General features: G+C 37.8%; 1 protein-coding gene across 4 annotated transcripts; it reads left to right on the forward strand.

Moving 5' to 3' along the window:
* The first annotated feature begins 27,590 nt into the window (after positions 1 to 27,590).
* On the forward strand, positions 27,591 to 104,297 carry RB1CC1 (RB1 inducible coiled-coil 1). Of its 4 annotated transcripts, none has more exons than XM_055704414.1 (24): positions 27,591 to 27,839; positions 39,060 to 39,172; positions 41,041 to 41,168; positions 43,625 to 43,751; positions 44,014 to 44,184; positions 54,804 to 55,006; positions 56,128 to 56,563; positions 60,563 to 60,733; positions 67,949 to 68,133; positions 70,560 to 70,746; positions 70,827 to 70,908; positions 71,772 to 71,833; positions 72,873 to 72,976; positions 75,479 to 75,605; positions 82,347 to 84,262; positions 88,635 to 88,794; positions 91,013 to 91,121; positions 91,243 to 91,483; positions 94,511 to 94,562; positions 95,905 to 95,952; positions 98,043 to 98,101; positions 99,859 to 99,995; positions 102,889 to 102,959; positions 103,322 to 104,297. In XM_055704414.1, exons 3-24 carry the CDS (start codon positions 41,098 to 41,100, stop codon positions 103,397 to 103,399), a joined length of 4,797 nt encoding a protein of 1,598 aa, XP_055560389.1. In that variant the 5' UTR covers positions 27,591 to 27,839; positions 39,060 to 39,172; positions 41,041 to 41,097; the 3' UTR covers positions 103,400 to 104,297. The 4 variants fall into 4 exon arrangements, with proteins under 4 accessions (XP_055560389.1, XP_055560392.1, XP_055560391.1 ...); XM_055704417.1 differs by having other exon boundaries at positions 99,859 to 99,986; XM_055704416.1 differs by lacking the exon at positions 27,591 to 27,839 and adding an exon at positions 28,139 to 28,301.
* The last annotated feature ends 39,882 nt before the right edge of the window (positions 104,298 to 144,179 follow it).

Consider the following 144,179-nt stretch of genomic DNA (forward strand, 5'->3'; position numbering starts at 1 on the left):
TTTTACAGAGCTATTCCAACTAAGCTAAATTAGCAGGAACATTTTAATCAAGTCTTGCAGTGGATAGTCCCTTGCTGGTCTCAGAGGGCTTACAGCTTGGTGCATGCAGAGGGTGTGTTTGGTTAATGCACTGATATGTGGTCATTTCATGAACATATACTGGCTAAACTGTATTATTTGATCATAGCTTTAACAAGCTTAAATTAATGTCAACATCACCTTTCTTGCTTTTGTGCAATCTGCAGAACAAAATTACACCCTGAGTATTTGGAATACTGTGGGGACTATTGACCTTTGGAGAATTATAGAGCAAGCACAGGCAAAAGTAAGCTGGGAATCATGGCAGCTTCTTGCCTTGCTGTAGTTTCTCCAGCAGAGAAGTGTAGTTTAGTTCTCTATGAGTTGGACTTGTACATTATGAAACATTTGATATTTACTTCATGGTAATGTTTAGGAATAGGTTACCTCAATAAAACATCTCACTTTAATGTTCACTTGTTCAGCAGGAGTGTTCTTGTGAGACCTATTATACTTTCCAGTACCACTTCTTATCAGAGGAAGTAGAAAAGATACCACAGCATTACTTACGGAAAATAAAATTGACTTAAGCAAGCTTAGGTTGAGGTCCTAAGACATGAACCAAACAGCACTATATATCTAACAGTTCTGAGTCTGTTTTGGCCCTCTGGAAATGTCAGAATTTGCTATGCATTCCTAGTCTGCAAAAATACCACAGCCAATTGGAAAGGTGATTGCATTAACCATAATAAAAGGGTGTATTTTTACACTACCAACAAACAGAAAACAGGTTTTTACTTTCATGCATAATACCTAAAATGCCATATCAAGAAGACAGAGATGGGCTGTTTATAGTGGAGCAGGGAGTATGAGACACCACAGGAACAAACTGAAACAAGAGAGGTGCTTTTCTTCCCCATGGTGATGTTGTCAGCCACTTACGTGGATCTGGTAATGCATAGCCTGTGCAGCTCCACCACATGGAATAAGAATACATACTCTTGGCCTTACTTATGATTATAGACATAAAAACGGGATGGAAAAAATTGCTGCACTCCTTTGGAAGATCTCAGATCATCCTCAAGAAATTTTTGAGAATATTTCCTATTGCACCTTCTTTCTAGTGCTATTCTGATTTTTTCTTAATCTTGAAGAGTATTTGAATTATTTCCCTTAAAACTTTGTTTTCCTATAAATATCATTTTTCTTGTTTTAAAAGACTTCTAACAATGGAGAATTTCAGTAACTAAAACATGCTAATAAATTTTTTTAAAGTAAAATGAAATCCTGTATTTTGTATTGCACACTTACATTAAAATGAATTGTGTTATAGTTGAAGCCTAATTCTCCAGATGAAAATAATCCACTAACATAAAAACGCCTTTATTTTGAACAGTTGTCTGAAAAAAATCAGTTCATGCTGTTGATCATATTTCATATTCACTGCTGTCTGTTCACTGTAAAAAAGATTGCTTGGTGTATTTTCAGTTAACATCTTCTTTGTAAGAAAGCACTTCTGTCGGGTGAGACTAGGTGCTCTGAGCAAATAGGCAGCAAAACATATTCTGCCCAGGGACTATGAACAGTGTCTTGCTCTTTCCTTGACCTGACCCTTGATTTATGTAAAAACTGAAAGCATTGAGGGCCAGAAACTGTCGGTTCCTTGTGTGGGTCTGAGTGCTCAGCTCAGACTTGATCCATGGCAGATAACTACTTGTTGCTACAGGTAGCAAATAATCCTTAAAAAGAAAAATGAGCAGCAATCTTTCCTGATCTTCCAGCAGACCTGTGTGCTACAGAGCTGATGACAGCAAATTTCACTGTGTATGTGGAGTGGAATACGGTGTACAGTCTTTAGGCTCAAAAGTGTAGGGCTCTTCAGCGTGAGGCCCCAAGTTGTCAGGGCTGATTATTCTTCATCATCATCTTTTTCTTCATCAACACTGTCAAAGAGGAGCCGTCAAAGGCTTTCCTCATTACGCACACACCGCAAAGTGCCCATACTGGGTCTGGCTGGGATGAAGTTAACTTTCTTCATAGCAGCCCATATGTTACTGTGTTGTGGATTTGTGGCTAGAAGAGTGTTGAAAACACACTAATATTTCAACTATTGCTGAGCAGTGCTTGCACAGCATAAAGACTTTCTCTTTTCCCCACTCTGCCCCAGCAGTGAGCAGACTGGGGGAGCACAAAAGCTGGAGGGGGTTGGAGCACAGCCAGGACAGCTAACCCCAGCTAGCCCATACCATATATCATGAGGCTCAGCAATAAAAATTGGGGCCATTGCTCAGATACTAGCTGGGCCTCTGTCTGCTGGAAGGGGTGACTCCCTTTGCATCACTTACTTTATTTCTCTTTCCTTCACTTATTAATCTGGCTTTATCTCAGTGCAGTGGATTTCTCACTTTTTCTCTTCCTATTCTTTCCCTTGTCCTGCTGGGGGAAGAGGGGCAGTGAGCAAGCAGCTGTGTGGGTGCTTGGATGCTGGCTGGGATCAACCCACCACAATGTCTTTTTACATATTTCTTTAATACTGTCAGGAGACATTGCCAGACTCCAGAATAGGTATCTTTAGCAGGGTTTTAAAGTAAAAGAAGTTAGTATTAAAATGTTGAAGAAAATTGCTAAGACAAGTTAAGGAATTTTGAATGTCTAATTTCTGATTTCTCATTAACTAACCACATAAGAAAGCAACAGTTACTAAACATGGCAGGGTGAGGTTATAATTGGATTAATTTTTAAGAAACAGATTGTTGAAGAAAGTTACTTGAAGCTAGTTACCATCACAGATCTAACCACCCACTTTTCAATGACAAGGTGTGCTTCTTTGACTTTGCTTTCTCTAATATAATAAATAGTATCACATATGTTTTCTTTCTATAATACAAGGGAGAACAAAATATTTCATTGTACAAAACAAGACATACTTCATACCTGATACCCATGGTGCCTGAGGATAGAATGAGGCAACAAACAATAAATTACTTCTGCACAGTGTGATTTTGAGGCAGCTACCTTGACTATAGTGAGGTGTTCCCTCACTATACAAAAGTGAGATACACACTTTTCTCTGCCTTTGCTCCTTGGTACTGCTATAGGACTTGCACTCAGGTCTGTAGTGTAAGAGGGATACTGAAAATTGGATATCTTGTGGGCTAATGCATGGGTGGGGGCAGTGTAATAACATTTAGTCCTTTACCGCTGTAGTCTTCTGTAAGAGAAACTGAGCCTTAACTCTATGCTTACCGGCAACGTTAAGAGAACTCATGCAAAAAAAAATAATATTTAACATGGGTGTCTGGCATATGATATCACACAGTTTCTACTAACATAGACAACTATGAAGAAAAATAATGTATGCTGATTAATTTTTCATTTTCTAACATCATTCTCCAAACACCAGTTTTGGCACCTCAAGCAAGTAATAACAGCCGTTACCCTGTCTGGGAGCACATTTGGCTTTGACAGGACTGTTGGATGCCAAAGTAGAGAATGTGTTTTGTCCCCAGTTATATCTGGGCCTTTGCTTTGCTCTTTGCCAGACGCTGAAAGGGAAAATGCTTAAAATGTTAAATGATTTTTCGATCAAATGCAACATGATGTTTCTTTCTTCTAGAATTTATAAGCAAAGTAGTTCAAAACCAAAAACACCTTAGTGATGCCATAGATAGCTAAAGCAGATGGAAGAGACTATGTGTGAATATTTTATGTATGCATTTTGAAAAGCATTAAAAAACCCCTAATGTATTGCTCTATACTGATCTTCTAACAAGAGAATTTTCACTTCTCTATCATAAGAGCTCTGCTAATTTCTTCTCTTAATAGCCTCTTCACTTCTTTAATAACAGCAATAACGTTTCATTTGAAAAAAAAAAAAAAATCTGTGGGAAAAGTATTTCCATAGATTTTTCTGAAGAAATTACATGAATGTTGCCTTGTACTGACTTAAAATGTGGTCTGAATTTTATATTTTATCCATAGTAACCAATAGATCCAGGTCAACAGCTGTTACATTTCATGAAAATTGTTGTTTATTCACACTTTTCGTCTCCCAAGAGATTCAGCTTATCTCAGCTTGCCAAGTACCTAACACAGCTCCTCAGTGTACCACTGCCTTTCCCTCTGGTTGAGCTAGGGAAGGATTTGATGTGCAATGAAAGTAAAGGTAATTAGTGTTGGAATTTTCTGTGGAATGGGATTTCCTTTTTCCAGTCACCTACAAACCCAGTCATTGTCTCCTCTGCATTTCTCCCTGGTCACATTCCGAAAGGGTAAACAATTTGATCAAGTTGCATAGCCAGATCTCAAGTGGTGAAAAATACTAGTGGAGAAAATAGCAGATTGTAAACAGTATAACTAGATTCCCAAGTACAAGAATTGGAGTTGTGTTTGAATCCAGGAATTCCCATGCCTTGCATGTTCCAGATGCCAAATTGTGCCTAACCTCCAAGCACAGGTAGTATGCTTCTTCCAATGAAAGAGTAAGATGCTTCCATCCCTAATCCTTGCTCCTGTCCTATTGTCTTTTTAATATATTATATTAATATATATAATTATATTACTATATAATAGATATATTTATTTATATAATTAATATATTTTAATATATGATAAACTGGAAGGGGAAATTCATGGTGAAAATTAAACTACTATTAAAAAAAGGCTATTTTTAACTCATTCCTGTGCCTTGTCTATCACAGAGCTCCACAAACAATTGCAGTGGTGCAACTAAAGTAATGACACTGGAGCAGTAGCTAACATGGCTGTTTAATGAAATTTAAGTATAAGCTCATTTTCCTTTGTCGTGATGAGCTGGGTACAAGTGCTTGTGAGTCTGCTTTCCCTTTCTGAAATAATCCTTACGAGAGCTGTGAACTGTCAGTTAAATTTAATGAAATACCGACTCTGAAATCTAAAGATGGTAAAGTTCATACTGCATATTGCTTCATCACTTACCATCCTAGCAGAAGCAGACAGCTAGCAAAATACTCTCACAATCCTGCATTTCCATTTCAAGTTTTTGGAAACCAAATGCACATAAAACATTCAACAAAATTACAAAAACGTTCTCAGGTCTCTGTTCCTTCACTCTATTTCTTTCCACACTTATGTATGTATCTGTTACTGAAGAACTGAAAATACAGAAGTTTCCTAAATACATATATATGGTGGAATGTATGTTAATATTGGTTCATGCTGCCTTCTCTCCAGAGCATATTATTGTGCAAAGATTATGGTTGAGTAGATATTGTCCCATCTTGACTTTCCAGAATTATTACTAATCTTAGAAGTAATTCTTAATACCATGATTTTCTCTTGTTTAAAACTGCAGCTTTCCTTTCTTTTAGTTTCCTTAGCTTTTCTGTAAGCTTAATTTTTCCTGCTGTTTGATATTATTATTGAATGGTCTTGAAGATTGCGTATTTCAAAAAAGCAGCAAACTCCCAGCACCAATTAATAGATGGATAAAGAACCTAAGATGGTTTCTTTCTGCTCACACTAACTTGCAGCTCTAAGGTCCTCTCAAGCCTCTCAGCAGACATTTTCACCAGACACTGAGAAAACATGTGAATGCCTCACCAAAACACTGTAGTATATCTTACTGTTATGAAGACACATTTTTTAATTTAAAAATGTAAAGTTGTTACTCATAGAAACCCTTAAATAATTCCACTATGAAAATCAGTTCCACTTGGAAATGGACACGATACATACAATGCACCCCCAGCAAGCTTGCAGGTGGCACTGAATTGGAGTGAGTACTCAATACGCTGGCAGAAAGGGCTGCCTGTCAGAGGTGCTTTGACAGGCATGAGGAACAGGTTTCCTGGGAGAAACCTCAGGAAGTTTAGCAAAGATAAAGAGGAAGCCCAGTGGGACTGCGACAACATAATCCCATGCAACAATAAAGATTGAGCTCTGGCTGACCGGGGATGAGCCCTATGGAAAAAAGCCTGGGAACCTGGCAGACAACATTAGGTGAGGTTGCAGTGTGCCTCTGCAGCGATGATATGGCTGTGTTAGGAAAAATGTATTGAGAAATCAAGGGAAGTGATTATTCCTTTCTAGTCAGCATTTCTGAGGGTAAGTCTGACATACTATGTCCTCTTCTGTGTCCCCTTCTTCCCAGTAAAAAAGAGAGATTGAGAGACTGGAAGAAGTCCAGCAGAAAGGTTCTAAGATGGTTAGGGCACTGTAGGATAACACATGAGGAGAGGCTAAAGAAGGTGGCTTATCTCAGCCTGGAGAAGAGGAGACTAGAGGTGAGTGAGTGTAACTGTAGTGTTCAGCTACCTAAGTGCAGGCTACAGAACACTCTCACTTCAGCTTCTCTGTGAAGTGTATAGGATGACGGGCAACAGCCATAAGCTGCATCAGGGGAAATTCTGACACGAAAAAAAAAAAAAAAAAAAAAAAAAGATCAAAATGAGATTGGTTAACTGCTGGAACGTGTTGCGCAACGACCCTGTGAAATCTCCATCCTTACAGATATGTAACAATTGACTGGACAAGGCTCTGAGCAACCCCATCTAACATTGGGGTCAGCCCTGCAAGTTGGGCTGCAACAGTGGGAGTGAGGTAGATGCCAGAAGTCCCTTCTAACTTAAATTATTCTGTGATTCTAAGCTCAAGTTAAGCAGAGAGGATCTCATTCTTTCCCAGGAAAGTAATAAATGGCTACATCTAGTCACTCTGATAAGGTCAATGAAAGCAATAAGTGCCTTCTTAGAACTGCTGAAAATGGATTAAACACTATCTTCAGCTAACCCAGCATTAGAGCTACCACGATCTGACTACTCTTTCCTACTCATTGCCCAGTGGCACATTTTGGCAGTGGTGATTTATTACATAAATGTATGTAGTATGCAGGGCTGAAACTTGTTCTGTTTAGTGATAGTTCCCTGAACATACATACCATTTCTTTAAGCATGTCCTATTGGCAATCCATGTACTGTTTACAATTAGTCTGTTTCAGAGTTGAAGGGTTTTGTGCATGTCCTCCATTTTTAAAAATATGACGCAGACACTATCATATTGCATTATACTATCATTCATGGATATAGGTGTTCGTAAGATGTAATCTTGACCTTATTGAAACAAATGATTAATCCTCACTAATTGTGCTAAGGATTTCACCCTAGTATTTCAAGAAGATTCACTGACATGTCAGTTCCAAGAACTTGATGCTTGTTTGGTGCCTATTCAATAATATGAGAACCAGGGGACCTTTGCTGATAAGAGATAAAGAACTAATCAAAATGGGGGGCTTGTATAGTTCCGTGTCTTATGATCCTGTATCTTCTGGAAATCTTAAAAATAGTTGACGATACAGAAAAGAGAGGCAAGCAGGAATGGTATATCAGAACTGATGCTTAGGAATGTGCTTTACAGAGAATTTGGCAAAGCGTTTTGCCCTGTTGTCAAAGATAAAGTTTCTGTGAAACTACATAGCTTGATGCATCCAATTCCTTTTTTATTGACACTTAAAAGAACAATTAAAGAGTCATTGCTGGCACTAACCAGTACCAGGATGTGCAGACATACAGATGACGTAACTGCATTATCTGAAACATTTATTATTGTATTAGTGCATTACTAAGCATCTTTGTCTTCAATATACAGCTTGAAAACCTATTCTATCAATTTGTGCACATTCAGAAAGTGAGAAACACACTACATTTTCTCAGTCCTTTATGTGCTGGAAAGGCTGCCTTAGCGCTAAGATGCTTTCTGCATACTTGTATAACTTTTAGTAAGGGTGAGATAATGCCCCACTGAATAGCAGTCAGATTCACATATTAGAAAGCCAGTAGACACTGCCTCTCATACCCTACTGCTAGAAATGGTAATGGTTTATGATTTCTGAAGACAAGCACAGACGGTGAACTGAAAAGAGGCTTCAGCTGTTGAGCAGTATTTGGTATTTTCCCTACAAGGTATAATTTAGACACTCAATGATAAATTCTGAAAACGTTTAGAAGACAACATTAAATCCAAGAAAGAAGTACCAGATAGACCAGTATGTTTCAGGGTTATTGTCAGAAATTTAATGGGAAACAGATCATTAAAGAAAACTGAATTAAGTTATTTTAGACTTTTCTACTTTTCAAGAGTATTCAGTTCAGTTGTGGTGCTAGTTCAGTATTCTCATACTATTGAATCCATCGTTGTTTTCTTTCCACAGATATGCTAAATACACCCATTTAACTGTCATGACATTCTCTGTGGGAAAAGGGATACCCTGTGAATATTTAGGACCTCATCAAGTTTTCCTTTAACAGTCCTGAGGACCAGAGAAAGTAATGGGACCTCAGACAGCTTCAGTGTGCTTATAAATGTACAAAGTCCTCTTCAGACCCAGGTAAAAACACTGGTGGATTATATTGGGAATGCCTATCCTCTGCTTTGAGATTACCAGTGTTCAAGGACTCTGCAAATCTGTTTTGGTTTCATCGTTTTTTGTCTACATACTTGTAAGGCCCGGGATACACAACCCAGCTGGACTCTGTGCTGCAGAGGGCACTGGAGTCTTGGCTTTGGGCAAGTAACGATAGCAGCTGCAGTTTGAACACAAGTGATCAGTTCTTTACAGCATGGATAACAAATATTGTCATGGGTTTTAATTCACACATAGAAAATAAGTGTGGATGTCCTTAATCATACTGACTGGATTTATATCAAGATGTTTATTTTAGATACTTTTTGATCATTTAATGCATTTGTTTTGACTGAATGCAAAGTTGATTAGAACTAATAATTACCTCATTGTTAAGTATGATTCATGAAAAAGTCTGGAGTGTTTCCAGATACTAGTTTAGCATGAAAGTTTATAACAAGTGAAACACTTTAAAGATATTTACCACACAACCCACTGTTAAAACTACTTGCAGGAATGCAGAGGAAATGGTTTCTGAAACTACCACCGTGTTCTGCTGTAACTCCAGTGAAATGGTCAGTGTTCTCTTTCAAATGCAACATTTTCCTCTGTATGTTAACCTCAGACTCTTTCTTTCCTACCATTGTAATCAGAATTGACTTCAACAAAACACCACAACATCAACATGCTCATAATGCAAAGTCTTTCCTCTTCCAATGCAAAATGCTTGGAAAAGTTTAAGGTAAGCTTTTATTTGCTGAAGTCTATATTAGTCCTTAGGGGAAAAAAATCCATCTTAGTATATAAAATGTAAATGGCATGTGCATATATATATATTTATTCGTGGCTTATGATATGTACCATATTTATCTGATATCTGTTAAAATCAACGAAATCTTTAAGACCTCTGAAAGACTGCTAATATTTTCTTTAGCAACTGGATCAGATTAGTAGACAATACAGGTTATTCAGTTTAGACTGTATTCAGGTTTTAGATCATACTGATTAAACCCAGCATTTATCTCTATATGTTTTGTTGTATCTATATTATCCCCATTATATCTTATCTAATATGAAATGAAAAATTATTTTTAAGGATATGAGATGAATGGCAGGCATTTCCTGGAATATTTTATTGACTAAAGGCTTATTTGAAAGATCTTTCCTATTAATGTGTGGTTAAGAATAACTGCTGAAGCATAAATTAGAGAAGACTTCCGTGGGCATGCAAGTCTCTCGCTACTTACAAATGGCCTCACAAAGCTTGTATCCAACTCTGCATAACTACACACTGTAATTTGAATTTCAAACTAAAATCTGACTCCTGCATCACAGAATTTTCAGTAGTTGGTAATCTTGTATTTCACAGTACTGTAACAGATTTAAGGAGTTTGTAGAAAGGAAAACATTAATATTTCTGACCATCATGACACTAAAAATTCATGTCTATGAGAGTCTTTTGCTCTTTTTATATGTAAGTAGTTCCTGCAAGTTCCTGGCACATTTGTCAACTTAGAATTGAAATCTAGTGTGGTTTGTTGAAGTTTGGTATGTATGTGAAATCACAGGTTTGTTTCATAAGCTTGCAGCAATACTGCTTGGTCCAGATCCTGTACTAATTCTGACATTCAAGCATGCCTGCCTTTGACAGCAGCAAGGGCAAAGACTGGTAAAACAAGAGATGAAACAGAAACGTGTTTCTGCTTAATGTAAATATTTACAATGCTATCATTGCTACGTTAGTGAAGTTCAAGTTATAGGTTATATTGTGTAAGTTAGCAAAAAAACACCAACTGTTTAGACCAATTTCTTCAAAATAGTTCTCAGTTTCAGTAAAGATAATTTTGTGTCAGCTGTAAGAATCGTGGCACATCTCAAATGTCTAATAGAAAAATATATGCAGCTAATAAAAATAATATAAATAGATAAAACAAGAACAAAATATTCTGACTTTGCATAAAATTTGCTTTTTTTAGATTTCATCAAAATGGTGAAGGGAGAAGAGTCTGCAAAGAAACGCTCACAATGACTTCCAGCACTCAAAATGAACGAACAAATGATGCTTTCCCTAGTCATTTGTTCAATAGTAATGGCTGTGGCAGTTTTATAAACCAGACTCTAAAAATCTCTCTGAAAAATGCATATTTAGCCACTGGACACAGTGTTACCGTATCACATGTTGGAGGTCAGAAAGCTCTGCTATTTAACCACAAAACTGTAGAAATGAAAGGACGCATGTCCATGCAATAGCAAGTTTCCTGTTCTATCATCAGGAGACTGATGCTTTAAACAGTATGCATAAAAAAAAAAAAAGTTTTGGGCTTAGCATTATTTTATACATTATCTATAAACCATTTCTTATTCTGTACCTAACTTGCCCCTATACCTCTAACAGCATTAGGTCAGGAATGTCTTCACTTGAATCTTTACCAAATGATGACACAAACCATCCAGACTGTATTTTATTTCCCAGGAATTTTTCCTGGCCCAAAACATGCCTCTGTTGAATAGTTTTAGGTTTTTCAGTCTATGATATAAGCCTCTGAGCAAAATGCATTCAATCCCAAGCAAGAATCTATGACACAAATTATTTGCTCTCCAGCCAGTGATTGTGGCTCTGTGCAGCCCCAGAACAGCAGCATTTCAGCCTCAGCTACTCTTGCTGGCCATGAGAGGCAGGCTTAGGTGCTTCACTTTTTTCTCAACCTAGCTACCTGCTGCTTGCAGGTGCTGAGGTCCAGCTGACAGTGTCACAGTGATGAACCTGCTCTTGAACAGCTGCAAATCCTCTGTGTAAACTCCACCATCTTCCACAGCTTGGTGCAAGGTAACTCTGAATGCAGCCAGACTTCTGGGAGGGCTTCTGTAAGGTCTCACCACAGGCTTGCAAAACAGTGTGTGGCTTGAAAAGATATCTCTGTGTTCGTTCAGTTCCACTTCCTTTTCAGAGAAAGAAATGAGGGGGAACCACTGGTTTGGTTTAACAGATTTCATTCTGCCCTAAAGCTTCTTTGACTGAAAAGGATCAGCCCTCTCTTCGTTTTTTCTTCTAGTGGCATTCATAAATCAGCATTTTTATGAGAGTTTACCATTAACCATACCTGAGTGACAGTAATGAAGCAATTCACCCATCACTTTGGGATTGTTTGTTGTGCTACAGTAGGAACTCTTGTCAGACATGAAGAGCTCTTTGTACTACCAAGACAACTCATACTGCTCTTCTGTACTCAATATAAACTCCACTAACCCGAAACCAATTAAATCACATGGTATGTTAAAACAAGGGCATGTTTTCATTCATGTGTTCTTGGCTTACACTCACTGAAGAAATCTAAGGTAAATCCGCTGTTTGTCATTGACTCTAAAACATGTTTCAAAAAAACCTAAGTATTGTTGGAATATAACTTTGGTGTAAATCTATCGCTTCTTAATAAGGCAGGAACCAGCATTTCTACTTTCCCCTTTACAAGCTAAATCCATCATCTGCCTCTTAGAGAAAGTGTTCTGATAAGGGACCTGGAAAATTCTTTGTGACTAAACCTCTAGAGTAGGTTCTCTTTTGCAGTGTCAACTATATATTTGTAACAAAGATTGACTAAGACTGTGCTTTCCAAAACATATTTTCTCCAGTCACCAGAAGGCATCATGACTTTTAAATTAAAGTTCTCATAGACTATCTCATCCATACAATGTCCTGGGACCCATTCCCATAGGTTTATATAACTTTTCAATTTTTATTGTGAACAGAATAATCCTTTTATATCTGCCCTTTTAATCTTTCTGTTTTCCTTTGAAACATAAGTATGTTGCCAGTTTGTTTGCTCTGCCATATTTTTAACTACAGACCATCTTTATTTTGCTTCTTCCAAAGATGCTTATAAAAAACTCTACTTTTACTCATCTATTATTGCACTGGATTTATTGTTCATAACAGGAATAGCAATGGCTTAAGGCAAGAATAATTCAGACAAATGCTTTTTCAGACTTCAGAGCTTTGCTACATGTCAATTCCTAGATAAAGTACCTGTTCTAATCTAGTTTTCAGAGTCCTTAATGAGACTGTCAGTGATGCAAAATTTTGTTTTCTTTCCTTACATACACAATCAAACTTTTTTAGACCTGAAAGTCTACAGATAAAGAATTTAAAAGCAGATCTTTTGCCCGTCTATACATTCATCCAGCTCTCTTAGGTCTGGCTGTGAGCTGGCTGCAGGGAAGGAGAAACTGGAAATTACTGGATAGTACCTTACCAGGAATTAATTTAGACCTTCAACATCTAAGATTCCAGATACTGAATAATTTGTCAGAAATGGACATTCGGTTTTGAAATGACGGTGAGCCAAGCACAAGCTTACTTTACTTAGAAGCGTGATTTTCAGAAATACCCACTCAGTATAAGCAAAAGTTTCTGACTGTATCAAGATATGATAATTAGAAATAAAAAGAATGTTTCTTTAATATCCATACAGATACTTCCCCCACCCCCCCCCCCCCTTATCATCCTCTTCTCTCAATTCTAATATGAAAGGAAAGTGGAGTATGGGTCCTGCCCTTCTAGTGCAGCAGGCTCATTACCATTCTGTTGTGTAAGTTTGGCTTTCAGCTGTTCAGAAAACCAGAAAACCTACCTATCTTTGAATTAAACACGCCATAAATTTCTGAGAAAAGAAAGAAAATGGGGGCATTGACATTCTAAATACTAAAACTAGGAGAAAATTATGCCAAACTGACAAGATCAATAATATTCCCTTTTACATGCAAAAGATACATATCTAACTCCAGAAATAACATTAGTGCTGTGTCAACAATCATAATGTAACCTTAATAAATACATGCTTCCAATTATGTTCTACTTCAAAATCCTGTTTGCAATTACTATCTTCCACTGTCATCTAGTGTCCAAAAAACTTTCTGCAAATGTTTGGTGATTACACTGAAGAATTAAATACTATTTTTCCCCAACTTAGTTTAAAAACTTTTAATCAGAAAGTAATTCCTAAAGTTTGGATATTCAAGGTTTTCTTCTGTCTATATAGTTACGCAGCCTTGAAAAAGTTTATGCAGCTGAACATGCATGTCCAGCAAGGAAATATGAAACTGAGAGGAAATACAGGGCTTTAGAAAACAATACCATTACAGAATATAGTGGAAGGAACAGGGACTGCAGGTCCCAGTTGTGTCAGGGCTTTAAGGGAATTACAGGCTAGAAGAAAGTACAGTCAAAATATCTCAGTACAACTGAACAGAAGAAATAAGTAAATATACCTAGTGAAGAAAAACATCAGGACATAATGCTAATAAAACTTCAGATGAACAAAACCAACTAAAACTTTAAACTGCTAAAACAAGACTATGCCTCAAATGTATTTCATACTTTTATGTATGAGTTGTCCTTCTTTCCTACATAAAGTAATAAGAAAGCAAACACGACAGGTTTGAGTCATTCTCTCTAAGGCACTTCAGCGAACACACTGTTTCAGCTTGCATAGTGAAGAACAGAGCTATATTCATAGCTATTACATTTAAGCTTTACTCTTCATAAACACCCATGTCCATAATTTTGATTTAGTAATATTGCACTGAATATATGATCACCTTCTCAAGGAAATATTTATCAATTTTCAAAGTGAAAGATCATATGAAACTGCTGTTTCTACATATATGTACTTGCCACAGTCACAAGACCAAATTCAGTTTTCATTTCACAACATTCAAATACTACACAAAATATTCTGAGAAAGGTGGGGACTATGCTCACATATCCAAAAGGAAACAGGATTAAAACCAATCATCAATAACCTGAGATGCTGTTAATATATTTAGCCCTGTTGAAATTAGCCTCAAAAAACCATGGCACCAAATGGTGCTTATCTTAAAATTATTAACTTAACACAGGGCATTAATATCTGCTCTTGAATGTAAGGCTTCTGCCAAATGTACATTATCTGTTTACTTTGTAAATGTTATTCCAAGGGTAAAGAGTGATACAGTGAAACTAAATAACCCCAAATGACATAAGGGCAATTTATTAACACAAAACATTCTAAGAAAAGGGTGATTTTCAAAAAAATATGTAAAATGTTGCCTTTGAAAAAAAAAAAAAAAAAAAGCAAAACCCAATACTGTCTATATAAGTGAATAGGTAATTCAAATATAGAAACAACATTAATTCTACCCTCTTATGACTTATGTTATACAGATGTTTTAAAAGAAACTTTCAATCTTTACAGATCAGACTCATACCACCTCAGACCACAAAAAAAATTGATCAGAACATTAAAATTACTCTCCAAATAATAATAATTAAAGAACAGGAAAATGTTGCACTGATTTAAATGTCTAAGAAGACTAGATTCATATCTATCTGCTCATCCTTGCTACTTGGCACCAATGTTCTTACAAGGAATCTTGGTGTTAAAGAAATTTAGGAACAACAAAAAAATAAACCTCTGACAAGAATGTAATTTTAAAATATTTATTTGGCAGTTGGTGCAAGAGTAAAATAAACTTGCTATTCTTGACCAAGGCAGATACTGAACTTAAGTGGGTAAGTTTCAACCTGTTTAACAGGACTTAACTGTTAGGTTTTCTTCCTGTATTTACTACATATAATCATATACATATAAATAATCAACCACATTTACTATGTTTTAGTGAGCAAAAGAAAGATCACACTGTCATCTTCTTTCAGTTGGTAGCTTACTGTCACAACACAAGCACACTACCAGGCTGCTACAAGGCCTTACTATAGCTCAGGGCCCACTATCCATACTGTTTCTCCATCCAACCACCTTTCTCACACGCCTCAGGGCTATTTAACTACTTAGTGGGAACCAGCTACAGCTGCACATCATCCATGTCAATCACCCCACTGCCTTTGAAGCAAGGCCACAGGTGCATGTTATCAATGTTATTTAACCCACTGCCTTCATTCCTCTATAGCTTACCATAAGAAGTGGTGATGTCTTGATTACAGTATTCTGGTCAGTGTTAGGATAAGACAAATAGAAGGTGATTTTTAAGTCCCAGTATGGCCTCAGAGGTCCATAGGGCAAATACAAAGACATTTGGAACACAATTAAATATGTTTATCATTTATTATTCTGTCTATTGCTTCACCTAGTAACTGATGAAATTTCCATAGTTGGGGTTCTGAAAGTCTTTTAACTAACTTTCTCTAAACAAAACAATTTATTCTGTATCTTTGAACTAAAATTTCCTTGCAATAAAGTGTGCTGAAAGAAAATCTAATAGTAACTTTGGAACTGTGTAGAAAGTACTATACCAGAGGTGACTGTCCCACTTAAAATGTTGGTTTAAGAAAACAAAAATTTTGTTCCAAAAAAATTGTTTTGCAATGGTTATCTTTGATTTTTGAACATAGTAATTTTCAATTGGAACATAACCTTGGAACCCATTAAGCAGTTCCAACAACTTCAATCCTTTTTGAAATGAAGTATATGAATCTAGTAAAATATGTAAGTATCAGTACTTAAACATTTGATGTCATGCTACAACAGACCTCTAAATTTCTACTTGTCCTTTGTTACAGTATTAAAAATATTCAAAGGTATGCCTTTTTGCATCTTGTAAAGATGCATTGTGCATCTTGATTAAAGAAGAAAAACCCCCCAGTAATTCCTATCATCAAACTCTGAGAGCTCCAACACTTGCTTTCAGGCAGATTAAAAATGTAAAGACTAGCAAGGACCTCTAGTGCTGCGGTTTAACTACTGCAATATAGTGTGGCTAGCAATAAACCACGGAATCCATGAAACAGGCAATTTTAGACTCTCTTATGCAACTATGTGGTGTAACACAGAAGCAGCTCTTCTAAAGAATAAAAAAAAAAAATGCTTTGCCTATTAACTAAAGCTAACAGCAGTGGAAATACTCTTCCACTTTCCTTAAAAGCTAGTAAAAAACAGGAGAACACTGTTTAGATTCATAGTGTCTCTTTCTGGCAGTACGGGGGGGGAACCTTCTATACTCTTTGCAGCTGGTTCAAAACCATGGATTACGTATCAGATGGGATGCCACTCTGGCTGGCTCATATGTCCAGGACAGGTAGGACAGGGGGAGAAGGAGAAAGTGAATTAAATCCCAACAAAAAGAGAAAATGAGGGGCCATTTTATTTCATACTACTGCTGGATATGCATCCTTTGGATCATTTGTGGAGAAGGGACAGAGGATACCACCTTCATGCAAGGTTAAGGCTACTACTGTCCCCTATACAAGCAAATGTCCCTGTTGCATATTGGCTTTATCAGCCATGAGCATGAACAGAACAAGCCTTAGATGCACAGATGTCATTCAAAAAAGACAGTATTAAAACCTAAATCCATTGCCCATTTAGGCTTCAGAGGAAATAGAATACTTCTCTTTGGTAACACCAGAAAATTCTTGACCTAGCCCTTACAGCTCAGACCTTGCTTTTAGATTTCCTGTGCAATTATTTAAGAAGTGGAATCAATTTATTTCTACTAAATTTTTTTTTAAGAAAAGTCTGTAGCGTCAGAAATATGCAAAGTTGTCTTTAGGGAGAAATCACCACAGCAGGATTGTTAAAAAGATCATATGAAATCTGCTGTGAAATCCTGCTGTGGCTTACCTGAGGATGCAGGGCTACTTCTCAAATATAGCGGAACTGAAAATGCAAAATGATCTTCCCAGGTTTCTCTAGGGCTTGCTCTGGTCACCAAGCACGGACGGGAGTAAAATTTCTGTGTCTAATTCCACTTTTGGATCTGGCTTGCTCTCACTTGCTCCTCACTTCTTTTTCTTCTTAATGTTTCTTTCTTTTTTCTCTTCCTAACAATGTTAAGCACACTGCTGAGCTATTCCTTACAGCTGTAGGACTTTTCATATGGTATTTAGCTCTTTTTCTTTAAATGCCTCTATTTTATTGCTGCTTCCTGTATCAATGTGGATATGCTTTTTTTCAGAGTACACCTTTGCAATACTCTACCCAAACTTTACCTGCCATATGAGATTATTTTTATCATGAACTTTCAGAAATGTCATCCTGTAATTACAGAGAAAGTCACCATAAAATCTCTTGTCAAAGATTTCACTCTGTTAGCCCTAAACTGTTTGCAGCACTGCCGATGCCACAGCTGCAGCAACACCGAGCTCAGGCTGGGTTAGCGAATTGTGAATCCCCCTCACTGGTTCCGCAGCCTCGGATGAGCCGTATGATGTTTCAGCTGTGCTGTCACCAATAAAAGACACAGTTGCATAAAGCAGGTTCCTCTCCACTTCTACAATCTGCCATCCTGCATAGAGTATTAGGACTGTGTGTCGATTCTAATGTTAGCTGTCTGCAGTAAAATCACAAAATACCTTGATTCATGCTAGAATGCTCCTCACAAAATAGTAAGCAGCACAATGATTTTAGGGGTGTGGGGAAAAAAGCATTTTGAGATGGTAGTCTGCAAAAATTCTGAATTAAAAAAATTACAGGAAATTCTTGAATTTCTACGTGGCTCTGGAGAGCACAATGCAAACCCAAGCTTAAGCAGGCTCAGAATCTAAGTGGCGTTCAGGACAGGCCAAGGGTTTATCTTCTGCATCATAAGCAAACTCCAAAGTTGAGTTAGTACTTAAAGAAATATTAAACAATATTCTTTATGAGTTTCTCCAGCTCTGTCTTACAAAAATAACCTCTTATAACTAAGCTGGAAGAAACAACTCCTCCTGCAGATAAATCCCGATAAAATAATTCTTCAGCTGGAATTTGTGACTGTTTAGTGAGCACTAATACTTTTTGTCTCATATTCAGAACAGGCGTGTTTTGGTTTTGTTATTTTTTTTTGATTAGGCTATGTACATAAACTTGGCAATTCGTTTGCCTAATTTTGCAGAAGCAAAGGTAATGAGAAAAGTGTGGATGAACATTGAGTATTCTTTCAAAGGATTTAGTAAGTAGAGAAAAAGGCCCAACTCCACTATCTAGAGAGAGCTACTGTTCACCAGTTATATAAAAGACATAGTTCGAAACTAAACAGCAGCAGCAACCGCAAAACTAATCAGTATTATGTAATACACCAGCAGTAAAGAGAAACGGATAGGAGCTTTGTGAACTGGAAGCTACAAAACATGAAACACTGAAAAGCTGAAGTCCATAGCCAGTCGAGGCAGGGGTCAGTTGCTCTTGTTCCCAAAGTCCTAGACTTGAACAAAAAGCTTATAACAAGGTGCTGGAAATATTAATGACATTAAAATTGTTTGCTGCCAATTAAGGAATTTACTAGACGCTCACAGAACTCAGTAAGTTCAGCTAACTTGGCATTGTATGCTATGGTTCACTAAAGTTGATATTAATAAAAATGTGAAAATCAGGGAAACTCTAGAAGATTGAAAGTACTAACGTTTGGGCAATGTTCAAAAAGGGGAAACAGATAAAATGGCTTAATCTATAGTTTGATGTGATTCCTATATCACACTTTTTCTTTATGATGCCAATAGTTCAGTTAATACAGATAAAAGGATTAAGAACACAGTCAATGTTGCTCAGAAAGGTTCTGTGCAAATGGATTCAAAACAGTAAATTTCATTTTTCTGGGCTTATGTATTTGAGGAAACAATAAAACCTCTAACTTGCTTATTTCCGTAGAAGAGAGTAATTTGTAATTAGTAGATATTTGTATGTGTTGGTTTCCATTTTGGTGTCCTTCACACATTGGAGTATAAAGATACTAAATGCAATGATTTTAGAAAGCATTCATTTAAGAGCTTTGGATATTATTAACCTCAAAATAGCCTGCCACAGTCCCCACCTCTCTAAATAATTCCCTGTCTACACTGATTTGAACAATCTATACAGGGTTTTAAAATGCATAGCGAACATAAATGATGCAATCAAACCAGCAGTCGTCTTTGTTGTATTGGAAAGCGCAAATGCAGAGCAAATTCCAAAGCTGCAAAGCCCTGAAAGAGGATTCTACCAGCACCCACACCTGATCTCATCAATGAATATAAAAAAGCTCCTAAGAATGAGTAATGAATGCAAGTGCACTCAGAATAGTCAGATTTTTTTTTCTGAAAAGCATATAAAACCTAGTTTAAATTAGTCTACTCCTACATTATCTTTTAAAATAATGTAACTAGGTACTTAGGAATATTTGAAAGGTGTAGTCTCTTCTGGAGATGCAAAGAACCATAATTTCAGTTTATTTAGTTCATCATTTCAGTTTATTCCATTAATTGACGTCAATGACTAATTCTTTGAATTGAGACTCTGTGAGCTGGAAAAAAATGATGTGTTTGTTCCTATTCCATTCAGGAATAAAAATGAAACAAAAAGGGATGAATGCTATAAGTTACTAGAACAAAGGACAAAAAGTTAATTCAGTATGTTAATAGATGATATTTTCATTTAACAATTCATCTTCATAGAAGAACAAAGTGAGGTTTATATATTCGGTTTAAGGCTCATAGGAGCTTATTTAAATAGCATCAATAAAATATATTAAATGCAGAGTTTCTGCATCTTGAATTTCCAGTTTGTGTTGATACAAAGCTTGGGGAAGAGGGGAATTTATATGCTTGTTTAAAAAGGCAATTAGAAGGCAATTAGTTCTTATTAACAAATGTAAAAAACCCCAAATGTCTAAATTAGTGACTTAGATTAAATATAATCATTCTTTTCTAGTCTTAATAAAAAAAAAATAGACTGCACATTAAAATCAAACTACAGAAGGAGTGTGCATAGTCTAGAAGCATCTGAGCCTGTCTCACTGGAGTGCCCGATGAGGTTCACTTCCAGGTGATTCTGGATCACTGCTTGCTGTGATGTTGGCTGGCTTTCAGCTGGAGATGCCAAAAATCCCTTGTTCCTGGGACAATACTGCCATTTGCAACGGGCTTCCCATACTGTTCCAGGGGTTATGATGAGAGGCAAAGTTCACTGCTCGGGTAAGGAAGGAGCTGAAGCCTCAGAGGTATGCCTGCACCCCTCTGTTTATAAATCCCTTCTTTGTGGTTACTGAACCAGGAGAGTGACTGATGCAAATCATAAAGGATCAGGGTATGTCATCTGTGAGCAGAAAGACTTAGATATTTAGAATGTTATTTTGCAGATGATGACAGTATATTCTATGCCATAACTGTAAAAAGAAAAAATAAATCAGGTTTCTAGCAAGGCAGGCCAAGTTAATTCCTGGTATAACTTCTGCAACTTAAATATCTGCTTATGTAATTAATTTTGGTAGCAGGAATTAGACATTTAAAACTATGACTGTATGTGTGAACAAGGAGGCCTGCATGGATGAATGAAGAGCTCCTGGACAAACTCAAACACAAAAAGGAAGCCTACAGAGGGTGGAAGCAAGAACAGGTGGCTGGGAGGAATACAGAGAAATTGTCCAAGCAGCCAAGGACAAGGTTAGGAAAGATAAAGTCCTGATAGAATTAAATCTGGCCAGGGACATCACGGGTAACAAAACAGCTTCTATAGGTATGTCAGTGATAAAAGGAAAACTAGGGAAATTGTGGGCTCTCTCCGGAAGGAAATGGGAGACCTGGTTACCTGGGATATGGAGAAGGCTGAGGTACTCGATGACTTTTTTGCCTCAGTCTTTGCTGGCAATCACTCCAGACACACTGCCCAAGTCACAGAAGGGAACGGAAGGGACTGGAAGAATTAAGAACCACCTGCTGTAGAAGAAGATGAGGTATGAGACCATCTAAGGAACCTGAAGGTGCACAAGTCCATGGGACTTCATGGGATGCATCCATGGGTCCTGAGGGACCTGGCAGATGAAGTGGTTAAGCCGCTATCCATCATATTTGAGAAGTTGTGGCAGTCTGGTGAAGTTCCCATGAGCTGAAAAAAAGGAAATGTAACACCCAGTTCTAAAAAGGGAAAAAAGACCTGGGAAACTGCAGGCCAGTCAGTCTCACCTGTGTGCCCAGCAAGATCATGGAGCAGATCCTTCTGGAAACTATGCTGAAGCACACGGAAAATAATGAGGTGACTGGTGACAGCCAACATGGCTTCACTAAGGACAAACTGTGCCTGACAAATCTAGTGGCCTTCTATAACAGGGTTACAGTGTTGGTGGATGAGGGAAGAATGACTGACATCATCTACCTGGGCTTGTGCAAAGCTTTTGATACTGTCACACATGACATCCTTGTCTAAGCTGGAGAGACATGGATTTGACAGAGAGACCACTCCGAACTGTCTAGATGGTCATACTCAAAGAGTTGCAGTCAAAGGCTTGATGTCCAAATCGAGACCAGTGACAAGTAGCTTTCCTCAGGGGTCAGTATTGGGACTAGCACTGTTTAATGTCTTTGTCAGTGACTTGGACACTGGTATTCGGTACACCTTCAGCAAGTTTGCTGACAACACCAAGCTGTATGATGCAGTCGACACACTGGAAGGAAGGGATGCCACCCAGAGGAACCTTGACAGGCTTGAGAGGTGGGCCCATGTAAACCTCATGAATTTCAGCAAGGCCAAGTGCAAGGCCCTGCATGTAGGTTGAGGCAATCCCAAGTGAAAATGCAGGCTGGGAAGAGAATGGATTGAGAGCAGCCCTGAGGAGAAGGACTTGGGGGTGTTGGTGGATGAGAAGCTCAACATGACCTGGCAATGTGTGGCAAAGTGCTTGCAGCCCAGAAAGCCAACTGAATCCTGGGCTGCATCAAAAGAAATATGACCAGCAGGTCAAGGGAGGCGATTCTCCCCCTCTACTCCTCTCCTGTAAGACCCCGCCTGGAGTACTGTATTCAGCTCTGGGGCCCCCAACATAAGAAGATGGACCTGCCAGAGTGAGTCCAGAGAAAGGCCACAAAGATGATCAGAGGGCTGGAGCACCTCTCCTATGAAGATGGGCTGAGAGAGTTGGGGCTGTTAAGACTGGAGAAAGGGAGCCTCTGGGGAGACCTTATAGCAGCCTTTCAATACTTAAAATGTAGTACCTGCAAGAAAGCTGTAGAGGAACATTTTACAAGGGCTTGTAGTGACAAAACAAGGGGTAACGGTTTTAAACTGAAAGAGGTAGGTTTAGATTAGATATGATGAAGAAATTCGTTACTGTGAGGGTGGTGAGACATGGGAATGGACCAGGTTGCCCAGAGAAGCTGTGGATGCCCCATCCCTGGAAGTGTTCAAGGCCAGGCTGGATGGGGCTTTGAGCAGCCTGGTCTAGTGGAAGGTGTCCCTGCCACCCATGGCAGGGGGGTTGGAACTAGATGATCTTTCATCTAGTTTCATCTAAGGTTCCTTCCAACCCAAACCATTCCATGACTGTGATTCTATGAACATGACTTAAGTACTTTAATATAAAAACTCAAAGCTGCTACACAGTAAAAAATGGGAACTCTGTTCTCAGCAATATTAAATATTCAGTAACACTAATATAGCAATATATTTCTATAAATGTAATGTTACTGTTCCATGTAGTCTTTAGTGTGTTAGTTGTTTGGCCTTGTTGCATTCAGTATTGTCTTTGTGTTGTGAAGGGGTGGTAGTGGTGTGGTAAGGTCATTGCTCCAGCACACAAGTGGGGTCTCTTAAAATATGCAGCATGGGATTTTTATAGATTTAGGCTGCCTGTTTTCCCTTGAGAGCTTCTGTTCTTAACCACTTCTGAGGGTATGTCCACTTTGACTATTTTTTCTGAAGTTTAAATGTCCTTTGCATATTTCTGCACAGGACCAAGAACTGATCTCATGACCTAGATGTTAAATTGAAGCTAAGCATTCCCTTCCTGCAAGGACCTCTGGCAATAAACCAGAAAAATCACTTATGAATTCAAAACCTGTGCAGTCAGAATTACTGAAACATATTGGGAAGCCACACAGTGTTAAAATCACTGGTTAGGAATGATCCATAAAGGGGTCAGAGGGAGTGGCGTGCCTTCAAAAATGGCGTCAGCTGCTCCTGAGTCATTGACCATTCAAAAACAAATTACTGACAGCTATGTACCAGTCAGTGCTCTGGAAAAGAAGCAAGGGATGAGATAGTACTTGGTGTTGGCTATGGACTGCCAGGCTACATTAAAGGATAATTGAAGTTCTAGAAGTATCTCTCCATAACATGCAGGAAAACTTGTGTTATTGGAGACTGGTATTTACTTTGTATATTCCAGGTCAGAACAGTAACACTTACTTTGTAGTTTAAAAAATGACTTTTTAAAAAAGTGATTAAATTGTTCAGTTGAAGAAAACTTAAAATTGAAAATGAATACTTGTTCCAGTTTACTCTGCAAGATGCCACAAACTATCAAAGGAGAAGGAAGGAACTTGGGTTTAAAACATCAGCCTCGCTTAGCAGAGAAGTGAATGCCGCTGTCTCCAATACTAAAAAAAAAAAAAAAAAAAAAAAAGGAAAAACCGACAAGACAAAAATGAAGGGAAGCTGATGAAGCTAGTAACTCTAAGGGAAGCAGAAGTACAAAGGGAGAATTTATGGCAAGTAGAGCTAAAGAAAATAAGAAGATATTATTTTTCAACTACATTTGGAACTAAGTAAATACTGGCAGCATTGGTTCCTTACTGGCATGGCAGGCTATAATGTACAGAAAAACTTATATGCTGCTTCTCTGTTTGATACTGAGATAATTTTTCTGACCTGGTGTTATCAGTTTAAGAGGTGTGCTTTGATGTGTTAAGAATATTACAGATCAGCTATGGGAATAAACTCTTAAGAGTAGAACTCAAGAGGCTTAGTTTATTTGGTACCATGGAGAAAACTGAGAGGTGTTAAAGAACCACATGAACAGACATCTCCAGAGAAACACATAACAAATTAAATGGCTGACAGTGAAACAGCCCACTTGAGGTAATTGTGTGATGTTAATTACCTACTGTAATCCTTGAAAGTTCAGATTCACACTCAATGTTTTTCCTAAAACACATCAAATAGGAGCTTACCCAGTCTTGACCCATTTGTTTTTGGAAGAAAGTGGAGTGCTCAAACTCCCATCTCCTAACTTTCTTTTGGAATTGAATGAATTCAATAACTTGTTTTGTTTTTTTTTTCTCTAAATCTCTCTCAAAAAGAATTCCTGACTTCAAGAAATCCACCACACCAATAGTTTGTAGTAGCTAATCAACCATGCTTCCAATACATGTACAATTTTGTTTTACAATTGGAATTTTTAATTATAAACCACATTACAGTATCCAGCTTAATAGACAAAATCTATTGAGAAGTGTATATTTAAATTACAAGAAGCAGTCATGGCATAAGCTAAAAGGGGTCATGAATGCAATAGCTAAGGTGTTAGGATGGATATAATTTGACAATAATTTGGGAAATTAATATTCATAACAGATAAAACAATTTTGAGATTGACTATAAGAAGGAGATGGCAATCTGTAACAGAAATTGGTTTACCTGTTTATTTTATATTGGGTTCTGTATCCACACTGTTTTAACTTTGCATATAAATATATTTCCAGTCATGGCAGCTGCCACAGCCCTGGAATTACTAAGAGGCTCTGCAACACCTTCTCCTCCTCTGAGGGGGCTGGCTGCTCCTGCTTGAGGCCAGCTCTGACAGAGTGTGGCTGTGGGACTTGGTCAGGCTGCTGTCAGAGTGCTGTGTGTTCGCTGCTTGCCCTTTGCTCAGGAGCCGTATTCAAACTCCAGCCCTTGGCCTTGGCCCTTTCTTGAGCTAGACTGCCGCTTGTGCTGGCTCCACCCCAGACCTGCCTTCTCGCCCTGGACTTGTCCACCAGTCACCGAACTGGTGGCTGAACCCGGTTTTTGCCACCAGACCTCACTCTGGTCCTGTGGGACTGTGCCCCTTGTCCCTGACTCCCTTGCTGCCAGCCTTAGCTCTCAGCTTGCCTCCCCCTGCAAAGCAGCCTGTTCTTTTTGCTCCCTGAATACAGCTGCATAAACATGTAGTTTGAAAGGCACATTCTTTGGTATACCAAATTTAGCACCCAAAGTTAAAAGCACACAGTGAAAAACTCCTTCAACCTTTCTGTCTATAAAAAAAAAAAAAATTACCACAGGTGAATCCTAAAAACTATGTTGAAAGAATAATCAGCTACATTTAGTACAGCGCTTTGAAAATGTGAAGAACTATCAGCAACCCTGATTTAATGTTTTCTTTTCTTATACCCTGAAGTAAAATAATTTTCATAAAATACTGCTTTTTCAGGATAGAAGTGCTAGATATAATGTTAAATTTTTGCGTTTGTTCAGACAGGCTCATGAAAAAACCCTGTAATTAGTTGCTTGGCATGAAGTGGCTCTGGATCACTTTGAGAGGAAGCAACATAATGAAATGTTACAAGAACAAGCCAGACCAACCTGCTCTGCTAGCAGAGCTTTGCTTACTCCCCAGTTCCTGCTTCAGTCCAGCCTGAGCTGCCTCCCAGTTCAACAGTTGTCCCACATGTGCTATAAAAAACTGAACAGTGCTTAAGTGCCTGAAGCCTCATTTTATGCAATTGCTGAGAGCTTGAGTGGCCGAGGTGCTTTGCCAGAAAACTACAAACCCTGTCAGTGCTGTTGCTTCACTTGCTGATCTCTCAGCTCCTCAAACTGAAAGAGGTCACTCAGTATGTCAAGACAAATTGAATGAGACTCGCTGGTGCTTCAGGCTTACTAAACCTCAAAGCCGTTTTTTACCTCTGGCTTACCTCCCTGGTTGTAGCATGTATGACACTTATTTTGTCAAGTTCTAGCTGGATGTCCATCCCTTCACGCTAAATCTTAGTCCTTCATCACATTCATGGAATTTATGAAGGAGAGGACCATTTTAGGAGATGCAAAAAGCAGAAATTGATATCTGTACAACTAAACACTGAACTTTGACACAATCAGTGTTATATTACACAAAGCTGCCTTGAATTGCTTTCTTAGAAACTTGTATTATATATCCCATTACGTCTGTTCATCCAAGTACCAATGTCTTCTCAGCTTCATTCACTACTGTAGTCTGAAGTGCCAAAGATGTCTTTGAGAATGTGGTAGGACACATCTTCCAAGAAGCTGCAAAATGGGGAGTGCTTGTTTGCCATGTGCCACAAGGTGGCAAATAGGGGTGGTGAAGCTGTGCTTACTTTCAAAAACCCACAGCAGGGGCATTTTCTAAAGAATACCTGTCTGGACAAGCTGTGACCGTTCAACAGACTTTAACATGACAGACAGGCAGGAAGCTCTTGAACATGGCAGAAGTAGCTACTAAAAGTTAACTGTGAAAACCATAAGCCTGGTCAAACCTGTGAGAAGTGGTAGACTTACAAGCTGATGAACTAGAAGTAAAACATAAGATTAGGGGTAGGGCTGTACATATGAGGTTTAAACAGGCCTAAGAGGAAATCTGAGGTGAAGAAAATGCTGTACACCATGAACCTAGCTATTTTGCTGAATACATGTCCTACAGGCTGAAAATTGGATGTTTGCGCTTTCTTTTGCCTTACTCTTATGATGTGCTTGCTTCATATTCTGGCCATACTTTTGTGCTTTGATTTTCTTACATTCCATGGCCTGCTGCCTATGGTGTATTTTATGGAAGAAGAGGTCATGGTGAGGCAGCAGAGAAGGTATGACCCTGCCACATGCTGTGCTCAAGGCATCTTTGCTAGAGGGTATCTGTAACTCCAGCATCCCGATCCCCACCTGCAGTTCCAAGCTAAAGAACCTGCTTCCTTGCACCCCTCTCCAGTCCACTCTCCTCCAGTTTACGTACCTATGTCCTCACCTCAACATTCAGTAGGCTAAGCCTCCACAGAAACCTATAGTAGCAGAGAAATATGAAAGTGACATGTGCTACTTTCATTTTCTAGAGACAAGGCCTAGGAGGCCGCTTCCTGCCCTGCAGCTTTCCTCCTGCTTCGTGTCAAACGCTCCCTAAGCCCTCACAGGCGCCAGTCCTTCACCGCGGCCCCTGCAGGGCAGGGAAAGGACTCCGACCTGGGTGGTGAGTACCCCTGGAGCCGCCCCCTCCCGCCCGGATTTAACGTTCAGTTGGAGGAGGGCTGCTGCCGCCTCGTTACCCGCGCTGGGGCAACGCCTAGCAGCCTATAGCCCCGAGCCGGGGAGGCCTCGGAATCCATATCCCCACGGGCCAAGCCATCGCCTCTGCGCGAACAAACGGTCCACGGGGTCTCCCGGGGTGAGCGCGCGGGCGTGACTTCCGCCTCCCCCGGGCCCGCGCGCCGCCGCCGCTTCCGGCCCGCGGTTCCTCCTCCGGGCCGCCCTCTCCCGGCATGCACCGGGGCCGGAAGCGGCTGACGACAATAACAAACATCGGCGGCTGCGCCAGGACTCCCCGTCCCCGCGTTCCCCATCCCGCCCCACCGGCCCCGCCGCCTCCCGCGCCCGCCAGCCGCCACCTCCCCCCACCTGGCCGCCGTGGCCGCTGGGGCGGTGCCTGTCCCTGCGAAGCCGCCGGGCCCGGCCGCGAAGGGGGTGGGGGGGGCCGCACCGCCACCGCCGCAAGATGCGCGGCGCTGCCGCGGGACCCTCGGGTGAGTGCGGCCGGGTGAGACGCGGGCTGCCCCGGCTGCCCCCTGCTTCTCCTCTCGGCCCCTCCCAGCCGAGGAGAGGGTGGGGACCTCGCCGGCGGGCCCACCGTTACCGGGAGGGCGGCCTTGGCAAGGGGTGGCGGTCCCGGCTCTGGGCGCGGGGCTGCACCCGCGGGGCGGGCGACAGAGCGCTGGGACGGGGGTCGGGGCGGACCGGGGTCGCGCTGCCGGTGGCGGTCCTGGGGTGGCCGGGTGACTCCCGCTCGGCCGGGGCGGCGGCAGCGGGCAGCGACTGCGGGGCTGGCGGAGGGGCAGCGCCGGGCGGGCCGGGGTGCTGCCTCCCTGCCCGGGGCCCCGCTGTCAGGGCGAGTGATCGGCGATGAAGTTACTACAAGGGATGACTCAGCCCGGCTGCGCCTCCGTGCCCGCCGTCGGCAGCGGTCGGACGAGCGCCGTGCAGAAGCGGTGTGTTTACAGCCGTTGTCCTGCCTTTCCCTCGGTTGTTTACTTGTTTCTGCTCCCGAGGAAGCATATGTTGTGCCTGAATTTCCCCGTCGGTTTGTCGTTACTGCTTTGTGGTAGGCTTTCAGCCGTTTTTGTTGATGCGTGCCCCCCGAAGTTCTGGTTGACAGCGATCCAGAGGTAGAAAAGCTAATATGAATGCTGGGAAAATTAATTGATCTTTGTAGTACTCATGTTTCTTACTTAATTTCATCTAGGGATAGAAAAAAACCATAATATCTGAACCTGAGATACTTGTAACTGACCCAGATATGTTAGCTTAATCCTTTTATAATAGTTTTTTTATTAATTACTTCAGACAAAAAAAAAAAGTGATAATAAAGTGGTATGTTCTGGCCGTGAGCCATTCCCTGTGGTTTGTATTTAAAGCTTTCACCTTTATTTCTTTCTGGGAGAGAATGAGGAGGTTGAGTATTTTTTTCTGCCAGTCGCATAAATTTGTGCTAGAAGTAGTTCATGCCATTGGCTTTATAGAAGAACTTACACTTCTGGAGGTGTTTGGTTGGCTGTATGGTAAAAGGTACCTCAGTGGTGGTGAAGAAATAATGAGGCTGGAAAACATGCTTCTTACAGTTGAAGTTCATACAGCTATGAAGTACTGGGAGTCATTTGGACAGTGTCCAAGCAGTCATGTGTCTCCTGCGTATGCATATTGCTCAAGAAAGTTCTGATCTTCATTTTGGTCTGCAGCACGATGATTTTATATGAGGAATTTCTGAAGAGGGGAAAAAAAAGGAAATTTTTGATACCCTGCTACTTTCAAGAACCCTACTGATGGTATCCTAAGATGCCAACTTACCTGATAATGTTGTATTATACTGCAGTATCTGATTGAATGCACTGATACTTTTTTGCCTGCTTGGTATCACTAATATGTATATTATTTATGTAATTGCTAGAATTACAAAGTACCTGTTTTTTAGCTGATTTGTCAGAGTAATTATTTCAGTGTACAGGCTGAAAGAGTCTTACATGGATTCTTTGTTGCAAAATACTACGTGTGATTCATTTTGATAGAGAAATTGCTAACAATGGTTTTTGTTAGCTAATTAGCATTCTGTAGTTATTATGAAAGTCACTTGTCTATAAGTTATTTCATATTGCAAATCCACTTCTAATTTAGTTTTTAGTTCAGTTGAAAGAGAAGTTGGAAGGCATCGTAGCCACGTATCAGCTCTTTCTATTCTCATTTGTAAGCATGGTTGGAAGTGGATGTACTTTAGTGTGTTTTCTAATGGGATTTGAGCATAACTAAATTGTTAATAATACATAAGTAGTATCTACACCACCTGGAACATCAGGGCAATTTGTGCTTGTCTTCTGCCCATCTCCAGGTATGTATTTCCTTTTTGTTGTTCAGGTTTGCAGTCCGCAGTTCCAGTAGGGTTCTGAGCTCAAACTACCAGGTCAAGCAACAGCTCAGTGTAGAATTTTTACGTGCATCCAAGATGTTGACAATATCATTTGGGAGCACAGTTTGCAGCTGGGCCTGCTGTCTTTATTGTGCCAAGGTAAAATGATTACAGGGTGCTATATATAAACCTCTAGTAGTTTATACATCTAGAAAATTAGCTGTTGTCCAATATGGTAGTCTGCTTTGTGTGAAATGACTTGTTTAAGTGTTATATTAATTTCTTTCTGACCTGCATTGATTACTTGCTGTTTGAAGGTAAAATATTAAACTGCTTTGTTGACTAGTCTGGTTCCAAATGTCCTGCACCTGCCTTGCTGTGTAATGCCGTAGGTCCAATAATAAGAATGATGTGTGAGAGCATCTTTGCTTAAACATGGTTCTAATGGGTCTCTGACTATAGACCATGCTTTTATTTTCTTGTTAAGAAATATCTCATGTTTTCTTACCACCAAAGACTTATTTTTGAAACAGTATTTTTGCTTTTTCAGGAGAGTAGGGAAGTTGTAGTGGTGGTAAAATAATATATTCAGTGTTTAAAAATTGCCTGTTCTTTTTATTTGGAAGGATTAAGTGAAACTAGTAGCTGTGTGATAGAAACACAATACACCGATCTTCATTATTATTCTTGAAGATGTGTTTGAAAAACCGGTATACTGTTTTCAGTTTGAACAGATTGAAAACAATGTATATTTTAGAGATGAAAGCATCATTGAAGAACTAATTAAAAGGTTTATTTATATTAAATCAGACCACTCTTAGCAGAGCTAAAACATAAATTAAGAATGGCACTTTGCTGAGATGTGATTTCTGAACATTTGAGGTAGCTGCTCCTAAATTCCCAAATTTTATTTTGATTTGGTGTTTGTTCTTTTGTAACTGACTTATCTGCCACTTCATTGTATGATTGAATATGTTCATGCTACAGTCTTGTAAAATATGCTTTTTGTGTATTACATACATTGTAGATATGGCTGCAGCAATTTTTGCTCTTTATTTGAATGGCGATGTGTTCCTGATATTGCAGGGACTCTAAATGTCAGTGGTTTATCTCAGTTTTTTTTGGGGGGGTTGGTTGATGGCCAAGTAGCTGTGGTGATATGTCAAAACTGTGGATATTTGACCCTTATTTAGTGTAGTTGTGCCTAGGATAAACAGTTCACACTGACAAAATGGTGCTTGTATTATTTATACAGTTTTCCTTCCATCCTCCAGAGTGTGTATTTTTATTAAATTCAGATGAAGTGGAGGTTCTTATATAAGAATATATTGTGTAACTGGACTAGCAGCTCTCTTCTAATATATTATGCTTATGTGATATTGCAGGTTTCCTGCTAGTAAACTCAAGATGACCGAATTGGCTATTATAATTAAAAAAAAATCTTTACAAATATTTGTGTTGTCCACTGATTGAAAGACAGTTGATTCAAACCCAATGAATTGTTTTTTAAACAAAAAAAGAAAATACGGCTCCAAATTCTCATTTCTGTCTGAATGAAAAGAGGGGGTGTAATGTGTAAACTTTATTTATGTGAAAGACTCAAGAGATAAAATCCCTATAAATTTCAAGGAACAAATGTAATATAATAATGATTTCACATGCATGTTATGGCTGCAAACAGCACAGCCAGAGTACAGTAAGGTAGGAGTACAGTTGAAGTATCTCGACAGTTGTGGTTGTGGTGTTTTTGGGTTTTTTTGTCAGGTATTATAGTTCTCAAGTTGGTAATATCCCATAAAGGGATTTATTAATGTATTGTTAGCTGTTTTAAACTACCAAAGACTTATCCCAGAAAGATGAAGAAGGGCAGTTGAAAACTACTAAACATCTTCTTGAGATAAGGTAAAATTTAATATTCTTTAAATCCATCCTGCAGCTTTTCTAATTGCTCAGTACGTTGCTGTTATCTTTGTTCAGATTGATGTCAATGAGATCTGAAGGTGATTTGTAACTATGTAACATGCAAATAGAGTATAAGCTCTGTTGCCAGAAATGTAGATATGATTTTTGAATGTTACAGTCTTTACTTGTCTGTTTCAGATACCACTGGAAAAAATAGTTGATTAATAGGAGGGGGTTCATGGGTGTGATGTGAATTATAAGGAACTTAAAAATGCAAAATTAGAGGAGTTCCATATTTAGATCATGCAAGTTCAAATGCTAAACTTACAAACATGTTTCAAAATTTTCTTATTCATATGGATGTTTGTAAGTTGCTAATCATTTGAACAGCTGACCAAGATGGTGGTGGATATTTTTATTACTAGAAAAGTTTAATGTTGTTCTAAAATATGACTGCTTATGAATAGAAATTGGTTAAGGAAGAACCTGTGGCTTTTATGTAGGCAATTGGATCACAATGGCAAAATAAATCACAAGGGTCTTTACTTGTCTTACATTCCATTATTGTCAATCTTTTACTTTATTTTCTACCTGTAGTGTTTTCATTCCTGTGAAAGAAATGCCATTTTATCAGACTTATTTTCTGTGCTTTCATCCTTTAAAGTAGGTCTGGCCAAGTTACCTTGTACTATCCACATAAAAGAAAAAAAACCCTTGTAGTATTATGATGGTGTGTGTGGAGAGGGGAGGGCAGGAGGAGTAGCCTCATAGACTACATTTTGATAAACTGTCCTCAGTTGCATCTGTAGCGATTGCCCATTTTGGGGTTATCTTAGCCTGCTTTTTAAGAGGATACTGGCATTTTTTTAATAGGTTACGATTTATCAGAAGTTATCTTAATAACTGATGATAGCATGGGCAGTTAGGAATGTGAATGATGCCTTCTGGAAATTCTGAATTCTGACTTGTCTTCTTGGCTAACGGTGCTGTATTCATCAGCTTCTTTCCAGCCTTAGTTGTAGTGTAACAGTTTGTGGAGCTGTGTAGTGAATTGGATCATGGAACTAATTTGAGCTAGCGGTAACCTGGGCAAGTATGCTGTTTCTAGCTTGTTAGAGCAAAGTGATCCAGTTTAGTCCATAGTAGTTTGTGAAGTTGTACCACTGAAAGCTGCTGTAGGGACAGGAGCAGAAGTGGCTGAGGGAAGGAATTCTTAAGTCTGGTGCTCTTAGTATAACCACTGTTTATATGATTATGGTCTTGGTTAACTGGAGAGTGTTAGTGAAATATGCATTGGTGCTGACTTGTCTGAGTTTGGTGTAAGAAATAAAGGGATTTTTGTTGGCTATTTCATGTAGAATTGTTTGCAAACACTGTGAGATTTTGCATGCTAATTATTTTTAAAGACTATGTCTACAGGGAGAACCTTCCCACCAGTATGGAGTCAGTTGGGAACTTGAATAAAACCACCTGAAGCTCCATGTACCCAAAAGCATGATTCTTTGCAAAGTGAATGTATTAATCACTGTAATTGGGGAGAGACTTGTGTCTACAAATGCTTTTGAAATGTCAAAACTATACATTAAAAAAAAAAAAAAGGCTGACAAAACCTTTGCTTAACTTTGTCAAAAAACAAGTCAGACAGCTGTGGAAAGACTGTTTCCATCAATTAAAAAGAAAAAAAGAAAGAAAAAGGGTACTTTAGCAGGCTGTGGGCTGTTCCCTAGCAATAGGAAAGTCAGAAACGCTTGATTTTTTTTCTGACTTGTACTTGTTGACTGAGGCACAGAAAGTGAACTTCTTGTCAGGTAAGAGATGTGGGGTTTTGGAAAATGTAAAATTTTTTACTTTTCCTCCTCCAACAGTAACAAAAAAAACCTTGTCTGACCCATTATTTGGATTGTGTTTTGGCAGCTCCTCAAATGAGTGAAAACTGCAATGTAAATAGATGCTAACACTCAGATCTGAAGTTTTATAATTATGTACATATAGAATCATGATCCAATGCCTAATAATGGGCTTGTTGCCTCATAAACATGTCTGAAACTATCGCTTTCCTAGAACCCACAATATAAGTTGTCTGAACTTGTAAGAAGCTGCATTGTTTTGGGCCATGCCAATTTAAAAGCTACTCTTTAATGCACGATGTTTTCTTACCTGCCCAGGTGCAGTTGATTTTGATCTCCTGCTGTTCCACTGTTGATAATGTTGAGGATCTGTGAAGGTATGGCTGCACCTACTTTGCTGAATGAGGAGCAACTCTGAATGTGGGGATGATCTGTAAATCTTAAGTATTAAGTTGATATTGTGTAAAATGATTCATCTAAAAGAGGGGAAAAACAAAAGCCTCATATGCTGTGAATTACTGTATACTGAATTACTGAGTTTTGGCATTTCTCTTTAGTGAATTGGGAACTAGGGACTTAGGCGCATTTCCTGGTTGCTGTGCAGAATTGCAGCTTGGTTCTTGGGTTGAGTGCAAAAGACTTGCTTTACTGAGTCGAAGAGCTGTTAACAACACAGTGACTTTTGGAGATGCTGTAATTAAGTAACTGCCTCTGTGCCTGATGCACATCTCAACACAGTATAAATAGAGCTCCAGATGGCACCTTACAGATGTCAGGGATTGACAGCCTTTCTTTAAGACTAGTGCGGCTTGAACACAAGGTTTATAGGCTTTGATATAAGGTGCTAATGGGAGATAGGATCTTCACCTGGAGTAACATGTATCTTGGTGGTTAGATGTGGTCATCTGGATAAATTTATTTTGGAAGAGTGGGGGTTGAAATTCTCTGAAACTGAGTCAGGAGCAGCCCTACTATCACATAGTTTAGGTTTTGTTTTTTTTTTTTAAGATTTACTTCTTAAACTTAAGAGGCTTTTAAAACATGTTTCCTTTCAACACTCAGTTGTCCAGTTAAGGGTATACACTTGTGCTGTGTTTTAGAAATGAAGCCATTTCTGTTGCTAAAAGCATTAGTTAAGAATGTGTGCCCTCATAACGAGGTCATTCTGTCTGTTGTGGTGGTGGTATTTCTGATTAGATGCAGTATTGAAGAAAGCTCCTTGAAGTCTGCTTTTAGAGATAATTTTACAACTAACATGAAGGTGTTAGTTTCCTTAAATTCAGCTTCAAGCTCTTTAAAGTTTTCCTTTGATACTAGGATTTATGTGGTATAAAATCCTTCGGTTATGAGGTGAGGTATGCAAATTGGATCAAGAGAACATTTTTTGAGAAGGGTATCTAAAAAAGCAAAGGAAATATAGGTAGAAGACAGGTTTGTAGAAGAAAAACAAATTGGAAGGAACATTCTGCGCTAGTCTTGTACCTTTGGCTGTTGTAGAGTTGCTTAAGTTGGAAGTGAAACAGGGAATCCTGCTCTGAGAAGAGAGGAGGGTGAAATCACAGGAATTGCAGGATTTTGAATACGAACCTTAAGATTTGCTGTATGGAAACAGAAGCACAGCTTAATAAGATGTTAATGCGTCCCAGATCTGGCTCCCCGTTTCCAGAGGTAATAAAAGTATATTCTCCTTGAGGGAAAAATGTTCTCCAGGTAAGATATTCAGTGAATGAGGAATAGCACTTGAGTCTTTCAAGCACATGACAGACTTGTCAGCCTTTGCCGCAGATGAATTGCCCTTTTGACAGGCAGGAATTCTGCAGCGGTGTCCTGTAAGGCACCTGACCCTTGTAGTCAGGGGTATTATTTATGACTCATATTGGAGGCGCTGTTACTTGCAATATAACCTCAGCTGGTCTGTAGGAAGAGAAGACAAACTTCCTCTATTAGCAGCATACAGATAATGTCCATACAGAGCTATGTGGATGTCTAATAATTAGCAATGTGGAATTGCAGGGCTTCTGAGTGAAGAGTGAGAGTCTTGCCTTGCTTAGGTTGTTAAGCAAGTTCTGTCTGTCTGCTTTTGGAGTTGAGCCCTTTCCAACCAGGAGACATATGGGGGGGAAAAGAGTTTGGGCCTTTTGGTCCTTTGTGACTCTAGAGTTGAAGCTTTGATAAGTATGGCCCTTACAGTGCAGATGTAAAGCAGCCCCAGGCACAAAAAGCAAGATACCTTATGCTGCTGATGTAGAAGATGGAAGTTTAAAGGAAATTTGAAGGAAAGCCATGACTTCGGCATAGTGTAGTTTAAATTCCAAGGAGTTAAAGAAAAATGTATTAATAACTTAATTTGCTTAAGTTTAGCTTGTAATTGGGTTTATAAAGGAGGTATGGGATATGAGATGTCAAAAACATGTGCATGAACATAAATATTGGGATATTGTAGAAGGAACTTAAATGACTTCAAAGTGAAGTTGATAATGCCCCTTTAAACCCAAACAGCATGAATGTTGATTTCTTTGTTCTACCTGGAAGGCCATACTTCATTGTTTTGAGTTTTTGACATTTGAAAGAATTGTACTGTGAAACAATGTAACCGAATTGAATAATGGAGCAGGGATTCTGCACTTCAGGGCAGAAATAGATGATTAATATTATTTGGATTATTTGTTGAGTGCTGTAAAGCCCATGACTTCTGTACTGCAATTACAAAAAGGAAAGGTTTGTAAATAGACAGTTTCGTTTACAGATGTAACAAAGAGCATGTTCTGAAGTACACAAAATTTCAAACCTTCTAAACAACATGCACTGAAAGTATTGATCAACAGACTTCAGAAGTACTCAGTTTTGAATATATTGGATAGGAAAACCTTGCAATATTTCCATGAAGTAAAGCAGATGGAGTAATTGCATCTCAATGTAAACACAATGCATAGCAGTGAAATAAATGTTATAACCAGCATAACATATTCATGGTTGATTCTGGTGTTTTTTTAGCTAATGTAACAAAATACATATCTTCTGAATTAATTCTGAAAGTTTTTTCTTCTTTGTGCTGTTCTTTTGTTTTTGTCCTCTCTTACATGCCTGCTATCTTCTGTCCGCTCTGACAGCTGCTACAGAAATTTCCTTTTCAAACTTTTCAGCTATTTTTTGTAATGGTGTTAGTGATAATTCATGGCTATTGATTGTACAAGCTTCCATGCCATAATTTGAATGATCTAGTTTACATGATAGCAGGATCTAATGCTGCAAGTCACAGTTCAAACAAATAATCTGGGTGGATTAGTCATTTTATTACAGTTTGTCTGATTATGTAGTTAGCAGCTCTGTCTTCAGTAGCTGTCAAATTTAGTAATTGTCCAACCTCTATTAAAATAGTTTCAGCAGTGTAATGCTAAAAAGCTTGAAACTTTTAACAGTATAATGCTAAAGTCCACAATTCTCTTAATGGCCTTTTGAGGCAATACAAACAGAGGAGTAAAGTGTGTGTGTTTATGGATATATTTTTTTTTTGAAGCTTGATGATGCCTGACTTTCACTCAACGCTTATGTTAAAAATTTGTGTTACTGCTGAATCATAATATTCTTGAATATTGGGAACAAACTTAAAGGCTAGTTTGTGATACGTAGCTGACCTTGCTTGCAACAGTCTGCTGTAACCTGACCTTTCAAAGAAAAGAGACATAGACAACTGTGACTGGTTTTCATACATCTCCCCATTTAACTAATCTTGGACTTTGCCAGACACAGCCAGATGTTCTCCAGAGATGCAAGACTAGGGAGAGCTCTCAAAATTTGGTTTTGTCCACTGCTGTGAAAACAGGCAGCTGGAGAGAGCCACTTAACATAGTTCCTGCTGATGAGGGGGTGCAACCTGCCATTATTGGGCACCGGTGAATCTGCAGGAAAGCTTGGTGTTAAAGGCACATATTCTCTGAAACTTTCCTTCACATGATTCTTTGGTTTGTGGAAGTCCTCACTGAAATTTTTGGCAACCTTTGGAGTGGGTGAATTCTACTTCCCCATCCCCCCACCCCTTTTTCTGTAATGAGTTACTTAATATAAATTTGTCCTGCCTGTGTTAAGTGTAGTTTTGTCACCCCAGGACTGTTTGTTGAAATGCTGTGTGGAAGAAATGACAATTGTTCTTTGATTACTTAATGGTTGCAAAGGAATTAGAAGGATAGATTATAGTGTTGTGATTCTACTTTGTGGCAAAGTGTTTCAGTAGTTTTTTGTTATTTGTGTTAATGTGCATTACTTTGATCAGAAGCAAGTGTTCAGAAATTGATTTTGTTCAAGTACAGCTACTCACTATTGATAGATAAACAGAAGGAGGACACTTGAGTTATTGGTTTTCCAATGGTGGTACTTAATCATATTGCTTTTTTCCCTTTTGCTGTACCTTTGCTTCTGACAAGGTGATGTGTGTGCATTTTGCATAGGATAAAAGGAGAAGTGGACAGGAAGGAGGAAGATAATGCTGAAATAACAGCCTAACAAAGTGCTATCTGTTCCATGAATGTAAAATACATGGGATGGCTGGGTAATTTTTTTCCTTTTTCATAAGTCTTTCAAATTTAAGATAAAGGTTTTTTATTTACCATTAGTAACATGAGTTGTATAAAATGATTTACATGTTCTAATGGTTTTCAGGCTTCAGCAAACCTATTTTTAGTAGTGGATTATCACCCTTTATAGTACCTGATCATCTTCTCAGAAAGCTTGCTAGGGTATTAACATGATAGAAATAATGTTTGCAGTTCAGAGTTTGATTGTGCGCTTGCCTGACTGCCCTGAGCCCAGCTGCTCATTACTGCTTTCCTTGCCAAGTGCTCCTTCTATTTTGGCACTGTTACTTAACTAATAACAGTTAAAATAAACTAGGGTAGCCTAAAAAGACCACCTTTGCTGATCTGGCTCATTTTGATTGTTGTAGTTTCCATTATAGTTTAAACAGCAGTTCTGGGAGAGAAAGCCCCTGACAAAGGATGCCAGTGACAAGCAGCTGGGAGTGGTAACATCTTCAGTTTATTAAAACAAACAAAAAAAATCTAACAAATGTTTTGAAAATAGGTGAATAGCTTAGCAAACAAGGTTACCTTGTTTCAGGTAAGGAAGGTGATGCTGATTCCTGGAGGGATCTGTTAGATACAGCTGCAGGATAAGACTGTTCATTCAACAGCAGTAGTATGTGTGCCTTTTTACACTGAATTTTCTTAGATAAATTGCTTTTTTTATGACTTCCTCTGTTGCTCTTAGTATCAGATCACATTTTGTGCCAGTTCTGAAAAATACGTTCAGTTAATGGAAGTACAAGCAATTCTTTTTAGTGAACTAAATTTGCCTCTTTGTAAATACTGAAGAATATTTTTAATGGTTATTTTTAACTAAATTTATGGGCAAAAATATTCAGATATGTAGCAGTTTTGAGTGGGCTTGCAACTGGATAGCATTATTAACTAACAAAAAAGTGTTACCACTTCATTATTCTTTCTGGCATTGACATACGCTGATTTCTGGATTAGATGTGATGATGACCATAAAATCCTGACATGTTAATAACACCTGTAATTGCATTCTGTATCTTTTCTTTGCAGATCATCTCTGGCTTTGAACAGCCATGCTACTGTGTGGCCAAAAATCAAGCAGAGCAAATGTGTGCATTTATTCTCCTCCTGAAGAAGGTGATAGCTTTGTATAGTGCCTGGAGGTAATTCTTTGCTTGAAGTTAAAAATCTTGAGACTGCTGATTTATGCGTGGCAGATACTGTCATAAATATTTTTGTTCTTGATAATATTTTTTTCTGTGTTTTAAATAGTTAGCTTTAGTGTTAAGGTATGGAGAGGTAAATGTTTAATTAAAATTTCACTTTATGTATGTGAGGTTTCCAGACAGATTCTCTTGTAAATATCACTTCAGCTTGGAAAATAATGTTGCTATGAAAACTAGATACCATACAACCCTTTACTTTGCTTAAATGGAAAAGAGCTTTTTTTGGTGGATGCTCCATGGTGCTTGCTTTAAGCATTGTGTTATTTAACACTTGTTTCCAATTGTACGTGGGACACAGTCACAAATATACCCTATATAAAAAGGAGTTTTTCTGTGTGCATGAGGCTGATGTAATTCTGTAACTTAGGCCAAATAATTTAGTAATAAATTATTGCTAGCTTGTTCTTGATGTTCAGCAGTTCTTCTTTATCTAATAACTTTGTGGAGTATTTTCTGATGTAAGTTAGAACTGGTGCCACTGAAGAATTAAGTGTAAAGACAACAAATCTCAATTCAGATTGGATCTTTAGCTGGGGCTTTTTTATTTGATATGGTTCTGTTTCTGAAGCCTTGTAAAAATGCATGTTTTGACTAGTTTATGCACTGTTATTAATGCTTGAAAATTAGAAAGCTCTTTTGACTTTCTGGAATTATTACTCTGGTAAAACTTCTCCCCCTCTCCATTTTAATATGTTTGTTATTTTTCTGTATAGTTTATCAGTTTTTCCTCTGTGTAGGCAAAAAGATAAATGCAAATTCAGACTCATTTTAGGGTAATAGTTAGCTGTGTAGACCTTGTGTATGTGTCCTGTTCATGTTTCAGGGAAGGTGGAAATTAAGTTTCCTGTGAAGTAATTTAATCCGAAAAGTAATTTTTATAATGATAGAAGAACATTGCTTAGTGGGTAAAACTTTTGCAGCCTAACTTTTCATAACTCCTTCCACATTAAAAAAATAAAAAATTCAGGTCATTACTGACTGTAGTGCTAGTTTTACTCCTGCAGCAACCCTGTTAGTGTGGAGGAAATTATTCATAAACTTCTGAGCTACTATGGAGAAGAAAAAAAGGCTCAGAAGTGTGGAGTGTTTCAGTGATAAAATCTCAGATTAAATCTCAAATGATTTACAAAGCAGTTCATTACTTTTTCGTGTTATGTGCAATGGAGAAAACGTGTTTATAGACGGTCATCCGGATGCTTGTAGGGTACAGGACTGAAAATGCTTCCAATGTGTGGGACCTCGCTTTCTTTCTCAATTGCTCCATATTTGCTACTAGCAACAAAGACAGGAGCCACAGATCTAGCTAGTGCTGGAAGAGGAAAATACTTTTTTTAAAACTATTACTTAATTATGAAGAGATACAAAAAGAAAACTACATATCTTTGATACTTTTTGGTTTTTGCTAATGCTTCTGTATGTCTCAGTTAAAAATCTATGGATAGGGATAGTAGTGAGCAGATAGACTTTGTAGCTTTAAGTTGAGAAATTGAAGCATAGATCATGCTGCTGTTTGCAAAATCTAGAAAAGATGTCTGGAAATAACTCTCTGAGGCTTTAAAAGGCATTTCATAAGTGAGAAAAGCCAGGTAAATGATCTGAGATGGTGACCTCTGGTTCTTTTAACCATTTGTATGTGCAGAGGCTTACTTTGCCCATGTTCCTGGTCAGAGGAGCATCTTTATGTTTAGTAATGGATAAAGAGCCGATCCATTCACCTACTACATATCTAAAAACATTTTTTCAAAAGCATGTACATGCTTTTCATAACTGATATGTGAAACTAACACTTGGAATCTTTTTTTCAGTTTCTAAATGATTTTAGCAGTGGAACTTACAAACTTCAGAGACCTAAAGAAATCATCATGAAGCTGTATGTATTTTTGGTCAACACTGGAACTACCCTTACCTTTGATACGGAACTTGCTGTACAAAAGTAAGAAAGTAAATTAATTGCCTATTTGTGTTTGGTTTTTTTTTACATTAAAGACTATATATACTTTTTGTATGCTGAGTTCTGGAGAGATTATAGTCAGTTGTTTTTTAGTATGTCCATGTAGTTATCTTCTAGGTTTTCATGTATTTGAGTGAATTTGGGATTTGTGTTCTGCTTTTTAGATTTATTTATTAGCATTTGCAATGCCTTGCAAGTGATTGTGTGTGTCTGAGGTCCCATGAAAGAGTGGAGAGGTTATTTACTTTCTGGGGCAGTGACAGAGGATGACCTACTCTTAACTGATTCTGGTGTTATGTTTCCTTTTTGGAAAAACTGTCAGAACAACTTCTGATTTTCTGTGACCTTTTATTGGATGGCATTTTTATTTAGGATTCCTCTGTAAAATGTTTATTTTTTTTACTGACTAGCATTGTAGAAGAAATTCTGCAAATTGCTCTTTTTCCTGTCAGTATATATACATCCCGAAGAAAGTGTGTGCTCTGTAATATTTTTAGACTGGATGCTAAAGAACTGGCATGCAGGTTTTTGTCTCATATCCAGGATGGGTAAAAGTTGGTTCTGTCCTCTGTTGTAAGGCTCCAAAATGTTTTAGAGCATTTCATGTGCAAAACATGAATTTCTGAATGTCCAGCTGCTTTAAGCATGAGCAGTGTTACAGAACCACAGTTAAGCCCCAGCAGCTTTCCTATGTGTATTAATTTCACTGCACATTAAAAGCATCTTGCAAATATAAAGAAGCTTTTAGAGAGGTCTAAGAAATACTGGATGTATTGTATCTTTTTTTCCTTGTTCTCACGTGGGACTGATCTAATAAATGAATTGTGTGCAGTCTGATAGCCCGTGCACATTGGAGCTAGCAAGAGCCAAGCTTACCTGCTGTCTTCATATTCTGTCAGTGATGAATGAGTTGCAAGTAACTGTGCTTGAAAGAGTTTTACCATGGATTTTGTGCTCACATCCATTGTTTCCTTTCTCCTGAATTCCTGTTTGCAATTTTCATGACTCAACAAGTGAGTTTGGATTTTGAAACTTGTTTGGTGTGGAAGGCCCCTAAGACTGCCTGCACCGTTTATTTTTGTCTGCTCTTCTGCAACACCTACTGACACTCAGGGTATTGTTGAGCATGAAGCATTTCATCTCGGCCATTCTGGATCGGTTGGGTCCTTAGCAGATGTGTTAGCACCCCTCTATGCTTTGTGGTACATTGAGACATTCTGTTCCTAAATAATGGTGAGTGAGGTATGGCATCTGAATTGCCAGACCAGGTACCTAATAGTCAGGTATGGGCTGACACTTTGCTCAGTTGCGAATAGTTCTTTGAGGGACAAACTTTCCAATGTCTGACCCACACAAAATCCAAGACTTCAGTTGAACAGTTTAACTTCTTGTTCTGTATATCTGTATATATATAGACTTGCTCTTTCTAGCAAGACTTAACTTTCTTGGGTTCTTTGCCTGTTTCTGTGTATGCAGACAGGCCGATCTACCTTCCCAAAGACCATGGAGGTGGTAGGTGAATGCTTACTGTAGCATAGTTTCCTGTGTAGTGAATTCACAATGTGGTATTGAATCGTGGTTGTTTTAGATAACTGATCTTTATTTTTCAAGTACCATATAGCCAGTAATATCATTATACTTCCTGCCAGTTATATTAAAACCATTGTTGCTTATATTGGTTATTCACTTGATACTCTGAAGCTTTTTGATACCTTTGCACAGGTACTACCCCAGTGCTTTATAGTTTGGGTCAGTTACTATATCATATTAGTAAATTCTTGTTCAGTTTGGTGTTTGCCTGTGTCTTCAAGACAGTCTAGAACTGTGTAAAGTAAGTAGTAAAGTGAAGATATCATCGCTCAGAATTAAAGGTACAAGGGTGGTGAACTAAAACAGGGATGTTTTATTGACCTACTGTTTCTTCATTAAAAGTGTCTGTAATGTTTATATGAATGTTGCGTATATATAGATTGTTTAATTCTCTGTTAAATGCCATACTGTACTTGATGTATAGTAAATCAAAGTTGATTAGGTGAAATTGCTTACATTATGCATAATGAAGTGTTAATACTCTTGCTGCCTTCTAGGGTTTCAGTAAGTTAGCAGTTCATGAACTACATATTCAAAGAACATAATATGACTTTACAGTTACTATCCTAAATGCTTGGTGTGACTTTGCATGCTGAAATTCTGGATTATCAGATCTTCTTGGAAAAAGATTGCTGATAATTTACTAGTAATGCAGAGGCTGTCATCTTTTAGCTGGTAGCTTATTAGCTGGATATCCGGAATGCAACACAGTACAGCACTTACAAAACTTAGAAATATGTCATTATGCAGAATGAAAAATAATAGGTCTTTTAAAAAAAAGTTCTTCTTTGACACAGACAAGTCAGCTATCTCTATTAGTCATCATGTTTGCCCATTTTTTTTTCCAGTGTGGCTGATCTGAAACATGCAATTCAAACAAAGTATAAGATTGCCATTCAGCACCAAGTACTGGTTGTCAATGGAGGAGAGTGTATGGCACCAGACAGAAGAGTGTGTAGTTACAGTGCAGGAACAGTAAGTGCATGCTGCATTCTTTGTCTAAACTGTCAGTTTAGGGGGAAGAAAAAGATGTTTTACTAAGGGATTTTAAAGTATTTTTCTGCAGTGTACTGTATGCTGGATTTCTTTGCTTTCAGAAAAAGATGTTTGTGTTCAGCTTATGCATGTAAGCTTTAATGTGTTCTTAGGACACATTACCTACAAGACAAAATAATTGGTGATTGAACAGTGTGTTGCCTTTATTCAGTGTTTGATTTCATTTTCTTTTTGAGTGTAGGATACCAATCCAATTTTTTTATTCAACAAAGAAATGATCTTGTGTGAACGTCCACCAGCTATCCCCAAAACAACGTTTTCAGCAGAGAATGAGATGGAATTGAAAGTAGAAGAATCTCTCATGATGCCTGCAGTGTTTCATACGGTAGCGTCACGGACACAACTTGCTGTGGTAAGTAATTTCTTACTGTACCTGCACACCAAAGAAAAAATTGTATGTCAGAGGGCAATCTTGATAAAAATTTTGAAACAATTTGTTCAAAAGACAGTAAGAATGGCATGTTAGTAATGATGTATTCTTCAGAGCCTTTGTCTCAAAATTTCAAGGTAGGTATTGAAATGTGCTTGCTGCTTCAGCATGTTCAAAGCTTATTTTAAAAGCATACTGTAATACAGCTTTATGGATGTGTATGTTTACAGCATTTGCAAAACAAAAGCAATCTGGTTGCTTTGGACCCATGCCTTAATGCTCTGCCTTTTTTTCATTGTCTTCAGTCTACCTCAGCCTGAAAACAGCGAAGTTACTTTGGAAACGTTAACCCAAGTAGAAAATCAGCAGTATAATTTTTAAGAGCACCTTGCCAAGATTCAGTTTAATCTTGCATGTCTAAACAACTGGTGAGGAGCAACAAAAACCTGTGCTTGCTTTTCCTAAAATTTAGGTCTTCTATTATTGAGTGCTGACTTTTACTTTCATAGAAAGAATTACCAGAATTGCAATTTGATTACTTCTGTATTATTTTGGTAGGGGAAACTAGTTCCCTGCAACATGGTCAGTAAGGTTTCAAGTGTGCATACAGTAGAAATGGCTGTGTGTTCAAGTGACACAATACCTTCAGTAGCTGGATTGATTGCTTTTTTTCATGTTAGGAAATACTGCCCTCGTTTTCCTTTTCAAATTTTGTATTTAAATGCATTAAATATTTTTAATGTCTCTAAAGTTTATTTAAACTTCCAACAGGTGGGAGTGGGGCAGTGGTGGTGTAGCACAAAATGAATAGTAATACATGATTTTAGCGTGCTGCCTTGGTAATAAAGTTTCTTAGTTTCAGTGACAACTTTAATGCAGTCCAAAAGAACATCTAGCACTTGAACTGGCTCGTTCGTTATACTGTACAGCTGAATTTAGAGAAAAGTGCGAAGGCTTGCATATGGTACACATTTTTCTTTTCCCCCTTGGCCTCCTGACCTGTCAGGAGGGGGAAGTTAGCCTGAATAATCTGACCTTGATATACTGTGATTTAAGGCAATGATAGAGTCCAGTAGACTTCCTTCTCTCCATCACCTGTTGACAGTTACTGCTGAGTTAGTAAATAGGACCTTGAGTTATTAGGCATCGGTAAATCATATGACTGTCATACAGAGAAGAGTGGATATTGATGTGAATTCAGCTAGGAGTGGGAGGTTTTCATTTGTGCTCCTTGAAGAGTGAGTTCTGGTTTTAGCAGCTGAAACTGAAACTGCTTTAAAACCATTTTTTTGTGAGGTGTTAAGAGGATGTTATAAGTCAGCAAGACTGGTATCTGTTAAATGCTTAACATTGATTGATTTGATATGAAAGGCAGGCCATAGTAATTACTAAGGTCTCTGTGGTTTTTGCTTTGCTTAGGGTAATGCAAGTGAAAGGTGGTGGTACCCAGTCTCACATTTCTCATGGTTGATATTTTATCTTCTTTCTTCATCCTATCCATGATTTTGTGGTCTTGTAGATTCTTAATTTTGGTTTTGTTCTGGTGAAGTCTAGTATACGCTGACAGATTTTATTTCTCTGGAGTAAGCTTTTTTATATTCCAGGAGTTTTATAAAAAATACTCCTACTTAATTCTTTTCAAGTTTTAGTGCTATCTGCTCTTCCCCCTTGATTCTGAGGGATGTATTAATATGCAGAGCAAGCAAGTTTATTGCAGTATTTCTGCTTCTAAATTATTTAGAGCTTTACTGGCTCGTTCTGGTGGCAAGCTTTTGTAAGGGAAGCCCTTATTTCAGAAGTAAGTCTTAAAAGACTAAAAAGTCTCTGCATGGAGTACGCTTTTTATTGGCCAGCTGGAGCTGTAACATTTAGCTAGAGACTGAAAAATTTATCTAGAGAGTGATCTTGAGCTGTTTTGCAAGAAGAAAATAAATTTTTTCATACTTGATAGCATGTATTAATATTATGGGAAGGGGGGAGGAATTCAGTATTTAAAGCCTTTAAACATGGATCTAAGTAGAAAGGAGATTTTATTTCTACCCCACAGGTTTACCTTGAAAATTATTATTGTTCCCCACTTCCAGTTCTTCCCTGCTTGTAAAGGGCCTACAATGATATTGGAATGTTTTGTGAAAAATTTAGCAATTTATTTAAAGATTAAATAGGTAGTAGTATTCTTAAATCTGATACACCTTTACACCCACAGTTAATTTTATCAAAGATTTTAAATCTTCGAAAGCCATAGGCTCAGCGTTAGGCTGTGAGAGTGCATTGGGTTCTTCTGTGGGAGTTCAGGGGAGTGACAAAACCATCACGTATAGTGGAAGATTAGTAAATAGGCTATTGTGACTTCAGATGTACCAAGGTGTGAAAAGTATATAAAGGAATATTGCAGCATTGTACTAAAGCAGATTTTCATTATGCCTGCTTGAAGCACATTGAGCAGTAATTCAGAAGAAACTGAGACAGGACTGGGAATGTGGTTAGAGTATTAATCTTCTTCGAGGTTCACCATAAGCCTCTTGGCTGGGGGGAAGAGGGAATGGGATATTAATCCTTCTGAAAATTGATTAAGATCTGGGGAGAACTTGAAAGGCTCTGAACCTCCGTAGTTGTGAAACTGATGCATCAAAAGCCACACAGAGTACTGTATGGGAGACTTTCTGCAAAACGGGCATGAAAAATCTGCCTTACAATGATCCAAGCTTTGTGGTTTTATTAATTTTAGAGACAGTAACCTGCTCTACTAGAAAAGCAGAGTGGCAGTACTTGATGGAGAGTCTGTGCCTGTTGTAATTACTTAGGGTAATTAATTGAATTTAATCAATATTTACTACTGATACATAATAAAATGTTTTGTATTAGGACAATAAGTTACAATTGAAATCACTGCTCATGATATGAAGTCTTACCCGTTATCAACAATAAGAAACAGTGATATATAACTATGTAAAAGTAGTGGAGAGTATTTGATAGCTACCAGCTTCTATTTTATTTAGTATCTGTTCTGTCCAGAGGATATACAGATTTTTAAAATCAGACTTGATATGAAGTTGTAAACAGCATATGAAATAGTAAAGATTGTTGAGAAGATGGCTGCTAACTTACTGTCTAAGAGCTCTCTGTTATCTTTTGTACCTCATGGCCTTTGTCTAATTTACTAATAAGCAAACTCGTCATGTGGAAGATATTGAGTATTTCAGAGTATGAAGACTTCTATTTCTGTCTTTTCTCCCTCATTTTAAGCCTGCCTGAAAGCTGTTGAATTTAATAAAATTTTTCAGCATCTGTCACTTGAACTGTATACTACTTGGCAACTATGCTGTAGAATGCTATGAAAGGTGTTTTTTTACCTTATTTTGAACTTTATTTCGTACTGTGGAAAAAGTTGGACAGCTGTTACTGATTCACTTTTTCTGTTCCATACTTTGTATACACTTGTATATGGCCTTTAATTTTTTTTTTCACAATAACAAGTGGTTCTAGATTCTCCTTTAACAAGTATTAATACATGCCTTTATTTCCTCTCCATCATTTTTTGCCTGTCTAAAACTGACCATTATTGATTCAAATTCTGCTTTTTGCTTTCTGCATGTCTTTTGCCATAATTTTCAGATATCCTTAGTTACTATTCAGGTATTAAACGGAAGTAATCTTTGCATTCACAGTGGAGGCCCTGGCATTCTTACAGCCTTTTGCCCATGTATGTATAGGCTATAAGTAGATGTAAGAGCAGCCATTTATTTTTTTCCCCCAGTTGAAACTAATTAAACTTATATGTAGCCGCCTTAAGATTTTGATACTTCCTAACCAGAAATAATTCCTCTGGGAAGCTTACTACTCCTGTTTGGTTTTCCACAGTACTGTGATTACCGTATTGAGATACCTCAGTTCTTCCGTTTTGCTTTCATGATTTCAACATCTATACAGATTTTCTTAAGTTCCTGTTGATTACCCGAGATCTCATTATGTAGAATTCATGGTATAAAGATAAGGTAGCTTAAAAGCAGCTGTGTTGGTTAACTTACTGCTTTACCAATTAAACAGAAGCTCTAGCTATAAATTCTGTCATATGTGGCACAATATCTTTGCTTTGTGAACTTTTTTTGTTAGAATTTTTTGGTCAGTGTTTGTTGCATATACCATCTGGCTTTTAAATCCCAGTTAAAGCAACTTTCTAAGCCTATTTCGGTTTTATGTCTTGACATCCTGGTTTCCCTTCGACTAAAAGCTTACCTTTGAGATATCTGTGCCTAAGGATTACAGCTTGCCTTTTTACAACTAGCCTGGTTTCCCACCTTTCTTCCAGTTCAGCAGTTTTGGCCTTGAGCTACAGTATGTGAACAGTGAGGTGCACAGTGTTTGCAAGTTACATACACACCAGTTTAGAAGACAAGCTGTTCTCTGCACAGCGCATTGTGCAGTAAACTACGTTGTGTGAATCTTGTCTAATCTTGTGATTTTTTAACGCTACTGCTTAAAATAATTTGTTAGCTAAGCCTTTGGGAAAGGATTATTTTTATTTATTTTTTTGTGATCTAGCTGAAGTTCCCTTGTTATTTGTTCCAGAAGAAGGATATTGGAAACGGACTTTTTGTTACTCATATTTCATGTGATACTGTTGCTGTTGTCATCAAACTGTCAATTCTGGTCAGTTTTTCTTTGAGAAATGGGAATGAGGATGAGAAACTGTGTGGTCATTTCACTTGGTTGCCTAAAACCATGGCTGTAGCTGTTACCTAGATCATTCTTGGTTTAGTTCCAAATGCTTCTTAATACTTAAGCCAAGAAGTAGAGTCATGCTTCCTGAAAGCTGCGTATCTACTACTTGGAGAAATGTTCTTTCCCTTCTACTAGGAAGCTGTTTTGAGACCCTCTGGAAAAGTTACTTTAAAATTTTAATGTTCTTCAAGACGTTGTAGTGTTTGTAACAATTATGTAGCCAAATTAATACTACTCATTCTTTTTGGAGAAATTTAGACTAATAGCCAGACACACTTCTAGCTCCTCCACGGAAGTCCAGAGTACTTTGTAATTTGGATTAGTGATCAGTCTCTTACTCTTTTAAAGTAGTCAAGCTGGGTGGGGTTAAAATGCAGCAGGTTTTAGCTTACCCTAAGGTATACTAAAAGATCTAGTGTTTGTCTTGGTTGGCCTTTGTAATGAGAACTGTTAGATCAAGCTTCTAGAAAATTTACCAGGAGAAAAAGACTTGAGTGTCTTGGAATCAAGCTACTAGAAGTTATCACTTAACTTCTACCATGGTTTGATTCCCTGGCTGTGGTGGTTTGTGTCTGCTTCTCAGTATTTTTATTGGCAGTGAATTCTCACTTCTCTAAGCCTGCTTTTAATGTTAGAGCAAAGAGGCAGTGGAAAACAGTACTGAAGAAAGTTATGAAGCTATGACTTAAAGAATAACTTACTCTGTATTATGCTGATGAAATAAATACTGAGTATGTAATAAGTCATGAACTGTGTGGACAGATGTCCAAAGGACAGTCATTAAAAATTACCAGTATTAAAGGAAAATGGAATAACCAGCTGTCTAATGAAAGGAGAGAAACTGCCATGAAGTATCAGTCTCCCTCACAGTGAAATTAACTGTTCCAATTACATATTCTAAAAGCTGAAACCTTGAAGTGGTTTATCTAGTAGCTCTGCTGATGTTTTAGTTGGAGGTGTACAAATTGGAGATACTGGTCTTGGTTACTAATTTTGGTAAGCAAGATAATGGTCACCTTTTCTGGAAGCGTGTATCTGCTGTTACAGTATATGGGTGAGTGTAATTTCACTTCCAAGGATTTTTTTTGTTGGCCTGAGGTTGATTTTTAGGGTGACTGAAACCTGTAAGGAGTCCTTCTAACAGGATTTCAGTCACATGGCAATAGAGGACTTTGATGACTTGTTTCCTTTTACCACAGGGTTGTAGAGAATGGAAAGAACCCTGCATTTCCTGAGAATTTTGTTCTTTAGAGGTAAGTCCAAAGACTACTTAAGACAAAACAGACCTTCCTCAGATTATTTTCATTCAGATGAGCAGAAATACAACAGTAGAATGCAAAGACAAAGTCTTGAAATTGATGGGAAAAACTGCCAGTTCATTTGTTATAGATAAAATGTGATTTGTTGCTTCTACTGATTTTGATTGAAATGTACTAAACAGAAGTAATTATCAGAAGAATAATTTTAATTTAAGTTATGATGATAAAGGAATTCCAGTAACATTCTGTTAAAGCACGCAGCCAAAGATATAATTCTTTCTGGTGGGCCTGTGAATTTCTTGACAAATTAGGAAGTGAAGATGCCTTATTTACTCTCCAATGTAACAGCAAGTTGAGATCAGCTTGGGCTTGTCTAGTCTTGTATTGGTAGTGGTGCTTCTTGAGGTCCACATTCCGGCGGTATGGTGGAGCTGTCAGTGTTCTAGGTATGCTGGTACAGCCAAGTAAGATGGACGTAACTTCAGTTGCTTTGTAGAGCTGATTTTTATTCTCTGTGAACTATTGGGTGCCTGCCAATCACCCTTGAGTGGATCTGTGAAAAATCAATGACAAAAGCAAGCCTGTTGTTAGGCAGGCTTCATTTTCTGTGCTGGAGCTGGCAACTTTACTGAGAAGTGTTAAAGCATATGTTGGTGCAGGCCTTTATTTATATGCCTGACAGAATTCAGTTTTTAGACTTCATTCATTTAGCAAAGAGCTGCTTAATTCTCTGCATACAGACGTACCAGTTAGATGAAATAGATCTGTCTTGATCCTTTTAAAGCAGCCTGAGGAGGCCTCCCTAGAAAAGTTGTCTATGGAAATGGTAGGAAGAACAAGCCAAATCACTTGAAGGTGTATTTCAGTAGTGATGCAATGATAAGAAAGATATAACTGTGTAGTTTTTGATTTCTTAATTACGTTTAAGCCATGTAGATATTCCAAAGGAAGCAAAAACTTCACCACTCTATTTTTTTGCTGCACACCCTCACATTTTGAAAGCAGGGTTATAGAATTGTCTGAAACAGTGTTTTCTTCTTGACTCCTCCATGCAACATTAAAAACCAATGATTTAACGTAGTGTTTTTGTTCCCTGTAATGGTATCTGCTTAGTATGGGCTGAGACTGAAGCAGTTCTGGAAAGTGGACAGTTACTCCATGTGGTTTGAGCTTTGATAGAACCATCTACTTGGACCACCTGAATTCAGAGTAATATTATTTACTGTTTGAATGTAATGAGCTGATTTTATGATACTGCCCAAGAAGCCAGTACTGGGTTCCTGCAGACTCTTAATTGCATTCAGGTTCATCCATGTAGACAGAATTCTGCTTGCCCCCCGCCACCCAGAGAGAATTTCTTTGGCACTTGGGATGCACATGTGAAAATTACTTTGGGAGGATGATAATATGGAATGCTGTTGTAATATCTTGCATATGTGCCTGAAACAGTCATGTGTCTCTGTTTAGTTGTACAACTTGACTTGTAGCCTATTAGCTTACAGGTAACTTTGAAAACATACTTGAAAGCAACTTAGCTTTCAGGCTAATGAATTTTGCACTCAGTGTTAGTTCAGTTTGAGCTCTAAATAGTTCAGAAAAAAACACTTTTGTATATTAGTATCATACTTAGGATGTCTTTCATAAGGGGATTTTTTGATTTATTGTCCACATCTCCTGTGTTACAGCAAGGAGCTGCAGCTGCTCTTAAAAATGCATACCTGGTTGAATACCTAGATGGCATGGGGGTATTTTTATATGACAGTTCCTCTGGACACATCTGCATTATATGACAGATTCTGACATTAGAATGCCCTTCTGTTACATGTTTCCTAAAACCAATAAATTAATTAATTTTCCAGTGTGGGAAGTACTGTTGTTTACTCTCTCTTTTCTAGGAGTCAGACTGTTGAGACACAAGCTTCTGGTTTGGTTAAATTTGGGTAAATCGCCACAGATTAGATTGCTAGATCCAGTGTGTCAGTGCTGGTCATCAGCAGTGTAACAAGCAATCTCAATTGTAATGATTATTTCCCCCCCACCCCAACTAAGATTTGGTAACTTGTGATTTTTGTTTTTTGTTTGAAAGTTTTTTGCTGAGGAAGCAGCCTTCTTAAAAATGTTAATTTGACAACGCTTAGGTTCTCAAGGGAACATCAAGAATGACATATAATAAAGCTTCATAGGGCAGTACTGATTTGTAGCTTTTGACTTGCACTGTGAACACAATAAATCTATATAAAAACAAATATTGGCCACTAGTTAAGAGTATGTCTTAGGGTGGAAAGTCTGGTCAAAGCAAGCCTAGTGTATACATTTCCTTATTATGCATTTGAGTTGTGTCATGCTAAGTGTGTTTGTCCAAAGGAAAACAGAACTAACAAAAGCCTCTACCTAGGGCTTTTAAAGCAGCTCTTTTGTTTGAAGGTGGGAGAAGTCTAGGCTTTACTTTCCCTTATAAACAGAGATAATCACTTGAAGGAACTGCATAAAAAGGCTCTATGATCAGTTTTGATTTTGTAGGTGGCTTATATTGTTTTAGTCTTCAAACTAATGTGTGGTTCTACATATGCTCTCACTTCTGGAATTATTGCCTGTGGTTTGGAGGAAGGGTAGAGAATAGTGTTTGTGAATTGAAAAGAGTACTTGTACGCATTCCCGGGACATACATTAGAACAAAATTGGGACATTTTGTTACCTTTTCAGCTTCATGCTTTTGGTGTATTTTTTTAGTGTACCTTAGGGTGAAACAGCCTGTCTTTTTGGCTCTTAATTCCTGCTTCCTCAATTATCATATTCAGCTTTTTTATATGCTGCAGAATTTGTCTTTGAGTAACCTCTATACAAAGTGAATTTTTTTTAAAAAAAAGATTGTTAAAGTTGTCAATATTGCATTAGTCAACATATGTGAATTTAAATCGTCTAGATGAACTGAGACAGTCTGAAGAAAATGACTTACAGATTTTAGCGCTACCTGGATGCTGTCCAAGTTGTGGTATTGGTTGATTTTTGACTGACGAAGTGAGAGCTCATGCAACAAATAAAATAACTTCATTTCAAACTGGAAATCCTTATTCTCATGTGCACAGAAACTGACCAAAGTTCAGGAAGTAAGATGATCTACCATCTTTACTATGAAGTGGTAGAAATTTGTAGTAGCTTTTCATTTTATTGGAAGTGCATGTATAAGTAAGTTTGTATATTCGTGGTTGATCTGCTGATAGTTTAGTTACCAGTGATCTGAAGGACAGTGAATTTTGTCATGCTGCTTGAGACAAGGCTTGGATTTTTAAAAAGGGGTGGATGTTCATAATTTTCAGGTTTTTTCAGTATTCTGAAAATTTGGATAAAATGCTCTGCAGTTTTTTTTGGGGGGGAAGATAAGTGTTGTTGGGCTTTAAATTTTTGGGGGTATGCATATGTGCTGCTAACCATGTGTTCAGCAGCAAATGCATTCTGAAATGTACTGATGTGTTCCATTTGTAACAGTGCTTTCTCACTGTATTTGTATAACTTGTTTCTTTATGCATGGTTTTCTCAATGTATTATAGCAGAGGAAAGTCATGTGTTCAGTTCTAGTTTAACGGTATGCTTGACCTGCAAAAAGTAGTAAGATTTTCTTTCTTGGAGGGTAGGTAGATACTAAAACCTGACATACAGGTTTGCTCAGGAGAATGTTTTCCACGTACTATGTTATTGATAATTGTATTGAACTGAAGGATTTATTGTGTGACTGTTACTCATTCTGTATTTGAGTAGTAGTCCCACTGAAGGGAGCAGCCTGTTTTCTTAAATTGGTAAATTTAAAATAGTTACTCTTCCTAATAGTTAAAACTTTGTAATTGAATAAATAGGCATTGCTGTTAGTGTACTTCTAGTAAGATATGGTATTTGCCATATATAGGTGTCTCTCTTAACTCTGCCAAGTTGGGTGGTAATTAAATTTTCACCTTCTTACGGCTTTAAAATGCCTCAGTGTCATCCAGTTCTTAACAGAAAAGCATCCATGTTGGTTTGCCTATACCAAGTTTCAGGGTGCATTTTAGAGTTTTGTGGAGACTCTGCACTGCTTCTCATCATGTTGTATCTGGTTTATTAATCAGTGGAAGACCTCAGTTATCTGCCCTGCTGTTTTCCTCATGCATCTCTTCTTGCATTTTATGCACCTGTGCTTCTGCTGACTGATCTTACATTTCATTGTCTTGTTCTGAGCTTCTGCTTGGCTCATCAACAGTTTGCTCCTTCAATGGACCTTGTTTGCCAGCTCCTTCTACCAGATTAGTACAAGCATTATTGTTTGTGTTTGTGCACTGAGTATATTAGCAGCATTTAATTAATTTTATAAGGTTTTTTGGAACTGCAGCTTTCACCTGCCTGTTTTGAAGATACTTCTCAGTAAATTACACATTTTTCATCATCTAATTAGTTTTTTTATTTACGAATAAAGAAAAGTTTTGTTATTTTTTAGGAAGTTGTAGCTTAAGTTTTACACCTTACCTAAATGTAACATTTTTCTATGTTACTATTTTCTGACAGTCTCACTTTAATGCTTTATATAGTTACCACAGTAATAAACTGAAGTGATTTGCATTTCATTAGAACGTTTTAATTTTTTTTTTACAGGAGATGTATGAGGTCGCCAAGAAACTTTGCTCCTTTTGTGAAGGTCTTGTACACGATGAACATCTTCAACATCAAGGCTGGGCTGCCATAATGGCCAACTTGGAAGATTGTACATACTCTTACCAAAAGCTGCTTTTCAAGTTTGAAAATGTGTATTCAAGCTATCTGCAGTCCATAGATGATATCAAATTGAAACTTACACAGTAGGTTTGCCATTAAATTCATCCTCATTGTTTAAAGTTACTATATTTTTAAACTTCTTTCATGTGTTATCTCTCTGGTGCTAGTTCTAATTAATCAAGCACATATTTGTTCGTTTGATTATGTGTCAAGGAGAACATTCTTTCTTTTCTATGCTACTCTTTTTTTAACTGACATTTTTCCTTGCATTCATCAGCACACAGAAACCTGAATTGAATTATATGGAAGATATGCTCATTAATAAACTGATGTTTAAGAGCTGGAGTTCTTCCAAATGCATGGTAGAAATAGCTAGATAATAAATTTAGACTTTAATCAACATTTAAAAAATACATATTTGCACTTTCAAATTAACTGCTTTCTAACACACTTGAGGAGATATTAAGAATTATGATCTATGTTGTAAGTATAAAGTTATAACACAAACTTTGGGTGTACATGTATACCTTTGAGGGGAGTGTGTGTGTATGTATATATGTGTGTAATTGCGTCCTACAAACTCTGGATATTACTTCATGGAAAACCTTTGGCATTTTTCTGGTTGTTACAGTATTAGGGTATTTCCATGAGTGCTTTGCCTAATAGAATGTAAGCGGATGCTGAATATTTAAAGAAATAAAGTATATATAAGTTTTACCTTTAAAAGAAAAAAGTTGAACCTCATAGCTTTTATCAAATGTATAGAAACCAATGAAACTGTGCAAAAGTATTTGGCCAGAGGGTACCCTATCTTTGCTAATAAGCATTGGTATCTGTTCAGATTGGAAACATAAGTCCCACTTGTGAGTTTAAAAAAAATAACCCAAAAAGCAAAACTGAACCCACTAACAGGGTATATCTCAGTTTATCAAACTGTCCTTTTTCTCATTGTGTTGAAAACATAAGCTTACTCGTTAAAAGAGTTCATATTCAGCAGTGGGAGAGCGCAAAAATTCTGTTTTCACTGTCCTCCCATGATGCTGATTCTGAACGCTGTATTTTGAAAGGGCAGTCACTAAATTCTCAAATCTGCTTCAGTTCTACAATAAATAGTACTTGATGTTATGGATGGTTTGTATCTAGGTTTTTGTCACATTGGCTTCTAGATACTGATGTTTTTTTCTTCTCACCCTTTTTAAAAAAGCTTGGGTTCTGCTGTTTCTATCATGGCCAAGATACCACTGTTGGAGTGCCTAACGAGACATAGTTACAGAGAGTGTTTAGGACGACTGGATTCTTCAGCTGACCACGGAGGGGCAGAAAGTGAAGAAGCTGAGGATGGGAAATCTGCTGAATTGGTGCTTTACTCTGATATATCTAAAGTGAACAATAAATCAGTGTTAGCCTCATTTTGCAAGTCAGTTGAACATTCAGCGTTGGAAGGCACAGATCCTGAAAACGTAAAAGATGATAAGGAATCTGGTCAAAATGCTACTGGCCAGGACAATGAGACATCAGTAGAATTGAAAGATGGTGATCAGCCTTCCTTCAATGTGTCTTTGTTAGACTGGATAAATGTTCAAGATAGACCTAATGATGTTGAATCGCTGGTCAGAAAATGTTTTGATTCTATGAGCAGGGTAAGTTAATAGTTTCTTAAAATTGAATGTTGCTGTTTATTTTCCAGATGCTGGTGCTTTTGAAGTGACTCAACTCTTTGTAACTCATTTCTCAGATAACTATCTGAACGGAGACCAAAGCAGAGACTGGGGGTGGTTGCAAAGTATTTTAAGAGTTCTTGAGCGTTAAGAATTTGACCTTTAGGAAAATGTATAATTTCACAATGAATGCTTGTTATCTGGCTTGTTTCTCAAATAGCCATTCCTGTTGGAAAGCCTATAGCTTCTTGTAGTTTATAAGCAAAGTGGCTTTGCTTCTATTCTTTCTTTGCCTTTTTCATAGAAATTATGCTTATAATGAAAGTAAAGATTTTTTTTCTGGACTAAAGTTAATGTTCTTTGTATTAAAAATGTTGAAGCCTTTATTAAAACATGGGACAAATTCATGTGGTTAATTATGATAAATTTATATTTTATGTGTATGCTTTCTTCATTAGCTGATACAGATTAACTCAGAAGAGTCAAATATGTCAGTTCATATTTCTGGTGCTGCTAGAATAAAATGTTGCTCACTTTCTTTACTTTCCAAACGATTATTTGAACCAGTGAGCATTATAACTGTTTAAAACCTTTTGTCTGGAAATCATCTTTCACTTTAGCTTATATTTCTTATGTTGTTTAGCCTTGTTTGAGTGTGTATAACTTTATATTGAGTTGTAATAGTATAACTTAGAGCATCAAAGACAACAGAAGTTATCTCTTTTTCTCTGTAGGGTAGGACTAGAAGACTGTCTCAGTTATGTCTAAACCCTGTGTGTTGTAGGGAATGTGTTCAATTCTGTACACTGATTTTTCAACTCTATTAAAAGGAGTTGGAGAATTGGGCGTAATATTAAAGGCTGCTTAAGATTTTGAGCTCTCTAAATTTTAGTAGTACAGGGAAAGTGAAGAGAAAGATTGGGCTTTCAAGTTGTTTTTTTTTCTTTAGCAAAAACAATATTCAATTTCTTGTGTGAAAGACTTCCTGATTGCTGAAATCTGAGACAATCCTCTGTCCTGTTTGAGTAACGCTACAAGGTGCTTTCTACTGGATTAAAGCAAGAGTAACAAAACCCAGTAGTTAAGTTGTGAGAGAATAAATTAACTTTCTACATAATATTAATTGGACACAAATGTAATGTCTTCTAAGAACTCAATATTTGAAGATAGACATTAAAAAGCTGCTTCCGAATAAATTATTGTGATACTAAAGGTAGAAAAATGAAAAAAAAAAAATCACCTTAGTTAAATATTTGTTATACCTTTTTTGATAACTTATAGTCTTACCTGATCTGATGTACATCACATGTTTTAGAGAGGCTATCTTGTAATTGTATGTATTTCTGTCCTTTTCTTATCTAAGACTAGTCAGAAATCCTTTGTTTCAACTATTGTAATTGTTTTGTAACTTAAGGTGATTTTTGTAGGGAAATAATGTAATTGTTCTTGCAAAAATGAAGATTTTTTTTGTTTTCTTGGTATAAGGAGCATTGACCGATAGGGAAAACACATTAGTCAGACTATTGTGGCCACCACCATAACAACTGTAATTGATTCATCTTGATCTGTCATGGTTCACAAAACCCTGAAAGCTTTGAAGTAGTGTGATAGTTCATCAATGTATTTTACTTCAATAGCAATACAGACAAAAGACTGAATTTTTGCCTACCTTTGATTTAGAATTAGTTTGAAAACAGAATTGGCCTGTAACTGTAAAAAAAAAGAAGATACTTAGTATCTTGCAACACAATTATGCTTTTAATATTTACTTGAGATGACACTTTAGCTTAGCAAGCTAGAATAAAATGGTAGTAATATATTTTTTTTAAAGTATTGTTTTTCCTGCATTCTCCCCATGCCCTTTCCTTCTTGGAAATATGAACCATACAAATGGTTTATGATTGCAATTCTTATTTGAAACTCTGAATTCAGGTAAGATTTTTGTGAAAGTATGAAGTATCAGAGTAAGAGCTTTATACCTTTGGTACTGGTAGTCATGGCGGAACTGGTGGGTTGCACAGTGTTGCTAGGTATCTGGTTCTCCTAGCCTCTAGGTGTTTCTACAAAATGATGCTTCTAATTAGAGAAACCTAGGCTGCAGTAAAAACAGTGGGTAAGTAGGAGCTAATCAGATGTTTCTGTTAAGTGCAGTCATAGCCACTTAAATAGAAGGCTAGAAGAGGAAGAGACTTTTGAATATGAGAGCAGTATTACCTACCAGTGAAAGCAGAGCTGAGTGCTACAGCTGCAGTTATGTCAAAAATGGGGTAAAAAGAATGGATGGAGGAAATAAATTACAGGGTGGAATGAGAGGAATAGATGCCCTTTGTAAAAAGAGATAAAACACAACTAGTTTGTGAAGGTAAAAAGAGGAAACCCCACCATATTCTTCATTATTTTATCTGCTAAGAAACTGTTCTGGATGCTGCATTGGAGTAATTTAGGATGCCACAGGGGAATAATCCTGAACAGGATGGCAGTGAAGATGATGCTATAAACAAATCTGGTTTGATTCCAGGAACAATTACTGGTTCCTGAAGATGGACAACTCACTTGAGAAAGACCAAGATTCATAAGATCTTTCATAACGTACTAAAAATTAGCCTTTGCTGTTTTCAGAGAACTTCAAAGTATTTTGACACATCAATAATAATATTATTTATTCTGAAAAGTTCTGGGGTAATTACTAGGTTTTGCTACTTCCCTTTGTGGTCTTTGTTTGGGTGTGTGTTTTTTTGTTTTGCATGTTGAGAATCAAAGAAGTTATTACTATTTGTAGTTGCTCCTTAATTTGTAATGCTTTTTCTCTTCAGATTCCTCCTGTACCCTGGGGAGGGTATTTCCATAATGAAAAAGTGCTGTGTTGGAAAGCTTTTATACAGTTAAATAATAGATTGAAGGGAATATAGTACTTGTATGACTAAAGATTAACACAAATAAAAGTGCCTTCTCTTTTGAGAGTTAATTTGTGTGCTCTCTAAGTGGCATATACCATGCATGTGAGCAAAAGAAGCTAGTGCTGTGACAGCTAATACGACTTCACAGGACGGTGTCCTTTTCACTAGATTGTCATATAATAGATGGCACACCATAACCATTTTGGATAATTTTGGACAATTTTTTTCATATTCAGCTAACACCTAATGACTGTTATAGTGTGTTCCTAACTGATGTATTCCAGTGTTAGACTAAATTCTGTCCTATGTAAGTGGTTGCAATTACCTGTTATTTCTAGAACTAAGGAAATAGACTGATTTATTTCATTGTTCTTCTAATGAAAGCTGAAGAGTCACCCTTAGTATCTGTGGACATTGGTAGACTCTTAATGTTTCAAACACAGTTCTTTTTCTGGATAATGGCCTGTGAAGGAATACAATGAAATAATCTATAAAAATGTATTTATTAGGAAAAACATCAGCAAAAAACATTACAAATACATTATTTTTCTCTGTCTTGTTTTCCAGTTACTTAGAACTAATGTGCTTGTCGAAGGAATCAATTAAAACATTCCTTTAGTGGTAAAAGGCGAATGGGTCTTGCAGCTTTCTCACATCTCCCTCCCTACTGCACCTCCCACTGAGTCACATTCATCACTTGTTTCAACTGTAGCTGTATGGACTGTGTTCTAGGGTAGACACTCCATTAGTTTTAAACTGCCTCTTTTCCCTGCATGCTGTCTTGTCCCCTTAGCTAATGTCCCTTCCCGTTGTGTAAGGATCCTGATTTCTATGATAGTCTGGTTGGAATACTTCAAAGAAATTTGAGCTGTGGTATAAAATCCACAAACCCGGTAATTCAGAATTCTGGAGGAGGTGACAGAGGTAGGCACATGTTAGACTCAAAAAAAAAAAAAAAAAAAAAAAAAAGAAAAAAAAAAAAGAAAAAAAAGAAAAATATTAAGGTTATAAAAACTCATTTACTTAGCTTGCATTGCCTTTTACTATGTCAACTGCTAATAAAAAAAAATATTTTTCTTTTCAGCTTGATCCAAGGATCATCCAGCCCTTTCTGGCAGAATGTCGCCAAACTATCGCCAAACTAGATAATCAGAACATGAAGGCTATTAAAGGCCTTGAGGATAGGCTCTATGCATTGGACCAGATGATTGCAAGCTGCAGCAGGCTGGTGAACGAACAAAAAGAACTTGCTCAGGTAATACACATTTGTGTGTGCAACATTGGAATATGGTAGATTTTTGATAGGTGTATGCTGTTAAAGATTACAATGAAACAATTGCATGTCTTAATGCAGGATAATTTTCAGTGTATCACACTGGAGTTGCTATATTAATAATAATATTATTAATATAGCTATATTAACAAAAATGCTATATTAATAATAAAAAGATGCTATATTAATAATAATTTTACATTTAAATATTGGTAGTTTTTACATCAGTCATTTTCACCTCATAACTCCAACTACCACATTAATTTAAATACTTTTTTAAGCCATCAAGTTATTTGAAAATGCAACAGTGGGTGATGGACAACACCAGAAATTAAATATAGAGCTTCATTTATGTCACTTGATCTGTATTGGAGAAAAAGTCACCACAAAATAAAAAAGTCAGTCTTAAAATGTCCTAGACTTAATACACTAGGAACATGCAGAGCTGTTGTTCACTACATATTAAGTTGTCTTTATTTTTATAGCTAAACTATTTCTGTCAACAGTCTCTTGGTTATAATTTGGAAAAATATATTTAACTCTCATTCTGCCAATCAGCGTTTTCATAAAAGCACCAGTGTAACCTTACCAGCTTCTGAGATACATCAGTACATGATATTGTTTCTGGAATGGGATACATCTAGTCTATTTTCTTTTTAGAAATCGGATTTCTTCTGGCTGAATGAGAATCACTTAGAATATGAAGTATTTTCAAATTTTTAAGGTGTTTCTTGTGTTAATGTATCATGTTGAATCTAGTGAATACAAACAGGTTGTGCCGTATTAGTGTAACATTTTGCACATTAATGTAGAAAGCTACTAAAAATAGGATCTGATGAAGATGTCTGACAGCTGTAAATTTTGTAGATTTTTAAAGCTTATCTGAAAAATGATGTTTTTAACAAGTACTCTTAGTTTTAAGGAGAAGAAAACATCTGGCTTAAATATTAACTTAGTATCTATCCATACATATCTTCGTCAGATTTGTCTAAATTGCACCTGATTTACAGCTATGTTTAAGAGCAGACAACTTTTTGCTAATAGACAATCAACGACAGCCTGTAGTTTGCAATTGCTCGTATGCCGGAGACCAGGATGCTGAATTGATTCATCTTTGCTAGTTCATCCAGTCTCTCATAAAATGGAAAAAACCCCCTCAATGGGAAAGGAAAACGATGCATGGAATAGGCATTGTGGTCAGGTGGCGTATTCTGAACACTTTGTCACACCAACTAATTCATTAGTTTGTTCTTAATATGTTGTCATCTTCTGACCTTTGACTAGATCTAGAGTCAAACAAACAGAACCAGGTGATTGGTGAGCTACTCCACTGTCCTTTTATCCTTTCTCTTGGTAATGTTACTTAGCTCATGTGCCACTCCACGGAGTTAGTTTTTCTGAGAGGACATGTTTATTTTCTGAGCTGAAAAAGGGAGCTGTGACCCTGCTGCATTATATACTTCAGTAGTTAGAAAAATTGGGGACCTTCAGGTTTGAGTTATAGAGGGCTTTTGTTACCCTTATGGTCTAGAAATAGAAAAACAGCTAGAAAATCAGAACTTCAGCTGGAGATACGGAATAAGAGCTAAGTAGGTTAAATTTAATTTTGAAGGGAAATACTGAGTCCTTGGGGACTTGTCACTTAGTATAGGATCGGGGAAGAGGTAATGTGTTTAATGGTTGATCACCATCTTGTAGTGAGGTGAGAAAGCAGTGTGCGTGCAATAGATAGACAGTGTAATTTGCAGTAATAAAATTTTATTAAAGACTATTCTAAATGTAAAATATATAGCTCTTTTTTAATGACATTTTACAGTACCATATCAAAGCTTCTTTATTAAACAGTTTCTGTGAAGAGCTTCAGTTAACTTTATATCCTAAGATTGTCCTTTAATGCCTTGTTTGCAACTGAAGGTATGGTAAAATCTGTATGTGTTAATTATCTGATACTCAGATTTTCACCATTACGTCAGAGCTGGGACTGTGAAGAAAGGCAAGAGTTTGTTATTGCTCCTTACACATTAGTATATTATTAGTTAGGAGTAAGTGAATAATATTGCCCCCTTATCTTGGGATGGCTAGAGCCCCCTTTTGAGGAGGAGGGAACTGGGGTGACAGTGGTGTAGGACCCAAGCTTCCTGCTGCATCTTCTGGCTGTGCTGCATAAAGGTGGGTGCTACCAGTACTTCTAGCAGCATTGTTTAAAAGTGGAGCCTGTCTTCAGGTAATTCCAATGAATAAGTTTAGAATTAAGTTTGTGCTAAATATCAGTCTTGCAGTGTTTATATTGTAGGACAGTGCTAAATCCAAGGGAATTTAGCATGATGGAAAAGCTGCTCTTCCATTCTGGTACTTGGTTCCCCAGTGCTGTGAGTGGTGACTTTAGCTATGTTTTCCCTCTTCATGGGGATGAAGAGCCTACCTCAAGTTTACCAATCCCACTTTTGAGTGAGGTGCCTGAAAGTCAGCTGGAAAGATACTTTGTCACCTCATTTTAAATGCTACTGTAAATTTATGGTTTGTACCTTTTTGAAGACTTGTCAGACTTGAACTTTCAAATCTTCATCTTTGCCTTTTTTTATAAATTGTCTGTTCCGTTACTTATGATGGTCGTGGTTTCAGCTGGGATAATTTTCTTAGTAGCTAGTACAGGGCTATGTTTTAGCTTTGCTGTGAGAACATGTTGATAGGACACTGATGTTTTTACTTGTTGCTGGGTGAAGTTTATACTAAATCAAGGACTTTTCTGTTTCCTGGGACTGGCCAGTGAGAGGGCTGGGGAGGCATGGGAAACTGGGAGGGAACACAGCCAGGACAGGTGACCTGAACTAGCCAAAGGGGGATATTCCATACCATATGACATCATGCTGTGTATATAAACTGGGGGAAGAAGAAAGAAGGTGGGGGAACATCCAACATTATGGAGTTTGTCTTCCCCACTAACCGTTATGCGTGATGGAGCCTGTCTTCCTTGGGGATGGCTGAACACCTGCCTGCCCATGGGAAGTGGTGGATGAATTCCTTGTTTTGCTTTGCGTACATGTGTGGCTTTTGCTTTTTGCTATTAAATTGTTCTTATCTCAGCCCTTGAGTTTTACATTCCTTCCAGTTCTCTTCTCCATCCCTCTGGGTGAGGGGGAGGTGAGCAGCCACGTGCTTGGTTACTGGCCGGGGTTAAACCACGACAATGATACAGGCGGTTTTAAGAACAGTCAGTTAGAATATGATGGTCTTAGGGTTTTTTGTTCTTTTTGAACTTCAGTTAATTAAATGCTTGTGGCTAAACAAGTGATTAAGTGTACTATCGTGTGCTTTTATTCCTTAATTTATGTATGTGAGTCTTAGGAATTATTTTCGTACCAGTTTTAGCAGTAGTTTGGATACTGTTTGGGAAAAATTAGATGGCTGCAAGATATTAGAGTTAGTATGATGTTACTCCTTTGGATGATAGTCTGCATAGAAATCTAAGAAGAATGATGAAGTTCAAGGGTTTATTTATATTTTAAAAATGAGGACTTGTGTATTTTTAAAAGTGCTCACAATTGGTATAGTAACTGATAATATTCAGTTTTGTCTGGAGGAAAAAACCCAAACTAATACAGTTTTTCTTTACATCACATCAGCAGTGAACTGTTTCTATTCGTAAGAAATAGTGGAGGTGTTTGTCCTGGTTTTGGCTGGGGTAGAGGTGATTTTCTTCCTAGCAGCTAGTAACAGTGTTGTGTTTTGGTATGAGAATAATGTTGATAATGCACAGGTGTTTTAGTTGTTATGAAGTGGTATTTACTCAAAATCAAGGACTTCAGTTTCCCATGCTCTGCTAGTGACCAGGTGCATGAGAAGTGGAAGGGAGCAGAGTCGGGACAGCTGACCCAAACTAGCTGAAGAGATATTCCATACCAAAGGATGTCCTGCTCAGTGTATCAACTTGGGGGAGTTGGCTGGGATGGGCTGATTGCTGCTTGGGGACTGGCTGGGCATCATAAGTGGGTGGTGAGCGAGTTTGTGCATCACTTTTTTTCCTTGAGTTGTATTTCTCTCTTTTTGTTACCACCTTTTTCATTACTATTATTATTGTTTTATTTCAACTACTAAACTGTTCTATCACAACCCACAGATTTTACCTTTTTTCCAATTTTCTTGCCCATCCCACTGGGGAGATTAGGGAGTGAGCAAGTGGCTGCATGGTACTTCATTTGCTGGCTTGGATTAAACCACAACAGTACTTCATAGAACAAGGATAAGGAACATCTTGGTGGTAATCCCAGTGGCAGTATTTCTGCTGGAAATTGTAGGCTTATTTTCTCCAGGCCTGAAAAAGCTAATGTTCTATCCAGAATTTGAGTTGACTTTCTACTCCAACCTTAGTTTCATTATTAATATTCAAACCAAACTTAAACCCACAGAACAAAGCAATCTGGTGCTAGGCAGCCTTCTTCCTTAGTTTGCTTTTTCCTGGACCTGCCTTAAGAGTGCTTTTGTTTCCAGTCAGCCTTTTTAATTAACTGACTATTAAACAGCCCTTTATATGAAAAATTTCATCTTGAGTTATGTAGTTGAATAGTTGATCTCCAGCCCCTAATGTTTAATAGAGAAATCTGTTTTGTTAAATTAAAAATCAGTTTTCTCTGTGGAAGCTGTAACATGAGCATACAGAACTGTGGTCAGTAGGTGGCATTATGTAATAAGAGTACACCTCTAGAAAACTTGGAGCCTCTCTAATCTTTCAGTGTGATTCTGCCCAATAGCTTATTGCTCCAGCATATTCTTATTTGATTTTATTTTTTTTAATTTCCCTGTTTAGCAGTATAGCTTTTCAAAACATTTTGTTAATCCAAATGCATTTGCATCAGTTAGGTACAGAGGAGTGTTACCCTTTCATAACTCTGTTGAACTAAAAAAAAAACCCAAACACCTGGTTGGCAAGTGACCTTGATTCTGGGCTTGTTGGGAAAGAGCTTTGTCACTATTGTATTCTGTACTTTTATTTTCCTACTTTTTTGTTATGTTGAAGAAAACATTAGATTTATAGGCTTATAGTGATTCAGGGTCTTTTCAGTTGCTTATTACATCACTGACTGCTTTCCCTGTTGGTTGTTAGAACTTCAATCTAAAACGTTTTTAAAAACTCTTTGTTGTTGCTTTGATTTGGAAATAGTCATTGGGAAAAATCCATAAAAGCATTATCATACCTGTTTTCCGGGACCCTTCTTAGTTTAACTATGATGCTTAGGCCATGAATTCTGTCATCTGATAAGGACCAGAAAGGCAAGAACTTGTGAGAACAGATGGTTATTTGGATATTGGACTTTCCCACACTTTATTGGTGTTAATCCTCACTTTGTTTTTCTGTGGTTTACTGCAGTTTTTCTTAACTGGCGTTTTTCCTAGTATGTTGAGATTTTGTCTCTGATTTGCATACTATCTTAAAGATGGGTCCACAGATACAGAAATAGCAAAAGATACTCAAATTTTATGAATAGCCTTTTGGAACTGAGAGTTAAGCTGGAATGGATTTTTTAGCTCACTGCATCCAGTTCTGTGTAATGTTAGACTCTATGCCATGTGATTCATATAAAAAGCTTATTGATCTGCTGTTTAAAAGCAATTATTTTCTTGACTTGTCTATTTCTGTTGCAAATTTGTGTGGAATCTCATTGTCCTAATGTTTATAAGAATCTCTTAATCTCTGATCTGAAAGTATTCTTGGCTTGTTCAAATCTATATGCTGTCATGTCTGTACAGCCTTTAATTGTGGTGCTTGGCAATTCCCTAATGACTATCGCAGCGTATTTCTTCCATGTCTTTGTTTTCCTTGACTAAACAGCCCAAGTTCTTTTGATGGGGCTGTCCTTTTCTTCGTCTTAATAGCATTCTTCTTGCCTTTTCTGGTTTCCATTGACTTGGTTCAGATAATATATACAGTTAAAATGTTTGCAGCTCGCTTGGTTTTGCAGAGTTTTGCATTACCTGAGTTGCTCTTGAGTTCAGTAAATGGTTAACTTCAGTATTCTTTTCCATCTTCAGTGTGCATCTTCCTGGTTCTCTTTTCATTACATTTAATATGCTTGTTTGATACTTTGATTTCTGTGCTGTTCTCAGTGGGATATAAATATGTATTGCAGGCTTTGCAGATGTGTTTTATAGCATCTTATGACAAGATTGCTTTACATTAAACATCAAATCAGTAATGACTGGTTTCAGTTTTCAGCAGTTTTGTATAATTATCTGTGGTTTGGTGTTCTCATCAACTTCAGCTTCAGAAAAAAACACCTAAAACTATTGTCTGGTTTTGAACTCTTTAGTAAGAAAACAAGGGCTTAATAAGCAAGTTTGTAGAACTACAGTGACCACTGATGTTCAAGCAGCGTTTGAGACATGGTATGAATGTGGACAAAATCAGAGCTAAAATTGGTGGTGTTGCATTGTATTTTCTTGCCTAAAGAACCACATCCAGCAGTATTCGGTCTCATCTGTTGAATGTGATGGAGATGATGGCCTGGCCCAGTAGTTATGCCAGCAGCCCCCTGTCTTCCCTGTCTCTTCTGTCTCTGTGTACATATGTTACTTCCTATAATCAGCCATCTAGGACGTGTTTATCTAAGGCAGTTAATTTTCCCTGTTTTGCCCCCTGCCCTTTTAGGGGTTGTCTGTTGCAATCTACAACAGGTAGTTTTTAGCTGTGCCCAACTTCTGCATGCAAATAAGATGTCTAGATGTCTAGCTCCAGTCTTGGCTCTCATTAATTTGTTTCATGTATAAATTTCTTCATGCAAAAAAGTATATTCTTTAGCCCACAGTAGTACTGAATATGCTCTAAGTTGATGTTAAGTCTAGATATGCTAGAGGTTAACAAGCTGGTTGTTTGCGGAAATTAAAATGATGGCTGAATCCCCTCCATTCCAGTAGTTACTTTTCTACTGCATTAAGGCTTGCGATCTTTTACTGGCATTGCTTTTTTGTGTAAAGTTCTTATAGGGTTGTGTTGGTAACTGTATCGGAGGGAAATAACAAGATTTATTTGGACTACATTATAGAATGAACAGAAGGCAACTTTGAAACTTCTTTATGTAGCATTCTGTTGTACTCCTCAATGGCTACAGTAAGTTTAAGATGCTTGCATTCTTACAGAGAAGATAATCACTTTCATGCTTGTCACAAAGCTTGCATATAACAAAAGTGTCTCTTTTCCTCTAGGGATTTTTGGCTAATCAGAAGAGAGCTGAGAACTTGAAAGATCCTTCTGTGCTGCCTGATTTGTGTTTGAGTCATGCAAATCAGCTGATGATTATGTTAACTAATCACAGAAAACTGTTAGATATTAAACAGAAATGTACCACTGCCAAACAGGAGCTTGCAAATAATCTACAAGTCAGGCTGAAGTAAGTTACAACTTTTCAACTTTATATTGCTTCTACTTGCATCAAGACTTTAAAGAATGTGTCTCAAGAAAACCTTTGGTAAAGCATAGAGTTTTTCTTAATGGAGAGAAGTGAAAGTTGGATTACTTCAGTTTTTATATGAAGTTATTTGTAAGTGTGAAACAAGATATTATTTTGAGAGAGTATTCTTAGAGGTTTAAGTGGTCTTCATATCAATAAAGCAATATCTAAGAACCTACAATCACATTTCCTCTCATCAACCTCAGAAGCAATCAGTAGCATATTTAAGATTTGTGTGGTAATCATTGATGTTCTCAAAGGATTATAGTAAGCGTAAGTGAAATGCTCTTCAGTAGCTTGTGATCACATCGAAGCAGAAAAGCGTGCCAGTAGTTTGGTTTACTTGTAATTCATGAAAAATAATTATATCTAGTCACAGCCAGTAAAAATGGCAATTTTTCCTGTAAGCATTGTTACTAGATGACATAGAAGGCAGTAAGTAGCCTGTATTTCTCATTGTGAAATAGTTTCTCACACTACTGCACTTAATTAAGCTTTAGATAATTTGTCATGTCAGACACATAAGAAAAGGTTACAGACTTTAGAATTTTTGGAAGGAAAAAAAAATATGCTAGCAGCTACCAATTAGGCAGTGTTGTGATCCTGTTAGACTTGCATGTTGGATATCCATCAAGTAGACGTTTTCTTCTTGAAGAGATTGGAGCTCATGTAGATGAGGCAGGTGCAAGCTACAGGAAGGAGTAAAGCACAATCAGTAGTGAACTCTCAGCAACGATCTTGTTAATGTTTGTAAAATAAACTACTGCTAAGTAAAATGAAAAGTGAATTTGTCTTTGTTGCCTATGCACATGCATTTAGTCCAGTGAAAAGGTGACATTTTGTGTAACTTCACTGTAGCAGGTATTTAAGGGTAGCACGTAGAACATAGGCTGCCATAAATACGACTTTCATTTCTTATATTTTCAAGTATAGTATTTATGTATTTGTGTAATATACGCTTAATTCATGAGTTATTAGAGGAAAAGACTTTCATCCCTTTTTAAGGAATGTTGAGGTGTGGAGAGTGAATGCATACAGGATAGGTCTCAAAAGAAGAATAAAGCATAGATGTAAAAACCGCCAAAACCAAAACAACAAGCCCCCAAAATCAAAACCTAACAAAAAAAACCAAAACAACACCCAACCTAAAACCAAACCAGCCTCCAGTTTCACCAATCCTGCTACCCCCCTGAAAAAAAAAAAACCCAAACCAAAACCATACAAAAAACCCCATTGTATTTTGGGTCAAACTAAAGGGGATTCTAGCTTGTCTTCAGTAGCAGTAGCAAATGACCTTAACGGGAATCTAATAATGAGGAAAACAAACTTAACTATATGTAGACATTCTTAGAGAAAAATATTAGCTGATGTAGAAGCAGCTCTTCAGTTTTTAATTGCTAGTGGAGGTTTTTCTCATAAACTAGTCAGACTTCTCTTTTAATCCACAAACCCCTGTTTTTTGCAAGTTCTGCAATTTAACAATATGTTCTGTGGAAAATATACATGTTTTGAACTGGCCACTTGCTGGCTTCACATAATACCCTCTTTTTATTTTTTACTACTCATTACTATAAGGAAGTCAACACTGCATATCTTGTAGTTTTTCTGTTAATGTTATGTTCCTAGTTGCTTAATATTGACTTATTTGTTGTTTCACTTATACTTCAATTCTGTTGTTATGGGGTATGCCTCCACTTTATGCCTTCTCGGGTGGTAAAGTGCTCCTGATGTTTCCCCTCAAACACACCAGTTGATCACCTCTGCAGTTAGTTACCTGATGGCTGTGCTTGAAGTTAATGTATTGATTGTTTAAATAAGATAACTGAAGGTGTGGTTACAAGGTGTGAGAATCTGTATGTTACAGGGACTGTTATTTGTAGCAAGTGAGTAGATGGTGTGAACTTCCCAAACAAGCGTTTTGATCTTATTTCTTTGACAGTATTCTTACCCTTAATATTTCTTGCTAATGCTTTTCAATAACTATTCTTAAGATTTATGAACAAAAAGTAGTTTTTCCTCTGGATGTACCAGCTTTTTTTAATTTTTCTGGAGAAAGTTACGTTATCATTCCCCCTAAGGTTATGTATGCCAAGAGCATTATTTGTCAAAAATAATACCTTAACTGAAATGGTGGTAAGTGTTCATTTTTTGAGCACTGCTGTGGAAATCTTACTGTGAGAAATTAACAGGGAACTGCAAGGTGACTACAGATTTCTAAATTACTTAGTACTTCCAGATAGCCTGTTGGTTTTCCATGTAAATTGATGTAATTGTTCAGTGTATCCAGACATGCTGTTCATATTAATGAAATTTAAATGCAAGAAAGATGACTAAGTTATCTTCTAAAGTGTAACCTGCTTTTGTAGGTGGTGTTGTTTTGTAATGCTTCATGCTGACCAAGATGGAGAGAAACTACAAGCATTGCTTCGTCTTGTGACAGAGCTCCTAGAAAGGGTCAAGGTTGTAGAGGCTCTCAGTACTGTTCCTCAAATGTACTGTCTAGCTGTTGTTGAGGTTGTGAGGAGAAAAATGTTCATAAAACACTACAGGGAGGTAAGTAAGTAGAACTTTGAGACCAAATCTTAGTGTCAATGTATAACTTAACAAATAACTATGTACTTTTCCTTCCACAGTGGGCAGGTGCTTTAATAAAAGATGGGAAACACCTATATGAAGCTGAAAAGGCAAAAAGGGAATCTTTTGGTAAACTGTTCAGTAAGTACTTTGTCTTCTGTGAAATCAGAAGTGCGGTTAAGTTTGACTTTTGTCTTTGCAGTTAAAATACTTCCATTATGTTGTAACTTAAATACCTGTATAATTTTTTTTACTTAAATAGTAAATGTATGCAGTGTGCCAGATGGTCCTACTATGAATAAAATATGTATCTATTAATTTTTCTATTAATCAAAATATTGAACTCTTTCATATAAATTATCCAAAATAATGTGAAAGTTCTAGTTAGTTTAATGTTTCTAAAAGGTAGGATTTCTAATTATTACATTTGAATGCAGTTTCTGGTTGAAAGTGCTCCATAAGCTTTACTTTTAAATAACACTTTAAAAACCATTACTGAATATTTTGGTATTGCTACAACCTCCTCTCTGCTACTTAAGAAAAAAACGAAGAATGAAGACCCATGTCTAAAGACCTTGAGCAGAAGTTTTTTAAAAAAAAAGCCAACAAAACAAAAAACTGACTTATATTTTTTCTGCGAAGTCTGCAGCTTATGTTCTGAATGAACTGCTAAAATAAGAAAACTGAACAGAAGATTATCAAAATTGTGGAAAGGAAATTAGCAAGATTAGAATGAAAATTTGAAAAAGGAGTTGAGGCTTTTGCAGGGGTGAACATTAAGCAAAAAGAGGCTTCAGCGAAATGAGAAGTTCCGTTTGGATGGTGGCTTTTGCATGAAGTTCTGTGGTCACTTGCAACTTTATGTTGTCACCAAATGGCATAGTGATGCTTTCAAATTTAGTTTAGCTATTAAACTGCAGTAGCTTGTTTTCTCTTGAGGCATTGTTTGTATATTGCACTTCTGTGTTGTTGTTTTTTTTAATAACCACTTTTTCTTTGCCCAGGGAAGTCTTTTCTAAGGAATCGTTTGTTTAGAGGACTTGACTCCTGGCCTCCATCCTTTTGTGTATGTAGTCAGTATATTTTTGGGGTTTATTTCATTTTTATAAATAGTACTTTAATAAATTAAAAGCCTAAGCTTAATTCATTCAAGCTATGTGCCTGCGACATTGCTCTGACACATGAAGCTGGGAGCTAGTGCTCTCTGCTATTTCAAGTTACCTATATTGACATTGGTTCATAACTTGCAGTGTAGTGGGAGATTTGATACTTGATGTTCCTTTTTAACAAAGAGTCTGTGGTACTGAACCAAAAATTGCTATTAATGATCAGAAAAAAGCCAGGAGGGATAATTTGATCATCTAATCCTCTCTTCTGAATAATAGAGCCGTGAAATTAATTGGACAGTAAAAGCAAGTAAAAGGTTTTTGTGTTTTTTTTCTGTAATCACTGGATGAGTAGAAAAGCATTTTTGTCTCTTTATTGGCTGATGACATGAAGGGCTGAAAAAGTATAGCTGTAGTCAAGCATTGCCTGTAAACTTTGGTTTCATACAGCTTGGTTAATTCAAGTAAAATACTCTCGCTGCTTCTAATGTTGCCACATCACTTTGCCTCGTTTAACCTTTCCAGCTTCTAATTTTCAGCTTTTTTCAAAAGGATACTTGGAAAATAAGAATGCTACTCCTGTCAGTGTTTTGCATATTGAATAACTGAATTACTTGACTGTGTGTTTAGCAGCACAATAAATGAAGCTTCAGTGCCGTCTCTTACCCTTTAACTTTTTAAAGACTTCCTTAATGTTTATGAAGCTTGGTAATAGGGCGGGAGTTGGACTAAATGATTGTCGTAGGTCCCTTGCAACCTAAATGCTCTATGCTGCTACTGTCCGAGGCATTATGGATAACACTAGTGACTACAAATGTGTATTTAATTTAATTTTTTTAGTGGGATAGGGCCAGACATGGTTTCTTTAAAAAAAGTATGAACTTTTTTTTTTGAGAGAAATGAGTTTAACACTTACTTTTGTGTTACTAATTAAGCTTCCTTAGTTATCTCGATATTATTTGCCTTGTCAATGTGTAAATTAGTATCTTCTTAATACAGACACGAAAACCTCGCAGATTTGACAGTGAGCTTCCAGATATCTCATTAAGTGACTTGCAGTTTTTGCAGTCTTTTTGTCCTTCAGAAGTACAGCCATTACTCAGGTAAAGCACCTTTTTAAACTTTGTATGTTATGGCAGTAGCTTTCCCCTGGTCCCACCCTCTTCAGCCAGTACACTTAATCTAAGGAACAGACAAGCATACTTTTTCGAACTGATATCATTCTTAAGGAATGGTCTTCACTAACAATGCAGACACATATTATCTATATGCTGCATGAATGAACACATGTATTCTGTATTGAGATGTAAAGGATGTTGGACATTGCTCTGAGCTGCCTTACAGCTAAAAACAAAAAAAAAATTTTGTTAGTTTTAAACTGAAATAAACTCGTAACTTTACATATGTTTTTTCAGATCAAAATTAGCTTGAATTTTTGTTTTATTTGCTCTTTAAGTGGTATTCTGGAGGAAACAAACACCTTTAGCCCAGCATAAGATCATGGAGATCTCCTGTATTCAGTTACTGCTTTTTGTCTGATAGGCTGATTTTAATGAAAAGTTTGTTCTTTAAGTGCTTCTGCTTCCATCATTTTGAGCAGAAGCTCTATTTCTATGTTTCTTACCTCCCAGTGAGGCAGACATGCTCATGACAGGAAGGTTACTGTTTTGGCTCACAGGCAACTTGACAAGATTAGTTTCTTATCTAGAACTTGGAGACGTCTTTCTGGAGAAGTTGACTGTTAGAGTAGGCTTTCAAACTCATATGTCTTAAACCTGTAGCAATCAGACAGAGAAGTGCCAACCAAGATAATGGGCAAGAAATAGGTAGTAGCAAGTTTTATGTAAGGTCCTGTCTAGGAGATCTGTTTGTCAGGATGACCACAATCAGGTGTTGCATGTATCCACCATTCTGCTAGGAGAGATCAGCAGTCACAGATTTGCTGAAATTCAATGATTTTGTGGGTTTGGTTTTTTGGGGGTTTTTTTGTGTGGTTTTTTGTTTGGGTGTGGGTTTTTTTGCCCCAAGGCCACAGTCCCGCAAAGGATGATAAGGTAAATCCAAAAGGAGGATGTTCCGCTGTCATCTGTCAGGTTCACCAGCAGCCTTAACCTGATGCCTGTTACTGCACAGTGTCAGAGATGAATTCACTACATTTTTCACTTAGATTTTATACTGGCATCCTTTTTGATTAAGAATTCCTGGCCAGCCATCCTTACGCTATTGCTGCTGGAATTAATAAGAAGTATAGTAAGCTTAGTCTTCTTGACAGAGGATTTGTCCTAGATGATGATACAGCTGATGTACCCTTTTTACTTTCTCTTGATAAGCTCTGAGGCTTGTTTCTTAGTGTTTCTGCAGTAAAAAAGTGCAAACTGTAGTATCATGCTGACGTTTGCCTGATTTTTGTTTGTAAGAATTTTACAGCCTTCCTGGGAAGTTTGGACCGAGTTGAGGAAGAGTTTTGCCTTAATGTTAAACCAGTCACAAACCCAACTGTTAGTTGGTCCGAATTGTAGCGACATAGCTTTCCACTTGATGGCAATGGAGGTGGGATTATGTCATGTTCTTCCGATTTTTTTGGGTTGAGGATTATGATTACGGTGGTGGACATGACGGCTTGAGTGTGTGAAGCTGTTATGTACCTTGGTAGACATAGCATCAGAAGAAACTTTAGAGCAGGGGTCCTCAAACTTTTTAACCAGGGGGCCGGTGTGCAGATGAAGTGGCGGGCAGTCATCTGTGGCTGCTTGGTTTCCCCCCCAACCCCCGGCGGGGGGGGGGGCAGGGGGGTTCTGTAAATACCGGGGGCCGGATTGAGGACCCTGGGGGGCTGTATCCGGCCCACGGGCCATAGTTTGAGGACCCCTTGAGCAATTACTGAAATATTATTTTTACAAAAATACAGTAGATACCACTTGCTTTGCATATTGAGTAGAGAATGCAGAATATGCTGAAGTGTAATCTGCTTTTATTGTTAGTCTAAATTAACTCCTGCTTCATGATTTCAGTGGAGCTATTCTTGAACAAATTAAAAAATCTGGGTATATGGACTCTAAAGAAAATAAATGTTGATTTTTCAAAGATTTAGAAAACTGGCAATCAAAAGCTTATCTTGCAACACTTGCAATATGAATGTGACATCAATCAATCTTTTTATTTAGGTTACCTATTATCAAAATAAAATAGTAGAGAATTAATAGCTGCTTTAAAGGAAGAGCTGGATTGGAGAGAATCCAGCTGCACAGGAGAATAGTCATTTGCAAACATAAGTTCTTCAGTTACAGAGCTGATCACTCTCAGTTCTCTTCCGTTACTGTTGTAACTCTAGGTACTACTGGTAAATGTTTTCCTCAGGAGGAAAGATGGACATATTTGCCCATCATTGTGTTTATTGTTGTCTACTCCTTAAATGCTCTCAAGTTCTTAATTTTAAAAGACAAATACCAGGTGGTTTGAGTGGATTTTCCATGTAAAATAGATGAAATGAAGGAAGTACAATCCTTATACAGAGGGAGGCCTAATATTGTAGAGTATACACATAATTTATTTGAATATTAGATTAACAATGTGGAAAAAAGATTTATTCCTGTACTGTTTTTCAGGGTGCCCATACTTTGTGACTTTGAACCTCTTCACCAGCATGTACGTGCTCTACATAATCTGGTAAAGGCAGCACAGAGTTTGGATGAAATGTCACAAACCATTACAGACCTGCTGAATGAACAAAAGGTATTTTTGCTTTTCTTTACCAAGAAAAAATACTGGAAGAGTAGAATATTTTCATAATACCACTTTGTCAACCACTTCAGAAAAACTTTTGTTTTTCGAGGTGTAAAGATTAGTTTCTCAACTGCATAATTCACCTTTCTAATCACATACTAGTAAATATTCTGAGAATTTTGAGCTTTTCAGTGAGTAAAATGAATCTATGTAGAGAACAGTGAAAAGATATTGAATATCTTCCAAATATTTAACAGATGCTTATATGCCACAGAAGTTGTAGAAGTAGAATTTTCTGCTAATATTTCTGTTTTCTGTCATTTTCTGGAGCTTCTGTGTGCAGAATGTGTACATTTTGCTTTTGTTGCTTTATTTTAGAAGTAACAACTTAATTAAATCCAGACTTTTGCATTGCTTTTTGAGACCTTTTGGTGCAAGCAGTTAAGGCAGAATTTGGGGCCTTCGTTGGTTGTCTCCATTAGCTTGAATATTGATGTCATGTACTTTTCTGTTGCAGTCCTGCTTTTTAGGGAAGGGAAGAAATTTGTGTAGCCTTTCTTTGAGTATAGAAGGAATAGATGGCAAAAAGACCTCTTAGTTTTTGCTCTATCTGTCAAGCAGACTCTATCCCCTAGAAACTCGTTTCTGCCCATTGCTTTTCATTGCTTCTGTGTGTTCAGTCTCTTCTGAATTCTGTCACTGAAATCATTCATAATATACCAAACGGGTCCTTTTAGCTTCCGACTGTAGCCTGTCCCAGTGAAACTGCGGGTGAATTTAGCATTACTTAAAATTTTATGTACGGTTCACTGCTTCAGATTGGGTTTCTTTAGCAGCTTTGCTATAGGAAGAAGGTGGCATTTTTCATGTTACCTTCTATGGTGTGTTTGTATGCACTTGGACTAGAAGCATCTTTCTATAAATGTCAAGGTTATGGGCATGTTGGGTTTTGAATTGGCAAAATCCTGCTTAAACCAGGTGACATGAAGTCCTTTACCTTGTTATTCCTTTGAGATTTGAGCAAGAGATTTACTGGAAGTCTTTTATTTATGTAAAATATGAGATCTGGGCTGCTCATTGTTCTGTAATATAGGAAAGGTGTGTAACTTATGTCACTACTTAGATCTTTTCTCTCTTTATGAAGATTGTTTTTTATATGAACAGCCATTAAGAACAAAAGTGGTGGGGCCTGACCACTGTATGATTGAATGGAATGGCTAGGAGTAGTATAAATTTTGTGAAATCTAGGAGCCCCCAACTTGGAGCATCCTAAAATTAGTCTCAGAAACTAGGATAGTGACAGGTGTTCTAACAAAATAATTTTTCACTAAGGCTTGCAATGTCAAAGAGTGAAATAAACCCAAGGAGTAAGTTTTAATTCAAAGTGTGTATATCAGTAGAAAGATGAACAGGAAATGTGCCTTACTTGTTCAAGTCTTGATGGTTTGCCCTGTTTGGTTCAGAGTTGCTTATCTGAGATATTTTTATCAGTATCTGATTGCACAAAAAAAGATGCTTGCCCAATCAGGAGAATCTGTACTTCCCACTCTTACTTTTTGCTGTGCGTTGACCAGTTGGGATTCTTGGCTGATGCAGAAATGTCAAGTGCTTAGACAGGTTTGGATAATTGTCTCTTTCCTTAAACTGCCTTGCACAGTCGGAGCTGGGCCATTCATGATGTCACCTTGAAAATGCCCATCTCTGTGTGTCATTTCAGTGACTGGTTTGAACTAGTTTTTGGAATTGAAGCAAATAGATGTGTCACGACTTTTTCCTTCTCTATTGACAGTGTTCTTGTTATTACTTGATGAAAGGTAACTAGGTCTTTCTCTTTGTTGCTTTATTCTGCAGACCATCTGAAGTGGTTTTTTTTAAAATTACAGTACTTTCGCCCATGTTCTTTTCTTTGAATAGAATTACTGAAATTTGAAAATGGTCTTTTCTTATCCTTAGTATTGCTGGGATTTTACATATATAATTAGAAGGATGAAAGAAACGTTTAATAATAGGCCTGAAGATGCCTGCAGCTTCATGCACCTACACATTCTGGTGGTGAAGTGTGAGATACTGTCCCAGCTTGGTGCAGGGTTGCTCATGACCATGCAGGCATTGAGTGTTGCCTGTATAGCAAAATGTTGGTTTTGTCCTTTCGCAAGGAGATGCATTCAACCCCAACCTCCCTTTTCACACAAGTGGTGGCAGAAGCCTGGTTGGTTAAGTTGGGCTGGGATAGCTTCCCTGGCTTGTTGGCAGTGCAGTAGTTTAGTTGTGTCTAGGTCAAGCAGGAGTTCATTCTACTGCAGGGGTCCTCAAACTACGGCCCGCGGGCCGGATACGGCCCCCCAGGGTCCTCAATCCGGCCCCCGGTATTTACAGACCCCCCGCCCCCCCCTGCCGGGGGTTGGGGGGAAACCAAGCAGCCGCAGATGACTGCCTGCCACTTCATCCGCGCGCTGGCCCCCTGGTTAAAAAGTGTGAGGACCCCTGTTCTACTGCATCAGGTACAGCAGGTGGTCTTTTTGAGAGTTGCTTTAGGCAGGAGAGAAAAGCTGTGGCCGCAGACAGGTGAGCAAAGACCAAGTCAGACAGGAGATCCAGTACCTTACTGGGGATGTTAGTAGCATTTCTTTTTAAGTGTCCCTGTAACTTACTGTTTCAGCTTTCAAGTTCATAGAACGTTAGTGACTATATGCTTCTCTGGCTGATATGGTTTCTTTTTTTAGTACTGCATCAGAGTAGTTAAAGAATATTGTGGATTTTTGTTACTGCTTTGAAATCTGCTTAATGGTCTCACACCAGAGTTATTGCTGTGCCTTCTCATCTCCATAATACAAAGTTTAAGCAAATCGGTGATTGGGTCAAAGATGTCCAGGAGAAAGTTAAGGTGCCTGTAACAGTCGGGTAGGATGATTAAGGTGTCTTCTCCACAGTTAGGAGAATAATGTATGCAATACAATGGTATTACAATTTTCTCTTGTAAGAGAAGCTGCCTTTCCAAATCGGAATATGAATCTACTATTCTAGTCGAGTTCAAAACTACTGTTTGTAATACTTCCAGGAATTTTCCTGTTCCCTGACTACATTTATTGTGGTAACATAACTAGAACAAGGCATGTAATACAGCAACATCTGAGAACTTAAAATTTTAACTCTACTTCTCTGTCTTTGCTTTCTATTTTTTTCTTGTTTATTCTCATCTCCTTGTCCTTTGTCATTACAGGAATTGGTGTATGACATATGTGTACATTGCTGCCTGTAAACAAACTACATGGCAGGCACTGGCTTCTGGGGGAACAGCTGAAACTATACGGAAAGCTTTGTTTACTCTTGCCTATCTAAAATGTGAGGTTTAACTCTTCACTAGTCAGTAATCTGATATTCTAGTTAGATATCTATCCCACAGCAGAGGCATGGAATTTGTTATAGGCCCAGGTCATGAGGAAACCAAGCTCAAGTAGCATGTTTTTTACTCCATGTAGTGATGATTATTGGTTTTTTTCTTCTTCATGCTATATCCTTACTTTTTACCTTCTAGGATGATTCTGCAGAGGTGCCAGAAGTAGATGTCATCTTTCCTTTGCATGTGGCTTTCTGTAGGGCCTTTTAATATTCCAAGTCCTTGAAGTGCTTTTTTTAGTGCATACTTACTGACATCTGTGATGCTAGCTGTTATTAAAGTTAAAACTCTGGTTTATCAATGTGAAATGTTTGTCACTTAAAGCATATGCCTTGAATCTGGGCATGTATTAGCATATACAGTGTCCTTGAGCATGTCTTTTCCTAAGTTTTCTTAGATTAACAGCAAGCTAAAATTAAACCCAAGGGAAATGCTTAAACCTGGACTAATACTACCGTTAACAAAAAAATACCTTTCCCTGTAAGTTGTTTTTGTCTAGTGTCCTGTGTTCACTTTTGATAAAGGTATATCAAAGGTGTATAACTTACTATCATATAGACGCAAAGGCTAATGGAGGTGAGGTGTAAATGTAGCTTTACTAGATAGGTGAGCGTCAGAGCTGAAAATAGCTGGTTCCTAAATCTCAGTTTGGAATTCAGTCACACTACATCTCCATTAAGAGAATGTTTACATGGTACAGAGAAGAATAGGGTCCATTTGGGTAGCACACACTTGTAAAAGACTGAGGAAACAAAAATTGGCTATTTAAATATCAGCAGTCCAGTATCTGTTATTTCTGTCTTTTTTTTTTGGAGTTCTGTTGCTGACCGTTTATTGCACAACTCCGCTAACCGTTGGCAGTCAAGTAACTGAGTTCAATGGATAGCAGAATTTTCTTCAATAAAAATTAACATACTGAAGAACACCAGGCACCCTATTTAAATGCATGGAGACAGTGTGCATAGTCTGGGGAAGAGGCACAAGCAGGATCATCAGGACTATCAGCTGGAGGCAGTGTTGAGTTTTTGGAGAAGAGCACCATTCTGAAAGATCCTCAGTAGTTGGAGACTGAACGTCTTATGGGAATCTGTCACTGCAAATATTCCCATGAGTCTGTAGGAGCAGTTTCTTTTCAAGATAGTCACATTCCTCAGATGAATAACGTAAGTCCTTCAAGCATGAAGGATGGAAAAGCAAGGTAATGGTTGGGCTATGGTGTTGCACATAATGCATCTGAGACTTTAGGGCAGTGTTCCATTAAAAAAACTCAGTGTCTCTTCCAGTTTGTGATCCTGATGATTTTGTTCTCAGCATGTGTCACAGATACTCTCCATAAGTGTTTTAACTGTGTGTATTTCACTGTAGTTTTCTTAGGAAAAATTGCTTTGCTATCCTGTTAAAAACTTGTTCAGCAATGTATCCTTAGTGGGTATGTTACTTTTTGGCTGTATGTTACTTTTTGACTTCCACTGGGATGTGTTCTACCCTTGTTGAAGCCTAAGGTTTATATTTTTATTCTGAGAATCTGCAGATGATATTATTGTTGTCATTAGGGCTTCTGTATTCCCTATTGTATTTAATAGTTAATAGTATAAGATATTGCAGGTTGACCATTTGTTCCTAGTTCTGGTAGATGTGAAGATAGTAATGGAAGAGGACTTCAATGCACGCTTTGCTTATTCTGTCAAGCAAAGCTTGCAAACAGTAAATTTATTATGTGAAATCTATTAAATAACAAAGCTAAGAAATTTACAACTGAAGTGCAATCTTCTAGATGCATCATACTGTAACTTAAATTGAGTTTCAGTCACAAAACAAAAATCTTGAAAATCACAGGACACAGGCAGTTTGCAGTGTCTAAGGCCCTGCTGTGCTTGATTAATTTTTTTATAGCTTTTCAAAATGGTACTTTACTGAATTTCAGGTGCATAGAAATAAATGCATGTGACTTGGCCTGCAGTTAAAACTATTATAGCTATGATGAATCAGACTTTAGCTGAATTAACTTAAAGTGTATATTCCATGGCAGTGTAGAAAAGTATGTCGTCTTAGAAATAGCAAAAAATGGTTTCAAACACTGATCATGAATGTACACTTTACAGCAGAGTAGGCACTGGGACTTGATCTTGCTTAATAATTCATATGGTAATGAACAAGAGCTGTTGATAATGAGATTTAAATGTGTTATCTAATCACAGTTAATTGGAAAATTGATTTGAAGGTAAGTTCTTAGCTTTTGAAGAATCAAAAGCTCTGAAATTGATCGAAATTACTTGGAAACAATTCCACAAAGGTGGAGAAGCTTTATTTAATCTTTCCATTTGTTTACAAACTGTTGTTACTCATGGATGATTATGGATGGTTATTCTAACCATTAGTTTTTCAGCTGAAAATTGAAGGATCTGATACTACAGTATCAGTTTAGGTGCTATCCAAGGTCTAGAGCCAAAATGACAAAACCAGGGAGTGATGGGAGCAGCATGGAGGGGAAAAAAAATCAACTCAGGCTGCGATGTCTTGCATTCTGAAAAGTCAGAATGTTGCTTTTAAATAGAATGTGCCCTGTGTTACGCTATACCAGGAGTCCTCAAACTTTTTAACCAGGGGGCCGGCGCGCGGATGAAGTGGCAGGCAGTCATCTGCGGCTGCTTGGTTTCCCCCCCAACCCCCAGCAGGGGGGGGGTGGGGTGGGGTGGTGGGGGTGGAGAGGTTCTGTAAATACCAGGGGCCAGACTGAGGACCCTGGGGGGCCGTATCCGGCCCATGGGCCATAGTTTGAGGACTCTGCACTATACTACTTCTACACTCTCACAAACAGAACAATTCTATGTTTTTAGTATGTTTAGTAGACAACAGGGGGTTTTTTTTGTGGTAGAGCTTTTTGTAAACCACCTTAGTTTAGTGTATTAATAGGGACCGGATTAAACTGATTTTTTTTTAGCAGTTTTAGCAACAAAATAATCCTTTTTTTTAGTAACAATTATTAGGAAAACTAGAATCAGTAGGCTGTTAGAAAACAAAGCCTATTTCTTACTGGTTACTTCAGGGTTTTGTATCATCCAAACTTGTGTTTCAGCCTTTTCAAGTAAAATTACATGTGGTCTGTGTAGGACTTTTGGATAGATAGATGTATTTAGATGTATTTAGAAATGCTGCATTTTTGAAACTTACTAGAACATATCTCTGAATTTCTGCAGTTTTTGCCTATATTTTAGTTTTACATGTCTTGGACTATTACAGTTAATATATCGTGACTTTCTAAGTTCTTGTTTTGCCTGGTAATTTTTAATCAATTTAAAATACTAAGTTTTGCCTATCACTTCGTTAAGTGTTTGTTTCATTGTTTTTTGTAGGCCTCCAATAGTCAAGCATCACCACAATCTGCTACCACACCAAGGATGGAAAGTACAATAGGAACTGCAATTGCTACCTCTTCGAGAACTCCTCCATCACTCAGTCTTCAGGGTCCCCTCTGTCCTCCTGTGTGTCCCCCAGCTCCATTAGAAGAATTATCTCCAGACAGCATTGATGCTCATACATTTGATTTTGAAACTATTGCCCATCCAAACTTGGAGCAAGCTCTCAAGCAAGGATCATTGGACTTGGATTCATTAGCAGAAAGTCCAGAATCTGACTTCATGTCAGCAGTAAATGAATTTGTAATAGAAGAAAATCCAGTATCTCCTAATGTAATAAGTGATCCACAAAGTCCAGAAATGATGGTGGAATCTCTTTATTCTTCAGTTATCAATGCAATAGACAGTAGACGTATGCAAGATACAAATTCTTGTGTAAAGGACGTTCCAGCAGAAAAAGCATCTGTCAGTGTTTGCGTGGAGAAGTGTAGGGTTATTGCCCAAGACTCAAAGGTACATTTAAGAGGTATAAAAGAGGATCTTTGCCACTTTAGAACACTTGTACAAAGAGAACAGTGTGACTTTTCTAATTCTTTAAAATGCACTTCGTTAGAAATAGTAAATACTATAGAGAAGGTAAAACTTTCACTTGAAAAAACACTAAAAGATAAACATCAAAAAGAACTACAGTCTTTGAAAACTGAATATGAAAGTAAAATTAATAAATTATTGGAGGATGGTGAAGAAAATAAAAAGAAGATTAAGAAGTTAAAAGGTGACTTATTAGGCCTTGAGGAAGTTCTTCAGAATAAGAATGATGAATTTGCAATGGTGAAAAATGAGAAAGAAGCTGTAGTTTGCCTTCAGAATGAAAAAGACCAGAAATTACTTGAATTGGAATGCCAAATGGAGACACAAAATTGCGAAATTAAGGAACTGAGGCAGTCACGTGAGATAGTACTTGAAGACTTGAAAAAACTTCATGTTGAAAACAATGAAAAACTACAACTTCTGAGGGCAGAACTTGAGAGTTTAGAGCAAAGCCATTTAAAGGAACTGGAAAACAACCTACAAGCCAGGCATTTACAGGAATTTGAGAAGCTGCTAGCTGAGCACAAGGACTGTTTAGATAAATTAAAAAAAGAGAACCAATGCAGACTTGAACAAATGCAGGAATCTCATGCGGTAGTTGTTCAAGAGAAACAACAACAAGTAGAAGAGTTACGACTCAAGGTTTCAGATCTGTCTGATTTGAGGTGCAAATTAGAAGTTGAACTTGCCCTGAAAGAGGCAGAAACTGATGAAATGAAGCTTCTTTTGGAAGAAAGCAGAAACCAGCAACAAGAGACCTTAAAATCTCAGATTGAAAAGGAAACTGAAAGTTTAAGGAAGGAGATAGATAGATTAAACAATAAAATACAGATTAACAGTGATGAATATCAAGTGGGCTTATCAGAACTAAGGACTCTGATGACAATTGAGAAAGATCAGTGCATTTCTGAGCTAGTAGACAGATATGAAGAAGAATCAAACTTCCTTAGAACTGAACTAAATAAAGTAACACTTCTTCATACAAAAACTTCTGAGGCAGAAAAAAGACTTTCAGAGCAAGTAACGGAACTACAAAGTAAGTTAGAGTTGGAAGTGAATGCCCTAGAAAAGGAAAAAACAGAAAAATTATTTCTCTGTGAGCAGCAGGAAAAATATGAAGCTATTATCCATAAGCTTAAGGAAGAGAAAGAACTGTTAGTATCTAACCAAGAACAAGACAGGCAGTTGCTCATTCAGAAGCTCAATTGTGAAAAAGAGGATGCAGTGCAAAGTGCTTGTAAAGAGTTTGAATTACAGAGGGAAGCTGCTGAAAAAGGGCTTTTGGAAAAAATACAGCAACTTGAGATGCAAGTAAACCGGAGGTACTGTAAGAATTAAGTTACTGTGTTTTCCTAGTATTTTAAAGTAATGAATATGGTATATTAGTGATGTGCTGTGTACTAAGTAAAACTTCTCTGTATTTGTGATGGTGTTTATCTGGGTTGGTTTCTGTATTCGAGTTACTTCTATTTTATAGATAGTGATAGTTTTGTGTCTGTAAAAAAAATTCAGTTTCTAAAATAGCTTATAGAGTATCATTACAGACAGCAATGAAGGCTTTGTATTTCAGTTTTGCAATGATACATTGAAGGAATGTTTCCAGAGCATGTTCCTTGAAATTCTAATTTTAATGGTCTTGGCCTCTCTCCTTTCCCATCCATTGCTCTGGTATTAGCGCTGTGTGAACATGCAGTGGTTAGCTTTTAGGCTGGTAACTTTCTCTTATTGGCTAAGTACATAATGCTTCTTGTTGCCAATGGTGGCATGAAAATGTGTGTGGGAATATATGTATGATTGACTGGGAACTGTCCCATGGCCACCTGGACTTTCTGTTGACTTTAGCTGCCATGGTTATGTATTTCAGGGTCTTCAGTTTGAGCTTCATAAAGAAACACACATGGGCAACATAATTCCAAAGAACATTCTAACATTGTTTTTCCATTGTTGATTTCTGTAGTGATTTTCCATTTAAAAAAAAAAAAGAAAACATTTTCCTTTGCCATGAATGCCTAGCATTACTCTTTCTGACTTCTCTTACCTTATCTACTTACTAGTTCATAATGCCTGTCAGCAGAGCAGATTATGCTGTTATGGAATGGAAATACTAGGATTTTTATATGTGGCTGATGCTTAGAAACTAGTCTGTTTTGAAATGCTAGAGTTTGTAATTTATGTTCTTGTAGCGTGAAGGAATGCAGTGGATAGATCTTGTTTGTATAATACTCAAACAGATCATTTTTTCCTAGGTATTATGATATACCAAGTATGTGAAATGAGTATGAAGAAATGGACAGATAAATAAAATGGACAGAGTGGGCATAAAAGCCAGAAGGGTGCTACAGGACATGGATACAGACTTAAATTGGAATTTAACTTTCAAATATCGATGTCATGTTTAAAAAATAAAGGGGGGGGAGGGGAGGTTATGCAGAGTCCAACACATGTGCAGAATTCCCTTGCACAGTGCAACAGAAAACTGAGTATGTTTCACTTGAATTTTCCACTTCAGTCCCATTACCTAAGGATTTTTCATATGTGAACATATACATTGTTAAATGGTGTTGTATCATGTCTGTGTTTTGTATGTCAGTGTCCAAAAAATACATCAAGATAATAAGATAGGGTTTTCGAATTAAGATTAGGATATAATGAAACTAAGAACTGCCCTTCTGAATTGAAGAAACTATTAATGAAATACGGTGAAATGAGGAAAGAAAAAAAGATAAACTATGTTCTTTTCCTTATATATGTATTAATGCACAGTAAGAGTTTTAAAAAGTTGAGTCAACAGAAAAAGATGTAGCTCTGTCATCAGACTTCTTAAAAATCCAGCATCTACACAACAGCTGCACACAGCTGTGTGTATTCTTATATGAACAGGATAAAACAGATAATATTTCTTCAAAATACATTGCTATCTGCTTCAGTCTAAAGTGTTAGTAGTTTGTTATGAATTCTGTCAATCTGATTTTGTGTGATGTTAAAATATGTATCTGCTCCTAAGGCTCCTCTTTATGTCTTTAATCTGCTGGTAAGGTTTTTCTCTGGGAATGAAGACATGCTGTGTTTTCTCTCCAGAGGGCATATATGTTAAGTGAATCTGTCTTAATATTTCAAAGTCACTGTCTAGCTGTTTGGATTTTGAGCTCCTAAACCCCAAAGTTATGTCAGTAATCTGAGTTCATTTTTTTTCCTTTGGTTGTTTAGCAGTTAACTTGTAAAGGCACAAGCCAGCTTTTTTGTCATGTGTCTATATGCTTGTCAGATAAATTTCCTTTTCTGCATGAGCCGTGTTACATTAGCTGTCTAGAAGGCATTCACAGGGAGTTGAACTGTTAAATTTGACTCAAGTGTTGCATTGGTATCAGAACTTAGTTTTTGAACTTAGGTGAAAACTAACAAAAATATTTAGAAGTGACAAAAGTTTGTGACCCATGCATTGCCAACATGTGAAAATTACTGTGTTTTGGTTATAAATGTGCCTGAAATTCAAGTAATCATGATTAGGAAAGATAATATAACTGCAAGGCATTTGTTACTCTCCTATTTAATCTTTTTACTGTATGTAGTGTGTGCTAGCCAAGATTAACTGAAAAACACAGTTTCTGTAATGACTTCTGTTAAGTGGTTCATTGGTTAGTTAAAAGATACATAACATTGTAAAGAATGTTAAAAATAGAATAGGAATCCTGACTGCTTTGAAAGACACCAAAGCTGTATTTTAGTTTTCAGCCTTGGTATTATGCAGCCACTTCTATCAGACCATCATCAGTGGTGAAGCTTCCGTGTAGAGAACATGTGCTGTCTCATGCAGCTAGCCTCAGTTTAGAAATAAATTGAAATTTAATTCAGCACAGAAATGCTTTCTCAGTGGCACAAAAAAGATTTGCCTGGGTGTTTCATAACTTGCTTTCTTTTATTTATGATTTCTGGAATGTCAAAGGTTGTTTTGCTGCACTGAGTACTTCAGTTGGCTTTCAAAACTTTTATTTACACCTACTTACAGACTTTTTGACTGCTCAGCTACTGCTTAATAGTTTGTATCTTCAGCATGTACCCAAGTGGTGGAACAGTGCTGGTGTTGCTAAATACATCCTTTGTCATCTTAGAGTAGTACTTGCAGAGGAACCGTGATCTCTGAAGAAATGTGCTTTTGGTGTCTTGAAAACACTGAACATTTAGGCATTGTAATTATTGCCATAGATGTCAAGACCTTTTCAAATTAAAGCTGTAAACCCAATACTTAATACAGTGACCAGGTTTAAAAGCTGGTAATGTGCTAGCTTCCTGTGCAGAGTAACAGTATCCTTTACTTGGCTGTCATCTGCAGTCAGTAGTCCAGGCAGCCTGAGGGGCAGATGGTACCTGCTTTGGTTTAGTGCAGCTAACAGCTCTTTGGGTTTAGGCTGATGTATTAAGTTGGCATTTAGATAACCTGGAGTAGTATCAGTGATTTTTTTTTTTTTGCTTGTAAAGTAAGGTGCAGGCCTACCTCTTTACAGTTCAGACAGACTTAACAGACTTAGCCTGTACTTGCTTAACTTGATGGGGAGAACTGGTGGCAAAAACAGAGGTAGGTGAGTATGTGCTGGATCGTATGGTAAAGCAAAGACTGTAGAAATGGCTGGAACTGGTTGTTTCATGGATGTCCAAACTCCCATCCCATATGCAGTGATCAGAATTTTAGGCTCACTGCCTCCTCTGCAATTCAGTTTCCTTTCATGTTATCTGTACTGAATCTTTCTGGTCTCTCTGAGGTTCTGTAGTCCTTTGTCTTAACAGAGAAGCTTTGCATTATGAAGCAAGGATTATTCTTGGGGCATTTTTAGCATTAGGAGTTGTGCTTGAGTGTTAGTATATTAGCACACAATGTTTTGCTTTCAGCACAGCCCATCTAATATCAGGAGACCATACCTTCAGGCTGCTCCAACTAGAGAAAACCATTAACACATCTATGTAGATGGAGAGTTAGGTTTGGGCGATCCTTTATATTAAATTTGATTCTGTTGTAGAGGAATAATAAAAACTTAAAATAATACAGTTTTTTACAAATGTTGCCCAACCAAGGGATTTCTCTATCCTAGTGTTCTTCAGTGGTGGTTCTTGATAACTCAAGCCAAGACACAGAGTGTAGTTAAGGTTTTGTTTCAGTAATGGAAAATATTTGGCCTACATAACATTGCTTGTTTCAAGAGCCATTTAAAGTTGTTTTCCTTCCTTTGTCGATGACTGTTGATGTTTTCTTAAATCACTACTACTGTCCTCCAGATTCTGCAACCCATAGTTCTGAGTTTCATCTCTGGTTTCCTTATCGGATTTATTGCTGAATTGCTTTAATGATGTGATAGTCCTGGAGGCTTTGCATTTTGACATGCTAAGAATCTTCAGGGAGTTGATTGTCATTGTTTCTCGTTTTACTGCTTTCTACACCTTCCATTAGTTAGAAAAGTGAAAACAAACACGCCTCCCCCGTCAAAAATCTTCAAAATTAGAGCCAGTGTTGTACCCTAAAAATCCAGAATGCCAAAGAGAAGAATTTGGTGAGATGGTAATGATAAAAAGTAGTATTGAAGATTGGTAATGACTTAATTAGAACACAGTATTAAATATTTCAGAAAAAAATGTCTGTGTGTTTGCTTACTTCACGTATTCTGTATATGCTGCGAATTTAAAGCCTAAACATTTTCTTTTAAGTCCTCCCACTGAAGCATCGGCTGAATCCAGCTTGGTTGCTGAACTTCAAGAGAAGCTTCAGGAAGAAAAAATGAAGTTCTTGGAACAACTTGAAGAACAAGAGAAGAGAAAGAATGAAGAAATGCAGAACATCAGAACATCGCTCACTGCAGAACAGCAGGTAAAGCTGATTCTATTTTATTACTTTTGCTCCCATGGCAGTTACGTGTTCTTCTGCTGTTTTGAAGTTATGGAGCTGGTTTTTAGGTTGTTTGGTTTTTTGCTATGTAACCCTTGCGCATTCTAAACTTGCACTATTATCTGGAGCCAAGAGATGATGTGGTAATGGAATCCAATACTTAAGCATTTAAAAAAAAAAAACCCACCACCACCCTGAAAAAAACCACAAAAACATACAAAAACCCCCCTACTCACAAAAATAAAAAATTGCACCTTAAATATCTCTGAACTGGGCAATCCAGATTCAACTTTTGTTATTTGGTGACTTCTTTTGCTTAAGTTGTTAAGGTAGGTGCTGTAAGTGTTTTATGCATTAATCTCTTGAACTCCAGAAAGGTACTGGTTAAGTATAGTTTTAAGTTAACAACACAAAAGTTGTGGGCAACACACAACTAATTAGGAATGCTTCTTAATGGCTTTTAAACTTTATTAGCCTGGGCAGGTAGCATTTGATGTTCAACACAAATGTTACATCGTACTTAAACTTAGAAACTTTATGTACTCCACATGTTGATACAAAAATATATTGCACTGGATAAATAATTATCTGTGTCCACATACTTCTCCTTTCAAAGCATCTTGAATCTCTTGGATTTTATAGATGAGTCTTCAGTTCTTAAATTAAATCTGTTAGTAACAGCTATTATTTACAGTTTTGTTGCATTTAAACACTAGAAAAGGATTTTCTGTTTTAAGCACCTGTATTTACTTTAGCTATGGTAGGATCAGATAAGGACAAAGACAGTGTAGTGATCAGCCAGTTTGGTGAATGAACTCTATGAATCACATAGTGCAGAGAGCAGAAAATTGCAGACAATTACAAAAGAAGGAATATTTTTGAAATTTTGAACTGCAAACATTAATACCGAAGTGAGGCTTACATAGTAAATCTAATGGGAATATTTCATATGTTATAGTGCTAATCATAAGATTTCTTTTTCCATCAGAATATGCTTTAATAGGCCATTTTCCTCATCTAATATTATTCTTCATTTATGCAGCAGAGTGTGGAAGGGAAGGTTCTTAAGGCACTAGCAGCAAATTCCAAGGAAAGATGGAAGCTTTTATTAAAAAAAAAAAACACCAAACACAAGAAAACAAAACAAATCCACCATGAAAACAAACAAATAAAAACAACCTTTCCCAAAACTATAAAAAAGTTGTATCAGTTTGTGCTGAAACCTTGCTGGACTGGCTCTGCAGATCAGTGAACATGCTGGGTATTTAACCTCACTGTTGATGTTGGTTTTTTTCTCAGTAAAATTATCTTAGAGGTGTTAGTTATGCTTGTGGGGTGTGATAGTTTTGTTATGCAGATGTATACCCAAGGCTGCTGTGCACTGTGTAAGGTGTGTAGTGTGCCAAATAGCTTGCATTTTGAGACTGAGGGTTGATAGGTGCAGGCTAAGACAGTCTTAAAACTCACAAAAATAAAATTGTAATTTAAAATATCCTTTTAGTGGATGGTTGGTTGTATTTTTTGTCTCTTCAGCACAGCCTTAAGAGTAAAGGGTTGAAGGCATAGTGGTTAATAGAAGGACTGAAGTGGAAAGATTTGTCTGACTGATACCAAAGGATATGCTAGGTTCTTATGGTCAGTTATTCAAGCTATTAGCCAGGATTCCAGTATGATTTCTGCATTAATGAACTGTTTACTGAGGAGTTGATGCATGACTTGAAATGTATTTTTAATTCAGGTTCAGTATATTATTCTAGTTTTGTTACTAATTTTTTATCATATGTAACGTTTTGATGTAGTGCAGCTTTGTCTTAATTATAATCCTTAAAGTAATAGTTTTTAATATAAAACAGGCAACTGTTGTACATTAGCTGGGCTATAAGCACTATGTTAAAAAAATAAACCAAAACCATGTAAATTACTATTTTTTTGACAATGATTTCTTTTATTATTATATGTGTGTGTATTGGGCTTGAGGGAATCAGAGGGATAAACTTAGTTACACAGACCTCAAAACAAAGTATACAGAGGTGTTGTCTCTTCACAAAAATAATACGTAAACAAGTTTAATTTCTTGTTTAATTATAATTTGGGAAACTGAAATATGTGATCTTTTGTACGTTTTTGTTCTAGTGAAGTATTTTGTGTTATATTTATGCAGTACATTTCTTATTTCAGTAATACTACTTTCTGTTTTCAGACCAACTTTAACACTGTTCTGGCAAGAGAGAAAATGAAAAAAGAAAACATAATTAATGACCTTAGTGACAAATTAAAAATGCTTACGCAACAGCAAGAAAAAGATAAGGGTAAGAAAACTTCTGAAGAAGTGTTCATTCTTTTTAATAGGACAATTCCATTCACTACAGATTGGTCCTGATCCTTAGTGCTGCTGTAGTTAAAAAGCATGTTTATTCACTTGTCTCATAGATTTGATTGAAACACTTTCTGAAGATCGAGCTCGCTTACTTGAAGAGAAGAAAAAGCTTGAAGAAGAAGTTAATAAACTGAGAAGTAGTAATTTTTCTCCATCAGCCTACTCGGCAGCAGCTTCAGAAGTTTGTGGAGCCTGCGCAGCTGATATTCCCACTGACACAGACAGATTGGTTTCTGACATTGCAGCCGAAGGGAGAATGGATTCCGCAATGGAAACCAGTATGATGGCTGTGCAGTAAGTATGGGACGTTGTAATAGAAATATACAAAGTGTGCTCTCATTCTTTAAATGTGTGGTGTTGGGTGTTGTGAAGGGCAAGTGAGTATGTTTAACACACCTTCTGCCTTTGTTCTTGCTAAAAATAATCTTTTAAATTACGCATACAATTGTGATGTCATGATGATCAGAAGTGTGTGGTTTTGATGACTTAGAGGTATGCAACTTAAAGGCAAAACTCGGCCCTACAATTATGAGATGAAAAAATAATCCAAGTGTATGAAACATAAGTGAAACAGGAGAAGAACAGTTGTAATGGTGAATGAGCTGGATGGCTGTATGTTATTGGCATATTTTTCGAACAGTGGCTGGCTCTCATTTAAAGACAAGAAGTTTATTGTTCATGTACATGTGTGCTGTAAGATAGCATAACGGCATTCCTTGATAAAAGGGAGGCTGTGATGGGTATGCTTGGTGGAAGTTAGGCTGAATCCTCAGGTTTCCAAACAAATAATGGGACTCAGGCTGACCAAGGGGCCTTGTTGGACTGATGTTTTGTACTATTGGAGAGAAAGACAGGTATTCAGCATCTCTTTGTATAACCTCTGAATCATCAGTACCATCAGCTGTGATGTACTGCTGACTTACTAGAGGGCAGTGATGGGGCTGGGAAAAAACTGCAGTGATTTAAACTAATTTACTTGAAAACAGCTAGGGAAGCAACTTACGTACTTCAAACTGAACTTTAAGATCCGTTCATTTGTGTTTGGATCTGGTTAATGCTGTGGATTTACAACAGATTCAGTTAGCATTATGTTGATATTTCACTGATTATCACTCTTTTTGTATGGAGGTTTAATTAGGGGCTAGTTTGTGAGCAGGTGTCTGAAGGTGTGCTTGAAATACTGAGGTGATTATAGAGATCAGAGGGAATTGGTTTCTGCAGCCATCAGCTTCACTGTATTCCCTATTTTGGGTGCCCTACAATAGCAGTGCGCTTTGTTATTGGCATATAACACCTTGCCTAGTGAGTTAAGACTCTACATGTAAAGCTAGTAGACATTTTTTAAGTCTGGTTTTAGTATGTGACTATGAAGTCTTCTGAACTTCAGTAGTGCTGACTGGCACAAAGTTGTCCTGTTGGCTGTTGTCAGGAATCCAGCTTACTGCAGATGTATTTTCTGTGTTTTTCAGTAAGGACTACTGTAAAAACATACATCAAGTTCATAGCCTTGATTCATATTTCAAATGTACCTATAGTAATTTTGTAAAAATCTCTGAATAGTAAAGACTGTCTCATACTCCAGGAGAAGGGTTTATGATGATACATACAAATATCCTATTTTTTTCCTATTTTTTAACAATTTTTGTATGTTTCTCTTAAATGTAAAATGTTAGACTTAAGAATTCTGTACTAAAATAGGCACGTTCTATTATATTTACTTTCTGACTAGAACAAGACAAAATGAATAGCGCGTGATGCGTATGCATTGAAATAAGACTCATTATTAGAAGGTACTCGGCTATTATCATGCTTAGTGCAGTATCGGAATCCTTTCAGAATGGATTAGTGGGAGAGAATTCAGGCAAAAAGGGTAAAGAAGTTTTGTCCAGCGTATTGAAATTGCTTTTTTTTAACCCCATGTAGAAACTGAGGAAAACTAGGAAAATTTAAGTCTACAGTATGAGTATGTGCTGCTATAGCAGCCTAAGAAAACTGAAATAATCAACATTTGGGTTTTTTTACTGATTCATGAGAACTGTTCTACATCTTTGTGGTGGAAGATTGCATTTCTTTAATTCCCTTATACTAGTAATGCTCGTTTTAAGATCCTTTCCTACCATGTCCAATTAAGGAAATCTGGATTTGAACTTGAAAGCACAGCCACATGGAATGGTTTCTTTTATGCTTTTACACCTGCAGTAGTTTATTAAAAGACTTTTAATGCATACATTATGATTGCATTGTCATGTATCCTCTCTTCTCCTCATCCTCCCGTAGACTTTCTCATTTGTGAGGTTCCTAAGTATCACAGGCTGTGTCATGTTACCCTGAATAAACAGCAAGCCTGCTTTGTCCTAGTTACCTCAGTGCAATGAGATGTTTTGGGAAGACAGATCTCGTCACCTTGTTTAAAAGAAAACAGGAGTTCTTATTACTGAGGGTTTTCAAAACATCTGATTTATGCTTCAGAACTGTACAGTGTAATGTTGAATTCATTTGCATGGAAAAGAAGCTTAAAATCCAAGATTAATTTTATTATACCCCTAATATGATTAAAGGCTTCTTTTTGCTCATTAAGAAAACTTATCTGAAGAAACTGGCTGCATCTTTGAATTACCCACTTGATAAAGCTTGCAAATGTTTACCGTTTTTGAAAGGAAAGCAGAAAAAACAGACTGTAAGCTTCTGGTTGTTACCCCTTTACCTACTTTCCTCCCTATTGACCTGCCTTTTAAAAATACATTTTGTGTTAGGTATTACTCTATGTTCTTAAGAATTTTTTTATTAGTATGTTAGATTGTCTTGCCACGCTTCAGTGCTCTGCTTGTCACAGATAAACAGAAGAAATTAGCAAGTTCACATTGATATCTTTGTACCAGAGAACCCCATGGCATGGAAACTTTAAACTACAAAGATTAGGAAAATACGACATTTCAGAGCTTAACTGCAATATCACGAGTGAACTGCCAAAGCAGCGTTCGGAGCTGTATCTTTCATCCTGGTGTTTCAAAAATAACACAAAAAATGCAGAAACAGCCCCATGTAACTTTATAACTAACCAATGACTGAAAACTTGCTGTCTTGTTGCAAGAACTTCCTTGGGTTTAAAGGGGGGTGGGGGGTGTGGAAAAAATCCCCCAAAGCCTGCCAGAAATGTTGATGCTGACTCTTAAGGTATTTTTCAATGCTGTTCCCTCTGTGCTAGCAAATAGTTGGCACTCACTGAGTGAAGATGGGGGCTGTGGTGGGTGGGAAAGATAATTTTTGATCATGAGAAGAAGTTTCATTTTTAACCTGTCCATTTTCTTCCTTTTCTTCCAGTGAAAATGTCCATATGTCTGAAGAAAAACAGAGGATAATGTTGTTAGAAAGAGTGAGTAGACTGATTGTGAGGTTAAGTGTTACAACTAAGTACGTACAAGTACATGTATGAAGTTGTGCTGTGGTTAGTTACGCACTCTGATGCAATATAGTATCTGCAAGGCTTATAAATATCATTCCAGAGAATGATTTTTCATGATACTCATTTTGGAACAGTACAATTCATTGAAATATTTAAAAATAAGTGTTAATACATTATACTTTGCCTAGCTTAAAGTTTGTTTATTCTGTTTATGTAGGCTTCAGAATGAATGAGTCATGTGTAATACTACTTCTTAGGAGTGACAGTTCATTGATCTAGGGAATTTTCTGTAGCAAAAAAGTTTTGATAAGTTTTTTCAAATTAAGACATCCAAAGCAGCTCGACAGAAATTAAGGTTGACTTACCTGTTTCTCTTGGAAATGAGTAGTTTCTCCTCTTTGGCTGCTGTTACCTAGGTCATTTTAATTGGACCTGGAGTGCATTATAATCTTGACAGTATTACTTCTGTAAAAGGTGAAATAACACGTGCTTAATACTACCATTTTTTGAAGTAACTGTCATGCCTTTACAAGCTAGAATTATAAGTTTCTCTCTCACACCCCCCACCTCTCCCAAATACATTCCTTATATTTTCACCTCAGTTAAAACTTCTATTTTGAGCATAGCTTTTAATGTACAGTGCGTAATTGAACCTTTTTGATGAAATAAAAGTTGTTATTCTTGGTAAAAGGCGCTAGATTAACTCTCAGTAGTTACATTGGAATCTTTTAGATTCCAGTAATTTTAAACTATTCGGTCATATCTATCCATTGCAGCTGCCTTTCTTGCCTTCTCAGAGTTGACCTTAAAAAAGAAGTGTTTGGCTTTCAGCTTTCTAGGATCACTTAGACTGAAATTTGTAATCACTTAGAGAAGGTGAATGTCATCTTAAAGGATTGTAGCACTGTATGAGGCAAGTGGCTGGATGTTTCTGAATAGGAGCACTAACATGCTTTATTCTGTCATCTGCTTACAAAGGATAGATATCACAGGTAGAAGCTGTAAAATAGTAATAAATTACATTTTGTTTGCTGTTCTATCAGTGAAATGTTTTTGTACCTTAAGGAAAAGTGTGAGTATGGAGATGAGCATAGCTTAGCAGTGGGCTTTATAGCACTGGTAATTGCTAGACTTGAATTTTTTTTTAGATGGCTCCATTCAAAAGATGTTTTGATATAGTTTTAAAACTGAAAGCTGTAGTAAATACGTATATTTTGTAAGTAGTCTGGCTCTGGTCATATCAAAACCTTTTTAGACAATTTATACTGTATGAGGTGTATTAATTGGTTAATCAGATAAGATTTTTTTTCAGACTTTGCAGTTGAAAGAAGAGGAAAACAAGAGATTAAATCAAAGACTGGTAAGTATTTGTGCAATGTATGTTTTTAATCACCTGAAAAAATAAGAAAAGCTTACTAAAAATGTGGAGGTTTATTAACTTGAAAAGTGTTTAAAGTGTTAAGACAAGTAGCACGTAAGTGTAACCTAGTAACCTTTCAGAGGTACCTCAACTTAGCAGTCTTCTCATGGAAACGATTCACAGGACTGTAGAGAAAGAAACTTCTTCCCACAGAACACGGAACATCCAGGCTTGGGGTAGGGGGAGTTAATTTCAGTGGCTCCATGGCTCAGTTTTTCAACAATAGTAGATTGAAGGCCAGTTTATAAGAATGTTAAATATACCTGCACATTAAACATAATTAGTAGTGTTAGTAAGAACTTAAAGATTGTGCTTGGAAAAGTGCACCTGTCATTTTTGTGAGGCATGAGACTTGAATTCTTCCTACCAGCTGGAACTACAAACAGCCATCATATTAAACACTGAAGTAATAGTCAGTGCCTATGGGAGAAAAAAGAAGAGTGTTTACTTCTCCTTCTGCTTACCCACAGTTTATCCTTACTAACAGGTCGCAACCTTGAGTCTTAACAAAAATTGCTGTGCATATGGGAAACAAACACATCCTTTAGCAGTTTATTGCTTGAACTGGCCGTGGAGATCTCACTTTAAGCGACAGGTTGATACCTAGGAGTTTGGTAGGAACTGATACCTGTGTAGTTGCAAGTAAGATTTCTAGCAAAAATGATTGATAGGATCTCAAGTAGGAGCTGCCACTTTTCTGTTTGAGGTAAGACTGAAATTTACCATGTAATTTACTCCTGCTATGTATTCAGGTATGAAATTGCAGTATCTTTCAAACGCTTTCCATTTCACATTACACTTGTATATAATAACCCTGACTAGTGCAGGGCATAAGAAAGGATTGCAAGACACCTAAAAGCATATTTGATAACAGGATTTTTCTTATTCAGAATGTCAGTGAAGTGTACAAAAGGTATTTCAGGCTAGCTTTTACAGTAGAACTCCAAACATGCTGGACGTTCCTCTAAACCTCTCTGTAGATTTCCTGAATTAAACTCTTAATCTCTTGTCATCTCAGAGTAAAGTGAAATTGAAGAAAAGTGTTGTGCAAGACAAATACAAAAATATGTTATAATTAATACCAAGCCTTTGTAAGAGAAATTGGCAGCTCATTGGTGTCTAACGCAATTCAAATTTGGTTTCTAAATGGGTTCTAATAAGAACATAATATCTTTTCAATTTGATACTTGAAAATTGGTTATTTTGTAGATAAAATAAATCTTATTTCTTGTCTCTTCATACTTCTTTCTCCCCCCTTCCTTCCCAGTACATTTCTAAAACTGAAATACACTTAAAACACATGAATATCAATATTTAATTCTATTGAGCTGCTTCAGATAAGGAGCCCAGAAGGGGTTCTGCACAGTAAAAGAAATTCGTTTCAGGACACTGGCTTGTGCAGAAAAACTTGAGTTACCTCTGCAAGCAACAAAAAATAAAAAGAAGCTCCTTTTCATACCAGGAATGGTGGTATTTGGGTTTTTACATGAATTACTGAGAAAGGGAACCTTTTTTTCTGTGTAAACGCTACATAATTGAGCCTTTGTTTGGTCTTAGTGATTTTGACTCAAGTTTTGTTCAAGGGAATGCTGCTCTGTCTGTTACAGTAAACTTTAGGTTATGTGACAGTCTGTAGTAAAACTGAGAGATCATACAGAGTTCAACATCCAGAATTTAATTGTAATAAACATATTTAATCTCAAGTGTTTTACCATCAGCCTTTTTTAGAATGCCAGTGTCTTCTGTGTTAGGGTGCACAGCTATATCATAGGTCTTGTGTATACTCAGAAGAAATCTTCAATGGCACTTATCTGGAAAGCAGTTTTAAATAATGAGGGAGAAGTCAGTTATGTAAGAAATTTCATAATGGCAGAAAGGTGTGCTGTGTTCTTGAGTGAATATAAAATCTGCAAGAATAGACACTGTTTTGAAATCAATACTAAATTATTTCTCTTAACCGTATTGTTACCTGCAATATACATCTTATCATAGCTTGCCAATACTTCATGGTGTTTCTCTTTTTTGTATAGATGTCCCAGAGCATGTCATCAGTATCCTCAAGACACTCTGAAAAAATAGCAATTAGAGAGTAAGTACATGTTAATTTTCATATGAACAGATGGATATGCTTTCAATAGGTATGTAGTTAAAGAATGTCACAGTCCTCCTGTTCTTGCTGTGTGGTGAAAAGATTTATAGGCCATCTGTGTAGTTTAGCTGTCAATTATTGAACCATCCCAGCTGGCTTAATAAATAATAAACAAAAAAGGCCTTTCTGAATTCTGTGTGTTGGTGGCTGTCTTGTGTTCTGTGCCTTTCTTTACATGGTTCATAAGAATACTCCTTCATGGGATTTCTAGAATCCTCCCAGAGTTTTCTTTTAGATTACTTTTTTATTTATCTGTAACCTTCTTGAAATTGTGCTAAGAAAAAGTAGAAGGAATCCTGTTCACCCTGAATATGCATAGTGTTTCATTATATTTCAAGAGAAGTTTTACCTTTCTAGAGTCTTCAAAATTTTTGGCTTACCTTGACAGAATGAAGTGAAATAAACTCAAATATTCTGTTATATATTATTGTGTTGGCAGTGGCAGCTCCAGGTAGAATGGAAATTGCTGGGAAAAAAAGTATTAATTCTTGCAGAATATGAAAGCTACAGAAAACTGTTCTTAAGTAATTTATTGCTCTGATACTAAATGAGTAATATAAAAAATCTTTTTGCAAAGAAAACCAGCACCAATTATTCCTTTAATGGTTTCTGAATTACTAACCTTGTTGCAATAAAAATGCAATTTGCTGTATGTACAGAATCAGATTTTCCTGTTAGCCTCTGAATATTCTGGTAACTGTCTTTGTAGTCTCTTGGTAAGTGAGGAAAATACTGTGAAAGAAGAATTAATCTGTCCAACAGAGATGTCTTTAAGTCAGTGTAGTCTGTTGTCATAGTAAATGCAGGCCGAAAAGCTTGGATTATTTATTTAATCTGAAAGTGAACTTCAAAGAAGATGTAAATTTCTCTCTAAATGTACCTGTTTACCTTTGACTATATATCTGGAGTTTGCTTTTATGGAGAAGAGTGTTCCCCTGCGCCACTTCCTCCCCCATCTTCAAGAGCAGTAGTAATACTTTGTTTTGGAGCCCTCTCATGGTCTAATGCTTAATTTGTAGCTTTTTTAGACTTTGTTTCATTAATGGGCAAATAATTTACTTCCAGCACATTTGCACTGTAAAACAGAAGTTGGAGACAGAAAAAGTTCTCTGAATATTGTGCTGTATCTTGGTATTAGAACGTGGTGGCTTTTTCTGTTATCCTAGTGTCAAAAAGAAGCGGCTTTTTGAAACTTCTCATGTAATGTCACTGCTGCCTGTCTTTTGCTTTTAACCCTTTCATGATGAACACTTCATCCCTTCTTTGTCCCGTGCCCTTAAAATTTTGAGATTTGAATAGCTACATAAATGTTTTGCTGTATTTTTCTGTGTTCAAGTTGACTTCAGTTTAAAACATCAAAAGAGTGTTTTTAAACACTGGTACACTGATCATTACCATAAGAATAAAAGTAATATAAAATTCTATTTATGTTTTAAAGCAAAACTGTCAGTTCTTCTGAAAAAATATTGAGTTGATGGATGTAGAAGAACATTTCAAAAACAGTTTTTAAAAGGTAAAGTTTTGTTGACTTCAGGAAATACAAAATATATATGAGTTGGCATAGCAGGCAGAAACATCTGTGCTGCTGTTCAACTGGGTCTCAATCTGTGCAGTACTTGGGGAAAAAACTGTAGTGTAATTAATGTAGCTTTAAACTTCTATGCCTTTTTAGTTCCCTGATTATTTTTTTTTTCCAGTTTTCAGGTTGGCGATTTGGTTCTCATTATCTTGGACGAAAGGCATGATAACTATGTATTGTTTACTGTTAGTCCAACCTTGTATTTCTTGCACTCAGAATCTCTTGCTGCACTGGATCTCAAACCAGGTGAGTGTGGTAAGTGTCAGATTACTTCCAATTATTATCTACTTATGCAAACAACACTCTTAAAATCACTTACTGTTAGAAAGTCATAAAAATGTGATAATTGAGAAGCATGTAAGATAGCTATCAGCTGTCTTTGTAGCATTTGCTATTTGTTCTGATGCTGAACATCTTTCAGTGCAGGACATTTTAAATCAAAAATGTACATAGACGTTGATGTTTTGGAAGAATAGGGAAAATATCTGCACCTTCAAAGTAAGCTGTTAAAAAAAAGAGAGAAAATGCCGATTTTGTACACACATGGAGTGTGTTAATGTGGCTATGGGGAAAACGTTCTGATCAGGCTGCTTAGCTGTTTGGTAGCACGAATTGTCTAGGTCTCGGGCATATTTTTACGTGGGTTTCTGCTTCCAATGTCTTTTTTGATGAGGAAAGTAAATACAGAACTCAAGGTAACATTTCTGTCAAAACTGCATGCTCTCTTATTTTTTAATACCTATTTTTGTTCTTTGAAGATTGTCTTTGAATATTTTTTTTCTTTAATCTTCCTCAAAGTGACTGGAATTTATGAACCCAAATACACATCTGAGATAACAAAATGTAGACCATAGTATATAGGGATTTGCAAGCAGTGTTTTGGCTGATAAAGTTTTTCCACCCAATTCAAATGGTGTTTAGCATGGCTCATAAGTTTTCAGAAAACAGTTTCTGTTTAATCTGCTTATGTTCAGGTTGATGGCACATTTGCTTTTTTCCCTCCCTTAATCTTCAGGTTTTTGTATTGACTGTTTTTGGCACCTATGTAAACTTTGTTATTTTTCCTCATTTTAAAAAAAGATTACTACTTCAATTTAACTTACGTTTTGCACTAAACTGTGAGCTGTGTGAAATAGATTCAGGTAAATATCTATATCACATGTAGTATTCTTGCAAACCCACTCACGCTGTCAACTTTGCAGAGATGTCTAAGAATGTGCATCAGAAGGAAATTTTATGTATTTATTCTAATTTACCAGTAAACATTTCTATATGTTATTGCAAGTGCAAAGCTGTCAACTTACTTTCAATGAACAGGATCACTGTAGATGTCAGTTATGATGAAAGATGATAGCTCATAAATAATTGTGGAGTCTCTAGAAGACCGCCAAGCTCTAACTGAACTGAGACTGCTGAAGGATCTGTCCCATGTGCTCTGTGAAACATATGCAAAGAGCTCCTATCTTACAGATGTAATACATTCTGAACTGCGCCATTAGTAGTACATATATAACTGTGAAGTATGGTTGATTTTCTTACTGTTGGTTTACATATGTAAGGTAAAAGCCATGTATGTCAGTCTGTATTTTACCCTGAGTACACAATTCACTGATCTGTCTGTTTTCAAGTGGACTTGGCTTGCTCCACTCCTTATCACTTGCTAACCAGAGTTAGTCTCAAATTCAAGAAAACTGCACGTAAAACAAACACACAGACTTACCATTTGCTTTAGGAGCACATTTGTCTCTAGATCAGTGCTTCAGGAAGCCATGTCTTGATTCTATTACTGCATCAGGGAAGTGGGGAAAATGAAGCACAGAACACTAGTATCATTTGCAATAGATTAAAATTGTTGTGGACCTGGGTACTACAAATCATTGCTTTAAGGGCTGCCAAAGCATTGCATCTAAATCTGACCTTTTGTACCAACATGTACGTATAAAGTTAGTAATTCTGTAGATCCACCCACAGTATTGTCAGGGATCTGGCCTATCGTAGGTTGTCTCTGCCTACATTAAGAGCACTTAAAACGCTGTGACAACACTGAAATTGGTTAAGATTTTTGTCGTCCCTTATCTTCAGGATATGGGAGTTTTCATCTGCAAATGTAAGGAAAAAATCCCTGCGTCTTTCTCACTATCCTTGTTACATCAGTGAAGTCTGTCAGCAAAGAAAATAAAAAAACCCCAAGTTTTTGTTGTGATTTAAGTATTAGTTGTGGAGCATTCAGACCAGTTATGAATAATTTGCACTGGTTTGTAGGAGTATTAGGTAGGACAGAATCTGCTCCGCTATCAATAGCCAGATTAATCTTGAAGAATAAGACCAAAATTTCAAACTGGTTCTTGAGTGACTCATGTTCTAGTCACTAGATGCAGTATCTCATTGTCATGCTTAGAAAAGCATTGATTTTACCATTACGCAGAGCGTATGTGAGCTGTTCCTTCAGACTGTTTTGATTTTTTTTTTTCTTCATGCTGTGATGAGTGATAGTTACGAAAGAGCAAAGCAAGTAAAATGGATAGAATTTCTTGGAATACAAGACAAGTATGTTTCCTCACTGTTACAGAAATAGATACAAGCTGAATGTTTATTTATGCCCACTGTTGCTTTTCTGACCTGTCAGTTTATTATTGAGGTTTTTCGCTTTTCTCCTTTCTGAACAGTATTGAGTACTCTCAGAAGACTGCAACCAAAACTAGCAGCCTTGTAGGGCTTTAAAATTATTATTTATGCATAACTAATTTCCATCAGTAATACAGAAAAATAATCAAATGTTTCAGTAAGAGCAATAATAATAGCTGAGTACAGAAGACATTCTTTGAAATACTTAAGGAAATTCTTACTTTAAGATCAAACGGTCAAGCTTGGTTGATGAGAATAATTTTGAATCATTAATTGAATTAGTTTTGATTTGCTTTTGTCTGCTCTAATGTTAACTTTAAAAACAATTTAAACTGAAAAAACATTTTTTTATTGAAAACACCAGTGAACTGTCATGACATCTGAACTTATTTAACTCAATTTCAAAAGGGTTTTTGAAGAATTTATGCTTTAAATGAGATAATTTTAGCAAATAATCTTTAACCATATTGGATGTAATATCAGGTTTTGGTTATCTAAAATAATAAATATATTCTCTATTTAGCTTCAGGTGCATCTAGGAGACCTTGGGTGCTAGGAAAAGTAATGGAAAAGGAATATTGCCAGGCAAAAAAGGTAAGGACATAATAATGGAAAATCATCTGATGAGATTAATAGAGAAGAAGTTCACATTTAAATGTTTGTGAAAGTTGTGAAAACTACTCTCCGCATAATAAGCGAGATGAAAGTTGTTCTAGGTTCTGCCATTCCTGCTCCATTTTTCAGTCAGTGAATAGCAAGAGAAAGGAAACTAGAAAAAAGAGTGAGCGAGCAGTGGCTTGCGTAGTTGTGTCCATACAGCCCAGAACCTTGCCAAACTCCAAAGGGCCTCATAAATGCTGAGGGCTGGGAATCAGTTTCTGCTTAAAAAAATATAAAAAAAACCGGAACAATAATCCCACGTTTCTAATGTAACTTGATATTTTTTTTTTTTGTAGGCACAAAACAGATTTAAAGTTCCTTTGGGTACAAAATTCTACAGAGTGAAAGCAGTACCATGGAACAAGAAAGTATAACACAACAGAGGTTTAGTTTGTTCTGTCTCCATTCTTTTTTGACTTGTCCTTCAGTGCTCGTTCATCGCTCCAAATACCAGGCCATCTTTTTATACGGGGGTCATGTGACAAGATACATCATTGATGTACTGCTTTTACTTTTTAACAGGTCACATTTTAGAAACAAGAATTTCATCAAAAACTCTGGCCCTAACTGTTCCAGTTTTTTTACCCAGACAACTTTAGGAGTGTGGACCAAATGAGTTCATTTTCTCAAAGGGCAACCACATGAAACATGGTTTGTTTACCATGTTAATTGCCTGTTAAATATACATTAGCTTGTGTTTAGATGTTAAATGTTAGTTACCATTATTACCAGCATACGTCCTTTTGTGAAATCATTATCAAAGTACTTGCACTCTTTAACAGATTCTTTATATGTGTAAAATTCATCAACTATTTAAAGAGGAGTGTTCATTGCATGCAGATAATCATATAATTTTTCTTCAACATGAGTTTGCCTCAGTAGATGAATAAAAATAACTACTGCAACTTGTTTCATTACATGAAAATGCTCTTTAATGTTAAAAAAAAACTTGTTATTTGATAGACTGATTTTGAAAATCAGTCACAGTTAGATCTGCAATCTTCAAAAGCACTTTCGACGGATTGATCACACAGATTCTGAAGGGAAGACACCTGTGCTGTTTGTTCAAAGTGAAGCACTTGTTCTTCCCAACAAAACAGAAATCTTGTATTAATCTATTTAGAAAAATCATATTGATGAAACTGTATTTCATGGTTGAGTTTCAGGAAAAAACTCATTGTACATTAACCATACAAGAGTCATTTAAGTAACAAATTATTGTAATTGTAAAAGACATGTAGAATTTTAAAACAATAAAGATTTGAAACTGTATGTGTTTGCAGTATTTGTGTGTTTTAAATACTGTCTTTAATTTCATGTTAATCTGTTGCAGCTTCTCTCTGATTCCTCCAGCAGTTTCATTACATAGAAATACCTGCATTTTCTGCAACAGGCATTAATTTTCAAAACATTCAGGGATTACAAGAATTACCTTAAGATAAAGGATTTAAGCAGGCACAAATTAATTTTGTCAGCAAATTAAATGGATAAATGACATTTTTCAAAATAGAATGTAGTCTTAGATTTTTTCATAAGTATAAAAAGATGTACTATAAGTATGTAGTCAATGGAAGGTGAAATTCTGGCTTCAACTATGAGCTTATGTCTAGGACTTAATCCATAGAGTTATTTAAATGTAATTTATCTTCAGAAGGTGTGGAGGAAGAAAAGAGATAACGGGAGCACATGAAAATGTCAGTGCTTCAGCCCATATGTTGAAAATAATATTCTTCTAGACTAATCAGTCCACTTGAATACCCAGAGACTTATGTGTATGCTTTGAAATTTTGTTCTATAACAACTTTAAGTTCAGATTTTTATGAAATGCATGGGCTTGTACTTGTATCTCACCTTTCAAATAAATAGAAAAATGTAAGACAGTTGATCTCTGACAAACAGAATGTCATTTTGTCAAGTTGCATTCATACCTGATTAAATTTGCTAGTTGGTGTACTGACTCTTTAAATAACAAAAAAATGCCCCTTGTTCTTCAAGAGCATTACCACAGCTGAGTACTGCCCAGTGTCAAATAGGTAAACAACACAGAACTATAGAACAGGTTTAAAGAAAAAAAAAAAAAAACCCAAACCAAAAAAAACCACCCCAGTATCTTTTCTTACTGAATTTTTGGCCAACTACATGAGAATTCAGTTCTGTCGACAATTCAGTGCGGACTTGTACCTTTAGTCAACTGACTCACAAGTGGTTTAAAAAGATGCACATGTGGCACGATTCATTGCTTCTAATATGCAGAGTGTTTAGAATCCTTGACATCTTTTACCTTACTGACAAAACTTTCCCAGCCTCAGATAATCTCCCTACTGCTGTGAATATTGTGTCCTGCAGGGACTAATTGTCTCTTGGAAGTCACCAGCCTTTACCAAGAGGCACAGAGTCTTTCTATTTCTGGGAGGACAGTTACTCCTTGAGTAGCAGCAATGGATCTGTATAACAACATGCAATCCAGCACAACAATGTAAGACCGTGCTCTTCTGTTACTGAATAGTCTACTTCAAAGATAAGTAAAAGTCCCCCAGAATTTTCCCCGTAGAGGAAAGGATGTGCTTGTCAAGTTCTTCCAAGCTGGATAAAATCACAGGTTAGATGATGGCCCTACAGCACCGTGCATGTACAAGCAGCACTTATTTTTGTTCATATGAAAATGAAAGTGTTTTTTTGGATGCTCTAATCTCATTATGCACTAAGGCCTGTGTGTGTTGCTGCTCTGTGTGGATGACATACTGTGAAGCTCGTTGCAGGCTCTGGCATGGTGTCCTGAGCGCAGAAGTGAGGTGAGTACAGAACTCCATGCTGAGAATTATGGAAAGAAAAAAAAAATAATAATCTTGCATCTTTGTAAAAAATCTGAGTTTTCTAGTCTGTTTGTTGTTGCCCAGATTAAAAATATGTATTTAAGCTTATATGTGGACAGTAGCAGTGATGATCTATGATGCTATGAAAGTTGGCTTGATTTCTAGCTTAAGATAGACAAAGGCGTGACTGATGTTTATATAATTCGGAACACATGAGCAATAAATGAAAGTGAACTTGTGAAGCACATAAATTGATTGGAGTAATGCAAACTATGAGGAAAGAAGTCGTCCTTTCCTGCTGATGTTTGCTGCTTAAAGAAATGCCAGGATATATCTGTTATTGTTACATGACATCATATTTTTAAAATATAAATAACCAGCAATGGCTTTACTTTTTAGGAATATTTGTCATGCGCTTCATTTTATAATATTTATGTATATTCAAAATGGAAAATCTGTCAAACAAACTACCTAACGTATTCAGTAATGATTCTGAACAGTCAAGAAAAAAATGTAGTTTACATTTTTTGTGTATGTCACAGCCTTACTAGTTCTTGAAACTATGCTTGTTATGTACCACCTATGTGTTTCATCTTGCTCCGTAATAAAACTTTGTATATATCTATGTAATTTGGATGAGGAGCATATTCAGAGGGGAAGTCGAATAAATAAATTTAATGATCTGAGATTTCTCTTAATTCTTTTGGGCAGCTGCGTGTTGGAAACTTACAGGTTACTAAAAAAGCCTCTTGTGCTACTGCTAATATATGTTTATTCTGTAAATTTGGCTATATAGCCAACTGTATTGTTGAAGCACAAAAAGTAATAGGAATGGTAGAGAAAGTTGACTGAAAGCAAATGTTACCCTGTAGACTTAACACCAAAAGGATGTGATAATTTAAAAGGGATTTATTTTTTCCAGTGTTCTTGGAAGGCTGTATCTATTTGAATAATCTGAGAAGCAGATAGTTTTTTGCAGTGCTCTGCAGTAGGTCTCAAGTCAGGAGTTTGTGCTGTTTAGGATTCAGTTGTGGTTCATCTGAATCTTAGATGGTCTATGAGTAGGACCAGTGTACACTTAAGTATACGCTTTTCCCTAAATGTAGTTGTCATTATGTAGGTTGCATAGCAGGGCTGGAAAGTCTGCCCTGTGCTGTGCAAGATCGTGTGCCTTTTTGCAGCGCTAGTTTTCTTTGTGACCTAATATTGCATCCTTTCTTGTTGTGTGGGGTTTAGGTAGAAGCCAGATTGCCTGTAACCAGTTACAGCAAAAACTGGATAGTACTTTGTAGTGCTTATTCATGCCTATAAATTTTTCATTAATAAATTGTAATGCAGTGAATTACTACTTAGTGCCAAATTCTAGAAGTGGAGCATTCACCATAGAACAACTCTATTGCCTTTTCAAGCTGTATTTGCCTATTAAACTTCAGTGAGCTGTCTCAGTGCTGCATTTTAAGGTCACCGCTGTCTTTAGATCACTTTACAAGCCATTCTGCATTCCCAGCAGTGATGATAAAGGATAAACAGTTACTTCCTTTAGCATTTCCTGTATTAACACTCACTCATACTACCAACTTCCACATAAAATTCTGAGGAGCCTGGAGTCCCCAGGCTCTAAATAGTGGCTAAGAATTGAGTTTGGTGTTGATGCACTTAAGCAGTGTCAGACTCACAGAACAGCTGAGGTTGGAAGGCATCTCCCACGGTTGTCTTGTCCATCCCGCTGTTCAGGCTGAATTGCTGTGACTTTTTCACTAAACGTCTTGAACGTACAACTAACTGGGCAAACATTCCATTTAGTCCTTTGTTTTGAAGCCTGGGTTGAAACTAATGGTATAATTTGAGTAATCTTAAAATTTTCCGCTCAAAAAATTCATTCTGAGGTAAATGCTAGTTTTTAACATGCTTTCATTACAACTTTTTGATTTTAAACGCAAGAAATGCGACAGCTGCCAAATTATTATTTCTAATACTTTCTATTATTACTCCAGTAATCATAGTAATAGTAAATCAAGTAATTGTAAAAAACAGGTTTTTGTTCTGAATATTAAAGTGTTTCATGTACTGTAAATTTATAGTATATCACTGCACTGCTGAATAGTTTTCCATAATTTTGTTTCAGTTCTTTGTGATTGATTGTGGGTGGCAGCCTTGCTTTTCTTTCCCTAACTTTTGCTTGTTGGTCTTAAATTTACCTTTTACCTATTCGTCTTGGGACTTACTTTAACAGATGGTTTTTACTGTGTATTTTACCTTTTAGGCAAAACTAGAGTAAGGAGCAGATTTTTTTCTGCAGTGGGAGGAGCGGTTCTGGTATCTTGCCTCCTAATCAAAAATTTGTACCATTTGTCAAAGGGTGTTAATGAAGAACCTTTGTCATTGCAGTCTTGTAGCTAATGACTCTTGGTTTTGCCCAAGATCTCTACATAAGATCTACTTATTCTAAACACTTGGATGCATGTTTGTGTACACACTTCTAACAAATGCTGATTCTTGCAGCCAAAGCTGCTATGTTGTGGTCCTGTTTACCTGTGCTAGAAGTGTTAAAGATTCAGAAAAATTCATAAAGTAATGCCTCATTTTTATTTTCAGTGAAGATTAGGTACAGAACTAGGAGCTATGTGTTTGTATAACGACAGAGTTTCTGGTTTGTTGGAGTTGTAACACTATGAGTTTCCCTGTTCTATAGTTATTATCAAGGACATGATAGTATATCAGTTATCAAGGAAGACCAAATAAAATAGCCTAAAGATCCTGGATACCTAAGGAGAAGCAGTCAGTTTTAAGTACCAATGCATCTCTGAGCCTGTATTAATTTAAGCAATTGAAATGTGAGCACTTGATGTCCGATGCGATCGCAGTGGTAGCGGGGAGACTGCTGAATGAGGCCTCTCGCAGGGTGCTGGTCAGCGTTAATTGGCTGCCATGTCTTTTGTGAATGATGGGCTGTATTTTTAGCGCAGTGGTTGAAATAGTAGGAAAAGTTTATGGTAAATGCGGAACTTAACAAAAGTTCCTGATGATCACGTAGTAAAGTGTTTAAACTTCAAAGAGAGCTTTATTTTGTGTAACCACACAGAAAAAATGTACTTAGTTTCCACTGAAACACTGAAATCAATTGTCTGCTTTTAAGAAGACTGTAAGCTGGAAATAACCTTTCTTGATATATATACTAAGCTTTCTTGAATGGGACCGAAATAATTTTTTGGAGATTTTTACCTTTTAAAGTAGTTACTCAACAAAACAGCTAAGCAATGAAATACCCTCTTAATTTTAGACCTTGTAATACTCATCATATTTGTAATCCTTATGTTTGTAGCTCTTATGTATAAGGGAACTTTTGTAAGCACAAATAATTTACCAGTGATATGATGCATGCAGTTAAATAATGCTTCTGTTGACATAACAGCAATACACTAGAGTTTTCAGAAAATTTCCACATTAACAGTGAAGTGTAACTACGTATAAAGTGCTGTGCTAGTCCAAATTACCAGATCTTTTGAACCTATGTATAGGATAAAACAAAATCTAGTGGTTTTAAACTAAAGGAGAGTAGATTTAGACTAGGTATCAGGAGGAAATTTTTTACAGTGAGAATGGTGATACACTGCAACAGGCTGCCCAGAGAGAGGTGGTAGATCCCCCATCCCTGGAAACCTTCAAGCACAGGTTAGACAGGGCTCCGGGCAACCTGATATAGTTGCAGATGTCCCTGCTCCTTGCAGGGGGATTGGACTAAATGACCTATAAAGGTCCCTTCCAGCCCAAACTGTTGTATGATTCTATGGATGATTATGTTGTGTGTGCATATACTGTGATGGCGTATGCTTCAATTTTTGCAATGATTAAGTACTGAAAAATCAGGAAATGTCAGCTTGTGACTGCCACTTTGCTTTCATATGCATGAGGATGCACTTTTCAATTGGCTAATTAGGTGGTCTTCCTGCTCTTGTCTCTTCCACACCTGTTCTCACAGTTCTACATTAAAACTGTGCCTTGAACATATGATTACATTCTTGTCCTTTCTATGATAGCAAGCATTCTGCTTGGAAATTGCCATGTGCCTCTTAGGTAAGGCGTGAGAGTTTCCAGATTATCCACTCTTTTTTGGTACCTGAAAAGCAGGGTGACCAATTTGAGATACTTGGGAGCGCTGTGCCAGAGTGTAGCAGTTGGTATTTTCAAATCCTGTGTGCTTTCATGGCTTGTGCTCTCTCCGTGGTGTAAGTGAGAAACTATTACAAAGAAAAACAATACGTGCAAAGGCACACAGTGCCAGAATTAACAATGACAGCCTGGCGTCTATGGACTGCTTGACACTTCTGACACACAAGCCCTATCCCTGTTGCTGTAAACCCTCGGTGAAGGTGACGAAGGCACTTTGAGGGAGTGAAGGAGGAGTGGATGCTTGAATATGTGCTGAGGAGCACTGAGGAGTGCTGAGACCACTGAGACCAGAGCTCTGACTGATGGTACTGGTGACACGGGATCAACAGGCAGGTACTTTAGGATGTTTGTTTGTCTCATGGCTTCCCTTGCGTTGAGCCAGGCTTTTGTGACTGTGTTGGCCTCTGGATGTGGATGTGAGGAAGAGGAGGGCGGCAGTGGGGGTTTGAAGGAGCCCTGCCACAAGCTTCCTGTGGTACCTCTTAACATAAATCGCAGGAATTGGTACCCAGACGGTCCAAACCATTTTAGCACAGGTTTTAGCTCCTTGGCCAGCAGAACAAAAAGTGATTTTTGAAACCATTCTTGACGTTTAACCTTCAGCTGAATGCTAAGAGTGTCTGCAAGATCAGTGGTGAAGCAGTTCTGTACATGTTGTTCTCAAAGAAACTAAACCCAGGACACTGTTTGAAGCTGACCACCTTTTCTACAAAGTGTGATGCTGCAAGAGGTACTGATTCACGAGCCCCCTCAAAAATCCAGCCTATTGCTCTGCCAGCTCAGGCTCTTGCCAATCACAAGTATTCAGAGTCCCAACCACTTGTGGTTGTGTCATTTGTATATCTTTAATACCCCTCCAGAAAGTACAGTCTCCACATTTTTAGCCTCTTAAAACAGAGGAATAGTTTCTATAGGATGATGTCTGTCACTGTTGCATAACCTTTGGTGGGCTCTTTCCAAGAGAATATTTAAGTTTATGAACGCAGTTATTAGGCAAATGATAGAGTAGCCCTTCCATTTCTGCATGCATAGTTATTCCTCCTTAAACAAGCATGTGATTATAACGTGAAAGTTAAAGTAGTTGATTTAGTAGTCATTTTCATGTAAAATCCATTGTAGATGCGGGGGAAAAAAAAAAGTGATGAAATTCCAGTGCTGGGGAGGTCTATTATTAAATTTTTGAAGGAACAAAATGGATCTTGATAAGTTACTATTTCAAGTGTGTCCCAGGAATCTTTTTATAACACAAAATCCGTGGGTTACTTCAATGGAAAGGATAAAAGCAAACTATTATTCTCATACAATTTTTTGACATAAGTTATGTTTAAATCTATTTTTAGAGACATAAATCAGATGCTTTCTTGTTTTAAAACCAGAGTTAAAAAATCAAGGTTCTCTTACTGAACTGCATTCAATTGTGTATGCAGGGTAGTTAGTTATTCTGTGGTTTTGGTACACTTTTCACTTTTCGTGTGTGTTCATTTGAACAGTAGAAGTAGACAATAAATATGGTAACAGCTACAATGGAATTACTTTCTTTCTTCTGTGTTTCATCCTTTAGAAAATGATTGTGACGAAGGCAGTATGTCTCAGCTTTAGAGCTCTGCCTCTAACTTATGTTTCTATATAGGTTACATAGCATGAAAACAGCAATACCATGTTGCTGTGTGGATAGCTATATGGTTGTGTGATGTTTTGAATGTGCTTAATGTAAAGCCGATAATTCCTGTCACCTGTTTCTGTCTGACTTGAAATTAGTCTTTTCATTAGACCATCTTTGTCTAGGCCTGCTTTTAAAAGAAGTTACACGTCTTGAATACATCCAAAAAGAGTAATTTCCTGCAAGTTATTAGTTTAAGCAGCCTGTGTTTCCTCACTTTACAATAAGTTCTAATTTTGATTTGTGAGTGAACATGTGATTTTTTTTTTTTTTTCAACAGAAGATAAGGGAAGCATGGGACTATACAAGCTACATTTCTGCTGTGGGAGAAGCAAAACCCGCAAATTTTTGAGTAGTTTTAGAACAAATCATGAAGGGAGAACTTGCTGGCTATTGGACTGGAGCATAAAGATAAAAGTAACAATGTTTTACTACACTTATTTATATATAGTTTCTCAGTAAATAGCTGGTACTCATAATTCCACTCACTTCTCTCTATAACCTTTTGGTAGATAGAGGGTGTCAGAGTTGCTTCTCGAGGTGTGTGTTTCACATAGATTAGCCCTTGCAATCTGCAGCTGCTCTGCATCTTTTTCCTTTTCTCCTATTTATGATTTTTCCCCCCACTTTCTACACTGTATGTTTAGCCCTTGTTCTTTTTCATGTTTCCTGATTTCTCATCTCTATTATTTGATACTGTGGGAGAATATGTAGGGTTTTTGTTTGGTGGGGTTTTTTTTGGCTTTGAGGAGATCGCATCATTTGCTACCCCAGAGTCCTGAAATGCGAAAGGAGAGAAGGAGCAGTGCTGTGCCAGGCAGCTAAAGCTCATCTGCTGGTAGTTTGCTTCTGACCTGAAGACTTCACACACTGAGTGCCTCAGTTGATGGCAATTATGAGGAGGAAATGGCTGCTTCCATTTCAGGAAGATATTACAACTATGAAGAGGCAAGCAAAATTTTGCTGTCGTCAAGGTAAAAGTGAAAATTGATAATTCATGGTATTAGCTGCTTGAAAACGCTGCAGTTTTTCTAAGAAATTAATTAGAGTGGAAATGATGTTATTCAGCTTTGAGGTGGAAATTAGCAATATGATACTGATTCTAGAATAATTCTGAAAGTCCTGTGACAGAAATATCTATCGACTTTGAAGAGGGAAGAAACTTTTGGTTGATTTTTGCCACAGCCAAGAGGACAACCTGGGGAAGATCACTGGGTGCAGACTGCTGGCAGGAGCAAGGCCAGCGGTGGCTGTGACCCCAGGGAAAGCCAGCCAGGGCTCCAGGGTCCCAGTGACATCTGCAGAGCAGTGTCTGCTGGTGCGTCTTTCACACCAATGGAAGGATTGTGTGCTGATAGTGTGCATATCACGAATACAGCCATAGCGTGGCTCAGTGTGAGCTGTGCTGCTTTTTGTTTGTGCTGAAGATTATGGATGTTTTCTTTAGGCTTCCTTGTGCTTTACCAATATTATGATGGATCCTCGTTTTCCCAGTATCTCTAGTTTTCTAGCATGGAAAAAGGTTCCCATAATCCTCACTATTCGTAAAATGCAAATATAAGTAGTTAGTCGTCTGATCCTGCATGGGGCTGTATTTCCAGGATACAAGGATGATACCTGGTGTGGTACATAAAGATAGATTAAAAGAATATGTGAAAGTCTCTGACCAGTTCAGAGATTTGAGAAGGCCTTTTCATACTGCTTTGACCAGAGATACTGAAGAAATGCTCAAAGCTTTACTGTATGTGCTAAAAATAAAGGCCAAGACAAGCAAGAGCACCCAGACTGGTGGCTTAGGGATGACCAAAGCTATCCTGGCTGGTTTGTGTTACCTGGGAGGGCAGGGTGGGAAACAGGCACTTGCTTTACGCTTTTACACTTAATTTCTTGTACCATTATCCCTGTTTAGGCTTTGCCATGCTGTTACAAAGTACATCCACCAACTGCAAAGTAACACTCTAGTGGCTTCAGTTGAAGGGTATCTTGATGGTCCCATGTTTGTAACGTTCCACAGTTTGACCATGAAATGTAGGGCTTTGCAGAGGTGTTCAGGCTTCCAGGTGCTCTTTTTCCTTATCCTGAAGCACTGGAGGGAAGATGATGTCCAAAGCCATTGAAGATCTAGGATCTTTAGTCTCAAGTTATTTTGCCAATTTCTGATTTGTTTAACAGAAAACACAGAATAACTGTTAGAAACCTACCTATCTGAAGTTTCTCTAACACCGAAGTGTCAAAGCAGGCAATGGTTAAAAATTTTTAAAATAATGAAATCCATGGTTATTTAAGATGCCAGCTGTTGATACTGTGGCAGTAGCATGATGTGTGCAGGGAGAAAGGTGGTGCTTTCTGATAAGTGTTTACAAATAAAATAATCTCCTGAGAAAATGAAGGTATCTTCAGAGACAGACAAATAGAGGATTAAGTGACTTCAAGACACATGAGAAAGTAAATTAAAAATGCCAGATCTTCCATCCTGCTGCAGGAAAGAATCTCTCTTGCTTTGAGGCCCGGTGATGTGAAATTAAATGAATGTAATTCCTCCTGATAGCAGAGAAGTGCTATTTAAAGGAAAACCTGCAAGTCCAGGCAACAGCAAAATATCAACTATAAACTGAATCTAGTGGAGCAGTCCTAACCATTCAGAGTTTGGAATGTTTTTATAAATGCCAGTTTTTAGGATGTAAAGCTATCTTCTTTTTTTTTTTTTTTTTTCTGGTAGCAGGAATTTGAAGCTTTGCACAACTGTTTCTCGACTCAAAGGAGAAAGGAGCAGAGGTTTTTCTGCTAGGGAAATCAGCGGCAACTGGATGGGTATCCATGAGGAAAGCAGATAGGGTTTTGGTACTATAAATCTGTGAATATCACAGGCATAGTAGTGGGAAATTCCCATGAATTTATGCAACTAATAAAAAACCTGCTGTTGCTTTGAAATAATATTTTTTTTCAAATTAGGAAAAAGTCATCTGTGACAGGAAATATGAGCCAAAAGACAACTGTTGAAATTGCCTTTGATTTTTTGTCATTATTCATGAGAAACCTTATCTTTAGCAAGAATGGTTTCTATTAGTGTCTTGCTGAGACGAACCTTTGACTCCTCTAACATCTGCAATGCCATGGACAAGGTAGTCTATTAATCGATATGGAGTGTTCTGCAAGAATTCAAGAAGTCCTAGATATTAAACACGCCATGGGAGATGTTGCAGGATCATGCAATGGCCAGCTTGGTCAGAAAAATGTTGTTGGAACCTTTCTCCAATATCTTTAAAATAATAAAAGGAACCAGAAACAATCTACAAAGAAATACATATGCCAAAATAAAAATACATTTTGTGAGAAAGGATGCCTTCTGGGATTTTATTAAAAGTAAATAAATTTAAAGGTATTTTTTTAAACATGTATAAGCTAAACCTCTCAATATCTGTACTAGCTAATGTTTGGGGTTTCAACAATATAAAAAAAAAATCTGATCTCACTTAAAATACTTTTTCACGGGTTTATGCTGAATGTATTCTTAAAAATCATTTTGCATCTCTGATAGTTGAGGAAAGTATTGAAAGGGGGGGGAAGGGTGGGCGGGTGTGTGTGTAGAAAAAAATTTGCATCAGCTTTTATGTCTTGGGAAAACTAAAATAATCATATTAAAAATCTTTTGGCATTGTGCTGTGAGACTAAGCAAATGTACATTCATTATAATGAGCTTAAACATCTATTTTGGGAGTTGGCCCTTTAGAGCAGTCTTCCACTACGAGCTATTTAGGTAAAGTGCCTTAAAAACCAAAAACATCCATTGAGCTCTGAAATTCAGCTAGCAAGTATGTTCTTAGAGTACTTTTCATGGTGAGAAAGAATCTCAATTATGGATAAACATGAATATTTTTAATGTAATTCAATAGTGATCTTTCTATTAAAAAATAATTATTTTTTGTTTAGACTGATCTATTTCTATAATGCTGAGTAAAGGCTTTAGAATAACTGTGTATTAAGCCAGTATGAACAATTCTTCCATCTGCTAGAAAAGCTGGAGATGACTTTTCTTGCTGCTGTTCTACTGGGTGTTTTCATATGGGTTTTTGGTTGTTTTTGGTTTGGTTTTTTTTTGGAAATTTTATAGTATTGAAGTCAGCTGATTAGATCACTTAATGTGACCTTAGTTTGACATGCTATAGGCCATATGTTTTCCTTCATTAGGACTGATTTGAACACAACCTGCCTAACTAAAAATAACTTAAAACACAAACTTGTCTTCCACAAGGACACTTGATCTTGGTGTCAAGACTCTAATTCCTAGCTTTTTGTTATGGTGATGAATCCTACTTTCTAAAAATAAGAGCAAAAAACCATGGGCCTGGCTTACTAAATCTTAAAGCATATGGCTTAGTTTCCAGCCCATTTTCTTGTTTGCTGGTCTCTGGCCCAGGGCACATTTGACAGGGCCTGGGGGGTATGTTGCATGCAAAAATGCTTAAGTGACCCTGTGTCTTCTGGGCTATGGGAAGCAGGAAAGCATCTTCCCCTTCTGAAGATACTTGAGTCTTATTCTTCTCTTTGACTGACTCGCATTGATTGATCTCTAGAAGTCTTCAAGAGGTTTGTGGGGTGGGGTTTGGTTTTTTTACCTTTACAAAAATCTAACAAGCAGACTGACCACCCCAACCAAATACGCCTCCAAGGGCAAAGACTCCAGATCTCTCAGGAGGGAACATGTGGTCTGGATCCTGCATCCATTGTGTGTATCTGTGTACATGCTGCTTGGTGTTTGTCCAGTCTTCAGCTCTGTGACTAGAAATCCCCAAGCAGACTGTCTTCCTGAGGGTGGGTATCAAATCATCTCTAGGGCAAATTTGCATTGGCTGAGTGCTCTGTTGCCAGGTGAGAAAATGTCTGAAGGTGCTGTCATTGCGTTGGATGTGTAGACTTCCTACTGAAGTATTTATTTAGAAATATTACTAATATTTTTAAAATTAGTATCCATTACATTCAGAGGCAGTAACCAAAACCAGTGTTGGGCAAGTTAAATACCAATAAAAAGTGCACTGACGCTTACGGTCACGGATGGACACAAAGGTGATTGACAAACCTCCCAGGAGACAATTCCCTCCAAGTCCCATTTAGATGCAATGGCATAATGGTTGGGTGGTGGAAGAGGTGGAGTCAGATCTCCTGAAGAAGGGGCAGGAATTTTGCTTTGCCCCTTTGTTTTGGAGTTTAATGGCTTAACTGTTACAAACAGGACTTTGGGTCGGCATTTTTATATTAAGTTGTGGGGGTTTTGTTTGCCCCTTCTCCCCCCAGCCAGCATCGGTCAACAGTTTGATTTATCTCTAGACTTGCTGATGAGCAAGGTCTCATTGAGGTATTTGTGCTGTCAGCTGCTGGTCTGTAATGACCTTGCTTCTCAAAGGAGTGCTAGGTTATCTTCAGTAAATAAGTAGTTTATAAAAAAAATACTGTTCAGGTCTTAGGCACCAAAAAGAGCCAATTTCAGGTCTCCTGTTAACCAGGCCTGTGATTTAAACCTCTGTACAGGAGGAGGGTAGCACTTTCACAGTTCCTTTGTGAACATTTTTTTGGTTTAGCTTTCCTAAATACCACAGAAATGGAAGTAACTGGTGGATGTGAGTCACTGGGAGAGGTCCCAGGTTTGCCTAGCTGGGTGACTGGAGTGTTGCGTAAAGAAAACCCATCCTGAGATCCCTCATGCTTTTCCTCTGTTCTTCCTTCTGAATGCATGCAGATCTGCTATGTGAGTTGGCTTCTGTGAACTTAGACCTATTTTGTTGTCTGTCTGTCCTTCGGTTGTCAAGTACTTAGCTTGTAACAAAGTCCTTGTGAGAACCTGGGTCCTACTGACAAATCTTGCTTCCACATCCCACACAGGCATCTCATTTGCAGTGAAGCACTGTAATGAGTACGTCTCTGCTAACAGGCTGCTGCTGTCTGAAAGCTGCAGAGACCGAAGGTCAGGCTGGTTTTTAGAGAACAAAGGTCTGGGTTGCTCAGAAGAAAGAATGGTATAATATTTAAAATTACATAAAAAGCAATTCACGCAGCCTCTTGAGGCCTTAGCAAGGGAGAAAACACAAGAGGGATCAAAACAATCAAGGCAGTAACAGTTGAAGATAAATATAACTACTTATACTTCTAACATTTATGTAGACATAATGGTTTAAATATGGTTTTTAAAGGCATTTGTTGTTGGCTCAGTAAACAAAAAACTGATTTGGTTTCTGCTTTTCACACTCCTTCAAAACAGTATTAAACACTTTTCATGCTGGCCTTCTTGAAATGTGATGGGCATGATATGTTGGGTTTGTTGTTTTGGGATTTGGGGTTTGAAGCTGCTGTTAGCCTTTTGATCTTTCTCTGATCTGCTTTTGTTAAATAAAATGATTCCCTAAGCATTTTGATGGCATAGGTAATATCAGGATTCCTTCAAACACAGATGATGTTCCTCTGACAGCTGCTCCTGGAGGCAGAGGCCCCTTGATAGCCGATGAATGCCAAGGTTTCCCACACCTTAGGATTTGTGCTTAAGCAGGACATGATGCCAATGCTGGGAATGAACATTTAAGCTGGGGGCAAGGTACTCTTCCTCTGTGAGCATTTCTTCAGCTGCTGCAGCTGCCAGATGTGGAGAGATCTGCAAGCAAGTTATATCTCCCATGACAGTTGTGCTGTGGGAGGTGGAAACATCCAGTGCCGCCTGAAGGGTTCCCAGGAGTCATGAAAGATAATAAACATGATTTAAAAACCAAAAAAAAAAATCTATTTTCAGATACTAATCCAGCCAGAGAATTTGTCAATAGGGTAGCAATAGCCCTATTTAGCAAGTTATAAACTTCCCTTTTTCCTAAACATCCCAGGCATTATGGAATTTGCAGCTTAAACAGCAGAGAGGAGTGGAGCACAGCTGAAGTATTTGAGGAACTGCATTGCATAGACAAGTAGGGTCATTGCTTATTAAAGCATTTGCAAAACACATTCCACTGAGAAGTAGTTAAACCGCTAGAGCATCTTCCCATGTAAGAAAGGCATCGGGGAGCAGAATGGATAATCATGGAAACTGGCTGCCCAGGCGCATTCCTCGAATGGCTGAACTCATTTTTCATAACTCTGAACTCCCTATCATTGGCTTGTAGGGCAAATTAAATTGGTATTACAGTGTAAGTGATGCCGGAGTTTGCGTCAGAATTTCTTCCTTCCTATGTCCTGCTGTATTTGAGTTCTACGTAGGCTGCTGCCTTGCAAGCATATGTTTGGGTCAGAAATAGTGTGCAGTATACTTTTCCTGAAAATCTTGCTTATAAATAGTACAGGTAGGGAAGATGAACTCAGTTGTCCTCCAGTTCAATGGCGGTTTAAAAACTGGTCTGGCTGTCCTAATAGAATGATGTAATATTGGTATGGTGAGGAGGGGTACAGCCAGGGATTTCAAGTTCATGCACAGAGCCCCTAGGCTACTTCTCTGTGCCCCATCCAACGTGCAGTCAGTGCAGCTGCACAGTCATGACTTTCCCCTCCCATCCCTGTTAGCAATTGCATTTTGAGGGGCCAGAGCACTGGGTGATATATCCTCTAAAGAAGAGGCAAACTATGTGGGAAGCTTCCCTCCCCATCACTTCCTAGGAAAACTGTGCAGCTACATACGTGCAGTGCAGGTGCTTTCTCTGCACCTTTGATGGCAGATGTTAATAGTCGTGCAGAAGTGTGTCCTGTTGATGGAGATGAAAATGAGAGGTTTTCTCTGCAAGAAAGGCAAAACAGGTACGAAAGTTTCTCAGAGGTCTTTGGTGAGCTGGAACCACAAATCCCTTCAGAAAGCTGCAGGTACTGCTCTGAGGGCAATAAGCAAGTTAGAAAGGTTTTGTTCTATTTGTCGTGTCACCATACGTGGGATACATCCATACTCTGTACTCTCCACTACTAACCATTTAACAACGTACAGAAAGCCAACTGACAGGCTAAATGGAGAATTCCAGTGTGTCATCACTTAAAAGCTGCTTTGAATAATGCTTGCACACAACAATGAGTAAAACCTGCAGGTAAATCGATGAATGCTGTAACTGAAGGTGAACAATAAAGTGGATATCCTAGCTGTCATTGGCCAGTTCCTTAGCGGGATGTGCAGATTTAAGAATAACTAATCCTAAATCAGCATCCACTTCCGCAAGGCTGAGTGCTGATAAATGTCACATGCTGTTGTATTAAGTGTAGAAAATTTGTTTTTCTGGCTCTAAGGCTAAATGCTGTTAGCCCAAATGAGCTATCAAGTTGATATGATAAAGGCCCTGTTAAATATTCATACAAAATTAAATTAAATACGCATGTGCCGCTTGCTCTACAAAGAACATATGGGAAAATATGACTAATACCTAACAGCAAAGATTAGTTTACTTGTCAGTTCATGATCATGATATAGATGGAATTTCCTTCCATAAAAACAGCATGACAAAGAGTTCATGAATATTTTCATCAGTAGCTAATGTTTCCATTCCCAGAGGAGAGCTCTAAGCCCACAAACAAGAAAGGCTGCTACGTTTAATATTCAAGGGAATGTCATCACAAAATGTAAACTGTCTGCAAGAAACTTTCAGCTTTCGTAGTTTTATCGCATTAGAGACAAGTGCATCACAGCTGTGAAATGCATCATAGCACAGACATGACCCATACTTATAAAAATATTTGACTAATATAGCATTTTATTATGTTAGAAATCTGTGCTGCAACAGTGCAGGGCTGGGCTTTGCTGAGAGCAATGAGAGTTTGTAGGTGGAGGGCAGCGTTGTGTTTCCATTCTGTTATCATTTTCAGGTGAAAGGTGCAGATTTTACACTGCTACAAGTGTAAAATGTGGGGACATATTTTCAGAGGACAGCATGATGAATTTATGTTCCTTCACTGTCTGACATTTAAGTTTGTTCATAAATGCAGTAGATTAAATTACAGGTTAGTAACGTGTACATACAGCGTATATACATTTACAATATGGCTATATCATAGAAATTATTGGCCTTGTTTAATACTTTAAAAACAATTATCTCCTAGAATAATGATAGTCCTCATAAGTGAATAGGAATTAGTTAAAATACAATCTGACTGTGAGGCCTCGTGTTAAATGGTTTATGCGCCGAGCCAACTTGAAATTGCAATATCAATTATTTGAAGCTACATTATCTTCTGCCAAAATTAAACCTATGCATAGTTTTGGTCATTCACATGTACCTTTCTGAGCCTTTTTATCCCTTATTCTTGAAACTGGGAGGGATAGGCAAACAAAATTGGAAGGAATATTACCCAAATATGGGTAATAAAAAAAGTAGTGCTGTATCAGGTCTGCAGAAACAAACGCATTAGGATAAAGTAGCCCTAATAGCGAATGGAGAGGAATGGTGAGGCTAAACCTGGAAAAATATTCTTAAAAGTGGATACTTAGCAGAATGAGTTAGAGATGTCACAGGTGGGGGGAACGTTTTCCAAAATGTATTATGGGAAAAAACTTGCAGCCTTCAAAATGTGATAATTAGGAAGTCAACAAGTTTCTATAAAGGGAAAAAATCCACAACCATCTAGAAATATTTTTATTTTCAGTTGAGTCCTGTGACACCTTTTCCACAGAAGGAGTACAGAAATTCAGGAAGTTCTTATTATAGCTGTTGAGCAAACCCAAATGGGCAAACACTTACTTTTTTCCAAGCACATGCAAGTTCTGAAGGCAAACAGCAGAGTTCTAAGAAAATGAGGTAAGTTATGGGATCACAGACATTTACTTCTAAGGAAGACTTAAAGAGCATTTTACTACATTTCTATTGTTTATATTATTTTAGCATCTCTACTTAAGAGACAGCTGGCCTATGTCTGTAGACCATGTACGAAATTCTTCTGTTTGACGTGCAGTGTGGTCCAAGAAGCAGCAAGCACGTATCTGGAGTGGGATAGTGAGTGATGTCTCTCAGTGCCTGAAAGCATACTGTGGAAAGCAAGGAGTCTCTGGCTCCGTGCCTTCGTGATGCTCTGTGCTTAGGGTACATGTGGGGGCAAACCCTGTGATGCATTACAGAGGGAATCCGTGGTACCGGACACGCACGCAGCGTGCAGTGCGTTGTTGCGTGGGCAGTTACACCCCTGAGGCTCACTGATCACGGTGTGCCTGTTTGTCCAGGTTTCCCAGACGTCCAGTGTCCTATGCTACTGGACATCAGGAAATGCTAGCTGGTTGTTACTACAAGAAATACTGTATCCCTCCAAGTAATAAATTTCTTAGTATTTTGCCCTCAAGTACCACTGAGAGAGCAGTTTGTTCTACTTTTCTGTAGAACCTGAGGGCAGTTCCACATAATATTGCGTGAATAGACAAGGCTACTGGATGAAAAATGTCTTCAGTTTATTGGGGTGAAAACAAGAAGGAAGTGGAAAGAAGAAGTGGGATGTTGCGGAAGGAAGATACTTACAAGGGAAGATACACATGTAAAGCAGCAAATGGAGTGCAGTGTTATGCTAGGAACTTCTCTGTCCCTGCAGATGTTTGGAAAGATACCACAAAAGCAGGGGCAATCGGTCTGTCTTTCCAACATGCCTTATAAGAGAGGAAACTTTGGCTTGTTTAGGGGATAGCCAGGCAAAGATCTACTGAGAAACTGCCACGGTGCCCAGGAAAGCAGTTGCTTTTCAAAGAAAATGCCCTGAAAGGTCAGAAGTACAGATAATTCTGTCAACAGGCCTATGTGGCCAAGGAAGGAGCTTTTTGGTGAACCAAAATGCAAGAGGGGAGCACGTAAAAAGGGGGAACCATGAGAGGCTGCAAAGGTGTAGTATAGAAGCATTGCTTGGACATGTAGATATGAAATTGGGAAGGCCAAAGTCCAGCTGGAGCTAAGAGTAGTAAGGAACATAAAGGAAGCATTTTACAAGTTTGCTCACGGAGCTCAGGGAAAATGTGGGCTTTGGGTGAATGGTGGGAGACAACTGAGGGATGGATGATACAGAGAAGACAAGTACTCAACACATATTTTTTTTTTTTTTCCCTCCTTCCCCCTCAGTCTTCACACAAAAAACAAACCTGTCGCAGTTTGTGAAGAAGACGGAGAGCCATTACTGAGAGTAACAGGTGACAGAGGATGGAAGGCAAATGGAAAAGGTAAATGGAGGATCAGGGGAGATTCAGGCTGCTTCATCCCTGTTCCTGGAAACATCGTGGACCATATGCCTCACATGATGATGCAGAGCATACCCTCAGCAGATTTGTGGATGACACTGAGTTAGAATGGACCTTGGGTTAACTGAGGCTTGGGCTAAAAACCCTCATGAGTTTCATCTGGGAGATGTGCAAAGCTGCTCCCCCAGAGGTATAAATCCACACAGCACAGTCTGTGGCCTGGCCATCTGAACAGCAGCTCTGATTAAAAAGGACCGGGTGTTACAGCAGAAACCTGTCTGAACATGAGCCCACAGTGGCCTCTAATCGCTAGTAAGGCAAAACCCATGCTGGGCTGTGTTGGCAGAAACATGGCCAGCAGAAGGTTTTATTCTGTCTGCTTGGTGTTGCTGAGGCTGCTCTAGTGTGTCCTCTTCTGGGTCCCTGGGTTTGAGAAGGATGTTGGACTGAAAGAAGGTCTAGCAGAGAGCTACCAAGATAGTCAGAGGTACCTGACCTGTGGGGAGGGGCTAAGGGACTATGGCAGGGAGGGGTTAGCGGCAGCATACAGCTACTGGAGAGCAGGATAAGGGGGGATTCAGTAGCAGCCTCAGGTTACTTCAAGGGGAGTTACAAGCACAGTAAAGCCAAGCTTTTTTGGGTAGTGGAACATGATAAAGCGTGGGACAAATCATAACTTAGGGATTTCAGAGTGGCCTTTCTTGGCTAGGAGGGTGGTGCAGCACTTTAGTAGGTTGCCAGAAAGAGCTGGGATCAGCATTCTTGGAGGCTTTCAGAACTCTGCTGGACAAAGCTATGGCTGACCTGCTCTAGTGCTGGAGACTTTCCTACCACTCAATCAGGAGGCTGGACTGGATGGCCTCCAGAGGTGGCTTCCAACCAGTGCTTCTATGATCCTATGAATCTGATGAGGTTTCATATATTTTTTATACATACGACTATATAGCAGCTATAATTTTCACAGTTAAAACTAAAGGAAAACAAAACAAGACTATAATCCTTCTGATTCAGAAGATGTCAGCCATCAGTAATAGAGATGTTAGCAGACTCTCATAGGATTAGAGATGCATTTGCTCCCTCGGACACGTTATGTATCGGATGCACACTTTCAAATGTGTGAGGGAAACTGCTGGTCCTCACAGGCTCTGGCTTACTGACTGAGTAGCAATGCCTGTGTCAACTTCTAGTATGGTCATGTCACTTTAGCAGAACTTACAGATTCTTCTGTGGAGCCATGTAACTTCCAAGCTATACTGCAAGCACATATAGGACACACCTTTGGTTCCAATAAGGACATGGATTTAGTTACAATGGTATTAAAACATCAGAAAAGGAAATACTTATTTAATGTGTGAAAATAACCGTCATGAAAAGAAACAACAATCATGAACAGAATGATAATCCCTGAGTATTTCTGTCCAGGTTGCTAAGTGAAATCTATTTTCTCTGTCTCAGTTTGGAGATATTTTGTTGTTAAAAGGTGTGGTATGTTACTGAGCAACAAGGCCCCAAATAAGAACACGAAAGAATAGAGCAGAATCACATTAAGGCAGTTAGTATGTATTAATGTATCATAGATTAATATCTTGTTCAAAATCACATGATTGTAGTGGATTTGGTTATTTACAATTAATGACCGCTTGAGGGCTAAGGACTTGATTTTTTTACATATGAGAAGGGTGCTGCCTTTTGCCCTTTTGAGCAGCAAGAATGATCTACGTCCACTGCACTTTGGTCTGTTTTATAAACCCTGGGCACATACACTTGAAATACACGTTATTTAAGGAATCTATGTTGTTGAAGCATCTGTTGAGAAAAAGCAGAAACTAGATCTAAATGCTTTTTCTGCACTTCCTAGCCTAAACGTATAGACTGTTGTCTTTGTTGAGCAACAACATCTGTTACTCTGGAAAAACAGATGTGTGAAGTATACTGCCAGTCGAGAAATATCAAAAAGGTGAAGAGTCTTCAGCAGCTTTAGAGGCAGCAAGGAAATTGGAAGAGAAGGCAGATGCGGTATGTGCTTGTGAACAGGCCATGCAAAAGAGGAAAAAAAGATATCATGTGAATTGTTTACTTTGGAACAATAAAGAAAAGCTCCAGGAAGAAAAGTACAATATTCTGAGGGTCTGTTCATACTTTTGTTTTATTTAATCACATTCCTTATTTATAACAGAGTTGATGACTTAGGGGTTTCCCAGGAATCCTTTCATAGTTCTGGACACTGATTTACACAATCTCGTGCGTTTGCTATTGGGGGACGGTGGATTAGTTAAACAATAGCTGGATATAATTCTTGGCCATGTTATAACAATTCATGAGATGAAAGTCTGGCTCCAGGAGATCAAATAGGAGTTCTTTATTTTATATCAGGACTTTACCCTGTTTTTTCATTTTTTTTTCACAGCTTGATCAGAGCAGAGGAAAAAAGAAAAGTCTGCAGGTATGCTGGCTGTTTTGTAATGGCATTAGAACTGAGAACTCCTAGGTCTTGTAATGTTTTGATTTTGGTTTTTTTTTTAAAGCCTTGAACCATGGAATTTAATGCTTCATGTATATGTGTAGGCTTGGAAAAATAGTTTGACTAAATGTTCTAATTTCAGAAGACAAATAGATTGAAAGTTAATGATTTTTTGAAAAATTCTTATGTTTTTCAGTCTATGAAGTGATGCTTTGGGATGTGACCTGTAGTACTGGAATGCTTGGATTAGCCAGTCTTGGATCTCCCCAGGTTTCTCAAATCCTGATGTATTTCAAAACAACCTTCTTGATGCTGCAAAAGTTGGTTAGAGATCTTTGCCCTTTCTGTCCAAGTCTAGCGTTAAAAAAGCAGTGCTGAGAAACAACTATTAAATAGAAAAGTATAGTTCAGACAATACATTTGAACTTCTAAAATTTTTGCTCCATTCTGTGTTTTCCCTGAACATTTGCTTTTCCCTTTGCAGTGTTCAAAAATTATGGAAATTGGGAGATATTCTGGTAGTATTTCTTTCTTGTGGAGAAGGATTCATCTCCTGACCCTTATATCATGCTCTGTGTCTTTGAGAGCATTATAGTCTCAAGGTTGCAAACGAAGACAAATGCAGGCAACAGTTGTTTTGCTTCTGGGCACCTTGAAGGGGGTTAGCAGAAAAGCTAAAAGTAGAACTGAGCAGGCATATGGGAAATACCATCATGGATTAGGTCCAAAACCCACCTAATCCCATACCATGTCTCCAGAAATGATTAGCGTCATATTTCAGATTAAAATGGGATTATGTAGCCTTTGCTTGTCTACTAACATTTGAAGGGTAATTCTGAATTGAAATCATTTTAAATTGGCTTAGATCCTGAAGCCTGTGGTTTAATGTCTTTTGCACTGGATCAGTTGTAATGAATTATGACACTGTGTACGTTCCTATCATCCACAGAAATGACTGCTGTCTCCTTGAACTTTGCAGATTTCTTGACCTTCACAGCTTTTCATGGCAGTATGTTATCAACACTTTAATTGCACTTAGGATGAAAAGAGCTTTGGAAATCTGCTTTGTTACTGTGTTAACAGGGAAGGAGCACAGAAATTTCTTGTATACATTCTCGGAGCACTGGTTACTTCTATGATAGCTCTTCTGTATGCTGTTATGACAGCACCGAGTTCTCATATCCCTTTCAGGCTACTTTTTACAATTTCACTTAATATGATTGAGAGGGGGGGGGTTGTGTGTTTTATCATTCTCAGGGCATCTCTTAGACTTCCTGTGTTTGGCCCTGACACTGATGTTCAGAACTGCCTATGGCAGGAGTAATGTGTTAAGCAAGAAACGCCGAAGACAGTAAATTCAGATAAACTTCAAAGGCAGAGTTGGCTAATTGGGGTGAAGAGCAGCAAAGAAAATCTTGAAAAGAGAGAGATGGGAGAGAGTGAGGCAATTTTATCATTAACAAAAACAGTGAGAAGAGCTCAGAGGAAGGATGTCTCAGGTGCTGGGAGGGACAGAGCAAGCAGAAAAGTTTGCAGCCACCCCACCCCCACCCCCCCCCCCCCAAGGATGAAATACTGAAATGTCTGAGAAGAAACTACCATAAAGTGTGATGTTGAAGTAAGTTTTCATGTTTCCCTTTCTTCCTCCTATAACTCTTTACAATTCTGTAATGAAAAAATTATCCTCTAGTTTTCAAAGAGTCAATAAACACTACAAATACTGTAGTTTTACACTGTCAACGTAGTGCCAGGTGACTACAGATCACCAGTTTTCAGAGCATTGTTAAAATCAATAGTAATTACAGATTCCTGTTCTAACCCATAGCCCTGCTGCAACCACATATTAATTCATGATTTTGCTATCCTTTTGCCCCAGTCAATCAACTGAAATTTTTTATTGACGTTCAGACACTCGCCGTGGTGGCCAGGTACGTAGGAGGGCCTGAGACAGGGGAGAGGAGTTCAGGGGAAAAATTCATGGTACCAAGCAAAGCTTTGGATTACAGAAGATGAAAGCAGATGTGGGAAATAGAGGAGTGAAAAAATTTAGATGTGGACAACATCGTGTTTCCTTGGGAAAGGTTGTGGGGTGAGACACAGCGATCAGGTGCAGCAGCAGCAAGACCCACCTGAAGCCAGTGTGACACCTGGCAAGCCATGCTGCTGGGGATGCTGCTTGTGACGATGCTGAGGCAGTTCATGTGGGGGCTGGTCGAGGTACCAGCTGGGATGGGCAGAGCATTCTGTCAGTCGGCCGCAGCACAACCACACACAATCCTGCACCACCCAGGGCTGTGATTTCCAACCACAGTTGAGCATGTATTGCTGCTTCTTGTATAATAGTCGCAGCAAAGAGGCCGGTTGTATGCCTGATAATGTTTCTGCCTCTTTCAGAGGATCACACGTGGGTACCTTGAATACCTGAAATTGGTATTTAGAACATGTCAGGTTGCTTTTAATCATTTCTTTACTCTTTCGCAGTAGGAGAAAGCTATTCTCAGCAATCCATTTGCTGTGTCTGAAACACCAGTCCTGCCTGTCAAATGAGAGTAATTGCTTTGGGATGCTGATTGCTTTGCAGTTGCATTGTTATCAGCCAGGTGGGTGATGCCTTAGTGCCCAGCTGTGTGATGCTGTGTTGTGCCTGTGGGTGGGAGCCGCCTGTCTCAGGGCCCGCTGTAGAACGATATACAGGGAGTGAATATTCACAGATTTTCTTGACACAAAGTGCGGTGACCAAGTGGAATTACTAAGCAGCAAGTATAATGCAAAAGATAGTATACACAAAGTATAATAAAATTGCATTGCTTACTGCAGATATGTCTGTACATGAGGGTACCAATATAACTGCTGGCTCAGGAAGTCACTAAACCTTGGTGTGTTGGAAACCGGGCATAAACACTGTTGACACTTAAACTTCTTCCCTTTGCTTTTGTTCTTCACCATCATAAGAACTAGTTGGAGCAGAGCACCTGAACTAAGGACTTTTGTCTGGATCATATGGCCCTTTCCTATTTTCTTAGCCTGAGGAGGTGGGAGGTTTGCAGGAGTTTAATTTTTGGCACACAACAGTTCAAGAATTATCATTGGTTACTCCAATTTTTCACAAGTGTTCCATCAGCTAAGTGCCATAAACTAAGTTGAACAAACCAACCAACCAGCCAAACCCTCACACAACCCCCCCAAATCACACTGCAAACCTATGGTTGCGACAGTACATGAAGTATCTTCTCACTTGTGTTGCAGTGACAATACTGGCACAAAAGCAACTGCTTATCCGACAGTACAGGATCCAGCAGTGTTTTGAAAGTGTGAAGGAATCTGTGAAAAATAGAACTAGGTACCTAAAGTATGCAATTTTTCTGTTACCCAGTCAGGTGCCACACTTTATCTGGAAATAATTCAGTACCAAGCATTTAAAGAGGAAACTTTTTTTTCTCCTTTTAGTATCCCTTCAAAAAAAGAAGGGGCAGGGGGGAAGGAAATTGTTTAAACAGTAAATTAAAGCAAAGTGGGGTGGTGTTTTTTCTCTGATCTATTGCTTTTATGGCATTTTCCAGATGACTCTCAGTGTGAAAATTACTGCATCCATATGTTCATCAAATGTCTTCCTTTTACTTCTGTCAGTCCTAGGGCAGCTAGAGCAATGGCACATCAGTGGTGTATTCAGGACTTTCGGACAAATGTAGGTTGGATTCTGTAAGGCTCCAGGCAGCAATGAGAAGGGCTAAGTTTATGTCTGTCCAGTGAAACCAGCGTAAGCCAAAGGTTCTCATATCATCAACTGAGAAAGCCTTGAAGTTGACATTACACATGACTATGTTCCCTAAATCTCCAAAGAAAGAGGATATGGATCTTGACTTCTAGGGTTGTTGGTTTGTTGTTGTTTTTAGTCTTTGGGTGGGTTTTTTTGTTGGTTTTAGGTTTGTTTGGGTTTTTCTTAAGTCTAAAAACTTTTGGGCTGATATTAGAGAAGGGTAATGTTAGTAATGTTATATGGAGAGAATGGACTTATATTAAGCAGAGTTTTTTCTTGAGGTAGGACTGAGTTATAGGAAAGCTTTGTAATCTCTTGTTCCTCTCAGTTATGCTGATTCTTCAACACGTGGAGATCACTGCTGAGGTGTGGCAAACTGAATGATGAAATTGTTGGATGATAAATGCTGGTATACCAATTCACCAGTTAGAACTGGTGGAATTGTTCTTTACACACAAAACACATAAGAAAGCCCTTTTTTTATTAATTTGTGATTATTTTTTAAATAAGTTTTATTCTGATGTCTCTGAATATTGTTTGCATGTTAGATGATGTGGGCAGATTTTCAGCCCTTGGGCATTTGCAGACTCTTACCCCAGGGAGGCAGAAGGAACTGCGGTGGGGAGCTCAGACAGATGCTGCAGCATGGAGGCAGGACCAGAAACTGTACTTGGCTTTCCTCCTGCAAACATGGGCAGTATCTTACTGTCCAAAAAGCTGTTACAATTTAGTAGTGATGAGAGGAATAGGGCTTGATTTCCACCTGCCTGTCTTGGGAATGTAAAGTGACAAGGGGCTGAAGCACGTGGCAGGGGACAAAGTGGCCTAAGGTGGTCCTACTGATCACAGGGGTGAAACCAGAGAGCGTTCATTCAGCTGAGGGGCAACTTTCAAGTAGACCATGTGCACTGTTTCTCCCTGCTTGATGTCAAACATAGCAGCGATTTGCTCTAGTGGCCCATTGCTAGGATATGTGGTAGCCTCCCTTGCAGAACCCTAGGAACTGCTCTGCACAGTGCCTGTCTCTGTGTGTGTGCACACAGACACACCCCCCCCCCCCCCCCAAATGGTGTTCAGAAGGGCCAAATGCAAGGCAGTAAGCACTGGCTGGTTTTGCGCTATTTAAGGTTGGCAGCTGCCCAACAAATCCAGACTTGTTGCTGGAAGCAGTGGGATGGGGAGATGAGCACTGCAAAGACTGGGACCAGGTGAAGGCTTGTACCCAGCAGCCCAGCATGAACTCGGAGCTCAGGCTGACAGAATGGTGGGAGTCAAATTGGGAATGAGCTGTGGATGAGGACTAGCGGGTAACCAAGTTTAACCTTAATTACAGGTGGAGACAGCAGGATGGAGAAGCTTCAGTTCTTGCAGTAAAGTGTATTCAGGAAAGCTTTTGGAAGAGAAACACAAAGACAAATCCCAAGAAGCTCTATGCATCCTTTTCCCCATTCCTGCAATCTTACCTCTGGTGTAGGTATAGTCTGACCAGTGGTGCTCGCAAATGGGACCTGCTACTAACAGAGGACTCAGACCGCAGAGAAATTTCCTTTGATATTTGCATGCGACATAGCTTACTTCACTTAGTGTGATGAATTTGTTGCATTTGAATGGGATTTATCTTTGCCTTGATTAAAATCTTCATGCTTTGTTTTTCACTTAGACCTGCAGAGGACAGCAAACAAACAGGCTGGAACAAGGAGGAAACTGGTCTGTAACTACTATGGAGAGAGTCCCTGGGTCATACTGCTGATGCTAATTTTAAAATATCACTACTCTCTTTAAATATTTATGTAAGATTATATTTTTGCACAGTCAAGTATTCTTTTGTCTTAGTTATTGAAGTTATGGGGTATATATGGCTTCTGACATTCACACAAGCAACTACTGAAACGCCAGCAACCCGCTTAAGATGTGGGTCTGTGTTAGTGACCTTCTGGTTTCTCTGCAGATTCTACTAAAATTAATTCTGGACCACAAGGGGCTTTTGAGGGAAAGGCATTTGAATAGGTTTTTCTATTTTTTCCCTGTGGGTGTATTTCTATCTAGATTGTGGACCAGTTTATGCAAATAGAGATATCGGTATCTGCCAGAAACTATTAAAATCTAAAGGACTTAGCAGTATCTGCAAGAATGTTCATATTTTTATACTTCCCAGTAATATAAACCTAAACTTTATGGTAACTTGAAAGAAAACAAGCTTAGAACAATTCTCTGTTAAGTTGCCTCCACCATTTAACACAGGGCAAACCATTCCCTCTGAGTGAGCCCAACTTTTTAGAAAAAACAACACAAATGAAAATAACTGTGTAATTGTTTGAGAACTGAATCGGAAATAGAGCCTATACTTCTGTATAGTATATATATATATGCAGTTTGATTAAGTGTTTAATATCTTTCCTTAGCTGCTTGCCTCTTTACTTGCTGTGATACAGCATTTTCTGTGGAACTGTTCAAGTTCTTCCATAAGTGCAGTGCAGATCTGATGCTTAAGCTTTGTGATTTACAAATGAACTGGCAAAACAGCAAGTAGGCAACCTCTGATTATTACCTTCTGGGCACTGCAGATGGTGTTCCAGAAGCTTGTGGGTTTTTTTGCTCACCTTTAAATAGCGATTTAAGACTTCTTTATATTTATACAAAGGCTAGAATTAAACCTCTGTTAGTTCTGATTGAAATGTTTTTCAGCTGTAGTAGCAGTAGACAGATTAGGTTAAAATTCAGCTACATATTCTTAATTGAATAAAAATCACTTTGCTTGTTTCACTAGATATTTTTTTTGGTGCTGTTGAAAACATCCCCTTCCTAACCAGCTTGAACTGTTCTTCTAGGGAATATTTGTTGACACTAGGAACCAGAATTGCTACATTTAAATTGGGAGGGGGAGGATTCTTCAGAAATATTGGCTGTTTTTATGTACAAGCAAAAAAAGAATTCTAACAGGAACTTATTTACAGAAAAAATAGTAAGGTGTGAATGCTTAAAGAAAGTTTAGTAGGAGTGATTCCAAGCTGAGCTCTGTGTACTTGCACTTGATTGAAAAGATATCCTTTCCCAGGCAACCCTTCAGTATTTCAACTCTTTAATATCTCTTATAAATCACAATAAACTGGGTAATTTCCTGCCGTGGTCTTGGCTGGTGTAAGCTTCCAAGTCCTCTGATTGTTAACTGAAGCAATTACACACTTTAGATTGATGGCTGAACTGACTAAATTGACATGCAAAAAGTAAGTGTTTCTTTTCATATGGGAGGCATTCAATTATTTATCATAAGGGTGTTCTTAAAGTTGTGTTTACTTGAAGACCTCCTTTATCCTATTTGTTAGAATAAATAAAGCAGATTTATCATAAGGGTCTTCTTAAAGTTGTGTTTACTTGAAGACCTCCTTTATCCTATTTGTTAGAATAAATAAAGCAGCAATACAACAGAAATATACAACATGCTACATTTTTTTGCAATGGGAAAAAATGTGCCTTTCCAAATAGTAAAAATGAACAGAAAACAGAGGGGATTTCAATTGCTGTCCCTAATGTTATTTGGCTTGGAGCTGTGGAAATCTACTTACTGTATCTAAGTGGATTCTTGTTTTGAAACTAATATTCAAATATTCTTTGACAAGCAAAGAATTTTTGGTGAACCTTCTGATTTGGCCTTTTTATCAAGAAATTAATTTTATTCACACTTTTAAATTCAACTTTTGTCACCTTTTTAAAGGGTATGTTGGATAATGAGGTCAGCTTGGAAAGGAGACTGCAAAATTTTGCAGTTGAGGTGTATAATATATAGATCAGAGATATTCAGAGGGTATGTTTTGCCTTCATTTCCAAAATGGCAATTATTACCTGACCTGACTGCTGCAAGATCCACAAGAAATCATTTGCAGGCTGATGACCTTATTTTAGCTGTTGTAGGTAAGTCAGGGTGTAGCCAAATGTCTGAACTTCACCAGTATGTATTTGCAAACCAACCCAATCTCTTCCAAGGAATCTACACCCTGCCCTGCTCCCTGTTTTCAATGTAAAGACATACTTTAGTCCTGCTGGAAAAATAACAGAAAGGAACCCCTGAATTCTGGAAGCTGCTATCTAGTTAGGGAACAATATAACACAGAGTTTTGCAGGCTTCCTCCAGATGATCTAGGGAGTGTGGCTCAAGCCCAGCATAATACATTCATCTCTTGGACTCAAAGGTTTGTAGGCATCCATTTCCTTTTAGGCAGGCCATCATCCGTTCCAACAACTATGTTATTTCTTTGTCTTGTCACTTGAAAAATGAACTGATCCCCAGATTTCCCACACCTTTAGGTTTTTTTGGCCATTGCTAATATGGGCTGGACTTAGTCAACGTTTTTAGGACATATTCCTCATACATTACTTTAGACCTGATGATGCCATTCAAAAAGGCTTGTTCACAACTCCTCCTGATGACACCACTTTAAAGGGATGTTTAAACTTAATCTCAAAGAAGTTTAAATATTTTAACTAGTGCCTTGTTCCTGAAGGCCCCCATTCAGCTGAGTTTGGGGATTGCTAGAGGGCACAAGTAGTTCCAGCACAGGCAGCAGGACTGTGAACTTTCAGTAGATTCTGTGTGTTGAAGGCTTGAGTAGTTTGCTGTCACTGACACACATAAATGTATCTGACTTTAAAGCCTTTATAGTTCCATTTGACTGATGAAGTAGTGAAGGTTTAGGGTTCCTAATTTTGTTTGGTCATCTCTCAATTCAGTTATGCTGATTCCTTGTCCCTGAAATGTCTTACACCAGAATGGTTAGCTGTAAACTTCCTGAGCAGGTCTGAGTTGCTCCAGCTTCATATTTTGTAAGCTAGCATTTCCCCCTTGAAGTCAAATGCTGCTGGACTGGTCTCAATCACACAGACAAAACTTGCCTTTGCACTACAGCACAGTCCCCCAACAGCAAGTGTCAGCGAGTAAGACCGAGCAAGACAGGAGCCCCTGCAAATTCACTGGACACCATTCAGCCTGCCGCAGCATCAGGTGAAAGTGCTGGCCTCGTCTAACAGCATTGTAAAACAGAAACATTTATTTTAAGAATCATTTCCTTTGAAATAAAATTGGTGAGAGGTAGTGGTTTGGATGCCCGCCAACCCAGACTGCTCATTCATGGTAAATTAAAGCTCTATTTTTAAAGTCTAGTGATCTTTTATTGGATTTTTACCCCATACCAACATTACTCTGGTCTCATACTATAATAAACGTACAAAAAGCAAAAGGTTCTGAGAAAGATAGATCCTTCAGAAAAATTATCTCCCTGAACACACATCTGTTACAAAAACAAAACCCAAACCAAGCTATTAGTAATTGTCTATCTGTAAAACCCATCATGGTACCAGATCAGAAAGACCAAATAGTGATGGTTTATTTTGCTTTTGTTGCAAAACCTGGATTAGAATAGGGTGTTCTCTCCTCTGCTTACCCTTAGAAAAAAATCTGCTGATGTGGAGCCCTGTACTGAAGAAAAGTGGCTCCAGTTGGACAATCCTAAAGAAATTGGTTGGACTTGTAGCCATGACCAACAGTGCACTTGCTTTTGGGAGTGTCCTGGGAGGAAATCTGTGTCTTGTCCCTTTCAGTAGAGTTAGGAGGAGCTGCTGGGGTCATTGTTATAATAGGGCTTGGCCACTTTGTTTATTTGATGAAAGGAAGCATTTAATGTTACTGATCTGATGTGGCAACAGAAGAAGATAAAGAACAGAAAACAAAAGGGAGTTTGACTTAGATATGAGAAATAACTTCAGTTTCTATAAATTATGATTCTGTTAAAGTTCTGTGATGTCTGAGGTCAACAAATACGTATTTAACTATTTCTGGTGATCTGTTCTATGAACAGACAAGCACAGGAAAGTGCATAGTTCCATTTTATCAAGGAAAACTAGTCGAAAAACCAGAGCCATCAACTCATCAAGAAATCACTTGCCATGAGTAGTTGGTGGCAATGGGGTTTAAGGTCAGTCATGAAATCCTTCACACTGCATTTGGTTCCTGGAAGATGTGGGCTTATCCTAAATTATATGAAACTCACCAGTTGTTTGTGACTGCAACCGCAGAAAAAAAAGGAAAAAGCAATGCATCTGGATAGCATTCTCCATGTACTTGCAGTAGTTAACTAACCCTCCCTCATGTGATGATGGTGCTTTTTTCAATTTACAGTAAATAAAGCAGGGAAAAGAAGACAATTTATGACAAGTCCTTGGCTTTTGTGTCACACTGCTGCCCGTATAAGTAGAAATTAAAACAGCCATATGGCAGCTTACTGATCCAAGTAACAAATCAGTAGGGTATTGTCCTGGTTTCAGCCAGGATAGAGTTAATTTTCATCTCAGTAGCTGGTACAATGTTGTGTTTTGGGTTTAGTGTGAGAATAATCTTGATAACACGCTGATGGTTTTAGTTTAAGTCAATGAATTTTCAGTTGTTTAGGCCCTTACAGTGAGAACGCTGGAGAGGCACAAAAAATTGAGAGGGCACACAGCCAGGACAGCTGACCCCAAACGGCCAAAGGAATACTCCACATTGTAGAACATCATGCTGAGTATATAAACTGGAGGAGCTGGCGGGGGCTAGTGGATGATGTCCAGGGACTGGCTGGGCATGGGTCAGCAACTGGTAGCGTCAATGGCGTATTGTGCATCACTTGCTGGTTTAGGGTTTTCTTTCCTTTCCCTTTGGACTTTATTCCTCTCCCTTTCTTCTCTTATTTTCATTACAATTGTTATTGTTGTTGTTGTTATTTCATTTTATTTCAATTATTAAATTTTTCTTTCATCAACCCTCAGGTTTTACCTTTTTCCCAGTTCTCCTCCCTGTCCCACTGGGTGTAGGCGGGATGGGGTGAGCGAGCAGCTGCATAGTACTTAGTTGCCAGCTTGGGTTAAACCACAACAGGTACATATATATGGGCCCAGGCAGAGCCCATGCATCCCAGTGGTAAATGAAAAATTAAGAAAAACTTCATAGATCAACCAATCGATAATATATCAATAAACTGATATCTATTCCTTGGAGACCACTTGTTTATGAGTGGGTAAAGGAGAGTGACATCAGAAAAAGAACTGATGCTTTTTTTCTGTTTCTTGGGTATGCAGGATCTTTTGTTTCTGCTGTTGCTAATATAGCAGTCTTCACAACTACAAGCTCATCCTGCTGTGGTTACTTCAGCCCAGCCACAATGCTAACGCTACAAAAAGCCCAGATCTATCTGTTAATGCTGAATTCTTCCAAAGTTAAAATGATATCAAATATTCCCTGTCCTCCAACTTAATCTCCTGCAGCACAGTAAACCTCAGCTCAGTACCTGTTTCTGAGAACAGACCTCCTGGTACACAGGTGTGGTGGGTTGACCCTGGCTGGACACCAGGTGCCCACCAAAGCTGCTCTATCACTCCCCTCCTGCAAAAGGGTGAGAAAAAAATATAACAAAAGGCTCATGGGTCGACATAAGGACAGGGAGATCATTCAGCAATTACTGCCATGGGCAAAACGGGCTCAAATTGGAGAAATTAGTTTATTACTTATCAGATCAAAGTACAGTAGTGAGATATAAAAACTAAATCTTAAAATACCTTCCCCGCCCCCTTCCCTTCTTCCTGGGCACAACTTTGTTTTTTTCCATCTTGGAGCTGGCTGGCGCTGGCTCTGTTGGACATGGGGGAATTTTCTCACAGCTTCTCACAGAAGCCACCCCTGTAGCCCCCTGCTACCAAAACCTGGCCACACAAACCCAATACAACAGGTGAGCTAAGGTCAGGCATCAGGGATGGAGCGCTTGAACTAAAATGAATAGATCCTGTAATCAAATTGCTATTTAGGTGTGACTACCGTGACTTAAGGCAGCCTGGGCTGCAATGGTTTTAGTAGACTCAGGCCCAGAAAAAAATGTCTTTTCCACTAACTTTCAGAGCCATGTGTGTTTTGTTAGTTCTATTTTCTGTAACTTCTCATTAGACTAGCGATTACTTTCACATGAAATTGATGTGGTTTCAACAGTGAAAACATGTCACACATTTTGATGAATTTTGCCAAAACTTTCTTTGCAGTGCAATATTTTGCATGGTAGTTTGCAGTGTACTGGTGTCTGAAGTTTTTCTTTCTGCTCAGTTGTTGGTACCTACCACAGAAAGAGTGACAGCAAATCTTTAGACATGTTATCCACAGATCCGTAACAAAAGTGCTATATGAAAATGTTCAATGTGAAGGGAAATAGATCAGAACAAAAAGTCAGTACTCAAATAGTCAGATATGTAATGAGGAAGTCCGCTGTTAAATATTTTCTCATCTGAGATGTTTAAAGTTAATAAGAAATGGAAAGAAAAAAAAGTAGATATATCCCTGATAAAATTTGATTGATCTTTTCAAAATAACAATTTGAAAATTTGAGGTATTTCACTTTAACAGCATAGGAACTCTAGGACTATTAATTGTGATGAAAAGTCTTGATACATTTTACAGATTACTGTTATATTTACCAGTACTGGAAACAAAATGCCTTTTTGATAAGATCAAGGTTTTGCATATTAACGCTGTAGAATAATAAAAAAATAGAATAGGCTTGTCATCAGCACAGTAGCGTTTTTTTGTGATTTCAGGAAGTGGATGACAATTAACCTCCTGCATGGTACATGTCTGAGAAAACTTTATACTAACTAGCCTACTTTTTCAAAGGTGAGTTTAAAGATGAGCTCAATTGAGATCTTGGGTACTGAAAATTTTAAAGAGGACTGGTCTATGGCTTAGTTGAGGGCATTTTGTCCATAGTTCTTGTTCACTACTGAGCTAACAATTAATGGCTTTAATTTGGTTCATGGGTTTTTTTGTAAGTTTTTAGTTTATCGGTAATTAGGGCTGAAACTATGTGTAGATACCCAAGTTGCGTGGTAGCCTGCATGTGATATAGGAAATATTTCTCTGTGTCTTCAGTATGGAAATCATCTCTCTGGCACTCCCATTACTGGGGACCTCTGTGAGCACCAGCAACCCGGGGAACAAGGTTAGTGTCCTCCTGGCCAGCCACTCAGAAACCCACAAAAAACTGTTAAATGACTGAAATATTTCCTGTCTTAGTAGTTCTCAGCTCCAGCAAGAAATGGTGATAACAGACTTGTTTGGGGTTTTACTGACCCCTTGGGGAAACTGGGTGCTGCAGATGCAGACAGTTCGAGAATAACAGGTATGTGTCTGGCAGTTTCCACAGAGAGCCTGCAGAAGGAAGATGGGTGGGTGGCCATGACTTCTCCACTCTGACCTGTCACCCCTCTCCCAAAGGGAGAGGGCAATTAGCGTATTCAGTTGAGTGAAAGTGTACTAGCATGAACACATCAGCTGTTAATAAATGCTTTGAAATTACACGCTGAGAGTCACAGTAGCTAAACAGTGGTTGCCCAGACCTTTCAGAGCTTTGCCTTCGTCAAGCTCAACAGAGACGCAAGAGTATCGTCTGCGAAACACTGTTTAAAAAGTTAACAGCCGCTTTCTTCTGCAAGGAATGCCACAAGCAAATTAGAGGTATTGTAAACAAAACTGGTTTTATGTGTTTGACATCAATGCTAATACTCTTTTAAAAAAAAAAAAGTTTTAATTTAATGTTAGCTGCTTATGTTATTTGATTCCCTCTGGATCGTTTAGCTGATACCTGTATGTTGTTGACAAAACAAACTGAATTTATGTTGCTGGAATCATCACGAGTCATTAAAATAATTAAAATGAGTCAATGAAATGAGTCATCAAGTGAGAGAGTTACACCTGCAACCACCTTCTGTCCCTGTGTCATGCGACTGAATGTTTGATGATGGGCTTAAAACCTCTGGCTGTCACTTTGAAGTGTTTCTTAACGGCTCATACTGCAATCTTAGTTGTAATGTTCAGTACTGCTGAATGAGTCTTTGTAATTGAATTAACTTGTTAGTCACAGAAAATAGAATCTTCCACACAGAAAGGGAACATTGCTACTTGCAAAGAAGTATTCTGAAAAAGTTTTCATAAGCATATCCTTGGGCAGAAATTAGTGATATCAGGGTTAGCCTTCAAAATTGGTGTATATATGAAGATATAGCCTGCTTTCCAGATTTGGGTTTATTTACACCTTCATTCTTGCACTGGTAAACTCCTTGTTTATGTGAATAAAATGGTTTGATGGGGGGGGGGGGGGGGGCGGGGAGGAAATTACGTTTGATAATTATATATTTTATATATATACACACACATATATATATATGTATTTATATTATATAAATTAATCACTCAAGCTTTTTAAGGAGAGGGATTACACATTCTAGGTATCTGTATAATGCCTGCCATACCAGTTTTTCCCTGTTAGAGTTGGTACCTTTGCGATTTAAAGGAAAAATACAAGTAGTATCCTTATTTATTATATATTGGGTATTATTTGCTAAATATTGAAGGTCAGAAGATGTTTCAGAACTTCTAGTGATGGACGTTACTTCACTCATTTTGAGAAATTCAGCCTGTGTATTATTATTTTTTACTGACTGTAAGATGCAATAGTTAAAGCCTGAAATTTGCAGACCTGGTACCTAAATACTGACTTAATTCTTTTTCTTTCTCCAAATTTGTTGAACATTTTGCTTGATTTCAGGTACCAAAACATAACTTTTATTGTGCACCTTTGCAAAAACATCCTCGAAAACTTTGGCCCTAGGTATTGGTATCACGTTTGGGGCAGGCTAGACTAGAAGAGAAAATTTGGTTTGTTTTGACCACTCTTTTTTATGATTCTAGTTGTTTCTTTCCAACTCTTCCCAGTTAGTACTCAGTGGTATAACAAGCTTGTAAGAAAACACATTTCTAGTTCTTAGCTGATTAAGAAGAGGTTCAGAATGTTTTCCAGAAAGTACCAATAATAAAAGATCCATAATTCAATAGCATATTAATAATTCAATATAAGTCAACCAAGGCAGAATATTTCAAAATAAACTTTTTCAGCTGGTTAAAAATGCCATAATGCCATTGGCATATTATCAAACTTCATTCATTTTTTTATCATATATATTTTTCCCCTTTAATTTCTGGACTAATGTTTCAGGTTGACAGGGCAAATAAGCGACATACTGAAGATGAAGATTCTGGTTGTAACAGGTACCTGTACAGATAATATCAAAGGGCTGGGGGACACCAGTGGCTTAGCTACTTAGAGCATGGCTACTGTAATACAATAGCGTTTTGCACGCTTGGCCCAGGACTGGGCTGAACTCAGCTGCAGGTGGCTTTTAGGGGACCTCTGGAGAAATGGCCCCTTCACCCACTTCCCACATGTGCAGTCTAATTGCAAGGCAATACATGAGAATCAAGGAGATGCTTTGGAAGGAAAACAGGTTACAAATGGTGTTTTTAAAGACATAAAATCATGGTGGTGTGCACTGAGTATACTGCTATGCTGCGTTTTGCAGCTGCTGAAGAGCAAGACATGCAAGAGCTAGGTTCTGCTTCCCAGTAGAGCTTAGCAAAGTGGTGGTACTCTGTTATTTCAGTGATTTGTGTCAGGAAAAAGATGAAGAAGCCTTGTGAATCGATATGTTCTTTTTAAAGTATTTGGGCTGTTTCATAAGCAGTGTAAGATGATGGAAGAGGAAACTCACACCTCTCTCCTGCCTGCCCAGTGCTTTTCCTTGAGCAGGTTTAAGAAGTGCACTGAGGAATTAAGGGGTTTTAGCCTTTCTTACAGGTTATCCAGTAGAAATTTATACCATGCAACAAAATGCCTTTTCTAGATAGATTACACAAATCTGTTCCATGAGTCTATTTCATAATCTGTCAGCTCACAGAGAGATACTAATGGGAACTGCCTTTTCTTCTGTCATAAGCTTCTATTTTAAAAGTGATTTACAATTCCCAGGCAGAAAATCAGAGCAGAAGAGCTGAAAAATTTATTATTGTGATCATATCACCTTTCTCTGTGGACTTCCAAGCATTTAGTAAGTAAAGGAGAGAAAATCCATCTTCTGCGGGCAGTACATCATCTACACAGTGATGGCAATCTTTCATTTCACTTTGGCTTGTATGAACAGGGAGATACCATTTCTATGGGAAAATCTCAATCCCTTTCCTCTTGTAGTGACAGATACCTCATTTGGAGCTTTCTAGAGAGAACACTGTGCTTTTAGTCTGTTTTTTCAGCATACAGAAAAATAGGAGCTTGGTCACTAAGTAATGACTTTTTCTTCATATCTGTTTGTTAGCTAAGGGTCTTGTTTGTAGACAGACATGTACTGAAAGAGTCGTGCTTGGGGCTGACAATTGACATACAGTTTGGACAGAGGAGGGAAGGAGAAGGAAGGGGATTTTTGAGACACCTAGTTTAAGATAAACACCTTCAGTATGCTTGTTTGTAAAGCTAGAGTCAGATTTGGTAAACTAAGGCAAAGTAACACTAAGAGGAGTCCCAGATCTGTGAAAATGCTGATACTTTTACTGTAAAAATTCCCCTTTTTTCCAGCTGCTGGTGTCAGAATATTTCAAGTAAACCCATCGTCCAGAAATAATGCCCCCAGCTGAATTCACTACCTTGTTATAACTTTGCTTTCAAGTTAAATAACACAGGATGAAAATCAAGAGTAGTTTTCTTCCTGTTCCTTTCTCAGTCTGAATGTTTCAAAAGTCTTAAGGGAAATTCTCTAAGGACTCTAATAGGCAATTTCAGTAATGTAGCAATGTTATAGATTCTTGGCTTTTCTGAAAGGTACACTATGATTTAAGAGACAGATTTTTTTATTGGCCTTAGTCTTCTATTAAGGTGTTTCTGTCTTCCTGGAAAAATACTTATTTCTATCATTGATTGATGTCTTCAGTGAATCATAGTTTAAAAACTGGTTCAAGGGTTAGGTAATTCTTAGTTATACGATTTCATATTTCCAGACAATAACTTTTGCCTTTGAAATCTAAAATAATGATATATTTCAGGAGTTGTTGCAGGCTTTGTTGTTGACCAGCTCAGATCAGAGTCAGGCCTTAAGCAATGGTCAGGAGAAAAAAAAAAATAAAAGAAAAAAAAGCCAGAAAGCTTTTCCTGGTCTCCTACTATCCTACTATGCCATGGGCCCTCAGTAAACAAATAACCAGCACAGTCACTAGTCTCCCCCAGAGATGGGTGTTACTTAAGGGAAGATTTGAGGAAGGCTTGATTATGTTAAAGGTAGACATGGAAGAATAAGCACTCACCCTGTTTTAAGCAGGACTAGGAATAATAGGTTTAAGTTAGAATAAGTGACAGTAAATCATATAGGAAGAAAACTGTCTTACAGCATTGAGGTAGTTTGCTCATAGAGATGGGAGAGTCGCCTGCCACTGTAGGCTCTTCAGAATAGATTGGACAAGCATCTGTCAGGAATGCCAGTGGTGTGTTCTAGAATCACAGAACTGTAGAATCTTTTAGGTTGTAAAAGACCTTTAATTAAGATTATCAAGTCCAACTATTAACCCAGGACTGCAAAGTTCACCACTAAACCATGTCCCTACAGCACTGCATCTATGCATTTTTTAATTGATTCCACCACTTCCCTGGGCAGCCTGTTTCAATGCCTGACTTCACTTCTTTCAGTGAAAAAATTTTTCCTAATATTCAATCTAAACCTCCCCTTGCACAACTTGAGACCATTTCCTCTTGTCCTATTGCTTGTTATCTAGAAGAGACATACCTCCACATGTCTACAACCTCCTTCCAGATAGTTGTAGAAAGCAATAAGGTTCCCCCTCAGCCTCCTTTTCTTCAAACTAAGCAACCCCAGTTCCCTCAGCTGCTCCTCATAAGACTTGTGCTCCAGACCCTTCACCAGCTTCGCTGCCCTTCTCTGGACATGCTTTAGTACCCCAATGTCTGTCTTGTAGTGAGGGGCCCAAACCTGAACACAGTGTTTGAGGTTTTGGAGGAGAGTGAAAGGCTAAATGTTATAATTGCTTCCAGCTCTACTTTCCTACAAGAAGAGGGAGCTTGAGAACTGCAAGCAGAAAGAGTAACACTCATCTCCTCTAAAAGCAGACAGTGGAGAGTACACTTTCCATGGTACCAGTGCTGGACCATCAGCCCGTATATAGGGGAAGTAGAAAATGAACAGTATGACCTGTAATGGAAGGATGATGGTGAAAGCAATGCCATTTCTCTGTTGTGCCTGCAAGGCTTAAGCTCACTCTGCTTTCATCTTTGCTAATGGAAAAGGAAGCATTTACTAGCTGCAGGCTACTTCCAGAGGAGACACTGACCCAATTCCCTCACATGCAGTGTGATTCCTGCAGGCACCAGGCTCTGAGAGCTCAGCTATTGCTTTCAGTGATTACTGCTTAGCCTGAGCATACAAGAAACGTACAACTGCACTTACATAAAGTCTTTCAGCTGAGGATCTCAGAGTGCTACTCAAGCAATTCTACTCTATTTTGCAGATAAAGAAAATGTGTCACAGGGTGGCTGAGTGGCAGTCCAAGATCACACAAAAGCAGTCAAGTACTCAGAGTTCCCAGTCAATCTTAAGTAAACCATATGAGTCTGGTTAGTAGTTCTTAGCTGAACGAAATATACTGTTCCTACTGCCAAATGGACAGGCATTGTATTCCCAGGAGATCCTCAAAGAAAAACTTTGAGAATTCTTCAAGTCTGAGCATTCCTTAGACGGGTTGATTAATTTCAGTCTCAATAAATTCAGAACAGTGAAAAGAGATCTAGTAACCTGCCAGAAAGGGATGCTTTGCCTGGAAAACAGTCATGCTAGAGCACATGGCTAAAAGACCTTGCATTTGAAAGATCATTCTTTTTTACTCTTAAACTGTCAACTCAGCACAACTACAGTGATATCTGAATTCTACTTACCAAAACCCACTGACCTGACCTCCATATTCCATGTTTTGCAGCTCAGTCTGGTGGGTCACAAGCCAGAATAACACCAAAGGAAAACAGAAACACTGGAAAGAAACATTTTTGTTGAAGCATTTTTAGTTTCATGTCACCATGAGTAAATCTGGGGAATGGCAAATCATTCACAACCACACGTCCGAGGAAGAATATGACAACAGTGAAAGGGTGAGTACTCTTCCTAGGGCATAGCAGCTAACAGAAACAGTGACCATTTCAAAGCCTTATAACAAAAAAAGTTATGTAAAAATCATCAAATCATCAGCAAATG

Source organism: Falco cherrug, chromosome 3 (genome assembly GCF_023634085.1).
Source record: "Falco cherrug isolate bFalChe1 chromosome 3, bFalChe1.pri, whole genome shotgun sequence".
NCBI lineage: Eukaryota > Metazoa > Chordata > Aves > Falconiformes > Falconidae > Falco > Falco cherrug.

Bases quoted from the DNA above. Each gene is read 5' to 3' on its own strand.
- RB1CC1 (XM_055704414.1), top strand. From the start codon at position 41,098: ATGAAGCTGTATGTATTTTTGGTCAACACTGGAACTACCCTTACCTTT. The intron at 68,134-70,559 runs GTAAGTTACAAC...CTGCTTTTGTAG, and splicing joins AATCTACAAGTCAGGCTGAA to GTGGTGTTGTTTTGTAATGC. The intron at 94,563-95,904 runs GTGAGTAGACTG...ATTTTTTTTCAG, and splicing joins GGATAATGTTGTTAGAAAGA to ACTTTGCAGTTGAAAGAAGA.